Source organism: Salvelinus fontinalis, chromosome 32 (assembly GCF_029448725.1).
Source record: "Salvelinus fontinalis isolate EN_2023a chromosome 32, ASM2944872v1, whole genome shotgun sequence".
NCBI lineage: Eukaryota > Metazoa > Chordata > Actinopteri > Salmoniformes > Salmonidae > Salvelinus > Salvelinus fontinalis.
In genome coordinates, this window is record NC_074696.1 from 25864331 (window position 1) to 25973375 (window position 109045).

The 109045-nt window shown below is 42.4% G+C and overlaps 3 protein-coding genes across 5 annotated transcripts; 1 reads left to right on the top strand and 2 right to left on the bottom strand.

The window, feature by feature from the left end:
* Positions 1–9430: 9430 nt before the first annotated feature.
* trpn1 (transient receptor potential cation channel, subfamily N, member 1) lies at positions 9431–63536 on the bottom strand. The gene is made up of 30 exons (XM_055893910.1): positions 62681–63536; positions 62173–62274; positions 55647–55742; positions 54135–54248; positions 53631–53735; positions 50417–50515; positions 50100–50201; positions 49704–49805; positions 48375–48473; positions 47927–48127; positions 47649–47750; positions 47255–47353; positions 45393–45521; positions 44944–45072; positions 44412–44528; positions 44104–44202; positions 43539–43739; positions 43062–43160; positions 42389–42595; positions 35333–35434; positions 35004–35102; positions 34746–34889; positions 34508–34615; positions 23657–23854; positions 22776–22985; positions 21182–21636; positions 14729–15151; positions 13048–13505; positions 12225–12377; positions 9431–11938 (listed from the first exon to the last, which is right to left on the bottom strand). Exons 1-30 carry the CDS (start codon positions 62816–62818, stop codon positions 11766–11768), a joined length of 4863 nt encoding a protein of 1620 aa, XP_055749885.1. The 5' UTR covers positions 62819–63536; the 3' UTR covers positions 9431–11765.
* A 73-nt stretch (positions 63537–63609) lies between these two features.
* LOC129830985 (cilia- and flagella-associated protein 20-like) lies at positions 63610–71874 on the top strand. 3 transcript variants are annotated; one of them, XM_055893912.1, is made up of 6 exons: positions 63610–63961; positions 64462–64541; positions 64643–64754; positions 65526–65714; positions 66160–66270; positions 68324–71874. In XM_055893912.1, the coding sequence occupies exons 1-6, from the start codon at positions 63878–63880 to the stop codon at positions 68354–68356; spliced, it is 609 nt and encodes a 202-aa protein (XP_055749887.1). In that variant the 5' UTR covers positions 63610–63877; the 3' UTR covers positions 68357–71874. The 3 variants fall into 3 exon arrangements, with proteins under 3 accessions (XP_055749887.1, XP_055749889.1, XP_055749888.1); XM_055893914.1 differs by lacking the exon at positions 68324–71874 and adding an exon at positions 66525–66672 and having other exon boundaries at positions 63611–63961; XM_055893913.1 differs by lacking the exon at positions 68324–71874 and adding an exon at positions 66522–66672 and having other exon boundaries at positions 63612–63961.
* dgat1a (diacylglycerol O-acyltransferase 1a) lies at positions 67204–99665 on the bottom strand. The gene is made up of 17 exons (XM_055893911.1): positions 99303–99665; positions 97990–98077; positions 88198–88238; positions 87951–88036; positions 87634–87686; positions 84764–84869; positions 84446–84574; positions 82994–83068; positions 82719–82822; positions 82531–82569; positions 82124–82165; positions 81972–82016; positions 70505–70617; positions 70184–70249; positions 69872–69959; positions 69353–69415; positions 67204–69208 (listed from the first exon to the last, which is right to left on the bottom strand). The coding sequence occupies exons 1-17, from the start codon at positions 99527–99529 to the stop codon at positions 69062–69064; spliced, it is 1512 nt and encodes a 503-aa protein (XP_055749886.1). The 5' UTR covers positions 99530–99665; the 3' UTR covers positions 67204–69061.
* Between the last annotated feature and the right edge of the window lie 9380 nt (positions 99666–109045).

Genomic DNA, 109045 nt, shown 5'->3' on the forward strand with positions numbered 1-109045 from the left:
ATCTTCCAGCAGGTCCGGCGCATGGCCGAGCGGAAGCTGTCCATTACAAAGCAGTAGACCACGGGATCCAGGCAGCTGTTGAGATAACTGAAGGTCACGTGGCGTGGTACGCCACCTCCTGCTGTGCCCCCCCGCCGGAAGTACACCAGTGCCCGGTGCATGTGGAAAGGCGTAACGCAGATGGCGAACACCACCAACACTGCCAGCAGTAACCTGACCGCTCTTGCCGCTCTTGGGGCATCAGCCAGAGGACGGCCAAGGCGCACACCACCCTGAGGCTAAAGGTCACAATGACCACCAGAAGGAGCAGGAACTCCAGGAACGTGATGATGATGATGACAGGTCACGTAATGTTATTGAGCAAACCAAGTTTCTTGATGAGTATGCATTGATGGTTAAGGGCTTGTAAGTTAGCATTTCCCGGTGTGGTCTACACCTGTTGTATTCGGCGCATGTGAAAAATAAAATTTGATTTGCTCCATGGAAATATAATTACAAGAAATGGCTAAGGCCCTCAGATCACTGAAATTTGACTGCACATTCGTGTAATCCTATGTCTATGGCATGCTCAATGGTGACGTTTCTGCTTTATACTGAAGATGATGACCTAAGGGCCGGAGATATGGCCCAATGACCAGAGATATTTTCTCCCTAAGATACACATTGGAAGAACGTTAGAGCACCACATGTGTCTTTATCTTGGCCCTACATGAAGGGGCTGTGCTGACTTTGTAAATCTGTGCAGGAACAGGGGATTAGACCCAGTGTCACGTCCTGACCATAGAAAGCTTTTATTTTAGGTCAGGGCATGACTGGGGGGTTGTTCTAGTTTAATTCTATGTGGGGTTCTAGGTTTCTAGGTTTATTTTCTATGTTGGGGATTTGTATGATTCCCAATTAGAGGCAGCTGGTTATTGTTGTCTCTAATTGGGGATCATACTTAAGTAGCATTTTTTCCACCTGTGGGTTATGGGATATTGTTTATGTTTAGTTGCCTGTTAGCACTGCGTTGTTGTTTCATTTGTTTTGTCTTTGCTAAAGTTGCACTTTATTCTATAATAAATATGTGGAACTCATATTGGTCCGACCATCATTATTACGAACGACGTGACACCCAGTGAGTCTGCATGCATGGTGATGTACAGGGATGGTACTGTGTGTCCCCCATCACAAACTGTAGATAAACACACTAAATGAACTAATATAGAGTCAGGATGAAAAGTGGTCAACACTAGTTTTAGATGAACTCTGTTGGTTTGTATTATAAACCCCACTTTATACAGCCTGTAATCATACTGGGGTTATTGTTAATAATAAATTAATGGAGTTAATACATTTTTGATGGCAGAGACTGTGCCCTTAATGTTACATGATACCATTTTTTTTTTTGCTGTGTTGTGTGGAATTAGTGAGGGGTGATGTGGAAAGGTAAAGGCGTTTAATTGCATGTTAAGCTTATTAACACAGCACTATGTTCTACAATGTGATAAATGTTTTAGTTACATGAGCATGACCTTAATATACCAATATACCAGACACTTGAGTCGTGTCTGGCTGTTGCGCCTTCTTCACCATACTGTCTGTGTGGGTGGACCATTTCAGTTTATCTGTGATATTTACCCAGAGGAACTTAAAACTTTCCACCTTCTCCACTGCTGTCCAGTCGATGTGGAGGTGTGCATGGCCACACAGTCGTGAGTGAACAGGGAGTACAGGAGAGGGCTGAGAAAGCACCCTTGTGTGCACTGTATTGTCCTCAAAGCGTACAAAGAAGTTGTTTAATTTGTCTGGGAGCAAAACGTCAATGTCTGCGACGGGGCTGGTTTTCTTTTTGTAATCCGTGATTATCTGTAGACCCTACCACATGCGTCTCATGTTTGAGCCATTGAATTGCGACTCCACTTTGTCTCTATACTGACACTTTGCTTGTTTGACTGCCTTATGGAGGGAATAACTACACTGTTTATATTCGGTCATGTTTCCAGTCACCTTGCCTTTATTAAATGCGGTGGTACGTGCTTTCAGTTTTGCACGAATGCTGCCATCAATCCACGGTTTCTGGTTAGGGAAGGTTTTAATAGTCACAGTGGGTACAACATCTCCTATACACCTCCTTATAAACTCGCTCACCGAGTCAGCGTATAGGTCAATGTTATTGTCTGAGGCTACCCGGAACATATCCTATTCCATGTGATCGAAGCAATTTTGAAGCGTGGAATTCGATTGCTCAGACCAGCGTTGGATAGACCTAAGCACAGGCGCTTCCTGTTTTAGTTTCTGCCTATGGGAGGGGAGCAACAAGATGGAGTCATGGTCAGATTTGCCAAAAGGAGGGCGGGTGAGGGTCTTGTATGCATCACGGAAGTTAGAGTAGCAGTGGTCAAGTGTGTTACTCGCTCGTGTACTGCAATCGATATGCTGATAGAATTTAGGTAGCATTGTTCTCAGATTATCTTTGTTAAAATCCCCAGCTACAATAAATGCAGCCTCAGGATATATGGTTTCCAATTTGCATTAAGTCCATGGAAGTTCCTTGATGGAGAGTTGGAAGGGGGGATGTTGGAGGGGGGGACTGTTCCCTGTTCCTGGAGAGCTACCGTGCTGTAGGTTTTTGCTCCAACCCTAAATTAGCGCACCTGATTCTAAAAATGTGCTGTTTGATAAGCTGAATCAGGTTAGTTACAGCTGGGGTTCGAGCAAAAACCTACAGGAACAGGGTTGGAGAGCCCTGGTGTGGACTATGATAATTCCTTACTGATGTGGACACCGATGAACTTGAAGCTCTTGACCCACTCTACTACAGCCCGTTGATGTGGATGGGGGCGTTCTTGTAGTCCACGATCAGCTCCTTTGTCTTGCTGACATTGAAGGAGAGGTCACTGACCTCCTCCCTATAGGCTGTCTTATCGTCATCAGTGATTAGAACAACCACCGTCGTGATGTCAGCAAACTTAAAGATGGTGTAGTAGTCGTGCATGGCCACGCAGTCGTGCGTGAACAGGGAGTGAGGGGACTAAGCACACACCTCTGAGGGGCCCCCGTATTGAGGGTCAGCGTGGATGTATTGTTGCCTACCCTCACCACCTGGGGTGGCCCGTCAGGAAGTCCAGGATCCAGTTGCAGAGGGAGGTCAGAGAGGGCAGTCTTGTCCAGGTCAGAGAGGGCAGTGTGGAGTGCAATAGAGATTGTGTCATCTGTGGATCTGTAGAGGCAGTATGCAAATTGGAGTGGGTCCAGGGTGTCTGGGATGATGGTGTTTGTGTGAGCCATGACCAGCCTTTCAAAACATTTCATGGCTATGGACGTGAGTGCTACGGGTCTATAGTCATTTAGGTAGGTTGCCTTTGTGTTCTTGGGCATAGGGACTATGGTGGTCTGCTTGAAACATGTTGGTATTATAGACTCAATCAGGGACATGTTGAAAATGTCAGTGAAGACACCTGCCAGTTGGTCAGCACATGCCCGGAGCACACGTCCAGATAATCCGTCTGGCCCTGCAACCTTGTGTATGTTGACCTGTTTAAAGGTCTTACTCATGTCGGCTACGAAGAGCGTGATCACAGTCATCCGGAACAGCTGATGCTCTCATGCTTGCCTCAGTGTTGCTTGCCTCGAAGCAGGCATAGAATTGATTTAGCTCGTCTGGGATGGCTTGTCACTGGGCAGCTCGCGGCTGTGCTTCCCTTTGTAGTCTGTAATAGTTTGCAAGCCCTGCCACATAAGATGAGCGTCGGAGCCGGTGTAGTACGATTCATAGCCTTGTATTGGCGCTTTTGCCTGTTTGATGGTTCGTCGTAGGGCGTAGCAGGATTTTTTTATATGCTTCTAGGTTAGAGTCCCGCACCTTGAAAGCGGCAGTGTGCACGCATGCCTTTTCTTATAGCTGGCCCCAGTGGGAATCAAACATTGGAGGCTGCTGAGGGGAGGACGACTCATATTAATGGCTGGAATGTGATCAAATGTGGGTGATACCATTCCATTGACTCCATTACTATGAGCCGTCCTCCCCTCAGCAGCCTCCCCTGGAATCAAAACAGTGACCCTGTCGTAAAAAACCATATACTCTAGCAACTGAGCCACACAGGAGCCTACATGTCCTCACAGCCAGTCTTTCTCTTCACGTAGAGGAATGACCTCAGACAGAGGTTTAGACTTAGCATGGTCCTGGTGTTGGTCTGCATTGACAGGTACATTACAGACCTCCTCCAGTGTCATTCTGGGAGTCACCGACGCCTTCAGTCTCTACACCAGGAGAGAGGAACACATTCATATATCCGTCCATCTATCCATCTGTCCATCCATGTGTCCGTCCGTCCATCCATCCAGACATTATCCATCCATCTTGGTGGATTCATGTTCATTCATAGGGTGGCAGGTAGCCTAGCGGTTAAGAACATTGGGCCAGTAACTGAAGGGCCGCTGCTTTGAATCCCTGAGCTGGCAAGGTAGAAAAATCTGCTGTTATGCCCTTGAGAAAGTCAGTCCAACTCGCAACAGCTGAAGACATGGGCCTTGATTAAGGCAGCCCCCCTCACCTCTCTGATTCAGAGGAGTTGGGTTAAATGTAGAAGCTGCATTTTGCTTGAATGCCTTCAGTTGTGAAACAGACTAGGTACCCTTTTCACATACAAATTTGCCTACCTTACCACTAAACAAGTGCCTTTCCTTCCAAGAAGCTCAGGCATGGCTCCAAAAGGTAGCGATATGTCTTCCCTTAACAAAGTGGGCTGTGCTGGACAATGGCCAGTATGGCCTGCAGGTAGAAAATGTTGGTGAGGGCCTCCCGAGTGGTGCAGTGGTCTAAGGCATTGCATCGCAGTGCTAGCTGTGCGACTCTTATAAAGAAACGGTCTGAGAGATGTGTGAGTTATTGCAGTCAAAACAGGAGGTCTGTGAGAAAGCACCTCAAAGACAAAAGAGATTCATAGACACAGAACCCTGCAGGGAAGTGAAAGAGATAAGAGACTAGTCAGACATACCACTATAAATCAACTTGGGGAGTGGACGTTTACTGTTGAGCCTTTAGATAACGCTGAAACTATTGTTTGTATAGCTGTGTATGCATGGGCTTTGTCTCATGAGTAGAAGGTAATGGCGTAGGCAGTGACATCACTAGGGGTTGACTGAAAACATAATAAAATAACTTGGACCCTTTCCTATTTTGCAGAACTGCGGAGAGACATCAGTTGTATGTTTGATGTTTGATCTTTGACTTCTGCCTACAGCTGTATTTCGATTCAAATTGTTAGGATTTCTAAGTGCACATTTTGAGTATTCCTTATTTGTTAAGTTAAAAAACGGAGCACAGAAAAATGGAACCAACAATATAAAATAAATCTTTAGAAAATTAAGATCACAAGACATTTCCATTGAAGACATGTTCAGCATTGCCAGATAATGGGGCAGATAGCCTATTGGTTAGAGCGTTGGGCCAGTAACCGAAAGGTTGATATATCGAATCTCCGAGCTGACCAGGTAAAAATCTGTCGTTCTGCTCTTGAACAAGGCATTTAACCCACTGTTCCTAGGCCGTCATTGTAAATAAGAAATTGTTCTTAACTGACTTGAAATAATAAATAATAAATATTTCTTGGACGCAAGAGGAGTTGTTTTGGAGAGAAACACCAATGAATGATGTCATAACAGGGCATAATCATTCAAGGCCAGATGAAGCAAACAGATACAGCACATTCATTCTGAAAAAGAGCTCACATTGGAACACTTACCAAATATCCAGCTTAGGGCAACAACTTCAGATAAAGAAGTGAACATCAGTGTTATAACCACAGCATGGTCTAACAATTGGAAGATTTAGACCCTGCCCTGTAAAGACCAAGGCCCAATGGGATAATAGGATATTATTTGTTTGAATAGGATAATGGCACCAAGATTACCTCTCTTGAAACCAGATACACATATGCATGCACACACACACACACACACACACACACACACACACACACACACACACACACACACACACACACACAAAGAGAAATAGAAACATGCATTGGCACGGACGCACGCACGCACGCACACACGCACACACACACACACGCACACACACGCACACACACGCACACACACACACACACGCGCACACACGCTCACACGCTCACACAGGTACACGCTCACACAGGTACACGCTCACACAGGTACACGCTCACACAGACAAGACAAGACATAAATCAAACTATAGACAGGACAAAACACACATTAAACTATAGACAAGACAAAACACACATCAAACAATTCACGAGACAAAACACACATCAAACGATAGACAAGACAAAACACACATCAAACTATAGACAAGGACAACATACAATCAAACTAACGGTGGTCCCGTGTGGCTCAGTTGGTAGAGCATGGCGCTTGCAACGCCAGGGTTGTGGGTTCATTCCCCACGGGGGGACCAGGATGAATATGTATGAACTTTCCAATTTGTAAGTCGCTCTGGATAAGAGCGTCTGCTAAATGACTTAAATGTAAATGTAAAGACAAGACAAGACACACATCTAATTATAGACAAGACAAAACACACATTAAAACTATAGGCAAGGCAAGACAAAAACACATCCAACGATAGGCAAGACAAGACAAAACACAAATCAAACTATAAAGAATGACAACATACAAATCAAACTATAGACAAGGAAAAACATACATGAATCTATAGACAAGCCAAAAACACACATCAAACTATAGACGAGACAAAACACACATCAAACTATAGACAAGACAAAACACACATCAAACTATAGACAAGACACAAATTAAATAATAGACAAGACAAAACATACATCAAACTACAGACAGGACAAAACACACATCAAACTGTAGAGAAGACAAAATACAAATCAAACTATAGATAAGACAAAACAAACATCAAACTATATACAAGACAAAACAAAAACACATCCAATGATAGACAAGACAAGACAAAACACACAAACTATAGACAAGACAAAACACACATCAAACTATAGACAAGACAAAACACACATCAAACTATAGACAGAAAAAACACATCAAAACTATAGACAAGACAAAACACACATCAAACTATAGACAGGAAAAACATATCAAAACAATAGACAAGACAAAACACACATCAAAGCTATAGAAAAGGAAAAACACACATCAAATCAAATCAAATTTTATTTGTCACATACACATGGTTAGCAGATGTTAATGCGAGTGTAGCGAAATGCTTGTGCTTCTAGTTCCGACAATGCAGTAATAACAAGTAACCAACAAGTAATCTAACCTAACAATTCCACAACTACTACCTTATACACACAAGTGTAAAGGGATAAAGAATATGTACATAAAGATATATGAATGAGTGATGGTACAGAACGGCAAAGGCAAGATGCAGTAGATGGTATAGAGTACAGTATATACATATGAGATGAGTAATGTAGGGTATGTAAACATAAAGTGGCATAGTTTAAAGTGGCTAGTGATACATGTATTACATAAAGATGGCAAGATGCAGTAGATGATATAGAGTACAGTATATACATAAACATATGAGATGAGTAATGTAGGGTATGTAAACATTATATTAAGTGGCATTGTTTAAAGTGGCTAGTGGTACATTTTTACATAATTTCCATCAATTCCCATTATTAAAGTGGCTGGAGTTGAGTCAGTATGTTGGCAGCGGCCGCTAAATGTTAGTGGTGGCTGTTTAACAGTCTGATGGCCTTGAGAAAGAAGCTGTTTTTCAGTCTCTCGGTCCCTGCTTTGATGCACCTGTACTGACCTCGCCTTCTGGATGATAGCGGGGTGAACAGGCAGTGGCTTGGGTGGTTGTTGTCCTTGATGATCTTTATGGGCTTCCTGTGACATCGGGTGGTGTAGGTGTCCTGGAGGGCAGGTAGTTTGCCCCTGGTGATGTGTTGTGCAGACCTCACTACCCTCTGGAGAGCCTTACGGTTGTGGGCGGAGCAGTTGCCGTACCAGGCGGTGATACAGCCCGACAGGATGCTCTCGATTGTGCATCTGTAGAAGTTTGTGAGTGCTTTTGGTGACAAGCCGAATTTCTTCAGCCTATTGAGGTTGAAGAGGGCGCTGCTGCGCCTTCTTCACAACGCTGTCTGTGTGGGTGGACCAATTCAGTTTGTCCGTGATGTGTACACCGAGGAACTTAAAACTTTCCACCTTCTCCACTACTGACCCGTCGATATGGATAGGGGGGTGCTCCCTCTGCTGTTTCCTGAAGTCCACAATCATCTCCTTTGTTTTGTTGACGTTGAGTGTGAGGTTATTTTCCTGACACCACACTCCGAGGGTCCTCACCTCCTCCCTGTAGGCCGTCTCGTCGTTGTTGGTAATCAAGCCTACCACTGTAGTGTCATCCGCAAACTTGATAATTGAGTTGGAGGCGTGCATGGCCACGCAGTCGTGGGTGAACAGGGAGTACAGGAGAGGGCACAGAACGCACCCTTGTGGGGCCCCAGTGTTGAGGATCAGCGGGGTGGAGATGTTGTTACCTACCCTCACCACCTGGGGGCGGCCCGTCAGGAAGTCCAGGACCCAGTTGCACAGGGCGGGGTCGAGACCCAGGGTCTCGAGGTTGATGACGAGTTTGGAGGGTACTATGGTGTTAAATGCTGAGCTGTAGTCGATGAACAGCATTCTCACATAGGTATTCCTCTTGTCCAGATGGGTTAGGGCAGTGTGCAGTGTGGCTGCGATTGTGTCGTCTGTGGACCTATTGGGTCGGTAAGCAAATTGGAGTGGGTCTATAGACAAGACAAGACACACATCAAACGATAGACAAGACACACATCAAACTATAGACAAGACACACATCAAACTATAGACAAGACACACATGAAACTATAGACAAGACACACATCAAACTATAGACAAGACACTCATCTAACTATAGACAAGACACACATCAAACTATAGACAAGACACACATCAAACTATAGACAAGACACACATCAAACTATAGACAAGGCAAACACACATCAAACGATAGACAAGACACACATCAAACTATAGACAAGACACACATCAAACTATAGACAAGACACACATCAAACTATAGACAAGACACACATGAAACTATAGACAAGACAAGACACACATGAATCTATAGACAAGACAAGACACACATGAAACTATAGACAAGACACACATGAAACTATAGACAAGACACACATGAAACTATAGACAAGACACACATGAAACTATTGACAAGACACACATCAAACTATAGACAAGACACACATCAAACTATAGACAAGACAAAACACACATCAAACTATAGACAAGACAAACCAAAACACTCAAACTATAGACAAGACAAAACACTCATCTTTTAATCTTTCACAAATAACAGATTGTGTTAGTGTGTGCGTGCACATGTGTGTGTGTGTGCTTGTGTGTGCATGTGTGAATATACCTTACATTACAGACTTAAAACTTTATTGAAGTTTAGGTTGTATAAAACATAACAATACAATAGAATGAGGGGTTACAGATGTTTTTAAAGGTTTCTATGAACCATAGAAGTTGGCTCAACAAGTCTGGACATTTTAGAGTCAGTGATTACTGCAAGGCACTCAAAGAGGTGAGAAAGATGAGAAACTTGGGCTTGAGTCCCAAATGACACCCTATTCCCTATATAGCACACTACTTTTGACCAGAGCCCTATGACCTCATGTGCTCTGGTCAAAAGCAATGAATAAATATGGGGAATAGGGTGCCATTTAAAATGCACCCTGAGTTATTTACCTCCTATTTTAATTCTCTGTTTAGAGTTACGTTAAGCTGAGTCCTATTCATTGTGAATTCTTATATGTTATATGCTTCAAACACATCAATCTCACTACCCGGGCACACTGTACTCATCCTGGTCTGACCAGGTAAAAACAACATCCTCGCAGTTAATCTTATAGAATGAGAAGAGCGAAGGGTTTCCCCCCATATCTCTGGCGTAATTAATGGAAGAAGCACAGTTGGCTGCAGCGTTTAGTTTAGTTCAATGATAAAGAGAGTGGAAGGTACTACGTTTACAGGCCTGTTTCCTAGCTACCTAGCCATAATGTCAAGATAGAAGAGGGAAGGGAGGGGAGAGAGAGAAAGAGAGAGGGGGGGGGAGAAGGAGTGACCCATAATAAAGTAAATGATGTGGCAGAGAAAGCAGACCGGTTTGACCTCCTATTGCTCTATTTCACAGGTTTGACCATTTTCATTAAGTAATGGAATTACTGAGTAACTCATGTTATATCATGATAATACAATTATACTTTTCTCTAAACACGTCACTACAATAAACACTATTCATAAATTTTTTATAAAAACATTTTTAACTGTAGAAGGAAGCATGATATAATGTATATTGTAAAATAGGAGGTTTATGTGGACATGTAGTCTCCAGGTAAGTGTCCTGTTTGGCAGAGCTGACGTAGACACTTATCTACTGCCATTGAGTTAAAAAAATAACAGGTGTTTCAGTAACACCAGGTTCATTTGTCAAAGAACACATTTTTTCTCAATACTGTCCCTAGAAAAGTGTTATTATAATGAAATGCTACGTCACGCATAATCAAGGCACTGTCGCATGAAAGTAATGATGATAGTACAATACTACACTATAATAGTGGTGCGGCAGGTAGCCTAGCAGTTAAGCGTGTTGGGCCAGTAACCGAAAGGTGGCTTGTTTGAATTCCTGAGCGGCAAGGTGGAAAAATCTGCTGTCCTGCCCTTGAGCAAGGCATTAACCCCCAACAACTGCTCCCCGGTGCCATTGAACTGGATTAAGACAGCCCCCTGCACCTCTCTGATTCAGAGGGGTTGGGTTAAATGTGTTACACACATTTGGTTGAATGCATTCTGTTGTGCAACTGACTAGGTATCCTCTTTCCCTACTAAATCAACTCTTCTCTCTCGCATGTTTTTACAGGCTCATACATCTCTCACACGGCTCATCAAACAACCCTGACAGAAAGTTGTCTAATACTGATCTCTACTGGACAATATCAGAAGCTACACTCTATAAACCATAGCCTGGGACAAGTTTTGCAAAAGTTATCTGATCGGATTTCTGCAATCGGAGAGGATTAAATGCATAGAAATGGAACGAATAGAACAGGCGTCCCCATTTAACAAAATTATATGCCCTTTCTTTTTATTCTATTTCTTTGCATTTAATCAGATAGCTTTTGAAAAACTGGGCCCTGGGCACTGGATCACAAGTTATTTACCATTGTGGACAATCAGGTCAATTGTGAGTGAGAGTAATGTATACACGGACAGCTGATAATAAAGGCAGTGTGTTTGGTGCTAGTAGTTCTGTTTCACAGGTTGTTGCTGTGATGTTGTAGGCCATGGCAGAATTGGGCCATTGGTAAGGCAGGACTGTCCAGTAAGTATTCAAGGCTCATGTTAATGTCAAGGCTGGGGTCCTGGGAGTCGGGCTAAGCTGTGTGCAGGCTCCTAAAGATGCTGGGTCCCGACAAGGCTTGGCTAAGGTCCTAAGGATACTGCTGGGTAAAGCTCTTAGGCTGCATCCCAATTCTCCACCATTCTCCCACAGTGTGCACTTAGACTTTCTGACATGGATTTTAAAAGCAGTGGATTGGATAAATCATTTGAAGGAGCTTCCAATATTGTTAAATCCATGACAGAAAGTGTGCAAGAGCATACTGTGGGAGAAAGGTGGAGAATCAGGATAAAGCCTAATAAGTCAAGTGTGGGTGAGTTAGTCAGAGATACTGAGTCCTGGTTCTGTATGGACTGGATCAGTCAGGGTGCTGGGCAGGGCCAGTACCAGGGTCCCTCTCCTGCATGGCTCTGTCCCCCTGTCCTCTCAGCGCCAGGTAGCGTTGGACTACCACAGCCCAGTCTGTCACTTGCTCCACGCGCACCTGGCCAGCCAGCCTGGAGCTGGAGGGGAGGGGTTGGGCCTGGCCATCTGGGGGGCATAGAGAGAGTTTGAAAGATAGGAACAAGAATGTAGGAACTATGTTTGTTGGAACTTTTATTAATGAGAATCAAGAATGTAAGATGCTCAAACATGTATTTTCTTTCACGTGCCATGCATGTAAATATCAGATAATACTAGAACCACAAATCACATATGCATTACCAAATGATTACTTTGAACAGTTAATTGAAGTGAATTGAAATACATAAAATCTGTGAATCTCAATCAATTGAAATCAGTGAATTGAAATGGATCAGTACAATCAGAGCCTCACCCTCAGGTAGAATCTGTGTCCTTTTGTTGGTCCTCATCCAGCCCAGGGAGGTGTGAGCTGGTATGTCCAGAGAGCGGGGGTCAGGCCCAGGCAGACCCTCTGCATCCTCCTCTTCAGTCATCAGGTCCCGGCCCTCTGTAGAGCAGATCTTACCTGGGGGGTTATACATAACACATACTGAGTGTACAAAACATTAAGAATACCTTCCTAATATTGAGTTGCACCCCACCTTTTGCCCTCAGAACAGACTCAATTTGTCGTGGCATGGACTCTACAAGGTGTGGAAAGCGTTCCATAGGTATGCTGGCACATTTTTACTCCAAAGCTTCCCACAGTTGTGTCAAGTTAGCTGGATGTCCTTTGGGTGATGGACCATTCTTGATACACACAGGAAACTGTTGAGCATCAAAAATCCAGCAGCGTTAGTTGTCGACACAAACCAGTGTGCCTGGCACCTACTACCATACCCTGTTGAAATGTACTTAAATCTTTTGTCTTGCCCATTCTTCCTCTGAATGGCACACAATTCCTGTCTCAATTGTCTCAAGGCTTAAAAATCCTTCTTTAACCTGTCTCCTATTCATTGAAGTGGATTTAACAAGATAAATCAATAAGGGATCATAGCTTCACCTGGATTCACCTGGTCAGTCAATGTCATGGAAAGAGCAGGTGTCTATGTTTTGTACACTCAGTGTATATATAATACACGATGTAGCATTACACTCATGGTTTGCCTCCTTGGGATCATTTGTAGTTGTTAAAACTGCCGATATTGAATCTATGAATTCCCTGAACAAGGTAGGAACACTAGTATGAAACTCACCTCCATGTTTGCAAATCACCTTGGCGAAGAAGAAGAGGTTGGTGAAGAGGTTGAATGGAGACGGCGTGCCCGACTTCCTACTCATGTCCCGTATGAGCACGGCCCGGCCAAACTTCCACTCAGTGTCCGAGCGGGCCTGAATGCGCTGGTAGGTGTCACTCATCATGGCAATGAGCAGGTTGATCAGCACGATCACCGTCACCACCAGGTAGATGCCAAACGCCAGTTGGGCGACCACGCCGGCAGCCGGGGGCGAGCCCACTAACGTAGGCATTTCTTTAGGCTCCGTCAGGCCGAAAAGGGCAAAGAAGAGCAGGACCGACACCTCCCGAGGGGTGTGGCCTGCTGTCTCCGGCTTCACAAAGGTGGCATTGTAGACGGCACACAAGCTCATGGTGAAGGCGGTGTGGAAGAGCGCCAGGATGACGGCAAACCTTCCCAGATCCTTCATCAGGTCACTGATGAGGACAGAAGCCCAAAAAAATAAAAATAAGGCCTTATTATTGCAGATAATACTTAAGTGAACAATAACAACATATTTACAGAGGTACAATGCATTTGGAAAGTATTCAGACCCCTTGACTTTCTAAACATTTTGTTACGTTACAGCTTATTCTAAAATGGATTCAATAACGTTTCTCCCTCATCAATCTACAGTCAATACCCCATAATGACAAAGGGAAACAGGTTTCTAGAAGATTTTGCAAATGTATTAAAAATAAAAAAACAGAAATACCTTATGTAAGTATTCAGACCCTTTGCTGTGAGACTCGAAATTGAGCTCAGGTGCATCCGGTTTCCATTGATCTACAACTTGAGTGGAGTCCACCTGTGGTAAATTCAATTGATTGGACATGATTTGGAAAGGCACACACCTGTACCACAGTAAGGTACCACAGTTGACAGTGCATGTCAGAGCAAGAACCAAGCCTAGAGGTTGAAGGAATTGTCCGTAGAGCTCCGAGACAGGATTGTGTCGAGGCACAGATCTGGGGAAGGCTACCAAAACATTTCTGCAGCATTGAAGAAGTTTGGAACCACCAAGTCTCTTCCTAGAGCTGGCCGCCCGGCCAAACAGGAGAAGGGCCTTGGTCAGTGAGGTGGAGATGGGAGAACCTTCCAGAAGGACAACCATCTCTGCAGCACTCCACCAATCAGGCCTTTATGGAAGAGTGGCCAGACGGAAGCAACTCCTCAGTAAAAGACAAGGACTCTCAGACCATGAGAAACAAGATTCTCTGGTCTGATGAAACCAAGATTGAACTCTTTGACCTGAATGCCAAGCGTCACATCTGCGGTGTGGTGAAGCATGGTGGTGGCAGCATCATGCTGTGGGGATATTTTTCAGCGACAGGGACTGGGAGACTAGTCAGGATTGAGGGAAAGATTTTTAATAAATGTGCAAACATTTCTAAAAACCATTATTTGCTTTGTCATTATGGGGTATTGTGTGTCGATTGATGAGGGGAAAAAACTATTTAATCCATTTTAGAATAAGGCTGTAACGTAACAAAATGTGGAAAAAGTCAAGGTGTCTGAATACTTTCCAAATGCACTGTAGGAGCAGAGGAAGACCTGTTTAGTTAAAACGTGTTGCAGTATCAGTCCTGCTGACATGTTGATCTGCTCCTACCTAGTAAATAGCCTACTTGTATAGTTTTCTCCACTGATCTTCTCTCACCTGATGATGATGGCCCAGGGGCCGAACAGGTGGTGAAAGGTCAGGAACTCCAGCAGCTGGATGAAGCCAAGAGTCATGGCCACGGCTAGTAGGACGTTCCGGGTGAAAAGGCAGTGGAGATGGGAGGGGGGCCAGAGCTGGAGAACCAGGGCCAGAAGATGGCAGAGCAAGGCAGCGGCGGAGAAGCCCAGGACAAGCACTCGGATCCAGGCTAGGCCGTGGCGCTCCCCTGGCTGGGTGAGCTCAGATACCAGCATGCCCCCCAGCCAGGCCAGCAGCAGCCACTCACTCCATCCAGGCAGCAGGTGACCCAGGTGGATGGGATTCAGCGGGGGGTAGGCGATGGTGAGGATGAAGAGGGCCAGGAGAAAGACGTGGGACACCAGGTAGCTCATGAACTTCACGATGGGGATGGTGTTGAACCTGGTGTGGTTTTGAAAGATTTTACATTAAATTCTAAAATAATATTATATCCCAAGATAATATTGTCTGGCAATCAACTATCATACAAAACTGTCATTGATTCCGCGGAGGAGTTTATATGTTTTAAGTTAATTGCTGAATAATTGATTCATGATTGGTCAAAAATAACGAGTCTTAGTTCTGTTTTTGTAACTGGTAGAGTTTGAGATACAATGTTTGAATGTAAACACATCCAACTCGGCACAAACTGGTTGACTCAACGTTGTTTCAATGTAATTTGTCAATGTATTGTGACAAGGAATCTAAGTGAAAAACACATTGGATTTGAAAAAAAAATAAAAATTTTGAGGGTGGAATCTAAACCACAGGATTATGTCATCATTGTAAAAAATTTACATTATCAAAAAAAAAACCTTGCTATTTATTTGGTCTCCCATGCAGGGTTTTAACCAAGCCTGGCCCTGCTTAGTGTTGACATTGGTCACTGACTACTTCTTGCTATCGCAAGAATGATTATTGAGAGATCTCTTAATAACTAAATATATTCACTGTTGCTATCTAAATTATTCCAAAAGGTAGGTTTAACAGAGCAAATGAAATGTAACCATACTTTATAGGTCATATATTATCAATGAGACTATTTAGGTCTATACAGCATTTGGGAAGTCAACAGCTATTGTTTCAATTCAAACCATGGTTTAACTAAAAATAGACAATACATATAGCCCTAGGGTTTCAAACTTTGGTTGATTTCAAATGTAATCTTCAAGTTAATCCTTAATATGTTAGTCACGTCTCCATCTCAACCAAAAATCTAAGTTAAAGAATACGACTAAATCAAATCAAACTTTATTTAAAGTACATTTAAACTTCGATAATATTAGATTTAGACCTATTCTTGAATTTAGATGTTTGGTTGAGTTGGAGATGTTAATCCAACATATCAATGATTCATTTGTAGGCAAACCGGGTATTGAATTGTGTTTGTTGTCAACGCAACCAAATGTTAACATGTAAAGGAGATGTATCTTCTGCTTGGATAGTTCCATCTGTGCCACTGACTTAGTCTGGCTTTAATTACAGTTTGTCTACCTAATTAGTAATTGATATGTTCAATTCACGTCTCCATCTCAACCAAAAATCTAAGATAAAAATTAGGACTAAATCAAATAAAACTTTAAATGCACTTTAAATAAAGTTTGATTTGATTTAATCCTATTCTTTAACTTTGATTATTGATTGAGATGGAGACTTGAATCAAACATATAAATGATTGATTTGTAGAAAAGCTGGAATTAAAGCCAGACTAAATCAGGATTAAGCCAGCGGCTCAGATGAAACTATTCAACCATTATCCTTTAAATGGTGATATTTGGTTGCGTTGACAACAAAACACAATTCAATATTCTTTTGTAATACAGTAAATAGCCTAAGGTTAAGGAAAACTACAAACTAATGTAACAGCATTTATTCAACCTTAAAATGAGTTACACATCCATGGCCACATTTTGAAGTTAGCCTACTGTAACTATAAATGTTTTCTTATGTAATCATAGAAAGCGTGCATGTTCAAGATAGCATGCAAAGGTCTCAGGTCTGTGGAGATCTTCACAACATAAATATCCGTGCAGAATCTCAAACAGCATTGATCACTTGCACCATGTACTTTTAATGTAATCTCAACTGCTATCCAGGTCATTTGGTTCTGCTATTAGATGAAGCACAGGGATAACACATCCATTTGTTGTATAAATACAAGATATCTGACATTGTTTTCCCATTTTGCTTTTAAATGGTTGAAAGCACAGTGATTTCCGGAGTTCCAAATTAAGCAGCAGCAGCTGAAAAGATGAGCTCCTACAAATATTGAAATTTAAATGTTTTTTTAGAGTAAAGTACATTGAAAAAAAATCAAAAGAAAACTGCAAACTGAATAGGAGACCAAACAAGCAGCAAACAAAGAAGAAAGGCTTTTGAAAAAGTAACAATTTTTTCATAAAATTATACTGTTTTCTTAGCTAGCTAAGTTGTTTACCTGTTGCTAGGCAGTTGCTAGGGACATTCCTGGAAGAAGCTAGCTAGCTAACAAGGAGTGTCTAGTTGGCAGAAGAGAAGAAGGGACAAAGAAGGGACAAAGTGGGACAAAATAAGGACAGAAGAAAAGGGAAAGGGGGGAAAGGGGACATTAAGGTGAAGCAGTCCTCTAAAGACACAAAAGACAATAATACAAGAAACAACACTTCTATTGCCTCTCCCTCTACGATACGCACTTCCGGGTTGGAGCGAGTAGTTGCATTCCGCTTTGCTCCACAGGTAGTATTACATTTCATTTCATTACAGTACAACAGTTTGATTTGTTTGATCTTAGCTGGCTACATAGCCGACTTTGTATCCAAGATAATTGTGTAGTCTAGAGTAATTGTCGAGGTTACCTAGCCAGTTAGAGGTTACCTAGCCAGCTACACTTTCAAACAAAGTCAACAACGCAGCCACTGCTAGCTAGCCTATTTCACCAGCCAGCAGTACTATATCATTTTAGTCAATAAGATTTTTTGCAACGTAAGCTTAACTTTCTGAACATTCGAGACGTGTAGTCCACTTGTCATTCCAATCTCCTTTGCATTAGCGTAGCCTCTTCTGTAGCCGGTCAACTATGTGTCTGTCTATCCCTGTTCTCTCCTCTCTGCACAGACCATACAAACGCTTCACACCGCGTGGCCGCTGCTACTCTAACCTGGTGGTCCCAGCGCGCACGACCCACGTGGAGTTCCAGGTCTCAGGCAGCCTCTGGAACTGCCGATCTGCGGCCAACAAGGCAGAGTTCATCTCAGCCTTCCCTCCAGTCCCAGTCCCCTTCCCTCCAGTCCCTCGACTTCTTGGCACTGACGGAAACATGGATTACCACTGATAACACTGCTACTCCTACTGCTCTCTCCTCGTCTGCCCACGTGTTCTCGCACACCCCGAGAGCTTCTGGTCAGCGGGGTGGTGGCACTGGGATCCTCATCTCTCCCAAGTGGACATTCTCTCTTTCTCCCCTGACCCATCTGTCTATCGCCTCCTTTGAATTCCATGCTGTCACAGTTACCAGCCCTTTCAAGCTTAACATCCTTATCATTTATCGCCCTCCAGGTTCCCTTGGAGAGTTCATCAATGAGCTTGACGCCCTGATAAGTTCCTTTCCTGAGGATGGCTCACCTCTCACAGTTCTGGGTGACTTTAACCTCCCCACGTCTACCTTTGACTCATTCCTCTCTGCCTCCTTCTTTCCACTCCTCTCCTCTTTTGACCTCACCCTCTCACCTTCCCCCCCTACTCACAAGGCAGGCAATACGCTTGACCTCATCTTTACTAGATGCTGTTCTTCCACTAATCTCATTGCAACTCCCCTCCAAGTCTCCGACCACTACCTTGTATCCTTTTCCCTCTCGCTCTCATCCAACACTTCCCACACTGCCCCTACTCGGATGGTATCGCGCCGTCCCAACCTTCGCTCTCTCTCCCCCGCTACTCTCTCCTCTTCCATCCTATCATCTCTTCCCTCTGCTCAAACCTTCTCCAACCTATCTCCTGATTCTGCCTCCTCAACCCTCCTCTCCTCCCTTTCTGCATCCTTTGACTCTCTATGTCCCCTATCCTCCAGGCCGGCTCGGTCCTCCCCTCCTGCTCCGTGGCTCGACGACTCATTGCGAGCTCACAGAACAGGGCTCCGGGCAGCCGAGCGGAAATGGAGGAAAACTCGCCTCCCTGCGGACATGGCATCCTTTCACTCCCTCCTCTCTACATTCTCCTCTTCTGTCTCTGCTGCTAAAGCCAATTTCTACCACTCTAAATTCCAAGCATCTGCCTCTAACCCTAGGAAGCTCTTTGCCACCTTCTCCTCCCTCCTGAATCCTCCTCCCCCTCCTCCCCCCTCCTCCCTCTCTGCTGATGACTTCGTCAACCATTTTGAAAAGAAGGTCGACGACATCCGATCCTCGTTTGCTAAGTCAAACGACACCGCTGGTTCTGCTCACACTGCCCTACCCTGTGCTTTGACCTCTTTCTCCCCTCTCTCTCCAGATGAAATCTCGCGTCTTGTGACGGCCGGCCGCCCAACAACCTGCCCGCTTGACCCTATCCCCTCCTCTCTTCTCCAGACCATTTCCGGAGACCTTCTCCCTTACCTCACCTCGCTCATCAACTCATCCTTGACCGCTGGCTACGTCCCTTCCGTCTTCAAGAGAGCGAGAGTTGCACCCCTTCTGAAAAAACCTACACTCGATCCCTCCGATGTCAACAACTACAGACCAGTATCCCTTCTTTCTTTTCTCTCCAAAACTCTTGAACGTGCCGTCCTTGGCCAGCTCTCCTGCTATCTCTCTCAGAATGACCTTCTTGATCCAAATCAGTCAGGTTTCAAGACTAGTCATTCAACTGAGACTGCTCTTCTCTGTGTCACGGAGGCGCTCCGCACTGCTAAAGCTAACTCTCTCTCCTCTGCTCTCATCCTTCTAGACCTATCGGCTGCCTTTGATACTGTGAACCATCAGATCCTCCTCTCCACCCTCTCCGAGCTGGGCATCTCCGGCGCGGCCCACGCTTGGATTGCGTCCTACCTGACAGGTCGCTCCTACCAGGTGGCGTGGTGAGAATCTGTCTCCGCACCACGTGCTCTCACCACTGGTGTCCCCCAGGGCTCTGTTCTAGGCCCTCTCCTATTCTCGCTATACACCAAGTCACTTGGCTCTGTCATATCCTCACATGGTCTCTCCTATCATTGCTATGCAGACGACACACAATTAATCTTCTCCTTTCCCCCCTCTGATAACCAGGTGGTGAATCGCATCTCTGCATGTCTGGCAGACATATCAGTGTGGATGACGGATCACCACCTCAAGCTGAACCTCGGCAAGACGGAGCTGCTCTTCCTCCCGGGGAAGGACTGCCCGTTCCATGATCTCGCCATCACGGTTGACAACTCCATTGTGTCCTCCTCCCAGAGTGCTAAGAACCTTGGCGTGATCCTGGACAACACCCTGTCGTTCTCAACTAACATCAAGGCGGTGACCCGTTCCTGTAGGTTCATGCTCTACAACATTCGCAGAGTACGACCCTGCCTCACGCAGGAAGCGGCGCAGGTCCTAATCCAGGCACTTGTCATCTCCCGTCTGGATTACTGCAACTCGCTGTTGGCTGGGCTCCCTGCCTGTGCCATTAAACCCCTACAACTCATCCAGAACGCCGCAGCCCGTCTGGTGTTCAACTTTCCCAAGTTCTCTCACGTCACCCCGCTCCTCCGCTCTCTCCACTGGCTTCCAGTTGAAGCTCGCATCCGCTACAAGACCATGGTGCTTGCCTACGGAGCTGTGAGGGGAACGGCACCTCCGTACCTTCAGGCTCTGATCAGGCCCTACACCCAAACAAGGGCACTGCGTTCATCCACCTCTGGCCTGCTCGCCTCCCTACCTCTGAGGAAGTACAGTTCCCGCTCAGCCCAGTCAAAACTGTTCGCTGCTCTGGCACCCCAATGGTGGAACAAACTCCCTCACGACGCCAGGTCAGCGGAGTCAATCACCACCTTCCGGAGACACCTGAAACCCCACCTCTTTAAGGAATACCTAGGATAGGATAAAGTAATCCTTCTAACCCCCCCCCCCCCCCCCCCTTAAAAGAGTTAGATGCACTATTGTAAAGTGGTTGTTCCACTGGATATCATAAGGTGAATGCACCAATTTGTAAGTCGCTCTGGATAAGAGCGTCTGCTAAATGACTTAAATGTAAATGTAATAACACATTTAGATGAACCAAAAACCTGACATTGTTTTCCCATTGGAATTTGGTTCTGCTTTTAGATGGTTGAAAGCATAATGACAACACATCGGTAATTCTACAAACTTCTGGCTGACTTTTTGAGTTGGTAAATAAAGGTTGAAATCTCATTTATCAATGTCCACGTTGAAATGACGTTGTGTGTCCAGTGGGTTAGCCTCAAAAGGGCTCCCATTAATAAAGGCTATGAACCTGTATCTATGAAAGTCTACTCTGTACCTGTGTTTGAGAGGCAGTGAGAGGAACAGCCACAGTGGAGGGCAGAGCAGCAGGCCAAAAAACAGCAGCAGGATCCTCCAGGAGTCCCACTGCAGACTGCCATACCACACCTCCGTCATGTACTTCTGGACAGCCGGGTGGGCCACCACTCCCTTCTGCCTCCCCTCGATCAGGCAGTCCAGCACGCTGGCCCCTCTATGGTCCACCGCCCTGAGTACGGCGCCGGCTCCCCTCCCCCCGGTCGAGGCCATACTGAGCAGGTCGGAGGCCAGGCTTTCACAGTGGTGGGCTGCCGCCTGGAGGTCCACGTAGCGCTCCTTCTCCCTGAGGGCGGCCAGGCCCAGGGCTCGGGACAGACGCACGGCCGTGTCCAAGGGAGCAGCGGAGTGAAGAACTAGCTCCTCCAGAGTAGTGTTGGAGTTCAGCTTCCCACACACCATCAGGTCAAACACAAACTACAGACAACACACACCATCAGGTCAAACACAAACTACAGACAACACACACCATCAGGTCAAACACAAACTACAGACAACACACACCATCAGGTCAAACACAAACTACAGACAACACACACCATCAGGTCAAACACAAACTACAGACAACACACACCATCAGGTCAAACACAAACTACAGACAACACACACCATAAGGTCAAACACAAACTACAGACAACACACACCATCAGGTCAAACACAAACTACAGACAACACACACCATCAGGTCAAACACAAACTACAGACGACACACACCATCAGGTCAAACACAAACTACAGACAACACACACCATCAGGTCAAACACAAACTACAGACGACACACACCATCAGGTCAAACACAAACTACAGACAACACACAACATCAGGTCAAACACAAACTACAGACGACACACACCAACACACCATCAGGTCAAACACAAACTACAGACAACACACACCATCAGGTCAAACACAAACTACAGACGACACACACCAACACACCCACACCAACACACCATCAGGTCAAACACAAGCTACAGACAACACACACCATCAAGTCAAACAAACTACAGACAACACACACCATCAGGTCGAACACAATCTACAGACAACACACACCATCAGGTCAAACAAACTACAGACAACACACACCATCAGGTCGAACACAATCTACAGACAACACACACCATCAGGTCGAACACAATCTACAGACAACACACACCAACACACCATCAGTTCAAACACAGACTACAGACAACACACACCAACACACCATCAGGTCAAACACAGACTACAGACAACACACACCAACACACCATCAGGTCAAACACAGACTACAGACAACACACACCATCAGGTCAAACACAAACTACAGACAACACACACCAACACACCATCAGGTGTATAATATTGAAAGGGAAAGGGGGATACCTAGTCAGTTGTACAACTGAATGCCTTCAACTGAAATGTGTCTTCCGCATTTAACCCAACCCCTCTGAATCAGAGGTGCCGGGGGCTGCCTTAATCGACATCCACGTCTTCGGCGCCCAGGGAACAGTGGGTTAACTGCCTTGCTCAGGGTAAGAACGACAGCCAGAAAGAGAGAGAGAACACCAACCTTCCTGTCCTCCAGCAGTCTCAGTATGTTGTTCTCTTGTCGTCGTAGCAGGAAGCTAACCGTCCCCTGGTGGTTATCTCCGGCAGCGTACTGCAGTGGTGTTCGTCCCCCCTGGCACTCTACACTGGCCGACGCCCCACTCTCCACCAGGAACCGTACCATGTCCAGACAGCCTGCTTTGGCTGCATAGTGGAGCGGGGTCCAGCCACTCTAGAATTGGGGGGGTCAGGTGTCAATGGAATTAGTGTGTGATCTGGCATAGTTTTTTATTATTGTCACCATGTCACCATAACGTCCCCATAACATCCTCATAACATTGTCATACTCTCCCCATAATGTTTCCATAACATCCTCATACTCTCTCCATAATGTTTCCATAACATCCCCTTACATCCCCATAACATCCTCATACTACCCCATAACGTTTCCATAACATCCCCTTACATCCTTATACTCTCCCCATAATGTTTCCATAACATGCCCTTACATCCTCAGAACATCCCCATATCGTTTCCATTACATCCCTTTACATCCTCATAACATCGTCATACTCTCCCCATAATGTTTCCATAACATCCTCATACTCTCCCCATAACATCCCCTTACATCCTCATACTATCCCCATAATGTTTCCATAACATCCTCATACTCTCCCCATAACATCCCCTTACATCCTCATACTATCCCCATAATGTTTCCATAACATCCTCATACTCTCCCCATAACATCCCCTTACATCCTCATACTATCCCCATAATGTTTCCATAACATCCTCATACTCTCCCCATAACATCCCCTTACATCCTCATACTCTCTCCATAATGTTTCCATAACATCCACATATTCTCCCCATAACATCTCCATCTCCAGGTCAGTCTCACCTCTTCGATGTGGTTGATCTCTGCCCCCTGGCCCAGCAGCACTCTGACCATGGCCACGTGGCCGCTGGCGGAGGCCAGGTGCAGACAGGTGCGGCCCTGCTTGTCCCTCAGGTGCAGCAGAGAGCTGGAGCGGCTCAGCAGCAGCCCCACGACAGACATGTGACCACTCTGGGCTGCCAGGTGAAGGGGGGTGGAGCCCTGAGGAGAAGGGGGAGGGACAGGAGGACGGTCAGTCTGGCAGATCCCCACACGTATATACCGTACACATATGCTCACACACAAGCTTGCAAAACGCGCACATGCACACAAACATTTACACATAAACTCTTGCACAAAATGCATACACTCATGTGAAATGCATTCAGAAAGTATTCAGACCTCTTGATTTTTTCCACATTTTGTGACGTTACAGCCTTATTCTAAATTTGATTACATTGTTTTTATTCCTCATCAATCTACACACAATACCCCATAATGATAAAACAAAAACATATTTTTTTTGTTGCTAATTTATTAAACATAAAACATTGAAATATCACATTTACATAACTATTCAGACCCTTTACTCAGTACTTTGTTGAAGCACCTTTGGCAGCGATTACAGCCTCGAGTCTTCTTGGGTATGACGCTACAAGCTTGGCACACCTGTATTTGGGGAGTTTCTTCCATTCTTCTCTGCAGATCCTCTCAAGCTCTATGAGGTTGGATGGGGAGCGTCACTGCACAGATATTTTCAGGTCTCTCCAGAGATGTTCGATCGGGTTCAAGTCCGGGCTCTGGCTGGACACTCAAGGACATTCAGAGACTTGTTCTGAAGCCATTCCTTTGTTGTCTTGGCAGTGTGCTTAGAGTCGTTGTCTTGTTGGAAGGTGAACCTTAGCCCCAGTCTGAGGTCCTGAGTGCTCTGGAGCAGGTTTTCATCAAGGATCTCTCTGTACTTTGCTCTGTTCATTTTGTAATGTGCCTTTTAGTGAGGAGTGGCTTTCGTCTGGCCACTCTACCATAAAGGCCTGATTGGTGGAGTGCTGCAGAGATGGTTGTCCTTCTGGGAGGTTCTCCCATCTCTACAGAGGAACTCTGGAGCTCTGTCAGAGTGACCATCGGGTTCTTTTTTAAATAATTTGTACATTTTTTATTTATTACAAAAAACACAAGGAAGGGGTAACATTAAAGTATTAGAACATGAAGGACAAACAATACAGCATCAAGACACTATCAAACATGTATCAGTCTTTCCGCAACAGAGCCATCCTTATGTGTGAGGGTGCGTGTGCATGATAGTGATATAAAATGTATGTCATAGTTTCCTTTTTCATGATCACAATCTTGTGAAACCCAAACCCTCCAAGATCCCCCCACAGTTCCCCAAAAGCTGTCCCTCCACCATTCGAGACCCCTTCCACAGTCTCCCCCCAGAAGAAAAATAAAATAAAAAATACAATTAATTCCCCACCCCCAAGAACCCCCCAATGCACCAACAACCAAGAGAATGAACCAAAGAGAAAAAAGGAAAAGACAGAAGAAAACAGCAAACAACAATGCAAAAAAATCTAACAAAATTATACATTTAAAACAAAGGATATCAAGGACAACTGAAATCATAACAGCAATGCCTACTTTATATGTTTGAGTGCATGTTTGGCACTATTACATGCATGTGTGTGTTCTTGTATGTGTTTATTTGAATGAGAGTGTGTATATGCATGTGTACAAACACCTGCACGGAATCAGCCTCAGGCAAACCGGCATTAGTTGTAAAAACACTGTCACTTAGTGTCATTCAAATGTACTTTTATGTTTTATTTTGACTTTTTTCCCTTTATCTTTTGACCATCATTCTCTCTCTCACACAGAAACTCCACTCCCACTTGTCTCCAACTCCACATACCAGCTTCCCTCAGCTTCCCTCAGCCCATCCCATCTATCTCTGCTGGCCACCCACTTCGTGTTTCTACGCAACACGTCTTTCAACTATGCTATGATGTTTAACGTACAATTTCAATCTATCTAATCGAATCGAATCTACAGATTGCGTGTCGAAGATAAATACTTTTACTAAGAGTATTAGTAATTGACTGACCCGGTCTCTCCAGATCTCCTAACAGTACTATTTCTAGGGTCAATTTTAGATCAATGTTATGCATTTTCAACCATTCCTGAACCTGAGACCAGAAACAGGCTACCTGAGGGCAATGCCAAAATAAATGATCTATTGATTCTGTATCCTCACAAAAAAATCTGCAGAGCTTCGATGATTTTATGCCCCAAATATTCAACATTTTGTTGGTGACAAGAATTCTATATAATAATTTTAGCTGAAAAGCACAAAGTCTTTAATCTTGCGTTGTTTTATATATCAACTCATACACCCTGTACCATAGAATCGGTACATCAAAAATCTCTTCCCAACTATTTTGCAATCTGTATGGCACAGTTGTCAACATCCTGGTCCTCAAATGAAACTGGTATACTTTCCTATTTATGATATTTTTATTCCTTCGCCAGTTTTGATCCTTTATATTGGGCAGACAGACCAGTTCCCTACCTCCTCCCGCTGCCACACACCTCCTCCATTTTAATGGGCAATGCTGTAATCAATTGGTTGTACTCTTGGATTGAGCAGACCTTCCCGTACAATTCTGATAACTCCATGAAGGAAATAACTCTACCATTACAATTTACAATATAATTTAAGAACACAATACCTTTTCAAACATCTTTCCCATAAATACAGGTATTTTATCAACCAGTACATTTGAGTTCAGCCATAATATTTGTTGTATCTTTTCAGGGGGATGAAATTGAAATTGTAGCCAGCTCTGCAATACTTGTTTGAAAAACACAGATACTTTGAAAAAAGTATCATTTTCAATTAATCGAAAATGAAACATGGTGTAACGGTCCTGACCTGTTTTATGTTGTTTTTGTATGTGTATTATGGTCAGGGCATGTGTTTTGGGTGGGCAGTCTATGTTTTCTGTTTCTATGTTGGTTTTGGGTTGCCTGGTATGGCTCTTAATTAGAGGTAGGTGTTTGGCGTTCCTCTAATTAAGAGTCATATTTAGGTAGGTGTTTTCTCACTGTTTGTTGGTGGGTGATTGTCTTCCGTATCTGTGTTATGTTTGCACCATATGGGACTGTTTGGATGTTCGTTTCGTTTTGATGTAGTTCTGTTCCTGTCCGTGAGTTTTACGTCAGTTATGTAAGTTCATGTTCAGGTTTTTTCGTCTACGTCGTTTTTTTGTTTTGTAATTTTGAAAGTGTTTTGTTTTTCGTGTTGCCATCGTCGTGTTCAAATAAAAGATGGCTTATTTCCCGAATGCTGCATTTTGGTCTACTGATCCTTCTCTCCTCTCCTCATCTGAGGAAGAGGAGAACGACAGCCCTTACACATGGCAATCTGCACAAAGGCAAAAAGGCAATTTTTAAACAATGGATGAGCTTTTCTTATTAATCTACTTGAGAACCATTTAGGGTTCAAATAAAACTTTTGAATGAGTGAAGCTTTTAGAGAGAGGTTTAGTGCTTTTATATTTAATAATCTCAACCCACCCAATTCATATTCATTATATATAGGCTCATTTTATTTTGTCTGGTTTAGCGTCCCAGATAAAGCAAGATATTTTTTGCTCATATGATTTGAAAATCGAATCATCAGGAGTAGGCAGCGCCATAAGTAAGTGAGTAAACTGAGATATGACTAAGGAGTTAATCAGGGCAATTTATCCATAAATAGACAGGTATTTATCTAGATCTTTAATGAGAAATTGCAGGGATCTAGCTTACGGACTTAACATAAAACTTGAGTCATCGGCATACATGGACACCTTTGTTTTTAAGCCTTGGATTTCTAATCCTCGAATGTTGTTATTGGATGGGATTTTAATAGCTTGCATTTCGATGCCCATAACGAATAGATATGGTGACAGCGGACACCCTTGTTTAACTCCTCTTGACAATTCAAAACTCTGAGAAGTAGCTGTTATTTACTATTTTACACCTGGGGTTGCTATACATTATTTTTACCCATTTCATAAGAGAATTACCGAAATTGAAAAAAATCCAGGCATTTATAAATAAAATCCAGTCTTACTTTATCAAATGCCTTTTCAAAATCCGCTATAAATACCATTCTTGGCTTCTTATACGTTTCATGATGTTCTATTATTTCTAGTAGTTGTCGTATATTATCTCCAATGTATCGTCCATGTAAAAATCCTGTCTGATCAGGATGAACAATACCTGGTAAAACCCTTTTAATTGTGAGTGCTATGGATTTTACTAGTATTTTTGCATCACAACATTGAAGTGTAAGGGGCCTCCAGTTTTTTTTAGATAGACCGGGTCTTTATATTTGCCATCTGGGTCTTGTTTAAATAATAGAGAAATCAGACCTTCCTGCTGAGTACCTGACAGACTACCATTTCTATAGGAGTAGTTAAAACAATCTAACAATGGAGCTTTTAGTATATCAAAAAATACTTGATATACCTCTACCGGTATGCCATCAAGCCCTGGGGTTTTTCCAGACTGAAAGGGTTTAATAGCCTCAAAAAGTTTTTCCTCTAATTTGGCCTTCGCACTGATCTTTCTGTACATTTTGTTAATTTTCCATTTTTATATTATTTGGAAAGAATTCCTTACCCTAATCTTCATTCAGTGGGAGAGGATGAGATGGAAAAGAACATCTGCCTAAAATAATTAGCTTCCTCTTTTAAAATATCATTCGGAGAATCATAGATGACTCCGTCTTCAGTAACGAGTTTCTGCAAATTATTTTTGTTAACATTCCTGTATTGGAGATTCCTGAAGGATTTTGTGCATTTTTCTCCATATTCCATCCAGTTCGCTTTATTTTTGTAAAGGATTACATTAGATCGTTCTTGAATTAGTTCCTTAAGTTCTTTTTGTTTTTCCTCTAACTTATTTTGTATCTCTGTAGTATCGTTTTTATTGCTATCTACCTGTACTATTAGTTCATGGATTTCCCTTGTTAGTCTTGTTTCTTTAGCCAGAAACTGCTTTTTTATTTTTGATGATTATAGAATTGAATGACCCCTGAAGGTACATTTAAAGGTATCCCAAACAATAAGGGGATTTGCTGAACCTATATTATACTGGAAAAATTCAGTTCTAAATTCTTTTGTCTTAGTTAAAAATAAGTTGTCCTCCAGTAAACTTTGATTAAATTTCCAATATCCCCGTCCACGTGGAAAATCTATAAGAGTTATGTGAATGCCAATTAGATGCTGATCCGTTTGCATTCTGTCTCCTATTAAAACTTTTTTAACCTTTGATGCATGAGAGAAAGAGACAAGAAAGTAGTCAAGACGACTAGCTTGATTAAGTCTCCTCCATGTATATCTCACTAGGTCGGGTTTTTTTAGTCTCCAAATATCCACAATTTCTAATGTGTCCATAATATTTGTGATTTCCTTAAGGGCACGGTGATGATAGTTTGTAGAGTGATTAGCTTTACGGTCCATTGAGGTACTTAACACCGTGTTATAGTCTCCTACCATAATGATTAGATAATTTGTTGCATGTAAGTTCAATAAATTGGTATAAATGTTTTCAAAGAAGTGTAGATCATCCTGATTTGGACTATATAGATTAATGAGCCAAATCTCTTTTTCATCCATTTTCATATTCAAAAGGATCCACCTTCCTTGCGAATCATTCCTGATTATTTGCACATTTAGATATAATTTTTTGTTAATTAATATCATCACATCCTTTGAGTTCCTTTGTCAATGACAGAAAATTATTTCACCACCCCATTCCTTATTCCACGTAACTTCATCTAAGGATGTAGAGTGAGTTTCCTGTAAACAGTATATGTTATATTCCTTTTCTTTTAGTCATGTAAAGACTGATCTTTTTATAATCTGCCAAACCGTTACAATTATAACTAGCTATACTTATTTCACCCCTTACCATAACTAGATACTATTCTCAGGCTAAATTGACCATAATTAGTGCTTGTAAAGTTACTGCCATCAGGGGTATTATGAAGGTCAAAACTAGAGCTTTCAAATGTCTGATATTTTGAATTTCAGAAATAGGTTTTAGCAATATTTTTTTATTCCCTTGCCTGTTTGCTTGTTTTATTATTTTTTACAATTTTATTTCACCTTTATTTAACCAGGTAGGCTAGTTGAGAACAAGTTCTCATTTGCAACTGCGTCCTGGCCAAGATAAAGCAAAGCAGTGTGACACAGTAAACAACACAGAGTTACACATGGAGTAAACAATAAACAAGCCAATAACACAATAAACAAGTCAATGACACAGTAGAAAAAATAAAGTCTATATACAGTGTGTGCAAAAGGCACGAGGAGGTAGGCAATAAATAGGCCACAGGAGCGAATAATTACAATTTAGCAGATTAACACTGGAGTGATAAATGAGCAGATGATGATGTGCAAGTAGAGATACTGGTGTGCAAAAGAGCAGAAAAGTAAATAAAATAAAAACAGTATGGGGATGAGGTAGGTAGATTGGGTGGGCTATTTATAGATGGACTATGTACAGCTGCAGCGATCGGTTAGCTGCTCAGATAGTTGATGTTTAAAGTTGGTGAGGGAAATAAAATTCTCCAACTTCAGCAATTTTTGCAATTCGTTCCAGTCACAGGCAGCAGAGACCTGAAGGAAAGGCGGCCAAAATAGGTGTTGGCTTTGGGGATGATCAGTGAGATATACCTGCTGGAACGTGTGCTACGGGTGGGTGTTGTTATCGTGACCAGTAAACTGAGATAAGGCGGAGCTTTACCTAGCATAGACTTATAGATGACCTGGAGCCAGTGGGTCTGGCGACGAATATGTAGCGAGGGCCAGCCGACTAGAGCATACAGGTTGCAGTGGTGGATGGTATAAGGTGATTTGGTAAAACAAAACGGATGGCACTGTGATAGACTGCATCCAGTTTGCTGAGTAGAGTGTTGGAAGCTATTTTGTAGATGACATCGCCGAAGTCGAGGATCGGTAGGATAGCCAGTTTTACTAGGGTAAGTTTGGCGGAGTGAGTGAAGGAGGCTTTGTTGTGAAATAGAAAGCCGATTCTAGATTTTATTTTGGATTGGAGATGTTTAATATGAGTCTGGAAGGAGAGTTTACAGTCTAGCCAGACACCTAGGTATTTATAGTTGTCCACATATTCTAGGTCGGAACCGTCCAGGGTGGTGATGCTAGTCGGGCGGGCGGGTGCGGGCAGTGAACGGTTCAACATACTGACTCAACTCCAGCCACTTTAATAATGGGAATTGATGGAAATTATGTAAAAATGTATCACTAGCCACTTTAAACAATGCCACTTAATATAATGTTTAAATACCCTACATTACTCATCTCATATGTATGTATATGTATATACTGTACTCTATATCATCTACTGCATCTTGCCATCTTTATATAATACATGTATCACTAGCCACTTTAAACTTTGCCACTTTATGTTTATATACTCTACATTACTCATCTCATATGTATGTATATGTATATACTGTACTCTATATCATCTACTGCATCTTGCCATCTTTATATAATACATGTATCACTAGCCACTTTAAACTTTGCCACTTTATGTTTATATACCCTACATTACTCATCTCATATGTATGTATATGTATATACTGTACTCTATATCATCTACTGCATCTTGCCATCTTTATATAATACATGTTTTACTAGCCACTTTAAACTATGCCACTTTATGTTTATATACCCTACATTACTCATCTCATATGTATAGACTGTACTCTATACCATCTACTGCATCTTGCCTATGCCGTTCTGTACCATCACTCATTCATATATCTTTATGTACATATTCTTTATCCCTTTACAATTGTGTGTATAAGGTAGTAGTTGTGGATTTGTTAGGTTAGATTACTTGTTGGTTATTACTGCATTGTCGGAACTAGAAGCACAAGCATTTCGCTACACTCGCATTAACATCTGCTAACCATGTGTATGTGACAAATAAATTTGATTTGATTTGATTTTGATTTGAAAGCATGCATTTGGTTTTACTAGCGTTTAAGAGCAGTTGGATGCCACGGAAGGAGTGTTGTATGGCATTGAAGCTCGTTTGGAGGTTAGTTAGCACAGTGTCCAAGGAAGGGCCAGAAGTATACAGAATGGTGTCGTCTGTGTAGAGGTGAATCAGGGAATCACCCGCAGCAAGAGCGACATCATTGATATATACAGAGAAAAGAGTTGGCCCGAGAATTGAACCCTTTGGCACCCCCATAGAGACTGCCAGAGGTCCGGACAACAGGCCCTCCGATTTGACACACTGAACTCTGTCTGAGAAGTAGTCATGAGAAAAACCAAGGCTATTGAGTTTGCTGATAAGAATACGGTGATTGACAGAGTCGAAAGCCTTGGCCAGGTCGATGAAGACGGCTGCACAGTACTGTCTTTTATCGATGGCGGTTATGATATCGTTTATTACCTTGAGCGTGGCTGAGGTGCACCCGTGACCGGCTCGGAAGCCGGATTGCACAGCAGAGAAGGTACGGTAAATTTCGAAATGGTCAGTGATCTGTTTATTAACTTGGCTTTCGAAGACTTAAGGCCGGCAGGATGGATATAGGTCTGTAACAGTTTGGGTCTAGGGTGTCACCCCCTTTGAAGAGGGGGATGACTGCGGCAGCTTTCCAATCTTTAGGGATCTCGGACGATACGAAAGAGTTTGAACAGGCTGGTAATAGGGGTTGCAACAATGGCGGCGGATAGTTTTAGAGAGGGTCCAGATTGTCTAGCCCAGCTGACTTGTACGGGTCCAGGTTTTGCAGCTCTTTCAGAACATCTGCTGTCTGGATTTTGGGTGAAGGAGAAGCTGGGGAGGCTTGGGCGAGTAGTTGCGGGGGAGGCGGAGCTGTTGGCCGGGGTTGGAGTAGACAGGAGGAAGGCATGGCCAGCCGTTGAGAAATGCTTATTGAAATTTTCGATTATCATGGATTTATCAGTGGTGACCGTGTTACCTAGCCTCAGTGCAGTGGGCAGCTGGGAAGAGGTGCTCTTGTTCTCCATGGACTTTACAGTGTCCCAAAACTTTTTGGAGTTAGAGCTACAGGATGCGAATTTCTGCTTGAAAAAGCTAGCCTTTGCTTTCCTGACTGACTGCGTGTATTGGTTCCTGACTTCCCTGAACAGTTGCATATCGTGGGGACTATTTGATGCTATTGCAGTCCGCCACAGGATGTTTCTGTGCTGGTCAAGAGCAGTCAGGTGTGGAGTGAACCAAAGGCTATATCTGTTCTTAGTTCTGCATTTTTTGAATGGGGCATGCTTATCTAAGATGGTGAGGAATTTACTTTTAAAGAATGACCAGGCATCCTCGACTGACGGGATGAGGTCGATATCCTTCCAGGATACCCGGGCCAGGTCGATTAGAAAGGCCTGCTTGCAGAAGTGTTTTAGGGAACGTTTGACAGTGATGAGGGGTGCTCGTTTGACCGCAGACACATAGCGGCTACAGACAATGAGGCAGTGATCGCTGAGATCCAGATTGAAAACGGCGGAGGTGTATTGTTGGTGGCCTTTCTAAGCCAGGATTCAGACACTGCAAGGACATCAGGGTTGGCGGAGTGTGCTAAAGCAGTGAGTAAAAAAAAACTTAGGGAGGAGGCTTCTGATGTTGACATGCATGAAACCAAGGTTTTTTCTATCACAGAAGTCAACAAATGAGGGTGCCTGGGGACACGCAGGGCCTGGGTTTACCTCCACATCACCCGAGGAACAGAGGAGGAGTAGGATGAGGGTACGGCTAAAGGCTATCAAAACTGGTCGCCTAGAGTGGATTTCTGGGAGTGGTAGAATAGATTCAGGGCATAATGTGCAGACAGGGGTATGGTGGGGTGCGGGTACAGCAGAGGTAAGCCCAGGCACTGAGTGATGATAAGAGAGGTTGTATCTCTGGATAAGCTGGTTATAATGGGTGAGGTCACCGCATGAGTGGGAGGTGGGACAAAAGCGGTATCAGAGGTATAATGAGTAGAACTAGGGGCTCCATTGTAAACTAAAACAATGATAACTAACCTAAACAACAGTATACAAGGCATATTGACATATGAGAGAGACATACAGCGAGGCATAGAGTAATCACAGGTGTTGATTTGGAGAGCTAGCTAAGACAACAACGGGTGAGACAACAGCTAATCAGCTGAAACAGCAGGTAAAATGGCGATGAATGGGCAGAGAGGGTTGGTTAACTTCACACAGAGCCTGAGTTCGCAGCTGGGGCCGACAGATAAAAAAATAAAAAAAAATAAACAGAATGGAGTACCGTGATTAATGGACAGTCCAGCAGGCATCAGCTATGTAGCCAAGTGATCATAGGGTTCAGGGGACAGCAATAGAAGGAACAGGGAAGCCGCGGAGTAGTCGTTACTACGCTAGCGACACAGCGTTTAAAGTTAGTAGCCCGGGGCTAGTAGAAGCGTCTGCTCCGACGTCCGACATTGGCCGGTTGAAGGCACAGCGGATGGAGTATTTGTCGGCAGAACTGTCGTGGTGGTGCGGCGGGGCGCCGTGTCGACTAAGGATCCAAGCCAGATGGCGAAAGAGGTATTGTAGTTGTAGTAATTTACAGAAAGTTAGCAGGCCGATGCTACCACGCCAACAGTTAGTAGGCCGGGGCTAAACAAGCTAGCAGTTACCAGCCCGGGTTAGCAAGCAAGCAGTTAGCAGGGGCTAGCAGTTAGCAGACCGGGGCAGGCAAGCTAGCAGTTAGTAGACCGGGGCTACCAAGTTAGCCTTTGGGGGACGTCGCGATGGGGACATGCGCATTGCTATATGCACACATATTCACTAACGCGCATGCACACACACAAAAAAAGCTTACCTGTATGTCTGTCACTTTGTCTGCCTGTACACCAGGGGAGTTGAGCAGCAATCTCACCACACTCTCATGGCCAGACTGGGCAGCCAGGTGCAGGGGAGTGTATCCTGACTGGAACACACACACACACACACACACACAAGTAAGGACTTTTTATGAAGGACTCTTTTATTCATGGGGGAAGACTGTTGATTTTCTGGTCATAAGTGAGTTGTGGGGTTGGCACTATAACGTTACCTACCTCTGAAGGGGGCTGCTGCACTGGTATTCCCTCCCTACTGTTAGGGATGTCACTGCGCATGGTGGCCGGCACCTTGGTAAGGATCTCTGAGACAAAGTCCACCTGACCAAAATGGGCTGCTACATGCAACGCAGTCAACCCTGTCTGGGATCATAGTTACACATCAAATCAACATACCTAAACAAATGTATCTACTACAGTATATAAGGTATCCTACTGTAGTTAACATTTTCTAGTTTTAAGAGTAGGGACAGATACCTTGGAGCTGGTGATCTTAAAGGAGATGCTTCCCTTCAGCACGTCCATGATGTGTGTGTGACCGTTCTTGGCTGCCAAGTGAATGGCTGTCATCCCTTCCTGTGAAGATGAGAAAGTTAATAAGCTTTTGCATGAATCGATCTGAGCTACTTTTGAATGAATCAATCTCTGTTGAGCTATTCTTTCCTGTAGACTGGGTTTTGTATGACACCCTAAAACTAAATTGAATAAATGTAGCTAGTCAGTAACAGTGCATAATTTCTGGTCAGTCTGCGGTCAGTCTTTGGTCAGTCCACCCCAGGTGAGGTTGTGTTCTCTTCATCACTCACTGCGTCCTCTTCAGCTACAGACGCCCCAGCCTCCAGGAGGACCTTCACCACCTCGGTGTGTCCCCCAGCAGACGCCAGGTGCAGAGGACAGGAGCCATTGGTCTGGGGATGAAGGAAAGTGGACAGAATGGATAAAACAGTCAAGCTGGTGACTAAGCTTATCAATCACCCCTTATCCCTTTGATTATCATATCAAATTATATTATATTTGTCACGTGCACCAAATACAACAGGTGTAGACTTTAAGGTGAAATTCTTACTTACGAGCCCTTCCCAACATTGCAGAGTCAAAAAATATATATATATACACTGCTCAAAAAAATAAAGGGAACACTTAAACAACACAATGTAACTCCAAGTCAATCACACTTCTGTGAAATCAAACTGTCCACTTAGGAAGCAACACTGATTGACAATAAATTTAACATGCTGTTGTGCAAATGGAATAGACAAAAGGTGGAAATTATAGGCAATTAGCAAGACACCCCCAAAAAAGGAATGGTTATACAGGTGGTGACCACAGACCACTTCTCAGTTCCTATGCTTCCTGGCTGATGTTTTGGTCACTTTTGAATGCTGGCGGTGCTTTCACTCTAGTGGTAGCATGAGACGGAGTCTACAACCCACACAAGTGGCTCAGGTAGTGCAGTTCATCCAGGATGGCACATCAATGCGAGCTGTGGCAAAAAGGTTTGCTGTGTCTGTCAGCGTAGTGTCCAGAGCATGGAGGCGCTACCAGGAGAGGCCAGTACATCAGGAGACGTGGAGGAGGCCGTAGGAGGGCAACAACCCAGCAGCAGGACCACTACCTCCGCCTTTGTGCAAGGAGGTGCACTGCCAGAGCCCTGCAAAATGACCTCCAGCAACTTGGAGTTACATTGTGTTGTTTAAGTGTTCCCTTTATTTTTTTGAGCAGTGTATATACATAGTAACACAAGAGGAATAAAATACACAAGAATAGAGCTATAAACAGGGAGTACCAGTACCAGATCAATGTGCTGCTATTACAGGGAGTACCAGATCAATTTGCTGCTATTACAGGGAGCACCAGTACCAGATCAATGTGCTGCTATAAACAGGGAGTACCAGTACCAGATCAATGTGCTGCTATTACAGGGAGTACCAGATCAATGTGCTGCTGTTACAGGGTAAAGGGACTAGGCATCAGGATAGATAATAATAAGGTATTTGAAGTAGATATGTACATGAAGGCAGGGTAAAGTGACTAGGCATCAGGAAAGATAATAATAAGATAATAAGAGTAAAATAAAAAACAGATTATTTCACTTATAATTCACTGTATCACAATTCCAGTGGGCCAGAAGTTTACATGAACTAAGTTGACTGTGCCTTTAAACAGCTTGGAAAATTCCAGAAAATGATGTCATGGCTTTAGAAGCTTCTGATAAGCTAATTTACATAATTTTAGTCAATTGGAGGTGTACCTGTGAATGTATTTCAAGGCCTACCTTCAAACTCAGTGCCTCTTTGCTTGACATCGTGGGAAAATCAAAAGAAATCAGCCAAGACCTTTTTTGTAGACCTTCACAGATCTGGTTTATCCTTGGGAGCAATTTCCAAAAGCCTGAAGGTACCACGTTCATCTGTACAAACAATAGTACGCAAGTATAAACACCATGGGATCACACAGCCGTCACACCGCTCAGGAAGGAGACACGTTCTGTCTCCTAGAGATGAACGTACTATAGTGCGAAAAGTGCAAATCAATCCCAGAACAGCAAAGGACCTTGTGAAGATGCTGGAGAAACAGGTACAAAAGTATCGATATCCACAGTAAAACAAGTCCTATATCGACATAACCTGAAAGGCCGCTCAGCAGAAGCCACTGCTCCAAAACCGCCATAAAAAAGCCAGACTACGGTTTGCAACTGCACATGGGGACAAAGTTTGTACTTTTTGGAGAAATGTCCTCTGGTCTGATGAAACAAAAATAGAACTGTTTGGCCATAATGACCATCGTTATGTTTGGAGGAAAAAGGGGGACGCTTGCAAGCCGAAGAACACCATCCCAACCGTGAAGCACGGGGGTGGCAGCATCATGTTGTGGGGGTGCTTTGCTGCAGGAGGGACTGGTACACTTCACAAAATAGATGGCATCATCAGGGAGAAAAATGATGTGGATATATTGAAGCAACATCTCTAGACATCGGTCAGGAAGTTAAAGCTTGGTCGCAAATGGGTCTTCTAAATGGACAATGAACCCAAGCATACTTACAAAGTTGTGGCAAAATGGCTAAAGGACAACAAAGTCAAGGTTTTGGAATGGCCATCACAAAGCCCTGACCTCAATCCTATAGAAAATGTGTGGGCAGAACTGAAAAAGCATATGCGAGCAAGGAGGCCTACAAACCTGACTCACTTACACCAGCTCTGTCAGGAGGAATGGGCCAGAATTCACCCAACTTATTGTGGGAAGCTTGTGGAAGGCTACCAAAATGTTTGACCCAAGTTAAACAATTTAAAGTCAATGGTACCAAATACTAATTGAGTATATGTAAACTTCTGACCCACTGGGAATGTGATGAAAGAAATAAAAGCTGAAATAAATAATTCTCTAATATTATGTTGACATTTCACATTCTTAAAATAAAGTGGTGATCCTAACTGACCTAAGACAGGGACTTTTTACTAGGATTAAATGTTAGGAATTGTGAAAAACTGAGTTTGTTCAAATATTTTTTATTGAACACACACAGGAATGGTGTATAGGTATAAAAGGCAGGTATACAATTTTTAACTAAACATAAAAGAGCAGACAGAAACAAAAAGACCCAGAGTTCTGGGTACAAAACAAATATTACAAAACAAGACATCCAGAACAAGGACAGGTAGAAAGAAAGAGGGTAGATGTCACCCCCCACTTATTCCCCCTTTATCCCTCCCCCACTTCTCCCCTCCCCCCTTTATCCCTTCCCCTTATTCCCCTCCCGACTGCTCAGGTGGCGGTGCCAGCACATGCTGCCCAAAGGTGGATTAAAATATTACAATTGAAAGTGCGTTAAAAAGTACAAATTCACAGCGCCGAATGGTCCAAGTAAGAGAGGAAAGGCTGCCAGATTTGACCAAATGTTGATAATTTATTGTTCAGAATATATCTAATCCTTTCTAAGTGTACAGTGTTTGCCAATTCGCTGAGCCATAATTTGGTAGTGGGCGCTTCCTTTTTCCAAAACAACAAGATTAGTTTTTTTGCCGAAATGAGACTAAGAGATGAGTTGTTTTTGAGGGTTGGTTAATTCGTTTAGGGAATCAGACACTCCCAGGATTATCAGAAGCGGGTCTGGGTCAATTGAAGTCTCCAGAACTTCAGAGAGGATCCTAAAAATTCCACACCAGTAACCATACAAGCTAGAGCATAGGGCAAAGCAGTGGAGTAGTGTACCCTGTGCAGCCTGACATTTATCACACATGGGGGATGTATCAGGAAATATCCTATGCAGTTTGGTTTTGGAATAGTCTGTGTAATACCTTGAATTGTATGAGACGATGTCTGGAGTTAATGGAGCAGGTGTGGATATACTCCAAGCTATCTTCCCAGTCTGCCACCGAAATGTCAGTCGCTAGTTCTTCCTCCCATTTTGCCTTAATGGCATCTGTAGAAGGTGTGCTAACCGATTGAAAAGCATCATATAAACGAGATATCAGTTTGTCTGAGGTGGGGGATGTGTAACGATCGTCTACTTCGTCCTCCTCCTCAGACGAGGAGAGGCGAGAAGGATCAGAGGACCAATGCGCAGCGTGATAGTTTGACACTGATTTATTTAAATGATAGACGAAACACGAAAACACTTCAACAAACTACAAAACAAATAAACGATGTAGACAGACCTGGACTTGAGAACTTACAATATACGAAGAACGCACGAACTGACTACATACACGAACGACAAACCGAAACAGTCCCATGTGGTGCAACAGACACGGAAGACAACCACCCACAACAAACAATGTGAAACAACCTACCTATATATGGTTCTCAATCAGAGGGAAACGTAAAACACCTGCCTCTGATTGAGAGCCATACAAGGTCAATTAAACCTGACACTTAACATAGAACAAACAACACAGACTGCCCACCCAGCTCACGTCCTGACCCACTAAACACAACTATACAAAAGGAAAACAAGGTCAGGAACGTGACACGATTTTTTTATGCATCCGTCAAACATGGAAGGCTTAGCGTTCCCAAATGTTGGGAGGTGTTTTCTAACATAGTCTCTGATTTGTAGGTATCTGAAAAGTTACTTCTGGGAAGATTATAAGTTTCCCTCAGCAACTCAAAGGAAGCAAAGGTCCCTTCTATATATAAATCCCCTATGGTACTTATCCCCAACTCTCCCTATTGCTCAAAGGTGTTATCAAGGTTAGAGGGGGCAAAGGAGGGGTTCCTGGCAACAGGGAGCATGAATGACATTGGTCTAAGCTCAAAGTGGGTTTTAATTTGCTTCCAGATTCGGACTGTGCTATGTATAATAGGATTGTTACGATAAAGTGACCTCTCCAGATTGACAGGCGACAAAATCACAGCACCAATAGAGAAGGGGTGACACTCCTCCCGCTCCATACTAAGCCAGCTGGGTGACGGACGTGCATCATCCAACAAAAACGTAACAGCGCGGAGGTTAGCGGCCCAATAATAAAATTTAAAATTTGGGAGAGACAATCCTCCTTCCATTTTGGATTTGCAGAGGTGTTTTTTACCTATCCTGTGTGTTTTATAATCCCAGATGAAAGGATTGATAATTGAGTCCAGTTGTTTATGAAAGGATTTAGGTATGAATACTGGGATGTTCTGGTATAGGTAGAGCAGTTATGGGAGGAAGACCATTTTAATGGCATTAATTCTTCCGAGCAGAGAAATTGGGAGAGTTCTCCAAAATTGTATGTTTGTCTTGAGTTTTTGCATCAGAGAGGGGAAATTCTCTTTAAATAGTAAGGAGTATTGTTTGGTAACTACAATTCCTAGATAGGTACATTTTTCTGAAGATAACTTAACTGGAAGATGAAAAACGGAGTTTAAATGTGTTTGGCTAAGGTGTATGTAAACTTCCGACTTCAACTGTATGTGTATGTGTTATGTGTGTATACACTATTGGTCAAAGGTTTTAGAACACCTACTCATTAAAGGGTTTTTGTTTATTTTTACTATTTTCTACAATGTAGAATAATAGTGAAGACATTAAAACTATGAAATAACACAAATGGAATCATGTAGTAACCAAAAAAGTGTTAAATAAATCAAAATATATTCTATATTTGAGATTCTTCAAATAGCTACCCTTTGCCCTGATGACAGCTTTGCACACTCTTGGCATTCTCTCAACCAGCTTCACCTGGAATTTTTTTTAACAGTCTTGAAGGAGTTCCCACATATGCTGAGCACTTGTTGGCTGCTTTTCCTTCACTCTGCGGTCTGACACATCCCAAACCATCTCAATTTGTTTGAGGTCGGGGGATTGTGGAGGCCAGGTCATCTGATGCAGGACACCATCACTCTCCAGTGATGTACTGGGCCATCTGCACCGCCCTCTGTAACGCTTTGCGCTTGAGGGCTGTGCATTTGCCATAACAAGCAGTGATGCAGCCAGTCAAGATCTTCTCAATGGTGCAGCTGTAGAACTTTTTGAGGATCCGAGGGCCCATGCCAAATCTTTTCAGCCCATTCATTGCGCATCAATAAGGGAATATTTTCTCTGTCACTTTCCTTTCTTTTCTATGGCCAGCCAAGCCACTCATATTATAATTCATACACCGTTACAGTACTATGTTCCATTTCAGACAAGAACATGTTGTGGAATTACTGGTCATGCTCTAGATTGGTTTATAAATAACCTATCAAATCATACACAATGCGCAATGGCGGATGGTTGTAAATCTGAGTCCATAGAGGTGTGCTCAGGTGTTCTGCAAGGATCTATTTTGGGCCCACTGTTGTTCATTTTGTATATCAACAACATTGGGGATCTTATTGAAACAGCATATGTTCATTTTTATGCAGCTGATACTGTTCTTTATTCAAGTGGTAGTAGTTTATCTTTAGCTTTTGAAAATGCCCAAAGAGCATTTAACATCATACAACAGAATCTGTATGATTTAAAGCTGGTTCTAAATTCAGGTAAAACAAAATGCATGGTACTTTCAAATGCCAGACATGTTACTAATCATGTCACTGCTACATTGGCTGGACATACTATAGAGCAAGTTAAAGTGTACAAATATTTGAGTGTGTGGGTTGATGATAAGCTGAGCTTCACTGTGCATGTAGAGAACTTTATAAGGAAGCTCAAGCTGAAACAAGGTTTTTATTACCGGCATAAGGCTGGTTTCTCTTTGAGGCAGGAAGGTGCTGGTACGATATACACTACTGGCGGTTTTAGATTTTGGTGATGTTATATACATGCAGGCCTCAACCACTACCCTGAGACCACTTGATTCAGTGTATCATGCAGCCCTCAGGTTCATTACAAATCAAAAACGTCTAACACATCATTGTGATCTCTACAGCGCTGTTGGCTGGTCGTCATTGACCTTGCGTAGGCTTAAACACTGGTATACACTGATTTATAAGGCCATTTCGGGTAAAATGCAATTTTATCTCTGTTCTTTTTTTAGTCAGGTCAGTAAATAAATATCAATTAAGGTCCCATTCTCATTTGCTTCTAACAGTACCAAAAATTAGAACTAGAAATAGTTTTAGTTACTTAGCTCTGTGGTCCTGGAATTCTCTCCTAAACATTTAAAAATGTGATGATCTAGTTTCGTTGGTGGAGTTTAAATACTTGATCGATGTATATATCATAGAAGAGTGTAATTGTTTCCTCTCAATGAGAAAAACCTGTATAAATAAAGGTAAAATAAAATAAAAAAATTAAAACAGAGCAAAACCCTCCTGCCCTCTGACATTGTTGTGGAATTATTGTGTTATTCCATAACATTGTAATTCTCTATTGTTCTGTTTCCATGTTACATTTTCAGCCAAGCACAGAGAAACACTACTTCCTGACTCCTTGTGACTCCTAACCCCTGACCTCTGACCTTGTTACTCAGCGTGGTCACTCCCCCCTGTTTGAACTTGAGCAGCTCCCTGATGACGGCCAGGCTGCCCTTGGCCGCAGCGATATGGGTGCAGGTGGCCCCCTCCACGTTGGCCAGGGTGGCCAGCTCTGGACGGTGCTTCAGGAACAGCTTGACCACCTCAGAATGGTCGTTCTCTGCAGCCAGGTGGAGGGGCGTCTGGCCGTGCTGGGGACGAGAGACATAAATTAATGGAAGGATGGATGGATGACTAACTGAATTAACCAATGAATGGATATATGGATGGGGGGATAGGCGGCCGGTAGCCTACTGGTTAAGCGTGTTGGGCCAATAACTGAAAAGTTGCTGGTTCAAAGCCCAGAGCTGACTATGTGGCAAATTTGTCGATGTGCCCTTCAGTAAGACACTCAACCCTAATTGCTCTGGATAAGTGCGTCTGCTAGGATAGATGGATGAATAATAGTTAAATGCAACCAGGGGGGAATCTGGCCATGCTGATAGGAAAGTCACAGGTAAAATAACGAAGAAATTAGACCAGGACTTGGTATGTAAAATGAGATTGTTGAAGTTACGACTACAGAGAAATTTCCTTCAGGCAAGATTTACATTTTATTTTGTCTATTTAACAGCCACACACAGACAAAGGCAGTGTCCGACAGAGAAACAGACTCACTATGTCTGTGGCAGTGATGTCTGCTCTGAGATGCAGCAGGCTGCTGCACACATCCAGCTGTCCACTGATGGCAGCGAGGTGGAGAGGAGTCTGCTTAGTCTGGGGGTCAAACACAGAGGTTCAGAACACCTTATTTCTCTTTATGGATCAGGAGTGGACAAATAAAAGTGTTTCTTAAGAAAGTGAAAGATATGGCAAGAGACTTTGCTAGGTGTTCGATAATAACTTTATTTCCCTTGAGCACACAGATTAGCCTTGTGAAACTCGACTGACCCCAACGCTCGTTTCGTTTCACTTCAATATAATAGAACAGAATGTGAGCTTGTGAGTTCAGGTTAAACAAGGTTACACACAGATGCCTATGAGAATATATATGACATCTGCCCCAATAATAACCAAATGTACTATTTTATTTCCTATGACTAGGGACGTTCTCTAGACCTCCATAGTTGAGGGGTCATTGCTCAGCTCACTGACCAGGGAGAGAGCGTCGATGCTGGCCAGGTGTGTCTCCACCAGTTGTCTGACCAGGCTGGCAGAGCCGTTCTGGGCCCCCAGGTGTAGTGGAGTGAGGCCCAGCTTGGTCTTGGCGTTCACAAAGGCCTTATGGGACAGCAGAATGTCAGCAATGTCCTCGTGGCCCCGCTCTGCTGCCAAGTGGAGAGCTGCCTTGCCGTCCTGTCGGATACATCAGAGTTGTGTTCATTAGGCGCCAAACGGAAGAAACCGTAACAGGGAGGGACTATGTAAACATGTCCCATAACAAACGCTAGTTTTGGTTTTGTAAGAGGAGATTTGCCTCGCCGTCCTGTAGGATACATCAGGGTTTTGTTCATTAGGTCACGCAGCACAGACATGACGATGTTATATCTTCTTTGGCTTTTATCCTGCTTGAGTCATGATGACCACATTGCAGTGACTCAGCAAAATGAACGTTTTACAGCTCAGCAGGCAGTGGCAGAGTTTAAGAGACAGAGTTAAGTTGTGGTACAGTATATTGAATTAGCCAATGGAAAAGTCTGAAACATTCCAGGGCCCTCACCTCATCAAAGACGTCCACCCTGGCGTGGTTCTGAAGCAGGATTCTAACAACCTCTGTGTGACCTCTCTCAGAAGCCAATAACAACGGGGACCAGCCATTCTGTATGGGCCCACAGAGAGTGCCCTCTCAGTAAAACAATAACACTACATAACCATAAGGCAGAAGACAGTTCATGCCACTTCGGAATTATACTCACCCGCAAAATACCCATTTAACAGCAGTACCAGTTATTTTACAGCAGTAAACCAATATTTAAATATCATGAGAAACTCTCCAGTAACACCCAAGTAACACAATTCTATCAGTACCTTGGAGTGCTTGTTGACTGCCATCTGCAGGCGACTGGAGGGAACACGGTTGAGCATCTCCTGTAGGACGTCAGTGTTGCCCACTCTGGCACAGTAGTGAAAGGGAGTCTCACAGGACTACAGGACCAGCCGAGAGCAGGGAGAAACCGAATAAGACACAGATTTACCTGTACACCTCAATAACATACACCAGAACATCTAACTACAATTCAGCTACCAAACAGAACATATTGTACTGTACCTCCATCTGCTGTAGTGTACAGCATTGCTTAAAGGGATAATTCACTTCACATCAACATCACAGTTTTTACTCTATACTGAAAGTATAATCTTGAAAACTTTACATTTTTTGGGATTGTATTGTAGCGATCCTCCATAACATGATCCATGTTACAATTCCCACCAAGTTGTTTAACACTATCGGCGCAATGCATAGGGTGTTTGTAGACAAATTAATAAAAAGCTATAGCTATTGTTGACACACAAATACAAAGATACAAATCATGATATCAGACTGTTCCTTGTGCCATACCTCTCTGGTTGCTGCAGTGATGTCTGCATTATATTCCATCAGAGTCTTGATAATGTGTACGTCTTCTCCTTCTCTGTGGACACTCTCCTTCTGCAGCTCAGCAGCCAAGTGCAACGATGTCTCCCCTTTCTGCAGTCACACAACAATAGAAAACTGGTACGTCAAAATCAACAAATAAAGTGACATACAAAGAGGAGTTGGCCAAATTTCAGGGAAATGTAAATGGAAAATGCAAAATGGAAAAACATTTCTATAATAGAACAATGATCACAGTAATATTTTTATAATAGAACCGCTATCCCATCATCTGGTCCTGTGTGGCTCAGTCGGTAGAGCACGGCGCTTGCAACGCCAGAGTGGCGGGTTTTAATCCCACTGGATAAGTCTCTTTGGATAAAAACGGTCTGTGAAATGGCATAAATGATTATTATCATGAGTCTTATTCTCACCCTGTTCCCCTGGCTCACACAGCACTGGGCTTCCTCACGGCTTCTCTCACTGGTCAGATAGGTGAGAATATCCTCCACCACACGGGCATGACAATGGCGCACAGCGACATGGAGAGGGTTCTCTCCAGCCTATGAATACAGAAACACACACATATATAAACACACACATGCATGCATGCACATACAGTGCTTTCGGATAGTATTCATACCCCTTGACTTTCTACATTTTGTTAGGTTATAGCCTTCTTCTAAAATGGATTAAATAGTTTTTTCCCCCTCATCAATCTACACACAATACTCCATAAAAAACGGAAATATCACATTTACATAAGTATTCAGACCCTTTACTCAGTACTTTGTTGAAGCACCTTTGGCAGCAATTACAGCATTGAGTCTTCTTGGGTATGACGCTACAAGCTTGGCACATCTCTATTTGGGGTGTTTCTCCCATTCTTCTCTGCAGATCCTCTCAAGCTCTGTCAGGTTGGATGGGCAGCATTGCTGCACAGCTATTTTCAGTTCTCTCCAGAGATGTTAGATCTGGTTCAAGTCCGGGCTCTGGCTGGGCCACTCAAGGACATTCAGAGACTTGTCCTGAAGCCACTCCTGCATTGTCTTGGCGGTGTGCTTAGGGTCGTTGTCCTATTGGAAGCTGAACCTTGGCCCCAGTCTGAGGTCCTGAGTGCTCTGGAGCAGGTTTTAATCAAGGATCTCTCTGTACTTTGCTCCGTTCATCTTTGCCTCGATCCTGACTAGTCCTTGCCGCGGAAAAACATCCCCACAGCATGATGCTGCCCCAACCATGCTTCACCGTAGGGATGGTGCCAGGTTTCCTCCAGACGTGGTGCTTGGCATTCAGGCCAAAGAGTTCAATCTTGGTTTCATCAGACCAGAGAATCTTGTTTCTCATGGTCTGAGAGTCTTTAGGTGCCTTTTGGAAAAATCCAAGCGGGCTGTCATGTGCCTTTTACTGAGGAGTGGCTTCCATCTGGCCACCCTACCATAAAGGCCTGATTGGTGGAGTTCTGCAGAGATGGTTGTCCTTCTGGAAGGTTCTCCCATCTCCACAGAGGAACTCTGGAGCTCTGTCAGAGTGACTATCGGGTTCTTGGTCACCTCCCTGACCAAGGCCCTTCTCCCCCGATTGCTCAGTTTGGCGGGGTGGTCAGCTCTAGGAAGAGTCTTGGTGGTTCCAAATTTCTTCCATTTATGAAAGATGAAGGCCACTGTGTTCTTGGGGAGCTTCAATGCTGCAGACATTTTTTGGTACCCTTCCCCAGATCTGTGCCTCAACACAATCCTGTCTCAGAGCTTTACTGACAATTCCTTCGACCTCATGGCTTGGTTTTTGCTCTGACATGCACTGTCAACTGTGGGATCTTATATAGACAGGTGTGCGCCTTTCCAAATCTTGTCCAATCAATTTAATTTACCACAGGTGGACTCCAATCAAGTTGTAGAAACATCTTAAGGATGATCAATGGACACAGGATGCAACTGAGCTCAATTTCGAGTCTCATAGCAAAGGGTCTGTATACGTATGTAAATAAGGTATTTCTGTTTTATATTTGCAAAAAATAAATAAATCATGTTTTCTCTTTGTCATTATGGGGTATTGTGTGTAGATTGATGAGGATTTTGGGGGGATTGAATCAATTTAAGAATAGGGCTGTAACATAACAAAATGTGGAAAAAGTAAAGAGGTCTGAATACTTTCCGAAGGCACTTACATACAGTACAACCACATGAAAAAACACATACATGTCCACAAAAAGGAAGTGTTTAAGACTACTGAAAGTGGGAAATAGACTCAATGTGTCATTGTTACACTGGTTAGACACAGAAAAGTGTTTCTACTTTACCTTAGATCTCCAGGTGAGGTCTCCTCCCTCCTCTTTCAGGGCTCTCATCATACGCAGTCCACCGTGGCGAGCAGCAACATGCATTGCCGTCTCCCCATTCTGATACAGAGAGAGAGAGAGAGAGAGAGAGAGAGAGAGAGAGAGAGAGAGAGAGAGAGAGAGAGAGAGAGAGAGAGAGAGAGAGAGAGAGAGAGAGAGAGAGAGAGAGAGAGAGAGAGAGAGAGAGAGAGAGAGAGAGAGAGAGAGAGAGAGAGAGAGAGAGAGAGAGAGAGAGAGAGAGAGAGCTGGAAGTTTATGTGGAACACAAACAAACAGCCTTGCTTTCAGATTCAGATAAGCTCTCTGATCTGATAAACCCACTCATCTCTGGCCACAGTGAAGGGAGAGCTCTAACCTCCTGCTCTGCGTTGACATCAGCCCCACTCTTCAGCAGCATCTCAGCCACCTTTTCCCCCTCCTTCACTCTGGCAGCGATGTGCAGTGGGGTCTCCTGGGCCTTCATGCAGGGGCAGAGGAAGGACAAAGGGAGGGTAGAGGTTAGCAGCACATGCCAACAATAGCAGTTACTATGGTACAAAAACCATATTACTTTCCACACCATCGTCAAATACACAGCACAAACGAACAAATGTTGGATTGTGTATGTTTCTAGGACATAAGTGTATGTCTCACCTTGCCTCCATTGAGTTGGACCTGAGCCCCAAAGCCCAGTAGCATCTGCACCACGAGGGGCTTGCAGTTCTGCACAGCGATGTGTAGGCCCGTCAGGCCGTCTTTAGTGGTGCTGTCCACGTGTGCCCCTTTCAGGAGAAGAGACTTCACTACAGCTGTGTGACCTTGCTTGGCTGCAGCATGGAGACACATTGCACCTGACTGTGGAGATGTGACACCAGAGTATGATACATCAATTATAGGTAGGGTTCATATGATAGGATACATTAAATAACATAGTAAGAAAGGATCATATATATATAATGATGTATTCTAAATATTTGGCTATTCTCATACAGTATCTGTACAATGCAGTGCATTTGAAGACGTGATATTCAAATACAATTTCAGGCCAGTGATTTATGCTACTTTTTTTAAAGTGCCCATTGGACACCTGGACTTCTTGTACCTTATTGGGCATGTGCAGTGGGACCCCTTTCTTCAGGAAGGTGAGGGCGGTCTCTGGGTGTCCACACTGGGAGGCCACATGCATCAGGGTGCTGCCATCCTAAGAGAAGACACTGTGATTTATATACAGTCTCTGGAAGACTGCACACTGGTTTTAGAAGGTCATACAAAGAGACGGACACAAATGTGATATTTTTATAATTTGAGGATCAACTGCTTGGGATTTCCAACTCTGACTTTTACATTATTCATGCTAATGACTACTACAGCTTCTATAGCCAGACACCATCACAGTAAATAATGACTACTACAGCTTCCATAGCCAGACACCATCACAGTAAATAATGACTACTACAGCTTCTATAGCCAGACACCATCACAGTAAATAATGACTACTACAGCTTCTATAGCCAGACACCATCACAGTAACTAATGACTACTACAGCTTCTATAGCCAGACACCATCACAGTAACTAATGACTACTACAGCTTCTATAGCCAGACACCATCACAGTAACTAATGACTACTACAGCTTCTATAGCCAGACACCATCACAGTAACTAATGACTACTACAGCTTCTATAGCCAGACACCATCACAGTAAATAATGACTACTACAGCTTCTATAGCCAGACACCATCACAGTAACTAATGACTACTACAGCTTCTATAGCCAGACACCATCACAGTAACTAATGACTACTACAGCTTCTATAGCCAGACACCATCACAGTAAATAATGACTACTACAGCTTCTGTAGCCAGACACCATCACAGTAAATAATGACTACTACAGCTTCTATAGCCAGACACCATCACAGTAAATAATGACTACTACAGCTTCTATAGCCAGACACCATCACAGTAACTAATGGCTACTACAGCTTCTATAGCCAGACACCATCACAGTAAATAATGACTACTACAGCTTCCATAGCCAGACACCATCACAGTAAATAATGACTACTACAGCTTCTATAGCCAGACACCATCACAGTAACTAATGACTACTACAGCTTCTATAGCCAGACACCATCACAGTAAATAATGACTACTACAGCTTCTATAGCCAGACACCATCACAGTAAATAATGACTACTACAGCTTCTATAGCCAGACACCATCACAGTAAATAATGACTACTACAGCTTCTGTAGCCAGACACCATCACAGCAACTACAGTACCAACCAAACACAGATGTAATGTATATCTAACAACCGCCACAGGACTCATATGGTTTATTATCTTAATCATGGTTCCATATGAGATCATAGTCCTATACTGTAACTGCACATATGGCTTGTTAAGATGTAGTGGTGGTAACCTACCTTAGTTCTGGCCAGCACGTTGGACTTGAACTTCTCTGTGAGGACCTCCACCACGTTGGTGTGGCCACGCTCTGCAGCGATGTGCAGAGGTGACCTGTCCATCTGGAGGTTAGCGGTCAGATAATGGTAAGGTGCACATGGCAAAAGACTATTGAAACTCACTGGTGGACTACAATACAATACATAAATGGGCCAGTTTCCCTGACAGAGATGAACCCTGGTCTTGGATTAAGAGGCACTTTCAATGGAAAATCTCCATTGAGCATGCTTTTGATTAGGACTAGGCCTAATCATTATCCGGGAAAAAAACAGGTCTAAAACATGGCTGAAACAATGGGATTTAGAAGATAGGGTTTTTTGTATAATACAGTTGGGCTTCCGTCCTTCCTCCCCCACCTTGTCAGTGACATTAGGGTTGGCCTTGCTCTGGTAGAACAGTTTCAGCAGCAGCACATCTCCCTCCCAGGCAGCTATGTGGAGAGGAGTCTGTCCTTCCTCCTGTCAGACAGGAAACAACAGATGTACAACTCCACAATAACCACACCCAATAGCTGTGCTAGATGTTTTTACTGTCTCCATACCAATGTCTTGTCTATGAAAGTTTACCAGAACAGAATGCAGTGCAGAGAACAGTATATTAAGTTTGATTACTCATGCCTGTGATAGTCTTGTCTCCCTGTTTGCAAGGGGAAACTAATACACTGCCTACTCACATTTTGGATGTCTACATTGGCCCCATTCTCAATGAGGACTTTGGCTATCTCCAGGTCCGTCTTTCGGCAGCAGACATGGAGAGCTGCATCTCCACTCCCCTGAAGTACAGTATCAAACACATCATGTTGCACAGACTCCCTTTGTTGCAATGTTTCTACACAGTAGCCTGGTTCCAGATCTCTTAGTGCTGTATTGCCAACTCCTACAGTTGTTGTCATGGCAAAGAATATAGGAGTTGGCAATACAGCACAAAGACATCTGGGACCAGGCTACCTATCGATGTGGACACAATGGCCACTATATCCTCAGTTTCAAAGAGAAATGGTCAGCCAGATCTACTCTTTCACAATGTTCCCTCTCTCCCAGGCCAGCACGTTGCTGCCATATGTAATGTGTAAAAAAATCGATTTTAATAGTGAACATAATTACATTACAATCATTGTGCATTGTGTCATAAACACCACATGTAAATAGAAAGGCCAGACCAAGCCTGTAAACCCTTGGAGGTGGAGCCCAGAACACAATCCTCAGAAGACACACGGGTCAGTAAATCACCCAAACAAGAAATTATAAAAAACTGAAAAACACGAAAAACATATTAAACACCCTGATAAAGTGGTTTGGGAGATCTGCACAGATTTTCCTTTAGAACTGGGCTCTTTTTCTGTAAGTGCTCGTTAACCTATTATCCCATTTTCACCATGACTTATTACAGGGCTAGCCACAATTGGAAACATGTTGCTACTTTGGGCTGTATTACTAAGTCATGGTTTAATATGTCACAGAGAGTAGTTTAATAGTGCCATTATAGCATGGAGGGAGGGAGGGAATCAAAAGACTGGTGTCATGTGACATAATGTTATAAACACTAGACTGGTGTTATGTGACATAGTGTTATGTGACATAATGTTATACATACTAGACTGGTGTTATGTGACATAATGTTATACATACTAGACTGGTGTTATGTGGCATAATGTTATACATGCTAGACTGGTGTTATGTCACATAATGGTATACATGCTAGACTGGTGTTATGTGACATAGTGTTATACATACTAAACGGGTGTCATATGACATAATGTTATACATGCTAGACTGGTGTTATGTGACATAATGTTATACATACTAGACTGGTGTTATGTGACATAATGTTATACATGCTAGACTGGTGTTATGTGACATAATGTTATACATACTAGACTGGTGTCATATGACATAATGTTATACAAACTAGACTGGTGTTATGTGACATAATGTTTAGACTGGTGTTATGTGACATAATGTTATACATGCTAGACTGGTGTAATGTGACATAATGTTATACATACTAGACTGGTGTTATGTGGCATAATGTTATACATGCTAGACTGGTGTTATGTGACATAATGTTATACGTGCTAGACTGGTGTTATGTGACATAGTGTTATACATACTAGACTGGTGTCATATGACATCATGTTATACATACTAGACTGGTGTAATGTGACATAATGTTATACATGCTAGACTGGTGTTATGTGGCATAATGTTATACATACTAGACTGGTGTAATGTGACATAGTGTTATACATACTAGACTGGTGTTATGTGGCATAATGTTATACATACTAGACTGGTGTTATGTGGCATAATGTTATACATACTAGACTGGTGTTATGTGACATAATGTTATACATACTAGACTGGTGTTATGTGACATAATGTTATACATACTAGACTGGTGTTATGTGACATAATGTTATACATACTAGACTGGTGTCATATGACATAATGTTATACATACTAGACTGGTGTTATGTGACATAATGTTATAAACACTAGACTGGTGTTATGTGACATAATGTTATACATGCTAGACTGGTGTAATGTGACATAATGTTATACATGCCAGACTGGTGTTATGTGACATAATGTTATAAACACTAGACTGGTGTTATGTGACATAATTTTATACATACTAGACTGGTGTCATATGACATAATGTTATACATACTAGACTGGTGTAATGTGACATAATGTTATACATACTAGACTGGTGTTATGTGACATAATGTTATACATACTAGACTGGTGTTATGTCACATAATGGTATACATGCTAGACTGGTGTTATGTGACATAATGTTATACATGCTAGACTGGTGTTATGTGACATAATGTTATACATACTAGACTGGTGTAATGTGACATAATGTTATAAATACTAGACTGGTGTTATGTGACATAATGTTATACATACTAGACTGGTGTTATGTGACATAATGTTATACATACTAGACTGGTGTTATGTGACATAATGTTATACACACTAGACTGGTGTTATGTGACATAATGTTATACACACTAGACTGGTGTTATGTGACATAATGGTATACATGCTAGACTGGTGTTATGTGACATAGTGGTATACATACTAGACTGGTGTCATATGACATCATGTTATACATGCTAGACTGGTGTTATGTGACTTAATGGTATACATGCTAGACTGGTGTTATGTGACATAGTGTTATACATACTAGACTGGTGTCATATGACATCATGTTATACATGCTAGACTGGTGTTATGTGACATAATGTTATACATAGTAGACTGGTGTTATGTGACATAATGTTATACATGCTAGACTGGTGTTATGTGACATAATGTTATACATACTAGACTGGTGTCATATGACATAATGTTATACATACTAGACTGGTGTTATGTGACATAATGTTATACATACTAGACTGGTGTTATGTGGCATAATGTTATACACACTAGACTGGTGTTATGTGACATAATGTTAAACGTGCTAGACTGGTGTTATGTGACATAGTGTTATACATACTAGACTGGTGTTATGTGACATAATGTTATACACACTAGACTGGTGTTATGTGACATAGGGCTATAGCTGCTTGGGTGTACCCAACGCACTTCTGTACTTTGATTGGTTGTAAAGTACACGATAAGTTGTACATTTTGGGCCAATGCTTATATTTTGGTCTAACCTAATATCAAATTAATTTTGATTGATGTAACTGTCCATTAATTTTACCTACACAGATTTCCTATCCAGAGCTTCTCTTATTTTAAAACCTTAACCTTTACTTTAATATGTGTCAATAAACATTAGGTAGCTATTATTATGAATGCTATATATACAGTATAGTTCTTATTCCTAAATGAAACCATGAAACCCCAGACACCTTAGTTGGCTCTTACTGTTTTCTGAGCCCTAAGCTGAGGCTCAGATAGAGTTCCAAGGAGCTCCCTAACGATTCCAACATTCCCGGCTTCGACGGCTAAGAGCAGTGGAATGCAGCCATCCTGGACACAGACACAAAGAGATGGAAACAATGACTGTCTGTGAGCTGCAACCCAGCGCAGTCAAGAGCCAGAAAATCTCCTCAGGATAAAGATAATATGCTGTGAAAGTCAGTGCGTGCATCTGAAATGGCACCCTATTCCCTATATAGTGCACTGCTTTTGACCATGGTCCATAGGCAGGGCCCATAGGGCTCTGGTCAAAAGTAGTGCACTATATAGGGAATAGAGTGCCACTTGGGACACAGCCTGTGCTTAGCTTATATATACAGCACAGTCGGTTATTCCAGTCATTCGAGACCACACAGTAATACACTTGATTGACGGATGAGGTGAGAAGTGATGGATGAGAGGGAGGAGAAGAGTGCGTCCCGCTGCGGTATCATGTGGCAGATACCCTACCTTGTCTGGTACGAGCCGGGCCTCTTTGCTGGAGAATTTTAGCAGTGTCTGGATGGTACCGAGGGATGGGGTGGCTCGGGAGGCAGCAAAGTGGAGAGGTAGCTGGTCCTTGGGCTGGTATAATGAAGAAAAGAGGACAGAATGAGGGATATGGTTGCAGGTTAGCGTTTTTTGTCAAGAATCTTGTTCTGGAGGGAGCACTACAGAGTGGTCACTAGCTGGCACAGCCACAAAGTAATAAAATCAGATTTTAAACCTAACCTTAACCTTAACCCTAACCGTAACCACACTGCTAACCATAATGCCTAACCCTAACCTTAAATGAAGACCAAAATGTTGGTTTTCATGACTTTTTACAATATAGCCAAGCTTGACTTTGCAGCTACCCCATCTAGTGGAATTTGCTCAGGTCTGCCTCCAAGGCAAGACACATGACAATAAACGGCAATCTGCCATATGGTTAGGAATGTGTTTTGGTGATGTAGCCAAAATCCATGTCAAAGATACGTCTGAGTCCAACACATTTTGTCCACTTGATTAATTATTTATCTAAACATCATCATCTTGGCATTTTTTTTGATCACACTGGGGGATTATTCAGTTCGGTTCACAGTTTCTGTATTCTTGTCTGTATGGGAAACAGCTGGTTATTTTGACGGCACTTTTCCCGCCACTAGTTTCCTTAGAGAGTCCAGGATTGTCAGCACCCTTGGGAATATGGGTCTGCACGATGGCTGTGAGCCAATAACCACCATGGCTCTTCTCTTCCTCTGGAGATTACCTCAAGCACATTTCTCTCTTTCTTTATTTCTCTCTGTTTCTCTCTCTCCCTCTCACTCTCTTACTTTCTCCCACTGTCTCTCTCTTTCTCTCTCTCTCTCGCTCCCTCTCTCTCACTCTCTCTCACTCTCTCACACTCACACTCTCTCACTTTCTCTCTCATTCTCTGTCTCTCTTACTCTCTCTTAGCCAAATAATTCACAAGTAGATCACTTTATGTAAAATCATCTTTTCATGCTCTATAGTGTTGGCTGAGTTGGGCCTCTGCTTAACAGAAAATATAAATGCCTGCAGATGTTTGCATGGGCAGACATTGCTATAAGAAACCATCTGATAGATTAGTCATCAAAACCCCACTAGACAGTTTGATCCTATTGAAGGTACCAGGCTGTCATTTGTGTCCTCTAAGCCCATAGTGGTTCCTGTCCGTCAGACTGACTCTGGATGTCATAACAGGTCAGCTCAGCCAAAACTCACACAAATAATAGCAGTTTTCAGTTACCGCTGAGGAGAAAAAAGGGCCAAATAAGCCAAACCTCAGGCCTGTTTAGGAATGCTATACTCCCTGGGCTGTCTTCAGCAAAACGTCTGGGGGAATAGGTTTGCAGGTAAAGGTAGAAGGGTGAGATGGAAAAAGGAATAGAATAGACTAAAATAAAATAAAATGATTTCAATATAGAATATAGAATAAAGAATACAAAGAGGCTTACACTGGGGCTAGAGACAACCTACCCCTCCTAGAGAGTCAGGATCTGCCTTTCTGGCCAAGAGCTTCACAATGTCTTCCTTGGAGTGTGCTGCAGCTACATGCAATGCAGTCCTGCCATCCTATAGGACACAAACAGAGAGACTACATAGTCAATTCTGGCCAAACATAATATCATTATTGCAGATTGATGATTAGCTCAGACTGTGCACACACACACACACCACCCTAATTTACAAATTGCACTGCATTTAAGATCCTGCCAGGTCTCAGTAAATATTATCCTTCCATTGTGCAGTCTGACTTAATGTATGATTGAAGTATGATGATCCGTCTATAATGTGATTCAGAGTTGCTCAAACGAGTGCAGATGTGGTTGCAGCCACCAATCCATCAGTCTGGGATTACAGTTTTTCTACGAGGGATGCATTTTTTACCCATGCTGCTTTGTGGAGTAATGTATAACATCTGTAACCTCACATTGAGGCACACCACAGAGAAAATCCTTAGGACAGTCTGCAACCCGGCCATGAGATATTTCACAAGCCACCCATCATTTTTGTTTCTTATCACATGTTTTACTTCTGTCCAAATCTGAAATGTAAGTGCTCTGTTGGGGTGCAACAATAGCCTTGTTTGTGAGTAAATACCAATACTTATAGAGTTGGAAAGGACTCCAATGAGGCAATGCCAACAAAAAGAAGGAGAGGAGGAGCAGAGTGAAAGCTAGCTATGTGTACAATCTTACAAAAAAAAGTTCCAAAAGGTTCCTGCAGCTGTCCCCATAGGATAACCCTTTTTGGTTCTAGGTAGAACTCTTTTTGGTTCCATGTAAAACCCTCTGTGCAAAAGGTTCTACATGGAACGCAAAAGGGTTCTACCTGGAACCAAAAGGGGTTCTTCAAAGGGTTCTCCTATGGGGACAACCAAAGAACCCTTTTCGGTTCTAGATGGCCTCTTTTTTTCTAAGAGTGTATGTATGATGATCTACAAAATACATCCTCTCTCTAACTGAAGAGACCCAGTAAAAATACTGCTTGGCTCCACATAAAAAAATACATATTGTAGCAAGCTTAGTAAAGTATTAAAGTATGTTTGCAAACACGCAACTTGTCAAACAGTGTGGAGTAAATTGACAGCATGACTGATTTTCTACCAGTGCCATAATTCATGGAGAGTAAATTCTTTGTTACACACCAGTGCAATGGTGAGAAGCTAAATATTCTATATAAAGGACAGAAAGACTCAATAATTAATAAGAACTATCTTTGAACTAACAAAAAGAATGGCCAGAAAATGACAGGATAAAAACTAAGATTTTAGGAAGTGACACAGTGTAAAAAGTGAACTGTGGGACGGCCCTTCTCTCATTAAAGAGTCTGTAACCTCACATTCCTGCTCTCCAGAGTCTACGTATTCCGACTGACACAAGTAGTCCGTCTTTCTCTCTCTCTGCTAATAACCGCTCTGGCTTCCTCCTCATCCATTGGCTACACAGTATTCCAGAAGCACCGCAGTGCGGGAACACGCTGGCATGTTCAGACACATACAAATGCACACACGCACATGCACACACACACGCACACGCACACGCACACACACAGACATTGGCATGGTCAGACGTTGCATTTTGCCACCCCAACGGGATGAGACTGCCAAACCCAGAGAGAAACCCTCTCAGATCAGACGTTCTCAGCTCTGGCTCTCTGGCTCTCTGGCCTCAGACAAACGGCTCTAAATCGTTCCAGACAGAGTTGTGGGCTGTGCACATCTGCAAACACTACTGCAAGGGACAAGGGATTAATGTCTCAGCACACACAGTGTTTACTGGACCGACTAGGACAAACCATTTATTAAGTCTCTGCTTACAGATGTACTATCTTAATTTGATCACTCTGTTGTCACAGAGAGCAGCAGGTAATGCAAATTGTAGTGTATTCAAGGTTTAAAAAACGTTTCTAAAGTTTGTAATAATTTATCCAGTTTAAAAAGTCAGAATTGATTTATCCTATCTAAAAATGTATCAACCGCTACAAAAATGTCAATGAATTATAATGGATAATTCACATTTCCTGTTGCTGCAGGATTATTTTCCTGCTGTGTGAAACTGTTCAAATTAAGATAGCATGGGGCTCTGGTCAAGATGGGTAAAAAAATAATGAGTCAATTTTGCAAAAATAAGACTCAGATGCTATTTGGACCATCAACTTTTTGGGCTACATTGCCAAATACATTATGCCAAGATATTAAGCATTAAAAAAAATAAAATAATAATAAATAAATAAATAAATAAGTTACATAAAGGTAATCCTGCAGTCCTACAGGAAATGTGATCTTTGTTTTGGCCTAGGCATGCTGGCTGCAGACTAGGCCTACTGTGCAAAGTGAGAATGATAGTAATGTATTGCATTCCAATTGCAGAATATGTCTACCAATATATCTACCAATTCATCTATCACTATATCTACCAATATGTCTACCAATAGGTCTACCAATATATCTATCACTATATCTACCAATATGTCTACCAATATGTCTACCAATATATCTACCAATATATCTATCACTATATCTACCAATATGTCTACCAATATATCTACCAATATGTCTACCAATATATCTACCAATATATATATCACTATATCTACCAATATATCTACCAATATATCTACCAATATGTCTACCAATATATCTATCACTATATCTACCAATATATCTACCAATATATCTACCAATATGTCTACCAATATATCTATCACTATATCTACCAATATGTCTACCAATATATCTACCAATATATCTAACAATATATCCACCAATATATCTACCAATGATAAATGTTTTAAGTGGCTTAACTAGATACAATGAAAATAAATTGCTACAGGCTTAAATCCAGACTTCTGGGGGTTTTGTGCATGGAGTGGAGAGATTGCATTTGCACACCATTAAATTCCCCCAGAAGTCATAAGTCAGTAAGGGTTTCCATGGATCGTAGGTTTGAGCTGAAGTGGAAACATTAGGGTAGAACAGCAACAATAGACTACAATCATAAACTATAACACATCAAATGAAAATATGAAATGAACGGAACTAAACCCGGGAGCAAATTTATCGGAAAATACAACACTTGAGCTCATACTAAATAGAAACATGCCCGGGATTTTACAATGGAGACTATGATGCATACAGTAAACCTTTATAATGATTCATAATTTCCTATTTTTCCCTATGGTAAGCTACAGCTAATTATTTCTTGCTCGGTCAGCCATCTGGGCAGCAAAGGTCTATAAAAGAGCCTTTGATTATTCCTTATGGCTGGTTAAAGTCATGGCTACTGCCTCTGGCAGCCTGGCATAGCACATGAGTAACCCTGAAGTCTGCAATCATGCTAAACACAATGAATGGCCAACAATGAAACACTTGCAGATCCTGATTGACTAAGTTTATTGAGGGGTGAATTTGTTAGGCCTCGGTCAGTCTTAGCCTGATCCCAGATCTGTCTGTGCTACAGTGGGGCAAAAACGTATTTAGTCAGCCACCAATTGTGCAAGTTCTCCCACTTAAAAAGATGAGAGAGGCCTGTAATTTTCATCATAGGTACACTTCAACTATGACAGACAAAATGAGGAAAACAAATCCAGAAAATCACATTGTAGGATTTTTAATGAATTTATTTGCAAATTATGGTGGAAAATAAGTATGTGGTCACCTACAAACAAGCAAGATTTCTGGCTCTCACAGACGTGTAACTTCTTCTTTAAGAGGCTCCTCTGTCCTCCACTCGTTACCTGTATTAATGGCACCTGTTTGAACTTGTTATCAGTATAAAATACACCTGTCCACAACCTCAAACAGTCATACTCCATACTCCACTATGGCCAAGACCAAAGAGCTGTCAAAGGACACCAGAAACAAAATTGTAGACCTGCACCAGGCTGGGAAGACTGAATCTGCAATAGGTAAGCAGCTCGGTTTGAAGAAATCAACTGTGGGAGCAATTATTAGGAAATGGAAGACATACAAGACCACTGATAATCTCCCTTGATCTGGGGCTCCACGCAAGATCTCACCCCGTGGGGTCAAAATGATCACAAGAACGGTGAGCAAAAATCCCAGAACCACACGGGGGGACCTAGTGAATGACCTGCAGAGAGCTGGGACCAAAGTAACAAAGCCTACCATCAGTAACACACTACGCCGCCAGGGACTCAAATCCTGCAGTGCCAGACGTGTCCCCCTGCTTAAGCCAGTACATGTCCAGGCCCGTCTGAAGATTGCTAGAGAGCATTTGGATGATCCAGAAGAAGATTGGGAGAATGTAATATGGTCAGATGAAACCAAAATAGAACTTTTTGGTAAAAACTCAACTCGTCGTGTTTGGAGGACAAAGAATGCTGAGTTGCATCCAAAGAACACCATACCTACTGTGAAGCATGGGGGTGGAAACATCATGCTTTGGGGCTGTTTTTCTGCAAAGGGACCAGGACGACTGATGCGTGTAAAGGAAAGAATGAATGGGGCCATGTATCGTGAGATTTTGAGTGAAAACCTCCTTCCATCAGCAAGGGCATTGAAGATGAAACTTTCAGCAAGACAATGATTCCAAACACACTGCCCGGGCAACGAAGGAGTGGCTTCGTAAGAAGTATTTCAAGGTCCTGGAGTGGCCTAGCCAGTCTCCAGATCTCAACCCCATAGAAAATCTTTGGAGGGAGTTGAAAGTCCGTGTTGCCCAGCAACAGCCCCAAAACATCACTGCTCTAGAGGAGATCTGCATGGAGGAATGGGCCAAAATACCAGCAACAGTGTGTGAAAACCTTGTGAAGACTTACAGAAAACGTTTGACCTCTGTCACTGCCAACAAAGGGTATATAACAAAGTATTGAGATAAACTTTTGTTATTGACCAAATACTTATTTTCCACCATAATTTGCTAATAAATTCATAAAAAATCCTACAATGTGATTTTCTAGATTTTTTTTTCTCATTTTGTCTGTCATAGTTGAAGTGTACCTATGATGAAAATTACAGGCGTCTCTCATCTTTTTAAGTGGGAGAACTTGCACAATTGGTGGCAGACTAAATACTTTTTTGCCCCACTGTATTTACCACAGGAGTCGGCAAGAGGATAAACAAAATTCTCTTTAAAAAACAAATAACCTAATAAAAGCATCATGTTTACTTTTTCCCACAAGAAATAATTTGTTTTTCTGCTGATTACTCAGCCTGATCCCAGATCTGTCTATGATGTTTACCATAGGAGTTGGCAAGACAGCATGAACAAAATGCTCTTAAAAAAACAAACAAAACTGATAAAATCATCATGTTTACTTTATCCCACAAGAAAGAAAGTGTTTTTCTGCTGATTACTCAGCCTGATCCCAGATCTGTCTATGCTGTTATCATAGGAGTGGACAAGACAGTAGACAAATCTGTAATCAGGCTAATTAATCAGCAGAAAAACCCATTCTGTCTGTGGGAAAAAGTCAACAGGATTCTTAAAATAAAAGCTTTAGATAAACAACAAAAGTGTGTAGCCTACATCATCCCAATTCCAAAGAGTTAATATTGCCATATAAAGCAGTATTGTATGTGGACGCTGTGGGAAGGGCAGTCTACTTTCCTAAACAAGCTTTAAAAAATGTCACCCAATAAAGGAACAATTCCCACTGTCAGTAGGCCTACGGTATTTTTAGATATTCAACTGCTTTTGTGCTCAATCTGCTTCAATGCTCAAGATTTCATAGATTTTTACTGCCTATCACAGCTGCTGTACACATGTGACATCATTTATTTTATAGTGAACATGGGGAGAAAAACACCTACTGAAATGATTAGTCTGTCTAGTTATGTCACCACTTTATGGCAGTGTGCGTTATCCATTTAATAAGGGAGGCTTCAGATATTATATCACACATTCTGGAGGTTCCTACTATCCCTGTTCCACCACAAAAATAAAATGTGTGAAAAAATGAAATTTCCCAAAATGTGGCTATTCATGAGGATATATAGCACACCAAATTATTGTTTTGTCATTCTCATCATTGTGTTGTTTTGATTGTGACTCGCTGTGCCCAGCTGGGTCATAAACGCAATAGAATAGGACCCAGAAGAGATGCCTAGTGAGTGTCTCTACTGTAAAGGTCAGCGCCGCCAGTATGCCCACTCCTCTGCCAACAACCTCTACCTCAGAAGCAACCCTGATCTACCCCACAGTTCTAATAGCAATACCACCAATTCTATTCCTATGATCTACCCCTATTACCCACTAGTCCTCTGCACTACTCTCGTGTCCAGTTAGAATGAGAATAATGGTCCATACTTACATAGTTGTTTCTTAATATGTAGCCTGAAAATAGACTTGGGAGTCATCCTGCAATGTCATTTTACAATGAGTTTATCAAGGTGTTACGGTATATGCTTACAGCAGTCGGATTGCTGCCCGTGGATCAGTCCATCATCGTCGGAAACAATCCGACTGCTGCCCTTGGATCAGTCCATCATCATCATCCTCATCCTCATTTACACTTTCCAGTTTGAGTAATTTCTTACCTTTGTCCTTTCACTAGGGCTGCCTCCTAACTCCAGTAGTCTGTCTACTGCAGACAGGCGGTTCTCCCTCACTGCAATCATCAGGAGACTCAAGCCAGACTCCTGGAAAAGAGAAGAATCAACCATATCTATCTCATTAGCTGACTCAATAGTATCAAATAGCTATCCACCAACATTTCATAATTCAAATAAATTATTTGATATGCTTGAAATAAAAATGTTGCATATATTTTTCCCCCCCAAAAATTATGTTGGCAAAATATGCTGGTTTTAAGATACTAATAATCATATCTTTCTTTATAGCCCACAAATATGTGTAGGCTATAAATATATATATATATAAATTAATATCCCAATATATATTTGATTAACATTAAGCTAATTTGAGGTATTCATTGTCTTTACTGAAGTCCCACCCTTCATTACATATCATACTGATGCACATCATGATAATAAACCGGTAAAAAAACAAACAGTTTAGATTAAAAAACAACCACAACCATTTTACCTCATCGATTACGGTTAGTTCTGGGTCTCCCTTGTCCAACCCTTTGATTGTTTGCTCGAGCGCAATCCATTCACCCTTCAGAGACAGCTGCAAGAGTCGCTGACTGGACCCAGAGTTGACTGAAGATGTCTCAGACATCTTTTACATAGGCTACCAATCGTTTTTTAAATGCACAATTTACACGAGTATATCTAATGAGAATATAGTTTTTTCTTATTGCGCGTGGTTAAAAGTTATGTCCCCGTGGCAGGTGTAATTCGAAAGTAGCATTCTGATTGTAGAATTTGTGCTTCAAGTTTCCCCGTCTTTGTATGAGGTAGAATAACCAGCATTCCGTTAACTCCAACATGGGAAAATCCACCGCCCCTATCCACCACTAGTTAAACTTTTATAACTCCGCCTTTGTGCTCTTGTTACCTTGGATTCGTCTGTAGACTAGCCAAGACCCCCACTTTTCCCTCTATTTTGTAGGCTAAACATGATGATAATGACCATAGAGCTCTGATAGGCCTAGGCGCTTTAGTAAACTCCTTTTGGTAGTTTACTGTTCCTCCTCCATCTCCCCATCCTCATCATGTGTCTGTGTTTGTGTTAGTAGAACACATACTTAACCTTCATCTGTGATTAGAAGAATACATCATTTGTTTTATTTCATGGCTAATAAAAAACACAATAAGCATTGTTTATTCATTTTTTTGGGGGGGGGGTGACACGGTGTTACAATGTTGCAATAATCTTTGTAGAAATTGGCATGATGTTACAGTCACTGAGCTATATTATAAGGTTACAATGCAGATCATCGTCAGCTATCCCGGCCAAAGCTTTGTGTTACCATGGTAACTGATATGCGTCAACAATTAAGTCCTACGTGAAACGCGTTGCGTTTCATAGCAACTCAAAAATAGCAGAAGGGGAGGCAGCGAAAAAGGGCATTGTTCATATTGCTGGAGATAGACAGTGGGGCTGGACGGCATACTTTATTACCAGTAACATTTAGGGGTTTCTGAAGTTCCTTTTCATATAAGACGCTTTTCTTTTTTTGTCATTTGGCTAGGCAGAACTAATGACCATTATTTTGTGCCACACGGAACTTGAAGTTGAGGCAAAAGATCAATCAAGTAAACTAAAGTAACATTAGCAACAAGTAACGTTACAAGTAACAACATATGTGGATGAGACGGTGTTATAAACGCGCAAATGTTTAAAAACACCTTTCAAAGTGGATTCCTATCTATCTTGTATAGCATTGGGAGCAAACCGCTTCAGATATGGGATAAAAAGGTAAGCAACGACTTACACAAGCCTACGCATAAATTGGCTTGCCAACTAGCAAATTTGACATCGGCTTGCTAGCTAGGTAGCTAAAGAGCAGGGCTTGGTATGGTGCTAAACTCCAGGGAGCAAGCAACTAACGTTAGACATCTAACTAACCAGCTTACTCATGACAATGGCAATAGAAACCTAGAAGCTCGTTTGCTAACGTTAGCTGGTTTTGTGCTCCTCAAACTGCCCTGTGTTTAGCTAGCACTAGGACATCTTGTTTTAGCTCAAATTTGACAGCAGTGTTACAGTATTGTCATTGTACTGTCTTAATCAAGGCTTAGCTAGCTAGCAAGCTAACTAACGTTTGTTTATTAGCTTGGTTAGATATCCAGTAGTTCTCCAGCTTCCCTTATCTTCCTGGGTTCACATTCAATACTCAAACACATTTCTTAAAAGTAGTAACGTTAGCTAGTACAAGCTAGCTAACCCATTACAAACGGTTGCGTGTGCTGTTACAGGTCAGGAACGGCCACATAAAGCGGATTACAGACAACGACATTCAGTCGCTAGTGCTTGAAGTGGAGGGAGCAAATGTCAGGTAAGTTTGTTCCATCTTCATAGCCCGTTTTGGCAGGTCTGCTGTTTGTGCATCTCTTCTTCAGTCAACTACATCCAACCATGTGTCCTTAAATTCAACAGCATAACCTACATCACTTGTCCGGCTGACCCAAAGAAGACACTTGGCATCAAACTCCCGTTCTTGGTTATGATCATAAAGAATTTGAAGAAGTATTTCACCTTTGAAGTCCAGGTAGGTTATCATCCAAGTCAACAATCAGAGCCATTGCATCTGTACAATCATGAAAGCTGTGCTTTATTGTATTATAATTATTTTAATCAAGTCCTCATAGGTTTCCGTTAGCCGGTAATAGACTACTTTTGTCCGATGCTTATTTTTTGGGAAAAGCGATAAATAAAATTTGCTGCTGGTCAATTGTCCAGGAGAATAAGAAAAAAATTCCATTGCAAAATAATTATTTTTTAGCTTATTCATTGATGTAAATACCAGTCGATATAAATACATTTGACTGATCATGCTTATCAGTCTAAAGATTCATTTGCATAATTTTGTGGAATTAAATTGGCGGGTGTGTACAGTATATTTGTATGCATCTTATCACACGCTTACAGCATACAGATATAGCGCCTTTGAGTGGAAAATGCTTAAGCATCTTGTGGTGCTTTCAAGACAATTGGGAACTCTGGAAAATACGAGTTCAAATCATGATGTCAGTGATCTTCAGGTCAGAAAGTCGGAGCTGTAGGCCCAAGTTCCTGAGTTGGATGACCGTTCAAAACTATTTTTCCCATTCGCCCCCCCCCCCTCCTCCCCAGAACGCACTGAAGTCGGGAGATTGGATATTTCAGAGTTCCCAGTTGTTTTGAATGCCGCATCAAACGGCAATGGAAGGCAGGCTTCATCAGTGCATCACACACCACTTTGCAAGGAGCTGGAGGCAGTATGCATTTTGAAAACATATACTTAGTTGTTTGAAACCTGAAAGTTTTAATACAATCCCAGGTGTTGGATGACAAGAATGTGAGGAGGCGGTTCCGGGCAAGTAACTACCAGAGCACCACTCGGGTGAAGCCCTTCATCTGTACCATGCCCATGAGGCTGGACGATGGCTGGAACCAGATCCAGTTTAACCTGTCTGACTTCACACGGCGGGCCTACGGCACCAACTACATCGAGACACTCCGCGTACAGGTCAGTCAGAAAGGCTCATGGACCAAGATGCAATATACGGATCTCTTACCTAGTCTGGTCCCAGATCTTTGTGCTGCCTTGCCGACTCATGGTCATTGCCATGGCAAGTTTGGTGACCATAGGAGTTGGCGAGACAGCACACACAGATCTGGGACCAGGCTAGCTCTTACATCAAATGTGTGTGGAGGAATAATAAGATACTGAACTCATTGTTACTGTAATACACACTTTAAAATTGGGTGTCAAACTAATTTTAGTGACTGTTAGTAAACTTGATGGTCAAATGGTAGAAATGTAGGTCCATTATCATTTCTACAATGTTTCTATTTGGTGTTAGTCATTTTAATGTATATTGAGTTCTCTCCCCCATGCTTTAAAATATTAGCAAGGGTATGTTCTGGACAAGATTAGATATTGCAATACCTTGCCTGTGTTTTTGTTCCAGATCCATGCAAACTGCCGCATACGGAGAGTGTACTTCTCTGACAGACTGTACTCGGAAGATGAGCTCCCTGCGGAGTTCAAACTTTATCTACCCGTACAGAACAAAGCAAAGGTGAGTACAAATAATGTCCATGCCAGTTGTCAGGTAGGCCTACAGCTCAGACTATGTTTCTCCCTAATAGCACCCTATTCCTTTTATAGTGCATTACTTTTGACCAAGGCCCATAGAGCAAAAGTAGTGCACTATATAGGGTGCCAGTTGGAATGCAAACACTGTCTCGTATGCATCTCAAAGAATGAGCAAGATCAGTCAAAGTACAATATGTTGCAGTTCTTGTAGCTAATCGACACGTTTCTTTGCAGCAGTAAGGCAGCTGAATCGATTCTCCTCCCCTATTCCAGATGTGAATTTTATTTGCAGATAGGCTACATTTGTTGTAATGTTTTTGCTTTGAAGTATTTTGGAACCATGTGATTGTTTTCTCTGCACAATAAACATTTTGTATGCACAATACTTTTTTGTTAAGCATGAACATCTGCAATTCTGAGTAAACCCTCAAAATGATTGTGCAGCAAATGTGTCATTGACAAGCACTGGTCAGTGTAAGCTCATGGTTATTACATACAAGAAAACAAATAGCCAGGTTCCAGTTCCACAGGCAGGATTTTATTTAACTTGTGCATTAGCTGCCAATGAGGAGCTCAGTGCAGTGACAGCATCTAATGTTACAAAACTCTTAGCACAGAGAACATGAGAGAAACATACGCCATGTTCTGGAACAGTCTCCCAAATGATAGGAGCCGCATGGAAAGCAACCTGCCCTCACCTACTTACCCAATCTGACTTTTCTGGAAAAATATCACCCGCTAGATGGGACTTAAAATAGATTACAATATTTATCAAATGTCACACATTTTGTTGAGGGGAGGCTTTAAAAATACATATTACCTGCCCATCAAACACACTTGGGTTGAAATTGTAAATTAACAGAAGCATTATTTCTTACAACTGTCCTGAATTAAAATAACGTGTACAAAAACAAACTGAAGTCACGCAATATTTATTTCCTACAACACATGACAATAGAAGCTGGAAAGAAAATACTAGGCACTTTGGAGTAAGTAAAACAAAAGTGAAATGCAGGTTAGATTTGGTTTGTGGCTCATGTAGAGATGTCAGGCACGAGTAGGATATTTGCTGAAGAAAAGCATGTATAGACATGTCATATTGAAACCATGAAGGGTTGAGTGGGCTAAACTAGATGACAGTTCAAGTATACTAGTGACAAAGGTTCATTGAAGTGCAAATATAAATGCATACTGTGTTTGTTACTGTTTGGTTCGCCATTTATTTATAATGGGATGTCAATATTGGCAAATAAAACACCCAACTTATTTTACGAGGACCATGTTCCTTTAGCAGATATATTCAAAGAGCACTAATTTCTTGGAAAACACCATGCACTGGTTATTACTGCAGCCACATGAAATACACAGATCATTAAATAATCAAAGGCATGACAAACAGCATATCGATAGGTGTACAGTACCAGTCAAAATTTGACACCTTATTAGTTTTTTTTAAATTTATACTATTTTCTACATGGTTGAATAATGGTGATGACATCAACTATGGAATAACGTAGTAACCAAAAAAAAGTGTTAATATATTTGAATTATGTTATGAGATTCTTCAAAGTAGCCACCCTTTGCTTTGCACACTTGGCATTCTCTTAACCAGCTTCATGAGGTAGTCACCTGCAATGCATTTCAATTAACAGGTGTGCATGGTTAAAAGTTATAGAAATTCTGCGAAGAAACCACTACTAAAGGACACCAATAAGAAGAGGCTTGCTTGGGCCAAGAAACACAAGCAATGGACATAAGACCAGTGGAAATCTGTCCTTTGATCTGAAATCTCATTTGGACTTAGTTCCATCCGCTGCGTCTTTGTGAGAAGCAGAGTAGGTGAACGGATGATCTCCGCAAGTATGGTTCCCACCGTGAAGCATGGAGGTGGGTGTGATGGTGCTTTGCTGGTGACACCGTCTGATTTATTTAGAATTCAAGGCACACTTAACCAGCATTGCTACCACAGCATTCTGCAGCGATATACCATCCCATCTGATTTGCTCTTAGTGGGACTATCATTTGTTTTTCAACAGGACAATGACCTAACACACCTCCAGGCTGTGTAAGGGCTATTTGACCAAGGAGAATGGAGTGCTGCATCAGATGACCTGGCCTCCACAATCACCCGACCTCAACCCAATTGAGAGTTTGGGATGAGTTGGACCGGAGAAAAGGAAAAGCAGCCAACAAGTGGTCAGCATATGTGGGAGCTCCTTCAAGACTGTTGGAAAAGCATTCCAGGTGAAGCTGGTTGAGAGAATTCCAAGAGTGTGCAAAGCTGTCAAAGGCAAAGAGTGGCTACTTTGAAGGATGTCAAATATATTTTGATTTGTTTAAAACTTTTCTGGTTACATGATTCCATGTGTTATTAGTTTTGAAGTCTTCACTAATATTCTACAATGTAGAAAATAGTAAAAAATAAAGGAAAAACCCTTGAATGAGTAGGTGTGTACAAACGTTTGACAGGTACTGTAGAGTTTTTTGCATTGGTCTTCATAGTTGTAGACTATTAAAGTAAGAAACAGAAAAGGCATACAAATGTTCTCCAGCTTTGGCAGGGTAGTGTTTCACAACAATTGCACATGACAGGACGAGAGCCAAGTGTCTCTGTAGTGTATCAGTGCATTCGAGAAATGGCATCTGAAGGCCAAAATCTTCTTGAAGTACATTCTTACTAATCAGTTGAGCTTCATATAGAACATTTCCCTTTCAAAATAAACATTTTACCTTATTTAGTATAATATATTGCTCCTCTGCTTGCGGCCAACTGCTCATGGTTGTGACACGTAATGTAATACGTAGAAGTCGTGGACGTACATCAGTACGGCGATGGGCTGGCCAATGATGAGCGAGATCCAGACTGCCGCATTGCCATAGTTACCTCTCAGGAAGCGGCCGACGAACCAGGCGAGTGGAATCTGAAAGAAAAGTTTAGGCAATTATTGAAAAATCTAAAACCACCTACTTTAAAATGTGCGTATAACCATTAACAGAAGACCATGTTGTCAAACCCACTGTTTGATTATAAAAATACATTTTGTTTTTAGAAGAGGGTTTCTGACCTGAGACATCATGCCCATGAACGCCCACAGTCGGAACATTTTCAGAGGAACGCTCACCAAGTACTGAAATGAGAGAGGAAGATTATCAAATCGCTGCAGCCTTTAAAACACTAACATGTACACCATCAGATTAAGTCAAGTGTGACACTATGAGTCAGTGGCCATGTTGGAGAGGATCAAAACCATCATAGGTAAATTGTGACTGACTGATCTACAAATAATATTGAACCTTTAACTAGGTAAGTCAGTTAAGAACAAATTCTTATTTACAATGACGGTCTACCCCAGACGACACTGGGCCAATTGTGCGCTGCAAATCAAGGCCGGATGTGATACAGCCTGGATTTGAACCAGGGACTGTAGTGACAGCTCTTGTAGTGCCTTAGACCGCTGCACCACTCGGGAGCCCAAGTGGCTCTAACATGGAGTAGTTATTTATGTAGATCAGTCAGTCGGCTGCAATGTCGAACATGCCCAGAGTGTTAGATGGCATCACACATCTCAGCCACCCACACGAACCTCGTGAAAGAAGGCAGAGACCAGGAAGATGGCTGTCTGAGCGACCCACTTATTCACACCTCTCCTCATGAGAGGCTTGTAAAAGTGGCTGTGGAGTACAAGAGATGGAAATAAATGATTTATTAGTTGGGAACTGTAGACAATAACCAAGAGCGTTGTTTATAGCCATCTTAAAAACAACTGCTATAATGTCACAAGGTTACAGGACTTACTGTAGACAACTCAGAACACATGCTCACATCACACAAAGTCAGTGCTGTAGGAGGTGGTATTGTTCCAATCACAATGTTTATTTCTTAAACTCCTACTCACCGTAGGCACCACTTGTGCACAGGAATGTTCCAGTTTGACCAGAAATAAGTGACCGTCTCAGAGTTCCTGCAAAACAACAAGTGACTCGGTCAGAGACAAAGTTGCAGTTCATTATCTAGTCACTACTTTACATGATATGGAGGGAAAGGAGGCGCAGGGCAGCCTCATTCTTGAAGTAAAAAAATCCTTTATTTAGAAGACTTTGTCTAAGCTACTTTACCATTACTTCTAGCACTACATGTAATCCAAACACATGGCACAATTCACATGGTATTACTGCACAAATAACGCAAGGCTAACTGGGAATAGTCATCCACTTACCACCAGTCCTGGTAAAACTCCCTGTCGCCGAACCGCATCAGCTCAGCTATGAAGTTCATGGAAGAGTGGAAAAACCAATAGAAAAAGATGAGCCAGATTAAATGATTGGGAACCTGTTGGGGTAGAGGGGAGAGGAGGGAAAGCCTTGTGCCATTAGACAGTCTGGACATCGGAAAAGTATTCAGACCTTCACTTTTTCACAATACAGCCTTATTCTAAAATGGATTAAACTTTTTTGATTTAAAAAAAATCCTCAATCTATACACAATACCCCATAATGACAAAGCTAAAACAGGTTGACATTTTAGCAAATTTATTACAAGTTTTTAAAAAAATACCTTATTACATAAGTATTTAGACCCTTTCCTAGGAGACTCGAAATAGAGCTCCGGTGCATCCTGTTTCCATTGATCATCCTTGAGATGTTTCTACAACCTGATTGGAATCCACCTGTGGTAAATTCAATTGATTGGGCATGATTTGGAAGGGCGCACACACCTGTCTATATAAAAAGGTCCTACAGCTGAGTGCATGTCAGATCAAAAACCAAGCCATGAGATCGAAGGAATTGTCCGTAGAGCTCCGAAACAGGATTGCGTCGAGGCACAGATCAGGGGAAGGGTACCAAAATATTTCTGCAGCATTGAAGGTCCCCAAGAACAGTGGCCTCCATCATTCATAAATGGAATAAGTTTGGAACCACCAAGACTCTTCCTAGAGCTGGCCACCCTGCCAAACTGAGCAATCGGCGGAGAATACCAAGCGTTACATCTGGAGGAAACCTGGCACCTTCCCATTGGTGTTAAAATACTACTGAAGTAGTTTTTTGTGTATTTATATGACAACTTTTACTTCACTACATTCCTAAAGAAAATAATGTACTTTTTACTCCATACATTTTCCTTGACACCCAAAAGTACTCATTCAATTTTGAATGCTTAGCAGGACAGGAAAATGTTCCAATTCACACACTTATCAAGAGAACATTCCTGCTCATCTCTACTGCCTCTGATCTGGCAGACTCACTAAACACAAATGAATTGTTTGTAAATGTCTGAATGTGTTTTCCCTCCATGGATAGCCAGGGGCATACCCTAGCTAGCCGTAAATAATAAAATGTTGCCGGCTGGTTTGCTTAATACAATAAATTATTTATACTTTTACTTTTGATACTTAAGTATATTTAAAACCAAATACTTTTAGACTTTTACTGAATGACTTGAATGAATGAGTAATTTCCTATTAAGCTATCTTTACTTTTACTCAAGTATGACAATTGGGTACTTTTTCCAACCACTGCACAGTCTGTACGGTGAAGCATGGTGGTGACAGCATCATGCTGTGGGGATGTTTTTTAGCGTCAGGGACTGGGAGACTAGTCAGGCTCGAGGGAAAAATGAACAGAGCAAAGTACAGAGATCTTTGATGAAAACCTGCTCCAGAGCACTCAGGACCTCAGACTGGGGGCGAAGGTTCACCTTCCAACAGGACAACGACCCTAAGCACACAGCCAAGACAATGCAGGAGTGCCTTCAGGACAAGTCTCTGAATGTCCTTGACTAGTCCAGCCAGAGCCCGGACTTGAACCTGATCAACATCTCTGGAGAGACCTGAAAATGGATGTGCTGCAACACTCCCCATCCAACCTGACAGAGCTTGAGAGGACCTGTAGAGAAGAATGGGAGAAACTCCCCAAATACAGGTGTGTCAAGCTTATAGCGTCATACCAAAATAATACTTAAGACTGTAATCGCTAGCAAAAGGTGCAACAAAGTACTGAGTAAAGAAAGGGTTTTGAATACTTATGTAAATGTGATTTTTTTCATTTATATATAAATTAGAAAAAATGTCAACTTTTTTCCCTTTATTATTGGGTATTGTGTGTAGATTGAAGGAGGGGGGGGAGACTATTTTATAATTTTAGAATAAGGCTGTAACAAAATGTGGGAAAAGTGAAGGGGTCTGAATACTTTCCAAATGCAATCTCTACATGTTTAGTTATAGGGCCAGTTTCCGAAACACAAATTAAGCCTGGTCTTGGACTAAGAAACACTTCTGATGCAGTATATACACATGCTGTACATAGTGTAAAAAACAACATTAGGAACACCTTCCTAATATTGAGTTGCACATAGGAAGCTGTTCAGCGTAAAATACCACCAGCAGCGTTGCAGTTCTTGACACACTCAAACCAGTGCACCGGGATACTATTACCCTACCCCATTCAAAGGCACTTAAATTGTTTGTCTTGCTCATTCACTCTCCGAATGGCACACATACACAATCCATAGCTGTGTTCGAATACCCATACTGTATACTAGAGGTTGACCGATTAATCGGGGCCGATTTCAAGTTTTCATAACAATCGGTAATCAGTATTTTTGGGCGCCGATTTGCTGATTATTATTATTGTAATGAAACAGCAGGGAGCAGGTCTCGAACCCTCGATCTTCTAGTCCGAGGTCCGGCGCGCTATCGACTGTGCTGCAAAAGCATGCTCAAGCGGCAGAGTCGATTTCCGCGCTTATAAACCCAGGGTCGTTACACTAGTCCCTCCTTTCAAAGAGCGCGTCCTCGCGCTAGCTTGCGACTTTACGTCTTACAGGAACGCGCTCACCGGCCAAGCACACGCACTGTCGTGGATGCAAGGTCCGATCACTTCTGACACCAATGTAATGAAACAGCAAGGAGCAGGTCTCGAACCCTCGACCTTCTAGCCCGAAGTCCGGCGCGCTATCGACTGGCGAGGTCCGATCACTTCCGACACCAGTGTAATGAAACAGCAGGGAGCAGGTCTCGAACCCTCGACCTTCTAGCCCGAGGTCCGGCGCGCTATCGAATGTGCCGCAAAAGCATGCTCAAGCGGCAGAGTCGATTTCCGCGCTTATAAACCCAGGGTCGTTACATGATTTATTTTTTTTACACCTTTATTTAATCTTTATTTAACTAGGCAAGTCAGTTAAGAACACATTCTTATTTTCAATGACGGCCTAGGAACAGGCAGAACGACAGATTTTTAACTTTGTCAGCTCGGGGGATCCAATCTTGCATTGATTACATTGCACTCCACGAGGAGCCTGCCTGTTAGCGAATGCAGTAAGCTAAGGTAAGTTGCTAGCTAGCATTAAACTTATCTTATAAAAAACAATCAATCAATGACTGTCATTGCTTTAATGTGTACTTAACCATAATCATCAATGCCTTTCTTAAAATCAATACACAAGTATATATTTTTAAACCTGCATATTTACCTAAAAGAAATCCAGGTTAGCAGGCAATATTAACCAGGTGAAATTGTGTCATTTCTCTTGCGTTCATTGCATGCAGAGTCAGGGTATATGTAACAGTTTGGGCCGCCTGGCTCTTTGCAAACTAATTTGCCAGAACTTTACGTAATTATGACAACATTGAAGGTTGTGCAATGTAACAGGAATATTTAGATTCATGGATGCCACCAGTTAGATAAAATACGAAACGGAATAAACGTTTTGTTTGAGGTGATAGTTTCCGGATTAGTCATAGGTATATGGTTTAGAGAGATAGTCGACGCGTTATAATTCCTGTAATAACTTGCGGCTGAATTTGAAAGGGGTTTCTTCGTTATTTTACCGTTCATGTCTTCCACAGAGAATGTCTTGATCTACTTCAAATAAGGTCTGTGTTTCGTGCAGGCTTAAACCGCCTCGACGTTTTGATACCCGTGTAAATCTCACTAGGGTAAGGTAACGTTTGTCAACATATTTTCATAAATCCACTCTACAATTTTTTTTAAATCTTCGCTTATATTTAACCAATATTGATCAGAGTTACCTTGTCCTATGGATATCTACACAGTTATAAAATTGGCACGGTGATGTAAGCCTACACGAAACACAGACCTTATTTTAAGTGAATCTAAAAACATCCTATGGAATAAATGAAGGAACCGCTTTTCAGATTTTGCTAGGTGTCATGGGAATTATGACTCGCACTTTGGTCTTCAATTCTTACCATGCCCATTATTAAAATAGGATTTCCTGCATATAGAAATTAAAGTTTTTGTTTTCAACATTCATCACTGGTAACTTACTCTATTTTTATTCAAACAGTTGAGAGTATTTTTCTCCTAAGCAGACTCTTCAGTATCATTGTCACTTCAGAGCTGTGTGCGTGTGTGTATTTATGCATTATATTAAGTTAAGTGTTCATTGTTCATTCAGTATTATTGCAATTGTCATTATTACAAAAATGTGTGTGTGTATGATATATTTTAATTATAATTATTTATTTTTTAATAAATCGTCTGATTAATCGGTATCGGCTTTTTTTGTCCTCCAATAATCGGTATCGGCATTGAAAAATCATAAATCGGTCGACCTCTACTGTATACTACATACTTAATGAGTATATACACACACTACTTACTATTAGTTCATTTTAGTATACTGTAAACAAACTATCGTTTCAGTTGAGCTTACTAGAGCTTCGCATGTCTACGGAAAGTTGCTGTTGCAATGCAACCTCTTGCTAGCTTGTTAGCACAACAAATGTCTAGCTAAACAATTTACGATTTCGGGTCTGTTTGTAAATTCAATCTGGAGTGACAGAGTGCGCTCGTAAATCCAGAGTAAACAGCTGGTGCGAGCGTTTCGCTCTTGGAGCATTCAGAGCACACACGCTCTGGCCGAGGAGTAAGGTTGATCCGAGCATTCAAGCACCAAACCTAACTGGCTAACGTTGGCTAGCTACTTCCAGTCACAAATGAGAGAACGCCTCACTCTGACCATTTTACTCGCCCTAGCAGAGCTGGTTAGGCTGTTTTCATGTTATCCATAGCGTTGGTGACTGTGTTGCTGGCAACATTTTAACTACGCCTTTTTTGCAGACCTTTACTGACACCAGTCATATTCACTGGGAGTTGAACATTGGTAAATTCATCAGTTAGTTATTCTGCCCGAGATAGCTCTCAAATCAGAATCAAATGTATTTATAAAGCCCTTTTTACATCAGCCGATGTCACAAAGTGCTATACAGAAACCCAGCCTAAAAGTTAGATTACCAGAATTAACAATGCCCATTGAAACGCACAACTATACCACTTAGCTAAGAATTATCTAAATAATCAAGTCAAACTTTGGGTGGGTAGATTGTGTAACGACCCTGGGTTTATAAGCTCGGAAATCGACTGCCGCACGAGCATGGTTTTGCGGCACAGTCGATAGCGCGGCGGACCTCGGGCTAGAAGGTCGAGGGTTCGAGACCTGCTCCCTGGCTGTTTCATTACAATACTATAGTTAGATAGTTAATATACTGCCTGGCAAGTTAGATTTATTAGTAGCCAATTAACGTTAGGTAACTAGTGTGGGGTTTTATAAGGTTTGACATGCTTAACTAACTATAAGCTGGTAGGGCTTTTATGCAATAAAGTTTGAATTTCTGACTCATGTAGGCCTGACATTTGTCTTTGCTCTCAGGAGTAACAGTTCTCATAGCCTAACCATGAGGCCACAGCCTGAAATATGTGTGTGTATGCAACAATGTACAAGGGCATAAGATATGAACTAGAGTGTGTCTGTGCTGGAAGTAACAGTTAGCCCCAGATAAGTGTGCTGGGAAGCTGTGGTTAGCCTTGAGCGAGAACAGTGGGCTTTGTATACAGGTGCAAATAGCTCAATGTTGCAGAGCTGTCTGACCTCAGTCTCTGGGGTGAGGGAGCGTATTCTACACAGCAACAGCGCCGGGACACCAGAGAGCGCTAACGCTTCGAACACACCGGCTGCGTCATTGCATCACTGCTGCATAACATTTTGCGCAACTAGGCAACTATACTGATGCAGGTACCTTTTGCAAATGGTCGCATGCGGTTGGACACATGGAGGAGAGAATCATTTTCGCAGTATCCTCAAAACCGTGTCTTTTTGACACAACTGCTGACAGCTACAGGGACATAAACACAAAAATGCTGCTTGGAGACAAGTGTCCACGATAGTAGGATTGCCAGGTCAGTTTAGTAGTGAGCTTGTGCTAGATGTGGCTAGTTAGCGTTAGCTAGCTAGCTAACCTAGCTTGCTAACCTAGCCAATGAGGTGTATGTGAAAGAAATAGTCAAATAAATTATGCTAGTTACTACCCCTAATAACTTTACCAAATGTTCATGTTTGAAAGAGTGTGAATGCTAGATAAATAGTAATGGAAATGGTAGATACTACTGTACCCCTGATAATTTGGTCAAATTACCGTGTGTCGAATAAATAATATACTTGGCAAATAAATAAATAAAAAATGTAAAGAAATTATGCAATCAAACTGTTTTTATGTAATCCCAATTTTTTACTGAATGTGTGCAACAACAAAAAAATCTACATTCATATTTTGCTACTCTCTGTCAAGTCCACTCATACAATTTGATGCATACGTTCGATTTATCGAACGTATGCACCACACAGAACGCACTGCAACTGCCTCTGCAACGCAATGCTGCAAGGCAAATGCAGCGTTCCATTGGAAATGAATGTACTTCTGGTGTATCGAAACGCAATGACGCAGTCGGTGTGTTCGAAGCGTTACGCTTCGAACACACCGGCTGCGTCATTGCATCACTGCTGCATAACATTTTGCGCAACTAGGCAACTATACTGATGCAGGTACCTTTTGCAAATGGTCGCATGCGGTTGGACACATGGAGGAGAGAATCATTTTCGCACTATCCTCAAAACCGTGTCTTTTTGACACAACTGCTGACAGCTACAGGGACATAAACACAAAAATGCTGCTTGGAGACAAGTGTCCACGATAGTAGGATTGCCAGGTCAGTTTAGTAGTGAGCTTGTGCTAGATGTGGCTAGTTAGCGTTAGCTAGCTAGCTAACCTAGCTTGCTAACCTAGCCAATGAGGTGTATGTGAAAGAAATAGTCAAATAAATTATGCTAGTTACTACCCCTAATAACTTTACCAAATGTTCACGTTTGAAAGAGTGTGAATGCTAGATAAATAGTAATGGAAATGGTAGATACTACTGTACCCCTGATAATTTGGTCAAATTACCGTGTGTCGAATAAATAATATACTTGGCAAATAAATAAATAAATGTAAAGAAATTATGCAATCAAACTGTTTTTATGTAATCCCAATTTTTTACTGAATGTGTGCAACAACAAAAAAATCTACATTCATATTTTGCTACTTTCTGTCAAGTCCACTCATACAATTTGATGCATACGTTCGATTTATCGAACGTATGCACCACACAGAACGCACTGCAACTGCCTCTGCAACGCAATGCTGCAAGGCAAATGCAGCGTTCCATTGGAAATGAATGTACTTCTGGTGTATCGAAACGCAATAACGCAGCCGGTGTGTTCGAAGCGTAATACAGAATGGCGTCTGCGTAGAGGTGGATCAGGGAATCACACGCAACGAGCGACATCGTTGATATATACAGAGAAGTCAGCCCGAGAATTGAACCCTATGGTAAGTATAAGAATGTGTATGTATAAATATAAGTAGACATGCAATCATAATTGACTGTGGAGCACTCAGAAGCTACTGGTGGCTGAAAACACTTTTATCACGAGATTGACAAATTTCCAGTCAAGGGCTGTCCATTTAAAATGAATTCCTTCCTCCCTCGCCCCTGCCCCTTGCACTGCTAGTGTAAACTCGTCATGACACGTCATCAGAAGTGTCCACTTAATTTCAGGGCTGAGGGTGTTAAGTGTTTGGAATGCAGCCATGGTTTTACTTTTGGCAGACTTTTCTTAGCGGATGTACAATCGGAATGTAATTATGGGCGGGGTTTCAGGCCCCAAAGTTAACATTGTACACAGGCAAACTCGATCAAAAACAACGGCTGAGGGGCTTATGTTGCGAACTTCCCTTGCTTGGCTAATCGGTGTGTCTATTTTGAGTTTGAGACGTTACCACTATTTGCTCTTAGGGCCCATAATGCAGTTCTTCAGAAAATGGGCGTGGCTTCGCGTTTTCAGAGTTGATGACAATTGCGGAAAATATGCGGCTAAAGTCCGACGATCGGACACATTCATTGCTTCAACTATGACAAATGTTGAGCAATGTAATAAAGTAATGACTTTCCGAATAAGATACGTTACACGTTATGTTGGGTGACAACGTGTTAGCTAAACTATCCTTACGAACTGCAAAGCATTTCAGCAGTATTTGTATTTAATTTGGATCCCCATCAGTCTGTTCCTGGAGACTGGCAAAATTAAGGCAGTATGTACCGGTATGTTAGCTAGTGTTAAGGCTGCGAAGGTTCAACTGAGATAGGAACAATAGCACACCTGAACTTGATTAAAATAATTGTTTAATTCAAAAGTTAATAAATGGCAAATGCAATTTCCGTATATACGGGTTCACTGTGTCATCACGCAGGATGAAAATAGAGAAGTGACTTGTTCCTGACAAAGATATTATAATTTACTCATGACAGGGATAGTTCCCGCTTCCGAGCCGGCCTGTCAGAGTAGAGACTGGGCGTGGTTTAGACTCACCCAGCCTATCGTTGGTGTTGGCGCTTAAGCTAGTCCTAGCCCCTTACGCTTCGAACACACCGACTGCGTCATTGCGTTTCGATACACCAGAAGTACATTCATTTCCAATGGAACGCTGCATTTGCCTTGCAGCATTGCGTTGCAGAGGCAGTTGCAGTGCGTTCTGTGTGGTGCATACGTTCGATAAATCGAACGTATGCATCAAATTGTATGAGTGGACTTGACAGAGAGTAGCAAAATATGAATGTAGATTTTTTTGTTGTTGCACACATTCAGTAAAAAATTGGGATTACATAAAAACAGTTTGATTGCATAATTTCTTTACATTTTTTATTTATTTATTTGCCAAGTATATTATTTATTCGACACACGGTAATTTGACCAAATTATCAGGGGTACAGTAGTATCTACCATTTCCATTACTATTTATCTAGCATTCACACTCTTTCAAACATGAACATTTGGTAAAGTTATTAGGGGTAGTAACTAGCATAATTTATTTGACTATTTCTTTCACACACACCTCATTGGCTAGGTTAGCAAGCTAGGTTAGCTAGCTAGCTAACGCTAACTAGCCACATCTAGCACAAGCTCACTACTAAACTGACCTGGCAATCCTACTATCGTGGACACTTGTCTCCAAGCAGCATTTTCTGTGTTTATGTCCCTGTAGCTGTCAGCAGTTGTGTCAAAAAGACACGGTTTTGAGGATACTGCGAAAATGATTCTCTCCTCCATGTGTCCAACCGCATGCGACCATTTGCAAAAGGTACCTGCATCAGTATAGTTGCCTAGTTGCGCAAAATGTTATGCAGCAGTGATGCAATGACGCAGCCGGTGTGTTCGAAGCGTAAGCCTGGCCCTTAACTAACCTCCAAACGCGCTTCAATGCCATACAACACTCATTCCGTGGCCTCCAACTGCTCTTAAAACGCTAGTAAAAACAAATGCATGCTTTTCAACCGTTCGCTGCCCGCACCCTAGCATCACTACTCTGGACCGTTCTGACTTAGAATATGTGGACAACTACCTAGGTGTCTGGCTAGACTATAAACTCTCCTCCCAGACTCACATTAAACATCTCCAATCCAAAATGAAATCTAGAATCGGCTTCCTATTTCGCAACAAAGCCTCCTTCACTCACATCGCCAAACATACCCTCGTAAAACTGACCATCCTACCGATCGTCGACGATGTAATTTACAAAATAGCTTCCAAAACTCTACTCAGCAAACTGGATGCAGTCTATCACAGTGCCATCCTTCTTGTCACCAAAGCCCCTTATATGCAATAAAATGCAAATGAATTACTTAAAAATCATACAATGTGATTTTCTGGATTTTAGATTCCATCTCTCACAGTTGAAGTGTACCTATGATAAAAATTACAGACCTCTACATGCTTTGTAAGTAGGAAAACCTGCAAAATCGGCAGTGTATCAAATACTTGTTCTCCCCACTGTATATTTATATATATTTTTTTGCTGGAGACATATCTCCCTCACTAACTTTAAACATCAGAGCAGCTAACCGATCGCTGCAGCTGTAAATAGCCCACCCAATCTACCTACCTCCTTCCCATATTATTTTTATTTACTTTTCTGCTCTTTTGCACACCAGTATTTCTACTTGCACATCGTCATCTGCTCATCTATCACTCCAGTGTTAAATTTGCTAAACTGTAATTACTTCGCTACTATGGCCTATTTATTGCCTTACCTCTTTACACCATTTGCACACACTGTATATAGACTTTCTTTCCCCCCCCTATTGTGTTATTGACTGTACGCTTGTTTATTCTGTGTAACTCTGTGTTGTTGTTTGTGTCGCACTGCTTTGCTTTATCTTGGCCAGGTCGCAGTTGTAAATGAGAACTTGTTCTCAACTAGCTTACCTGGTTAAATAAAGGTGAAACAAAAAAAAATATGAACTATTAAAATACACATACTGTATGATAGCTAGCAAATGAATTAGATAATTAAAGTTAGTCTGCCTTGCTACTTCTGAAGGAAAAGTTAACTTACAAGTAAAAACGAATCTAAATAAGTTAGAAATTGTGGTATTAATGCACATGACGGCACAAACCCTTCATAAAAGTAATGTTTTTGCTTGGTTAACTTTTGGAAATTGTATAAACAATACATTTTTCTTTAGATGTTCCAGCTAGGCAGGCTAATGTTAGTTAGCTCATTAAATTTGCTATCATACAGTTGGCGTATATTAATAATTATATAATTAATATAAGTAGACATGCAATCATAATTGACAGTAGTGCATATAAAAGCACCCACAAGCTACCGGTGGCTGAAAACAACCATTGCGGGATGACCGAGTGACAAATTTCCGGGCAAGGGCAGTCCCAAAAAATAAAAATCCTTCCTGCCTCCCTCGCCCCTTGCCCTGCAAGTGTATACTCCTCAGACTTCATCAGAAGTGTCCACTTAATTTGAGGGCTGAGGGGAGAGGGTGTGTCTTGTGTTTGGAATGCTGCCTTCATATTTTGGAGAATTTAGTACGACATCCCGAAACTTCTGGCATACTAACTCTATCCATACTATGACCAATAAGCATACAATATACTCAATTCAAGTCACAAATAGTACGTTTAGTGTGGTTAGTAGGAGAATTCGAACACATCATGTCTCAAGATCCTTTTTTAACCTATCTCCCCTTCATCTACACTGATTGAAGTGGGTTTAACATGTGACATCAATAAGGAATCATAGCCTTCACCTGGTCAGTATGATGGAAAGAGCAGGTGTTCCTAATGTTTTGTACACTCAGTGTATATTGAGAAAGTATTTTCAGTCCTGGACTTGGCTTTGTCTGGGAAAATGGCTCATGACGTATGTATGGTGAACCAACATATCTTTTCAATGGGAAAATATGACAAATGTGAAACATGATAGAAATTAAACGGATTAAGTGTTAGGTTTGTATGGAGACATGGGTTTAGGTAATGTCTTTATTTGCACTCACAGCCAGTTTCAGCATGCGCTCTATCATTCTGGAAAAGTCCATATCCTGTCATGGGGGGGAGGGGGGATAAATTAAACAGTCACCCTTAAGCACAGAGAAATGGAGAAGTCCAATAGACAAAAGTCTAACAGACGGAAGACGTTAATATTTACCTGGAATGGTTTCATGGAGTTCTGAATAGTCGGCACCATCCACTGAAAGAAACATGGTTAAAGGTTTTTGTGAGACATGGTTAAGGTAGACCCAGCGATATGATGCAGATGTACAAAGTAAAAAGTATAGTGCGTCAATATCCGCAACAACTAATAGTTGGAGCGTGAGGCTCAACTTCTGTTTTGGTCCCGTGGCTACCACGTAAGAGCGTGAAGCGAACCCATGCACATGCTGTTACTGTGTGAGAGCGAAGTCTTGCATCGCAACATCGCTGCTGCTGCTCTTGCAACGTCATTTCAGACTCTATCTTGTTACTTGATAATAAAGCCACCCATTAATCAAAATGTACTCGTTTGATGAGTGAAAATAAACCAAATACTAACCAAGATATTAATAATGAACATACCTGTTGTACCAATCCAATCAGTAACTGTATGAAGAACAGCTGGAAAAGATTTCAGATCACTTTTTATATTTTAAAATTCATTTACATATACAGTATGTTGTCATGACAGTAGCGTATATTATTTAGGGTGCATGCAAATTGCACATTCCCAGGTCTCTCCGTTTTCCTTATGTGATCTTTGACCTCACCATCTCAAAGAGTCTCCTGAGCAGGAAGCTCTTGCGTATCCGTGGTGACCGGGGGAAGTTCAGCTCATAGCAGAGAGTTGGGGCAAACACAAAGTAATATATATCTATGGAGGGTGGACAGTAAAAATAAAACACATTAAATTCATTCATTGTACATCTTTTGAAATAAGAATTTTGTATGCAGAAATGTATAATCTGTATGGATTTAATTGAATTTAATTGTAAACAGCTACTATTCATGCTCAGTTATGTTCAATATCTCTTTCTGTTCTGACCTCTGTGTGTGAGATTCCCAGGGTAGGACACATGAGCGTGTACAGCTGACCCATTTGACTGGGCGATTGATGGACCTATGGGTACACAAAATATGTGGATGTACAAGACAGATTATTTCTGACAGCAGTACTTCTTAACAACCAGTAGATGGAGATGGCAGCGCAGTAACGTTTCAAAAAGTGGGACATTGCCGCAGGAGGGTGCATTTAATCATGTGTTCGTATTTATTCAGGGGGCAAAAGATACATTTTTAAAACGCTGAAAGCTTTTCGCAGTAAACAGCCCAGCCAAAGACAGGTCACAGAAGTTACTCATACAGCAATGGGTCATACAGCTCATTAAATACCCGTATATTTCGCCTCACGTCACACGCATTTTTGGGGAGGTCAGAGTAATTAGGACAGCCAATCAGATCTCAGGCAGCATCTGTGTTACTGAGGGCGCGCAAATGGCGAGAAGACCCATAGCTGTGTGTGTGTGTGTGTGTGTCTCAACATGCTAATTTGAAGATGCTAACCAGTTGACATTATTACACCAGCACTGGAGAAAATATCAAATGTGTACAAAGATGGCAGCCTTAGCACTTTATTGTAGTTGCTGCCATTGATACACTGAACAGAAATATATATGTTTTTTTTAAATCACAACATGCAACAATTTCAAAGATTTTACTGAATTACAGTTCATAAGGAAAATCTGTCAATTGAAATAAATTCATGAGGCTGCAGTTAAAGAACCTGGTGAGGACGACGAGCATGCAGGTGAATTTTCCTGAGACGGTTTCTGACAGTTTGTGCAGCTATTCTTTGGTTGTGCAAACCCACAGTTTCATAAGCTGTCTGGGTGGCTGGTCTCAGACGATCCCGCAGGTGAAGCCAGATGTGGAGGTCCTGGGCTGGTGTGGTTACATATGGTATATGGTTGTGTGACCGGTTGGAAGTACTGCCAAATTTGATAAAATTACATTGGGGGCAGCTTATGGTAGAGAAATGAATATTCAATTCTCTGGCAACAGCTCTGGTGGACATTCCTGCAGTCAGCACGCTCCCTCAAAACTTCAGACATCTGTGGCATTGTGTTGTGTGACAAAACTGCACATTTTAGAGTGGCCTTTTATTGTACCCAGCACAAGGTGGACCTGTGTAATGATCATGCTGTTTGATTAGCTTCTTGATATGCCACAACTGTCAGGTGGATGGATTATCTTGGCAATGGAGAAATGCTCACTAACAGGGATGTAAACAAATTTGTGCACAGAATGAGAGAAAAGCTTCTTCTAAATATGGATCTTTTATTTCAGCTCATGAAACCAACACTTTACATATTGTGTTTATATTTTTGTTCAGTATACTTTGTTTGTACTATTTGCCATTTGTACTTTCCTCATTCGATTATGCACGCAGGCACACACAAACAGAAGTGTGAAGGGACACCTGGTCAGGAGTACTCACATGAATGGGAGCGGGTCAGGGTGCGGGCTTTGGTATGCCTAATCTCTCTGCACCACATGTTCACATCCTTATACGAGTACAACTTCATGAAGAGGATGGTATACACACACAGGGCAAAGGCTCCACCCACTGCACAAGACAAAATAGATATTATCAAGCTTTACAATACTACAACACTATTTTAGAAGTGGACAAATCCTCTGAGGGGTATTTAGTATTTTTGATAAGGTCAAGGAGTAAATATACTGTTACTCACAGATAAACGTTAGGCCTATTTATATGGCCATGCAGTGTGAGATCATGATCAGGCCATCTCACCTGGGGTAATGGAGGTCAGCGTGAGCACAGTGGCTGATGGGAAAAAGAGGAGGGTGGTCAGATTGACCAAGTAAAGGAATGTTCCGGTAGTCTCTGAGATGGTGCCCTGCAGAGCAACAGAAATAAAAAAAACATTGTTAACACAGTGCCCTGGGCACAGAATTACTACATACAGTATAATAATGTATGGGCCTTTGTGGGCCTGGGGTGGTCTAGTGGTCTAAACTGGTGCCTCCAGAATACATGTACCTGTGTGAGTGTGGTTTCAAATACAACCCACTGCTATTCTAGCAAACCCTCTCCTTCCTTTCATGTCAGTCACTGTTCTATCTAATACATGAGGGGAAAATACAACAAGGAGTGGGACTGACTCACTCCACACATACAGTGCATTCAGACCCCTTGACTTTCACATTTAGTTACATTACAGCCTTATTCTAAAATTATTATTTTTAAATCCTCAATCTACACACAACACCCCATACTTAAAGTAAAAACGGATTCAGAAATTAGCAAATTTATTACAAAAAAAATACCTTATTTACATAAGTATTCAGATCCTATGAGACTCGAAATTGAGCTCAGGTGCATCCTGTTTCCTTTGACCATCCTTGAGATGTTTCTACAACTTGGAGTCCACCTGTGGTAAATTCAATTGATTGGACATGATTTGGAAAGGCACACTCCTGACTATATAAGGTCCCACAGTTGACAGTGCATGTCATATCAAAAAGCAAGCCACGTCAAAGGAATTGTCCGTAGAGCTCCAAGACAGGATTGTGTCGAGGCACAGATCAGGGGAAGGGTACCAAAACATTTCTGCAGCATTGAAGGTCCCCAAGAACACAGTGGCCTCTATTATTCTTATATGGAAGAAGTGTGGAACTACCTAGAGACTCTTCCTAGAGCTAGCCACCCAGCCAAACTGAGCAATCGGGGGAGAAGGGTTTTGGTCAGAGAGGTAACCAAGAACTTGATGGTCACTGACAGAGCTCCAGAGTTCCTCTGTGGAGATGGGAGAACCTTCCAGAAGGACAACAATCTCTGCAGCACTCCAATCAGGCCTTTATTGTAGAGTGGCCAGATGGAAGCCACTCCACTCCTAAAAAAGGCACATGACAGCCTGCTTGGTGTTTGCCAAAAGGCACCTAAAAAGGACTCCGGCCATGAAACAAGATTCTCTGGTCTGATGAAACCAATATTGAACTCCTTGGCCTGAATGCCAAGCGTCATGTCTGGAGGAAACCTGGCACCATCCCTACGGTGAAGCATAGTGGCGGCAGCATTATGTTGTGGGGATGTTTGTCAGTGGCAGGGACTGGGAGACTAGTCAGGATTGAGGGAAAGATGAACAGAACAAAGTACAGAGAGATCCTTAATGAAATCCTGCTCCAGAGCGCTCAGGACTTCAGACTTGGAATGTTAACCTTTGCTTCACAAGACAACAACCCTAAGCACACAGTCAAGACAACACAGGCATGGCTTTGGGACAAGTCTCTGAATGTCCTTGAGTGGCCCAGCCAGAGCCCGAACCCTATCTAACATCTCTGGAGAGACCTGAAAATAGCTGTGCAGCGACACTCCCCATCCAACCTGACAGAGCTTGAGAGGATCTGCAGAGAATGGAAGAAACTCCCCAAATACAGGTGTGCCAAGCTTGTAGCGTCATACGAGGCTGTAATCGCTATCAAAAGGTGCTTCAACAAAGTACTGAGTAAAGGGTCTGAATACTTACACAAATGTGATAGTTACATTTGCACACATTTCTAAAAAACAGTTTTTGCTTTGTCATTATGGGGTATTGTGTATAGATTGATAAGGGGAAAAATAAAATATAATCCATTGTAGAATAAGGCTGTAATGTAACAAAATGTGAAAAAAGGGGTCTGAATACTTTGAATGCACTGTACATATACTGAACAAAAATATAAAAACGCAACAATTTTACTGAATTACATTTCATATAAGGAAAACAGTCAATAAATTCATTAGGCCCTAATTTATGGATTTCACTTCACTTGTCAGGGAGGCAGCCATAGGTGGGCCTGGGAAGACATAGGCCTAGCCCCTGAAGAAGCCAGGCCCAGCAAATCAGAGTACATTTTCCCCCACAAGTGGGCTTCATTACAGACAGAAATACTCCTCAATTTCATCAGCTGTCCGGGTGGCTGGTCTCAGATTATCCCGCAGGTGAAGCCAGATGTAGAGGTCCTGGTCTGGCTTGGTTACACGTGGTCTGTGGTTCTGAGATGGTTGGATATACTGCCAAATTCTTTTTTATTTTTTTATTTTTTTTAAAGACATTGGAGGCAGCTTATGGTAGAAAAATTAACATTAAATTATGTGGCAGTAGCTCTGTTGGACATTCCTGCAGTCAGCATGCCAATTGCATGCTTCCTCAACTTCAGACATCTGTGGCATTGTGTTGTGTGACAAAACTGCACATTTTAGAGTGGCCTTTTTGTCCCCAGCACAAGGTGGAACTGTGCAGTAGTCATGCGGTTCAAAATCAGCTTCTGCCACACCGGTCAGGTGGATGGATTACCTTGGCAAAGGAGAAATGCTCACAAACAGGGATGTAAACAAATTTGTGCACAAAATTAGAGAAATAAGCTTTTTGTGTATATAGAACATTTCTGGGATCTTTTATTTCAGCTCATGAAACCAACATTTTACATGTTGCAATTACACAGACACAGCTAAAAAAGCCACATTGGTTTTTATTAGGGGGGGAATGCTTGACAAAACCTATTTAACAGATCTCTACCTAACAGGCATTTGAAATACTTGTTCACAAGCAACAGAGAGATTAGTGAGATTTCACAGCACATCCTTCACATTAGTCCCAGACATTATGGCATGACACTCACCACTGATAGCCTCCGCTCCGTGTACAAAGCTGCCATTATGAACACGTTCGAAACTGAGGAAAAATAAACACATTAGAGCCGGGTACTCCACAAAAGACAGCCGTGTAATATTCCTACAATATTGATTCCAAAATAAGAAAATTAGCCCCCAATGGTGGGAAAACAGTTGATGATATTTTAGTTGGTATAATGACTTGTGTTGCTAAGCAACCAAAACCAGACAATAAGACATTCAAATAAATAGATTTGGGAAGATGTACAACAATCACAATAGTAAGGCTAGCATGCCAAAGAGGAGAGCGGTTTAGTCTACATACCAATGATAAGGCAAGATGCAGGCCAGCTATATGGGTCTTTTAAGAACAGTGAAACCACTTGGATGGGGTCCACCAGTATCCCATATCTATCAGAGGAGGGAAAGAAGATATTGATGGTTACTATTTTTACAAAAGAAGCTGTGGTCAAAATTAAAGGATAGGCAGTCGTGACAGAAGTGATTAACAAATGATCATATTGAAGTTGACTGCCTAAGTGTTATAGTTATTTAAACCTGCAGATACTTACTTTATTAGATTCTCCAGGAAAAGGCGTGCATTGCACAAGACCTGCAACAGAAGAGATTTTGCAATCAGAAGTAAACAAAATGCATACTAACATGGAGAAGACTGACCAGTGATCATTCATTACCAACACAGACAGACTGGTCACAGGTCAGTCTTCCGCCACATGTTGATGTGAGCCATACACTACAAGTGCCGAGGCAGTCATTTTGACTGCATGTGAATTGTAAATTCAAATATATTTCTGCAATTAAAAAATTTAAGAGTCATACCCCCCTTTGTCCTCGAATTTTCCTGAATCAATTTAACACACATTTGTTTGACTTTCAATATCACAAAAATAATGTTATAAGCAGTTAAGGGGGGGGGGGGGGGTAAAAAGTGACTTTATAATCCTCCTTGAGTCACATGCAGGTAAGACATTCTGATTTCACATAGTATCAGAAAGAGCAGATGAAGGTTTCCAAAACACTTACCTTTGCCAGACAACTTACAATTTAAGAGATGAACTCCATTTCAAAATATCACTTTTTCCAAGAATAACCCCTGATCCTTGGCGCTCCACACTTTGGAATGTTGCAGTGAAAACGCCTGCCCATTGGCTTAGTAAGGGGAGGGTAAAGAGAGGCCCGGCAGTTTAAATGCCAATCTCAATGCTATAAAGGCTGATAAGAACAATCATCCATTCTGGCAACAGATAACCTAACCCTGGGGACCAACCCACAACAGGCAGCGGCACATGACAGTATTGTTCATAGCTCGCTTCTGTATTACAGCAAAAACAAACTGGATGAGATGTGGGATCAATCGAGGTGAAATATCTAGGCTAATCGTCCTTGTGTTTCTCACCATGCAATGTTGTAACTGTTATCGGTCTTCAGATTGGTTAGGCTACACACAGGCTAGCTAGCACTTCCGTTAAAGGTTTAATCTGATTTATATTCCCCTTTTGGAACTTATACTGTATAATTAATTTCTATACCCATTGATTCTTGAAGAATATAACTTATGAGTCTTGAACTTGGTTCTGATGAGGTATGACGCCTGAACTAAAAATATACATTTGTTTTACTCTATTGTTTGTAAAGAATGTAATTGTAAACCAACACCGTATAGCCTCAAAACATGGTTAAAACTATACATTTCATTTGACCTGAAACCCCACCTCTTTAAGGAATACCTAGGATAGGATAAAGTAATCCTTTCTAACCCCCCCCCCCCCCCCTTAAAAGAGTTAGATGCACTATTGTAAAGTGGTTGTTCCACTGGATATCATAAGGTGAATGCACCAATTTGTAAGTCGCTCTGGATAAGAGCGTCTGCTAAATGACTTAAATGTAATGTAAATGATTTCATGGATGGTCAGTCCTTGCATCTATTGTCTGGTCTATGAATTTGAGTGGGGTTACATTTCTCTAGCCCCATCCCTGAGCTGTTTACAAAATCAGGTCCATAGACTAGCCTTGTGAAACCATACTGATCTTGCAATAGCTCACATTGTTTCACTGAAGCTAAAATGTTAGCAGGCTATCCATAGACTATATCACAGCGGTCACTCACTGGTGGTGTCACGTTCATCTGAAGCTGACAGTCACACACAGAGACAACACTGAAAGAGCAAACCCTGTTCCCGAAACCTTGGCCCTGGATAGTGGAGTCGTGCAGACCCTGTTTGATTTCCAAACCGAAAATAGACATGCTGTTGTTGCCATGTTAAAAAAAGAAAAAGCATGAGTCAACCTACAAGCAGCATACCAGACCGACTGCTTCATTACAAGGTTCGTTTCTGCAGCAGCAACTTCTTTACTACATTATTCAGAAGGGCTTGTTCAATTTGAGGAGCAACATAAATTATAAATATTAATTGAATTGCTAAATTACTCCAATTTCTCCCAAACAATAATGATAGCTGTGGGTTACCTGTATGTTAAAGCCCCTTCAGAATATCAACCTAAAGCACACCAACATAGCTTACCATCAATTATGCATGTAGCCAAAGGCTACCTAGCCTAACACGCATGACCTGTAAGATACAGAAACTGCAATATTTATGGTCCATTGAAACCGTCTACATACTGTAGATATTGCCTAGCACCAGAGCCCTTTATTGAAATAATGTAGGCCTGACCAGAGCTGCCTAAGCAGCACGTGCAGAGGAACTAACCCTTTCGAACTGGCTGGGCATCACAGTGACCGAAGAATATCCTTGGTGAGCCAGCAATGTAAAAGATAGCTACAGAGGGTACTCCGTGCAACAGTTACGTCACTTCTCTAGCTCACATACTCTAGCCAGCAACTTTCCACTTGAGTTTTAGACCCATTCATTAGTGGGTACAAAGAATGTAGGGATGATTCCCAGGGAATATGATGGGGGGTGTGTCTGTTTGAATGTCACAGCGATCATGTTTCAAAGACTGGATTAATACCGGCTTTGGAAATTAAACTTCTCTCGCTCAGATGCTTTGAAGGCAACGGCAAGATTTTTCCTGCAGTCTCTTCAAAACAGAAAGAATTGGGTATTTATTTTTAGTTATAATACATGAGATTCTGTCCATATTAATTTAATACATTCTCATGTTAGAAATACGTATTATTGGATGTTCTGCCAGAAAAATAAAATACCATTAAACTTCCATTAACACTTTTGAAGTAGAACAGGAAATGTTTATCATCAGAGGAAGAAGAAATTCTGAGTCCTCATTTGACCTTACCTGGGGGACAGAATTAACTGCAACACATCAACTGACAAATCAAATGCTTGACAGGAGTCATGAATGCTCTGGCTACTGCCCACTCCATTAAACAATGCCAGCAGCCTAGCATACCTGGCAGAACATGTCAATGACTTGAACCATGCCTATCTGAACAGTGCAAACTTAAATTGATCGAACTTCAGAGACTACATTAGGCTAAACCTAGGTAATATGGACCTCCAGTTTGTCTGATGGACATTTGTGCATGCCTGGTTGTGCTTATCAACATACAGTAGGCTACAGCCTCCAATAGGCTAAATGAACCAGATAAGGTGTACTAGTAAAAACAGGCAACGTTTGTAAGGTGATACACTGGAGAGATTATCAGGCTCCTCTCAGTACAGGAAGACGACGCGTTAGTGTTAAAATGCCCACCACAGAGCCTAACTGCCAGAGTGCCAAGAGAGGAGTGGAGTGGTGACCGTTTCTTTGACTGCTATAATATAAAGTGAAGTTTGTTTTTATAAAAACGGCAAGAGAGCGATCAAGAAAGAGTGTGAAAGAGCACAAAGGAGAAAGAGTGATTGAATGACTTGGCTAGCCTTTACAGTTGAATGAGGCAAGCTGTGTGACACATGACCAAGATGCTTCAGCTCTCATTCAAAGTCCAAGTCTCTTCATAGTTCATATAAAACTCCTCTCTCATAAGAAAATATAAGAGGGCCAGGGATAAAAGTTTCTTCTCTTATCAAACTGATAATTGTTTTGTTTGCCATGCACAGGCGTAGTGTGGATAAGATAAGTCAACAATGTTTACCATTGCTATTGAGAGACAGCTCTGAAAGACATTAACACACCATTGGGTTACTCATGATTCTCACTGTGTAGACAACAGCTCAAGAGAAACTGATATCTGCCTATCAATAAAACTGTAGCTATTGGCAGGAAAGCAAGGAATGTAGGCCTACTGAGACAGAACCAACTATCCATCCACAAAGCTGATCAGAGTTGAGTCTCCACAGATTTTCTCATACAGGAGAGAAGTAATTGACAGAAGAGTATTCAATATTCTACAAATTGCAATCTAAGTTCGAGAGTCTAAAAGGACAATGTGAGTTCATGCAGATTTATTTCAATGGCTCCAATATGGCTGCTCAGTTGCCAGCACCGTCACTGTATTCTCTATAATTTGCATAATCAACACATCCCCATAAAAAAAAAATCTGTCCGTTTAAACCAGACATACAGTATCGGTTTTATTGCATTGGATGCATCTCAATCCACCCATGTCGCACTTCAGCATCTACCGACACTGACAACAGATCAATAAAAGAACCTCGTAATCTATGCCGAAAAGGGATCTGGCTTTTATTTGTTTTGCATTTTAGCTAACCCTAATCCTTTTCCTAACCTGCTGCGTGAATTCTCCTAATCTGCTACGAAATGTCAAATATTACGTTAATTTCACCAAAGCTGGATCCCTTCTTGCCGTGACCATGAGAAGAGACACATTGTATGATACAATGTCCATCAAGCCTAGAGAACATTGTGCCCAAAAAACTTGTAGTTATCATGTAATAACCCAATGATAATTTGTTGAGAACTTTATTCATAAGGAGGGGAAAAGTATGGACATTACAGCATAGGACAAATGCCTCAATGGGATAGGACAACCTGCTGTGTTGTGTTGACTATTGGTTGTCCCAGCCCAGCAATAGATGTAATATTTATATGGAACTAAAACCTGAATGAATTAAAACACCAAACACTTAAGTGCCATGAAGGTAAAGGTAACCTGAAGAAGTGATATTCTAACATCAGGAGTGCTTTTCATTTGTTTATGTACTACTGTAGGTTCACCAACAGACCTACATCAATACACCCATGTCAACTGGACTCCCACTGTGAAGATGAGCAGTGCTGCAGGAGCATCAGGTTCTACTTCTTTTCCAGATATGAAAAGGAGACATCCCTCAGTTGGTTGTCATATGCTGTGCTTTTGACTGAATTATTATGTTGTGCCATTTGAGTAGAGCACCTTCACCTTGTCATCATGACAAAAGTGCCCTATTAAATCGTATGAACATATCAAATGTAATTTGGAATGTGAAAAATACTATTTTGTCATCCGCTTTGCTCCGACCCATTGAATAAAAAGTATTTCTTATAGCCCTACTACTTTCTTTTCCAATTTAAAACAAATTTTGCATAGACAATGTAATTGTGGTAGTCTTAGGCAAACCATCGTCATTATCATAGTAGCACCTCCAAGTGCCACTCAGACATTCTGGGAGAAAAGTATCTTGCATTGAATTTGGTAGTAGTTGTGTCTGTGTGTATGATTAAAGCTCTTACTTCCATACATTCCACCACCTAGATTACAAGGGTTGGATTTGGACTCAACAATTTCATGTCAGCACAAGGCATGTACAACATCCAGTATAATGATACGCCTCATATACATTGTTCACTGGAATTGTTTTTAAAAAATTGAGAACATATAGCTGAACATTATGTAAACAATGTGTGAGCGCAGCTATTCTTTGCTTCATATGCACTGTCAAGGGGTGCATTGCAAATGCCCATCATACGGTAGGCCAGTGGTTCCCAACACCGGTCCTCGAGGACCCCAACAGTACAGTTTATTGTAGCCCAGGACAAACACACCTGATTCAACAAAAGTGTGTTGGGCCTGATTCAACAAAAATATGTGTTGAGGGTATTCAAGGACTGGAGTTGGGAATCACTGCTGTAGGCCTATGGCTGCATTGCATGCCATTATCAGCTGCAAAATGGGTTCACATGTCTGATATCCTGAAAATTTTAACAATCAAATAAAACTAATTGGAGAGTTTATGACTGAACAGAAAGATAATTTTCTGTTACCAGGTACCACCCCAAAGCCGTAAACACGGGCACCCTCATAGATATCATCCTAACCAACTTGCCCTCTAAATACACCTCTGCTGTTTTCAACCAAGATCTCAGCGATCACTGCCTCATTGCCTGCATCTGTACCACCCTGCATACCACTGCTGGCTTGCTTCTGAAGCTAAGCAGGGTTGGTCCTGGTCGGTCCTTGGATGGGAGACCAGATGCTGCTGGAAGTGGTGTTGGAGGGCCAGTAGGAGGCACTCTTTCCTCTGGTCTAAAAAATATCCCAATGCCCCAGGGCAGTGATTGGGGACACTGTCCTGTATAGGGTGCCGTCTTTCGGATGGGACGTTAAACGGGTGTCCTGACTGAGGTCATTAAAGATCCCATGGCACTTATCGTAAGAGTAGGGGTGTTAACCCCGGTGTCCTGGCTAAATTCCCAATCTGGCCCTCAAACCATCATGGTCACCTAATAATCCCCAGTTTACAATTGGCTCATTCATCCCCCTCTCCCCTGTAACTATTCCCCAGGTCGTTTCTGCAAATGAGAACGTGTTCTCAGTCAACTTACCTGGTAAAATAACGGTTAAAAAACAAACAAAAAAAAATAAAAAATATGGGTCAGCGGTCAAACGACCTCCACTCATCACTGTCAAACGCTCCCTGAAACACTTCAGCGAGCAGGCCTTTCTAATCGACCTGGCCGGGGTATCCTGGAAGGATATTGATCTCATCCCGTCAGTAGAGGATGCCTGGTAAAAAAAATGTTTAAATGCCTTCCTCACCCTCTTAAATAAGCATGCCCCATTCAAGAAATTTAGAACCAGGAACAGATATAGCCCTTGGTTCTCTCCAGACCTGACTGCCCTTAAGCAACACAAAACCATCCTATGGCGTGCTGCAATAGCATCGAACAGCCCCCGTGATATGCAACTTTTCAGGGAAGCTAGAAACCAATATACACAGGCAGTTAGAAAAGCCAAGGTTAGCTTTTTCAAGCAGAAATTTGCTTCCTGCAACAAACCCAAAAAAGGTTCTGGGACACTGTAAAGTCCATGGAGAATAAGAACATCTCCTCCCAGCTGCCCACTGCACTGAAGATAGGAAACACTGTCACCACCGACAAATCCACTATAATTGAGAATTTCAATAAGCATTTTTCTACGGCTGGCCATGCTTTCCATCTGGCTACCCCTACCCTGGTCAACAGCACTGCACCCCCCACAGCTACTCGCCCAAGCCTTCCCCATTTCTCCTTCTCCCAAACCCAGTCAGCTGATGTTCTGAAAGAGCTGCAAAATCTGGACCCTTACAAATCAGCCGGGCTAGATAATCTGGACCCTTTCTTTCTAAGATTATCTGCTGAAATTGTTGCCACCCCTATTACTAGCCTGTTCAACCTCTTTCGTGTCGTCTGAGATTCCCAAAGATTGGAAAGCAGCTGCGGTCATCCCTCTTCAAAGGGGGGGGGGGGGGCACTCTTGACCCAAACTGCTACAGACCTATATCTATCCTACCCTGCGTTTCTAAAGTCTTCGAAAGCCAAGTCAACAGATTACCGACCATTTCGAATCCCACTATACCTTCTCCGCTATGCAATCTGGTTTCAAAGCTGGTCATGGGTGCACCTCAGCCACGCGCAAGGTCCTAAACGATATCATAACCGCCATCGATAAGAAACAATACTGTTAAGCCGTATTCATTGACCTGGCCAAGGCTTTTGACTCTGTCAATCACCACATCCTCATCGGCAGACTCGACAGCCTTCGTTTCTCAAATGATTGCCTCGCCTGGTTCACCAACTACTTCTCTGATAGACTTCAGTGTGTCAAATCGGAGGGTCTGTTGTCCGGGCCTCTGGCAGTCTATGGGGGTGCCACAGGGTTCAATTCTTGGACCGACTCTCTTCTCTGTATACATCAATGATGTCGCTCTTGCTGCTGGTGAGTCTCTGATCCACTTTACGCAGACGAAACCATTCTGTATACTTCTGGCCCTTCTTTGGACAATGTGTTAACAACCCTCCAGGAGAGCTTCAATGCCATACAACTCTCCTTCCGTGGCCTCCAATTGCTCTTAAATACAAGTAAAACTAAATGCATGCTCTTCAACCGATCGCTGCCTGCACCTGCCCGTCTGTCCAACATCACTACTCTGGACGGCTCTGACTTAAAATATGTGGACAACTACAAATACCTAGGTGTCTGGTTAGACTGTAAACTCTCCTTCCAGACTCACATTAAACATCTCCAATCCAAAGGTAAATCTAGAATTGGCTTCCTATTCCACAACAAAGCATCCTTCACTCATGCTGCCAAACATACCCTTGTAAAACTGACCATCCTACCAATCCTCGACTTCGGTGATGTCATTTACAAAATAGCCTCCAATACCCTACTCAATAAATTGGATGCAGTCTATCACAGTGCCATTCGTTTTGTCACCAAAGCCCCATTTACTACCCACCACTGCGACCTGTACACTCGTTGGCTGGCCCTCGCTTCATACTCGTCGCCAAACCCACTGGCTCCAGGTCATCTACAAGACCCTGCCAGGTAAAGTCCCCCCTTATCTCAGCTCGCTGGTCACCATAGCAGCACCCACCTGTAGCACGCGCTCCAGCAGGTATATCTCTGGTCACCCCCAAAACCAATTCTTCCTTTGGCCGCCTCTCCTTCCAGTTCTCTGCTACCAATGATTGGAACGAATTACAAAAATCTCTGAAACAATTATCTCCCTCACTAGCTTTAAGCACCAGCTGTCAGAGCAGCTCATAGCTTACTGCACCTGTACATAGCCCATCTATAATTTAGCCCAAACAACTACCTCTTTCCCTACTGTATTTATTTAGCACCCCATTATTTCTCTCTACTTTGCACATTCTTCCACTGCAAATCAACCATTCCAATGTTTTACTTGATATATTGTATTTACTTCGCCACCATGGCCTTTTTTTGCCTTTACCTCACATTGTATATAGACTTATTTTTCTACTATATTATTGACTGTATGTTTGTTTTACTCAATGTGTAACTCTGTGTTGTTGTATGTGTCGAACTGCTTTGCTTTATCTTGGCCAGGTCGCAATTGTAAATGAGAACGTGTTCTCAACTTGCCTACCTGGTTAAATAAAGGTGAAATAAAATACATTTGAGAATACAACAAAGAAACAGACAAATGAGAGATTCCCCTTCCACTGTTTATTGCAGGATTGTGATCAACATAACTATTATTCAAGATGAACGAGTGACTAAGTTAACAATTAAAACACTTAACTTAAAAAAAAATCTATTTATTTTTTTATTAAATCGGCATCTGCTTTTTTTGTCCTCCAATAATCGCTATCGAAAAATCATAATCGGTCGACCTCTAACACATACAGTATAATTCATGGTATACAAGGATGTACCCTTATTCTCTTGGGACCTCTTCATCTGCAGACAGGGTTTGACAGCTCTCTGTATCTGAGGACAGAAAACAGCAAAAGAAACAGGCTGCATTATACTCAAATTAAACAATATTATGTTACCTTATCTCTGTCCTCAGTTTCTCGCTAGGGACTGGAACTGGAGAATATTTTCACAATGTCACCTTCCCTATCCAGAGTAGTCTACTCTCCCTTCTGACAGCTGGAACTGTGAACTAATCCTTTCACCCTCTTCCATGGCTGTTATCTAGGTAGCTAATAACAAATGCATTTGGAGTTACAACAATACATACATAAAGATAGCTAGCTGGTGATATTTAATTCACTTAACTAACTTTACATGCTGTATAGCCAGCTAATGTTAACTAGCGAACTTTACTTTTTCAGCTCATTTGAGTTAGCCTGCATACTGAGTTTCTGTAGCAAGCTCTAGCTAGCTAGCAATACATAATTTTCTAAAAATATTGACTTACTTTAATAGGTTCTCCCACTGCCTCCATTTTCTGGGTCCTTAGAAAAACTAAATAGGCAATCTTCCCGAAGTTTCCTGTGGTAGCAAAAAATAGCCAGCCATCCAACAGACTGACTTGCCTTCCAACATGGTGCGGTTGCTAGGTGATTTGTGACGCAACTTCAAGCCCGCTATAGCAGTAAGGCCAAAAATTATTAATTTTGATATTTTTTTTGATACTTAAATCAAAATTATCCTTGGTATGCATTTCTTAAAACAAATCCACATAGCTTAGTATAATTATTAATGATCAAATCTTACAAAAAAAATAAGTCAGGCTAGCACCTACCAGCATGACCACACACCAGTTGAGGATGCCTCTATAGTTACTGTAACCACTAGCTGAGCTGAGCAGGGACTCCTGGAGGACATGGCAGCTGAAGAGACAGTAATAAAAATACAGTATTAGATACAACTAATTAACTTCAGTTCAATAAAAAATAATAAAACTGCTCATTGGACGGTGCACAGCGGCAACCCTCTACTCCAACCTAATATGCGGGCAACCGGGTGGCGCAGCGGTCACTACAGTCCCTATTTAGAATCCAGGCTGTATCACATTCGGCCGTGATTGGGAGTCCCATAGGGCGGCGCACAATGGGGGGGGGGGGGGGGGGGGGGGTAGACCGTCATTGTAATTTAGAATTTGTTCTTCACCGACTTGCCTAGTTAAATAAAGGTTACATAAAAATACGTGGGTGGGGCAGAAGACATCACGAATGGTCTCAAAATATATATATTTTTAAATTAGGATAAAAACAGGTCTACGGTGATCATATAGTTGATTATAGAATTGACATTGCTTTAGGGGGTGAAATTATAATGTTCAGAATTCATTGCATCATATTTCCTGGCAGTAGGTTTATATCTGAGATTGAATTTCTCAAAACACTGGATATTGCACTTTGTACTTTGGGATAGTAAACTTTGTTAGGACTTTGGAAATTCCCAGAAGGCCAAGGACACTGGTTGTGAAAACTGGAGTAAAGGGGGTTTGTTTGGTATTGCGAAACCAAAAGACACCTCGCAGTGGAAGTGATAGGCCTACACAAAACAAGCCCAGGGTTGAGGATCACTGAAGTGTACAGCCACAGTTGCACTAGTCAGGCACATTTAAAATGTATTACAGCTTAACTAGTTACCTGATCTGCAAAGTTAACCTATGGACATTTGGCCTAGATTTCTTGCAAACATGTAAGCAAAGAGATCATACATGAAGTAAGTGAACCTATGAAAGATTAGTCCTTTCGACCTATATTATGAGGAACCTGTAGCTTGTACCTACCTACCTGTAGCTTGTATTATGAGTAGCCTGCACCTAAAGTTTAGAAAACATTTCAAGGCGGCATGTAGCTTTGCGGTTAAGAGCATTAGGTCAGTAACCGAAAGGTTGCTGGTTCGAATTCCTTAGCCGCCTAGTTGAAAAATCTGTCTATGTGCCCTTGAACAAAACACTCAACCCCAATTGCTCCTGTACATTTCTCTGGATAAGAGCGTCTACTAAATGACAAAAATATAATTCTAACAAAAGATGAGTGACAGCTGTAAATTAAAGACATCTTTGTGAGCCGAGCTCACAAAAAGCCTTGCGTTATGTCTTACCTAAATCTTTCGCTGGTTTTGCTCCTCTCCTTGCGTGGTGTAGTGACCGGCTCGTGCACCCGTTGTTCCTCCTTCACTTTCCGGCTGCTGTGGCTCGGTTGGCTTGAAGTTTTTTCCCCTGCGCTGCCGTTGGCTTGTTTAAAATTGGCACCCGCCGGCGTAGCGCAGATGGTGGTTCTCCTTGTTCTGCGTGTCATCATGGGGACTCTATCGTTTCTGTCACCCATTTTTTAAATGTGATGCATTCAACCGTACCTTGCTAGAATTGAACTAGACGTTTCTCCCTCGAGCCTCTGCTGTAGAGTCCAGCCCGACATGCTGTCGAGGAGAAGGCTGCAGTCCCAGTTTTAAACCTCAACATTATTTTGATTGAGGAGGGAGGAGCAAGAGTTTGTAGGCGGTGCTGGGGGGTGCTGTGACGTGACGCGACGCGGCGCACAGTTTAACGCTTTTGGAGTTAGTCATTAATTTTGTTATAAAAAATGGCGTATAAAATATGGGGAATATTGTTTATCAAAGTCTGGTTTTCCTCAAAGTGCACACATGGCAACCCATTTGCATGCCAGAAGACAAGAGTAGTGAAACGTTAGAAGCGCAAGTGCACTGAGCCCACCTTCATGGATTTCCAATTGAAAGTGAATGAGCCCATGAGATGCATATATTTTTAAATTGCAATCCTTTTGCACCAATCAGATAACATGACATTTTAAATCCCTCCTCAAAACAAGTTAAGTGGATTTCCGGGGAGAATAGCAGATGATACATTTAACAGCTGTATGGTAGATCACAACTCGAACTGAGAATTCGTTGTAATTGTTATTTTCTGTTGTTAGACAAACGATTATAAACCTATATTTACTTCAGCAAGTGACGGTATCACAACATATGTATTGTTGATGTGTTATTCATTTTAACAGGCTATGAAAAAGGGGAAGAAACCAGCAAAGTACAGGAAGCCAGGAGAATGGGTATGGAAATACTCAGAGACATATAGGTAAATGAACTAAATCCGTATTCAATTGTTAACAAATAGCAGATAAAGTACTCATACATCGCACGTTGGGAATTGTTTTATAGATAGTTGACAGTTGAATAGACGAATAGTTTCACTAGTATGTAGCAGATCTCTGTTTGAATCCTCTGTGAATGCATATCGGCTGGTCAGCTGCCATACATGCTACGTGGAACAGCAAAGCAACGTGACTATCGATTGACCCAGAGCAGAGCGTGGATGGGATTAACCTATATTAATAATCCCCATAAGAATAGCCTGCCATTCTTCAATGGCAATATACAAATTTACATTTTAGAATCATCATCACGTATACTTCCGGCGCCGACAGAGATGGCCGCCTCGCTTCACGTTCCTAGGAAACTATGCAGTGTTTCGTTTTTTTACGTGTTATTTCTTACATTGTTACCCCAGGTAATCTTAGGCTTCATTACATACAGTCGGGAGGAACTACTGAATATAAGAGCAACGTCAACTCACTGTCATTACGATCAGGAATATGACTCTCCCGAAGCGGATCCTGTGTTTTGCCTTCCACCCAGTACAATGGATCTGATCCCAGCCGGCGACCCTAAACAACGACGCCGTAAAAGGGGCAAACGAAGCGGTCTTCTGGTCAGGCTCCGGAGAAGGGCACATCGCGCTCCACTCCCTAGCATACTACTCGCCAATGTCCAGTCTCTTGACAACAAGGTTGATGAAATCCGAGCACGGTTAGCATTCCAGAAGGACATCAGAGACTGATGAGACTTTGCTTCATGGAAACATGGCTCACTCGAGAGACGCTAACAGAGTCGGTGCAGCTAGCTGGTTTCTTCACGCATTGCGCCGACAGAAACATACATCTTTCTGGTAAGAAGAGGGGCGGGGGGGTATGCCTTATGATTAACGAGACGTGATGTGATCATAGCAACATACAGGAACTCAAGTCATTCTGTTCACCTGACTTAGAATTCCTCACAATCAAATGTCGATCGCATTATCTACCGAGGGAATTCTCTTCGATTATAATCACAGCCGTATATATTTCACCCCAAGCAGACACATCGGTGGCCCTGAACGAACTCTATCTGACTATGTAAACTAGAAACCACACACCCTGAGGGTGCATTCATCGTAGCTGGGGATTTTAACAAGGCTAATCTGAAAACAAAACTCCCTAAATTCTATCAGCATATCGATTGTGCTACCAGGGCTGGTAAAACCCTAGATCATTGTAATTCTAACTTCCGCGATGCATATAAGGCCCTCCCCCGCCCTCCTTTCGGAAAAGCTGACCACAACTCCATTTTGTTGCTTCCAGCCTACAAACAGAAACTAAAACAAGAAGTTCCCGCGCTCAGGTCTGTTCAACGCTGGTCCGACCAATTTGATTCCACGCTTCCAGACTGCTTCGATCACGTGGATTGGGATATGTTCCGCATTGCATCCAACAACAACATTGACGAATACGCTGATTCGGTGAGCGAGTTCATTAGAAAGTGCATCAGTGACATAATACCCACAGTAAAGATTAAAACATTCCCAAACCAGAAACCGTGGATTGATGGCAGAATTCGCACGAAACTGAAAGCGCGAACCACTGCTTTTAACCAGGGCAAGGTGACCGGAAATATGACCGAATACAAACAGTGTAGCTATTCCCTCCGCAAGGCAATCAAACAAGCTAAGTGCCAGTATAGAGACAAAGTAGAATCGCAATTCAACAGCTCAGACACAAGAGGTATGTGGCAGGGTCTACAGTCAATCACGGATTACAAAAAGAAAACCAGCCCCGTCGCGGACCAGGATGTCTTGCTCCCAGACAGGCTAAATAACTTTTTTGCTCGCTTTGAGGACAATACAATGTCACTGACACGGCCCACTACCAAACCCTCCTTCACTGCAGCCGAGGTGAGTAAAACATTTAAACGTGTTAACCCTCGCAAGGCTGCAGGCCCAGACGGCATTCCCAGCCGCGTCCTCAGAGCATGCGCAGACCAGCTGGCTGGTGTGTTTACGGACATATTCAATCAATCCTTATCCCAGTCTGCTGTTCCCACATGCTTCAAGAGGGCCACCATTGTTCCTGTTCCCAAGAAAGCTAGCACTCACTTCCGTCATCATGAAGTGCTTTGAGAGACTAGTCAAGGACCATATCACCTCCACCCTACCTGACACCCTAGACCCACTCAAATTTGCTTACCGACCCAATAGGTCCACAGACGACGCAATCGCAACCACACTGCACACTGCCCTAAACCCTCTGGACAAGAGGAATACCTATGTGAGAATGCTGTTCATCGACTACAGCTCAGCATTTAACACCATAGTACCCTCCAAATTCGTCATCAAGCTCGAGACCCTGGGTCTCGACCCCGCCCTGTGCAACTGGGTACTGGACTTCCTGATGGGCCGCCCCCAGGTGGTGAGGGTAGGTAACAACATCTCCACCCCGCTGATCCTCAACACTGGGGCCCCACAAGGGTGCGTTCTGAGCCCTTTCCTGTACTCCCTGTTCACCCACGACTGCGTGGCCATGCACGCCTCCAACTCAATCATCAAGTTTGCGGACGACACTACAGTGGTAGGCTTGATTACCAACAACGACAAGACGGCCTACAGGGAGGAGGTGAGGGCCCTCGGAGTGTGGTGTCAGGAAAATAACCTCACACTCAACGTCAACAAAACAAAGGAGATGATTGTGGACTTCAGGAAACAGCAGAGGGAGCACCCCCCTATCCACATCGACGGGACAGTAGTGGAGAGGGTAGTAAGTTTTACGTTCCTCGGCGTACACATCATGGACAAACTGAATTGGTCCACCCACACAGACAGCGTGTGGTGAAGAAGGCGCAGCAGCGCCTCTTCAACATTAGGAGGCTGAAGAAATTCGGCTTGTCACCAAAAACACTCACAAACTTCTACAGATGCACAATCGAGAGCATCCTGTCGGGCTGTATCACCGCCTGGTACGGCAACTGCTCCGCCCACAACCGTAAGGCTCTCCAGAGGGTAGTGAGGTCTGCACAACGCATCACCGGGGGCAAACTACCTGCCCTCCAGGACACCTACACCACCCGATGTCACAGGAAGGCCATAAAGATCATCAAGGACAACAACCACCCGAGCCACTGCCTGTTCACCCCGCTATCATCCAGAAGGCGAGGTCAGTACAGGTGCATCAAAGCAGGGACCGAGAGACTGAAAAACAGCTTCTATCTCAAGGCCATCAGACTGTTAACATTTAGTGGCTGCAGCCAACATACTGATTCAACTCCAGCCACTTTAACAATGGGAAGTGATGGAAATGTATGTAAAAATATATCACTAGCGACTTTAAACAATGCCACTTAAAATAATGTTTACATACCCTACATTACTCATCTCATATGTATATGTATATACTGTACTCTATATCATCTACTGCATCTTGCCATCTTGATGTAATACATGTATCACTAGCCACTTTAAACTATGCCACTTTATGTTTATATACCCTACATTACTCATCTCATATGTATATACTGTACTCTATACCATCTACTGCATCTTGCCTATGCCGTTCTGTACCATCACTCATTCATATATCTTTATGTACATATTCTTTATCCCTTTACACTTGTGTGTATAAGGTAGTAATTGTGGAATTGTTAGGTTAGATTACTCGTTGGTTATTACTACATTGTTGTAACTAGAAGCACAAGCATTTCGCTACACTCGCATTAACATCTGCTAACCATGTGTATGTGACAAATAAAATTTGACTTGATTTGATTTTAAAAGTTGATAGTGTCAGTCAGTAAAGTTGCCAATGCAGTTGAAGCAAAGCAAGACTGCAAAATATAGGTTGGTCATTCCTGTTATGTGGTGCCTTTTCTGTCCCCAGGAAATAACACCTTATTTATTGTAAAATGTGGATCCCAAAGGTCTTAAAATATAAACTTAGATGCCCTTTACCATAAAAACACAAAGATATGGATCTCAAAGGGAATTTGATGCAATTTTACCATGTAGCTGTGTGCTATTCAATGACTACGAGAAATAAGCCATTAATTAATACAATTTTCAAAATATTTATTCATTATTTTATAGTCCTACTTAAAATATCTGTCATCAATACTTTTTTTCATGATTATTGTATTTATTGTTACTGTATTTAAGATTTTCTGTGTTTCCCTGATTTCACTTTCCACCCTGTTAGTTTGTAGTAATACCCCTTCAAAAAACAGCCCCTGTCAATCATTTTTTTGGAGAGATAACAACCGTTTTTAAAAATGTCACCTTTATAGGCAAGTTAGTTAAAAACGAATTTTTATTTTACAATGACGGCCTACGCCAGCCAAACCTTCCCCAAACCAGGACGACGCTGGGCCAATTGTGCACCACCCTATGGAACTACCGATCACGGCCGTTGTGATACAGCCGGGTTTTTCAATGGTTTTTCTTAATTTTTTACTATTTTCTACATTGTAGAATAATAGTGAAGACATCAAAACTATGAAATAACACATATGGAATCATGTAGTAACCCAAAAAGTTTTAAACAAATGAAAATATATTTTAGATTCTTCAAAGTAGCCACCCTTTGCCTTGATGACAGCTTTGCACACTCAAATCAAATCCATTTTTATTTGTCACATGCGCCAAATACAACAGCTGTAGACCTTTACAGTGAAATGCTTACAAGCCCTTAACCAACAATGCCGTTTTAGGAAAATACAAAAAAACAAAAAAAAGTAAGTCTCTTCTTCTTATTGGTGACCTTTAGTAGTGGTTTCTTTGCAGCAATTTGACCATGAAGGCCTGATTAACGGAGACTCCTCTGATCAGTTGATGTCGAGATGTGTCTGTTATTTGAACTCTGTGAAGCATTTATTTGGGCTGCAATCTGAGGTGCAGTTAACTCTAATGAACTTATCCTCTGCAGCAGAGGTAACTCTGGGTCTTCCATTCCTGTGGCGGTCCTCATGATAGCCAGTTTCATGATAGCGCTTGATGGTTTTTGCGACTGCACTTGAAGAAACTTTCAAAATTCTTGAAATTTTCCACATTGACTGACCTTCATGTCTTAAAGTAATGATGGACTGTTGTTTCTCTTTGCTTATTTGAGCTGTTCTTGCCATAATATGGGCTTTTTTTAAACAAATAGAGCTATCTTCTGTTTACCACCCCTACCTTGTCACAACACAACTGATTGACTCAAACGCATTAATAAGGAAAGAAAATCTACAAATGAACAAGGCACACCTGTTAATTGAAATGCATTCCAGGTGACTACCTCATGAAGCTGGTTGAGAGAATGCCAAGAGTGTGTAAAGTTGTTATCAAGGTAAAGGGTGGCTACTTTTGAAGAATCTCAAATATAAAATACATTTTGATTTGTTTAACACTTTTTTTGGTTACTACATGATTACATATGTTTTATTTAATAGTTTTGATGTCTTCACTATTATTCTACAATGTATACAATAGTAAAAATAAAGAAATACCCTGAAATGAGTAGGTGTGTCCAAACTTTTGACTGGTACTGTATATATCTATATATCTAAACTCAGCAAAAAAAGAAATGTCCTCTCACTGTCAACTACATTTATTTTCAGCAAACTTAACATGTGTAAATATTTTTATGAACATAACAAGATTCAACAACTGAGACATAAACTGAACAAGTTCCACCGACGTGACTAACAGAAATGGAGTATTCGGTCCCTGGAGTAATCGGGGAGGGGGAATCAAAAGTAACAGTCAGTATCTGGTGTGGCCACCAGCTGCATTAAGTACTGCAGTGCATCTCCTCCTCATGGACTGCACCAGATATGTCAGTTCTTGCTGTGAGATGTTACCCCACTCTTCCACCAAGGCACCTGCAAGTTCCCGGACATTTCTGGGGGGAATGGCCCTAACCCTCACCCTCCGATCCAACAGGTCCCAGATGTGCTCAATGGGATTGAAATCCGGGCTCTTCGCTGGCCATGGCAGAACACTGACATTCCTGTATTGCAGGAAATCACACACAGAACGAACAGTATAGCTGGTGGCATTGTCATGCTGGAGGGTCATGTCAGGAGGAGGCTGCAGGAAGGGTACCACATGAGGGAGGAGGATGTCTTCCCTGTAACGCACAGCGTTGAGATTGCCTGCAATGACAACAAGCTTAGTCCGAAGATGCTGTGACACACCGCCCCAGACCATGACGGACCCTCCACCTCCAAATCGATCCCGCTCCAGAGTACAGGCCTCGGTGTAACGCTCATTCCTTCGACGATAAACCGCGACTTGTCAGTGAAGAGCACTTTTTGCCAGTCCTTTGTGGTCCGGCGACGTTGTTGCTGGTGATGTCTGGTGAGGACCTGCCTAACAACAGGCCTACAAGCCCTCAGTCCAGCCTCTCTCAGCCTATTGCGGACAGTCTGAGCACTGATGGAGGGATTGTGCGTTCCTGGTGTAACTCGGGCAGTTGTTGTTGCCATCCTGTACCTGTCCCGCAGGTGTGATGTTCGGATGTACCGATCCTGTGCAGGTGTTGTTACACGTGGTCTGCCACTGCGAGGACGATCAGCTGTCCGTCCTGTCTCCCTGTAGCGCTGTCTTAGGCGTCTTACAGTACGGACATTGGAATTTATTGCCCTGGCCACATCTGCAGTCCTCATGCCTTCTTTCAGCATGCCTAAGGCATGTTCACTCAGTTGACCAGGGACCCTGGGCATCTTTCTTTTGTTGTTTTTCAGAGTCAGTAGAAAGGCCTCTTTAGTATCTTCAGTTTTCATAACTGTGACCTTATTGCCTACCGTCTGTAAGCTGTTAGTGTCGACCATTCGGGAAACAGTGTTTAAACCCTTTACAAAAAAGATCTGTGAAGTTATTTGGATTTTTACGAATTATCTTTGAAAGACAGTGTCCTGAAAAGGGGACATTTCTTTTTTTGCTGAGTTTATGTCTAAGTTATTAAAACTGTTACATGCATTTGTTAGGGAATGGCACCATCACTTAATGCTCCTGAAATGCAGCGGTGTTACCGAGCACGTAGTGATGCAGACCCAGAGGGACGACAAAAGTACCTTGAGACAGAGATGACAGAGATGACAGAGAGACAGCGAAAAAGAGGATAGCAGATATCAGTGAGAGAGAGAAGTGTGTTCTTAGGGAAAAATAGAGAGAGACGAAGAAAGAAGAAAAGACCAGCGCAACAGCCAGGGCATCTTTTCCCCACTTTTTTTGTCCTAGACTTGGCACTCTGGTATCGCTTGCCATGCGGTAGTAGAGAGAACAGCCTATGACTGGGGTGGCTTGGGTCTTTGACAATTTTTAGGGCCTTCCTCTGACACCGCCTGGTGTAGAGGTCCTGGATAGCAGGCAGCTTAGCCAAAGTGATGTACTGGGCCGTACGCACTACCCTCTGTAGTGCCTTGTGGTCGGACGCCGAGCAATTGCAGTACCAGACAGTGATGCAACCGGTCAGGATGCTATCGATGTTGCAGCTGTAGAACCTTTTGAGGATCTCAGGACCCATGCCAAATCTTTTTAGTTTCCTGAGGGGGAATAGGCTTTGTCGTGCCCTCTTCACGACTGTCTTGGTGTGTTTGGACCAATCTAGTTTGTTGGTGATGTGGACACCAAGGAATTTGAAGCTCTCAACCTGCTCCACTACAGCCCCGTCGATGAGAATGGGGACGTGCTCGGTTCTCCTTTTCCTGTAGTCCACAATCACCTCCTTAGTCTTGGTTACGTTGAGAGATAGGTTGTTATTCTGGCACCACCCGGCCAGGTCTCTGACCTCCTCCCTATAGGCTAGTCGGTGATCAGGCCTACCACTGTTGTGTCGTCAGCAAACTTAATGATGGTGTTGGAGTCGTGCCTGGCCATGCAGTCGTGGGTGAACAGGGAGTACAGGAGGGGACTGAGCACGCACCCCTGGGGAGCTCCAGTGTTGAGGATAAGCATGGCAGATGTGTTGCTACCTACCCTCACCACCTGGGGGCGGCCTGTCAGGAAGTCCAGGATCCAGTTGCAGAGGGAGGTGTTTAGTCCCAGGTTCCTTAGCTTGGTGATGAGCTTTGAGGGTACTATGGTGTTGAACGCTGAGCTGTAGTCAATGAACAGCATTCTCACATAGGTGTTCCTTTTGTCCAGGTGGGAAAGGGCAGTGTAGAGTGCAATAGAGATTGCATCATCTGTCCATCTGTTTGGGCGGTATGCAAATTGGAGTGGGTTTAGGGTTTCTGGGATAATGGTGTTGATGTGAGCCATTACCGACCTTTCAAAGCACTTCATGGCTACGGACGTGAGTGCTACGGGTATGTAGTCATTTAGGCAGGTTGCCTTTGTGTTCTTGGGCACAGGGACTATGGTGGTCTGCTTGAAGCATGTTGGTATTACATACTCAATCAGGGACATGTTGAAAATGTTAGTGAAGACACCTGCCAGTTGGTCAGCACATGCCCGGAGCACACGTCCTGGTAATCCGTCTGGCCCCGCAACCTCGTGTATGTTGACCTGTTTAAAGGTCTTACTCACGTCGGCTATGGAGAGCGTGATCACACAGTCGTCCGGAGCAGCTGATGCTCTCATGCATGCCTCAGTGTTGCTTTCCTCGAAGCGAGCATAGAAGTGATGTAGCTCGTCTGGTAGGCTCATGTCACTGTGCAGCTCGCGGCTGTGCTTCCCTTTGTAGTCTTTAATAGTTTGCAAGCCCTGCCACATCCGATGAGCATCGGAGCCGGTGTAGTATGATTCAATCTTAGCCCTGTAT

Bases quoted from the DNA above. Each gene is read 5' to 3' on its own strand.
- trpn1 (XM_055893910.1), bottom strand. From the start codon at position 62,818: ATGTCTGAGACATCTTCAGTCAACTCTGGGTCCAGTCAGCGACTCTTG. The intron at 48,128-48,374 runs GTACAAGAAGTC...ACATCTCCACAG, and splicing joins CACTGCACATGCCCAATAAG to TCAGGTGCAATGTGTCTCCA. The intron at 35,435-42,388 runs GTCAGAGGTCAG...CTTCATCCCCAG, and splicing joins TGACCACGCTGAGTAACAAG to ACCAATGGCTCCTGTCCTCT.
- LOC129830985 (XM_055893912.1), top strand. From the start codon at position 63,878: ATGTTTAAAAACACCTTTCAAAGTGGATTCCTATCTATCTTGTATAGC. The intron at 64,542-64,642 runs GTAAGTTTGTTC...TAAATTCAACAG, and splicing joins GTGGAGGGAGCAAATGTCAG to CATAACCTACATCACTTGTC. The intron at 66,271-68,323 runs GTGAGTACAAAT...GTTTTTCAACAG, and splicing joins CCGTACAGAACAAAGCAAAG to GACAATGACCTAACACACCT.
- dgat1a (XM_055893911.1), bottom strand. From the start codon at position 99,529: ATGGGTGACAGAAACGATAGAGTCCCCATGATGACACGCAGAACAAGG. The intron at 98,078-99,302 runs GTAAGACATAAC...CTGTCTCTTCAG, and splicing joins AAAACCAGCGAAAGATTTAG to CTGCCATGTCCTCCAGGAGT. The intron at 69,416-69,871 runs GTTCGTGTGGGT...CTCTCATTTCAG, and splicing joins TCTCTGCCTTCTTTCACGAG to TACTTGGTGAGCGTTCCTCT.